This window comes from Vidua macroura, chromosome 1, assembly GCF_024509145.1.
Source record: "Vidua macroura isolate BioBank_ID:100142 chromosome 1, ASM2450914v1, whole genome shotgun sequence".
NCBI classification, from domain to species: Eukaryota; Metazoa; Chordata; class Aves; order Passeriformes; family Viduidae; genus Vidua; species Vidua macroura.
The window spans coordinates 125,924,905-126,069,083 of record NC_071571.1 but is presented as its reverse complement, the minus strand read 5'-3'; the positions used below and the strand labels follow the sequence as shown (position 1 = coordinate 126,069,083).

Sequence of the window (144,179 nt, the reverse complement as noted above, 5' to 3'; positions counted from 1 at the left end):
CCCATTTGCTTCTAGAGGCTGCTGGATACTCCTGGTAGCTCAGACACCACTGGATGTTCAAGCATGAGCACATTAATCAAGCCCAAGGACACTAAATTTAGATTTCAGCCCTTTCAACTTATCCACCAGCCTGAAATGTTCAAACCATAAGAGAAAATGCTGACAGAAATAGCTCTGTACCTCCTTCTTAAATCTTCTGATGGACTGGGAAGAGGCATGAAAAGAGGCCAGGGATTGTGGAAGCAAGTTGGCATTGCTTGGCTCCAGGGACAGACACCACAGAATCTCTTACTTTGGGTAGAAATACACAGTTTGAAAGGCAAAACACAACATAACATGGCCCTCCTCCTGTGAAGCCTCTTCAGAATAATAATGTGATCACTTTTTTCTTATTATTATAAATAGATTGTTACACAGCCCTGACTTCTCTAACCTCCATAGAAGTATTACTCCACCAGCACAATAATAACACACTGGTAAATTATATTAATTCTACAAATAGTGTGAGAAATTGTGGATAACCTAAAAGGTTAATCCCTGTTTAATCTTCAGTTGCTGTGCTAGTGTGGTATAAATCTGATGGTAAATGGGGTGGCAGGAGAGCAGAAAAAAGTGCTGCATGTAAAATGTAGTCATCTGAAAGTTCGCCTCTTACTTTGCTTTAGCACTATATTCTCTCACAAAAGGCTAGTGAAGTAACGATAATTGGAAAATAAGCACTAAAAAGAATAGCATTTTTCTGCCCTTTCTGGTATGCTCACTTCGGATGCAAGAGCATAGGGAAAGATAGAAATACTGCAGCTGAACTGCACAAACCATTTGTTTTCAGTACAAGAAAAAGGCTTCTCAAGGGGTGGCTAAAATACTCAAAGGACATATTTTCTATACATCCAAACAACCCTTAGATTACTCTGTCCCTAGTATTGCAACACCAGGGAAAGCAGAGACTGAAAACAAGTATTTATTCTCTGCTTGGTTATTTTTTGTCTCTCCCTGCTGCTGATATTATTCTTATGACACCAGACACTGCATAATTTGACATTTCAAATGTATGGCACCGTCACAATGATACATGAGGAAACATTTACAGAGCCTGGCACAAGAAGCAAAATTAATACTGAAAAGCAAATGACTTGCTTAGATTGGCTGCCATTTCTCAGTTTGCAGGGTAAATATTCAGTTTAAGAGTTAAGCTTGGGAATAAAAATAATTGATAGCTTTCAAGCAATGACTAGATATTTACCACCTACCTGTTTAACTATCTGGTTTTTGCCAGCACCAATGTTATTTTGCTGCAGGCATGTCTGGCTATATGACCAAATGTGTCTAAAAATACACTGTGAATTCATTATGTTCTATGTAAAGAAATTATCTCTAAGATTTCAAGGAGAAAATGTTGCATAAACACAACTGAAGAATAACCCATGGAGGTAATTCAAGGGAAATTTTTATTTTAAAAAAATTTGAAAATTAATAAAGTAGTGCTCTCTGCCCAAACTATTTGTTCTTCTTTTGAACAATTTTAAAATCAATTTGTGAAAAGGTAATCAAGAAACACACTGAATGTTTCCACTAGGCTGCCTTGCCCCTCCACCCTCCCCACAAAGAATGCCTTGGGCAGCATTCATTCAAGACACATCCTCACGCTTGGTTTGCCTTAAGCTCAATCATCTTAAAAGAGTTTTTCTGAAGGTCAAAAAGAAACAAAAAGCATGTATCAACATTAAGGGAAGAGGAATAATATGAGTGTGAGTGCCAAGAAAGAATCAAAAAGAAACCAATCATGTCCTGGGTAGCAGAAGGAGGACAGAGGGGAAAAAAGCTTCACTCTCCAAATCCCAACACTCCAAACAATCATTTCTCATAATATAAATCAGCAGAATAGAATATGCAAAAATTATAAAACCACCAGTAATATGTCTAATGATCTCATCACAGCTAATATTACTGCATAGAACATTTTCAAGTGGGTAGCTAAAATGGACAGCTGCATTGCCAAGGATTAAGACCAAATGGGTCTTTCCCAGATCAGTATTTTAGGGGGACAAAAAAGAAGCTAGACCCCTATAGCCTTGAGCACTGCTAGATTAACTTTCTGCAGGTGATAAAGTTCTGTAATCTCCACGGAGTGGGGCTGACTCAGCACCATTACAACACATACAATGCCTTATTACAATCAGAGCTAAGACTTTGAGATGTTTAGGAGGCTTTCAGCCAAGATCTTCCTAATGTAAGATCAAGTCTCCATATAACTCCAGCCGTCTGGATCTAAAAATCCATTTGGTCAAAGGTTTTAGTCTATATAGTTGATTGTAATAAGCTTTTGGTTGAGAAGGTTTTGTTCATTGTGAATCAGATTTGTGAAGGAGAACAAGGACTGAATACTCTGATCCTATTTGTTTCATACTCAGTCCCAAATTAACAAAATCCTGATGTCATTTCTGGGCTAGTTCTAATTTATATTACCCTTCACGAAATTTAGTTTTTCCTTAGCTAAAAAGACAAGCTCAACAAACAGTGGTATAAACAATTTTTGTCATTCTCTAAACACTCAGATCTGCCATCAAACATCAAGCTGGGTTTTGAAATTTTAATGATAAAGAAAACAATCTTTCCTTTAAATCAGGTCTTTAAATATCCCTTATTAAGTTCTGTAAGGTTTTCATTTATATTATTAGTAACTGCTAAAGAGCTTATTAACTTACCAATTCATTGTGCGATCAAAATAATATAATTTATTTCTAAAGTGGAACCTAGAAGCAGAGTAAATCTCAACTACAAATTCCTATTATGCCCTGACCCTGAAAATGAAACCACATGGAGAAAAACTGGCTTTAGATAAAGAAGAAAAAAGATAAATTCAGCTGTTCAGAGAGGAACAAAGCTGCTTCACCTGGTCCTGTGTTGAAGGGCCTTTTGTGAAGACTCTACACAGAGCATTTTTCTTCCTGTAAAAGGAATGATCAATAAATATCAATTTACTTTAAAAAAAAATCTCTGTCTATAAGCAATTTCTCACCAAGTTGACAACCCCTTTTTCTTAGAGTCCCAAAGCAGAGCTATTAGACTGCATTTTGGTGAGAGCTGTGTCCTTCAGGAACACTTTCAAAGTCAAGTGATGTCTCACCTACAAATTGCATCTAGGACTGGCATTGAAAGGATTTAAGTTGGTAATAAAGGCTCACATGGCCAGTTAGATCCTGCAGCTTAGATGGCTCCCATGAGCTCCTACCCCAGGCCTTTACTGGGATGATACATCAAGACCTTATCTGTTCTCTTCTTAATTCAGATGACTTCCACATCAGTTTGTCAGCAGGTAAGACTCCAGCTCCAAGCTCGAGACTGACATGTCTTTTGAGATAATCAAGATGAGCAGATGAATAAATGTATTATATATATGCTTATTTTTGGCAGGTTGACAGTATTTGGCACTGAAAAACAGAAATGTTGTGGGAGGGAAAAATAAGGCCTGATTCCCTTTGCTTTTAAAACCCTGTGCTGTCCTGTGGGACTAAAAAGACTATCCCAGATAAATAATATTAATAAGTAATAATGGCAATTATTACTTATTATTATGCCAACTGTCTGAGCCAAGCAGTGAGACTGGAACAATTACACTAAGTTTTATATTATTGTAGAAGGAAACACTTTATAAATGTTGTCACTGGATGACACAGTCCACATTGCAGTCCTGTCCAGAGACAAGTAGCACAGTGCCAGTCATGTTGCCCAACAGCAAAGTCAATCACAGACATACACCACTAAGAACCACATTGGAGAGTGCTGGTAGTACAGAGAAAGAGATTGAAAAAGGAATCTTCTCAAGACAGGGAGAGGGAAGGATTGGGAGAGAGTGAGAACATAGAGCAGGAGAGAATGGATAGAATGAACATGAACTGCATGACAAATACTAAAAAAATTGTCAGAACTCAAAGGTATGTTTTTGATACAAAATTGCTTGGTGTAAGTGAGCAGATTGTATTCTGCTGCAGGATAGATCAACTCATCTGGACACAGAAAGCAAAACCAGCAGTCAGCAACAGAAGGAATTAGCTCTGTGTACATTGAAAGAATTCTGAAGCTGTTAGAAGTTATGTACCTCCAATCTGAAATAAAATGGGAAAACTCTTTATCTTCCAAGCTAATATCAAGGGTCTAATGTGTTATGTGTTTTGCACTCAATCACATCCTTAAAGCAATGCAAAATAACTGCTTAGGTGAATACAGACAAAGCTGTGCTCTTGGAATTGTAACAATTAATAGCTTGCATGATGAACTAAAAGAATAATAAACTCTTTAACAACAGACATCAAGTAAGACTGATTTGTTCAGCATAACTTGCTTGATGCTGTTAAAGCCAAGCTCCATGAAAAAAAAGTAGATTTATGTATTCTCTTGTATGAACGATGTCAGAAAGTATTGGGGGAAAAAAGCTATATTCAGTCTTGCAGGAAGATGATTCACCATCCACCCCTTGTAGCCACTGAAGTCAGACACATTCATTACCCATTATGCTGAGGAGTTTTATTTTTCCCTTTTCGGTGAATAAGTACTGAATTATCCATATCACTGAGCCATCTCACTAAATGTGGTGGCTGCTGCTCACCAAAATAATCATGAAAAGTTTATCTGTGAGGAACTCCAGATATTTAAAGACATGGAAGCTGCCTCTGCTAATAACAGAGATTTATATTTCATTCTGAGAGGGGTGTACACAAATTCTAAAAATCACTAGTCAATACTACATGCAAGTATAAATGCTCAGTGAATACTTGTGGCTTAAGTCTCTTCCTTTCATAAGAAGCATTTAGCAATCTTCAGGGACAGGGTTGATGAAAATGTGAAAAGAAATCCCTAGTGAAGACTTATAATCTTCTAAATTCTAAGGGTCCCCTGTTCCATATGGATTGATTTTGAATTGATAGCCAGGAGCCATTCCAAACATCAAATTTACTATTTTAATGTAAAATTTAATTTCACTTTTTCTCTAGCTTCACATTATTTTTAACTTTCTCCTTTTAATCAATTTATTCCACAATAGCAAAATGCAACCATTAGGCTGGATTTTTACCCGTCTATATCTTCCAATCTTACTTGATACTACCTACATATTAATGTGTTTTTGTAATTAAATCTACTTAAAATAATAGAAATCACTTAAAATGTACTGCTGCTGTCACCTAAATGTATGCTCTACTGTGCCCCACAAAGATCTGCTCTTTAATGTATCTGTGGAGCTTGAGAATAAATCAATTTATATAAAAAAATGTTTTTATTGAGAATAAAAAAATCACACAGGTGATGTGTATGGAACTGTATGGAAGAATCCTCCAAGCTACTATATATAAGCTTTTTCATGTATTTTATTCAGTGTTTATACATGAAGTTAACTGCTTCATTGTTTGCAGAAACAGGAACAATGAGGCAGGCTCAGTCACTCTATTGAAAATGATGGAATAAGATCTAGTTACTGGACCAAATTTGGCCCATTTAGGATTTTCACTTATTGGATGTGCAGTGGATTACCATTTTATTTTTCAGCAAAAATGTTTATTAATCATGTGCAACAAGCTCTGATAAACCGAGCCAAGAAACATACACATCAATTCAAAGTTTTTTCAATTGTCCTTCACATTTTTGGACAATTGTTTTAAATGTTTAAGTGGCTTTTATTCTGCTCTCTTAAAACTAGAACTTTATACACTAACCCAAAGATGGTCCCTGGGTAGGTCCATGCCCAGGAAGTGGTTGAGGCAGAGCTCAGTGGTAGCTCTCCAACCAAGCTTCAAGCAATGATGAAATCAGTTTGACTACTGTACAAGAAAGAAGTACTTCTCATTTTCCTAAAATTTTAATATAGTTGATTAATGCCAATAAGCTAAGTCACGTATTCAGTGTCTTCAAAAGCATCAGAAAAAGTAAGCCCAAATAATTAATCCATTTACTTGGTAACTGGAATGAGGATAGGACAGAGAAAGCAAAAGCAAATCTCAGTCCAGGCTCAGTCCTGAGCATGCTGCAAATTAAACTGTTTGCTTTGGCCTTCAGACATTTTTAGGCTATATACCAGAAGTGCAGATTTCCGTCATCTATCCATCTTTTGTATTGAACTTCATCAATTGAACTTCAACAATTCAAAAATAACTCAATCTTATTTCCACTCAGTCTGATTTTCTCATCCTTTATGTCAGGGAAACTGTTTGCCCAGTAAAGGACTCTACCATAAGCAGCATCCTTCTCCTCACAACTCATGTAGGGTCTGAAAACAAAAAAAAAATAACAGTTAAGCCATAAATATAACATCTCAGTTTTCAACTCACCGCTCCAATTAATACATAGCAACAACTGCAATAGATAAATGTACTACTTAAAAAAAAAAAAAAAAAAAAAAAAGCTAAGGAATTGACCTTGATTTTGAAGCTTTTATCTTGTACTATTCTGCTGAATAAAGAATAAAAATCTTGCATACTTTCAGAACACAGACTCGGATTAAGATTCCCAAAACTGTTCTGCAGATATGAAAGAAAACTGACTTCTATGCAACTACCTTTGGTTATTGGGAGTGAGGTGCTTGTACAGCATTCTGCCTCTGCCAAACCCAGCTGAAACCAATTTTACAGAGAAAAAATTCTATGCAGGAATTTCAGATAATTGCAAGTGAGTAGCGGTTTTAATTCTGAACATATTGAAAAACCTAGAGTAGATAAAATTACCTATACAAATGGCAAGACTGAAGAAATTATTCAAAGTGTGTTAAGTACAATTAGAAGTTTAGGTGGAATAAATGTACAGTGTGACACAAGAATCATGACTCACTTTCCTGTTTCACAATCTATTTTTCCTACCTTCTAGTGATCTGATTACAGATCTGATCTAGTAATGTTATTTTTCTCATCATTTCCCCAAAATCAGCTCTAGATCTATTCAAAACAAAGTTGCAAAAGGGTCTGTTTGGTGGCTGAAGCCAAACAGAACCAACTCATGTGAGAGCACACCTCTGTGCTCCCACCTGGTCCATACAATCACTTAAAGAGATATCTCGCAGGTGCATATGACACAGCCACTCCAGGTTAGTATCCTAAAACTATCCCACTGCCAGGGTGCACCAAACTCAGAAATTCTGAAGAATTTGGTTCAACAAGTCAGACATGGTTTGTCAGAACATTTCAAATCTTTCATGATTCTTGCTCCTAAAATAAATTTTGAGTTTAATCAAGTTTCTGAGGAAAATACACTCACCTTCAACTAATGAACTTAATGGAACATTAACTTACAAAAATTGACTAAGAAAAGTCCTGTTTTCCTCTTCTTTTTTCTTTTTTTTTTTTTTTTATTCCATGGTGTTGTGAATAAAAGTGTTTCTAACTGACTCAGTCTCAAGATAAATTCAATACTTCAACAATACTCCTCAGAAATTAGCTGTGGTGACAAAACCAAACCAACACATACAATTGCATGTATTAAAATGAACTTTCTGATTGCAAAGGAAACATTTTAAGATCCTCATTGAATCATATGCACCTTTACTGGAAAAGAAGGAAAAAAAAAGAAAAAAAAAAAGAAAAATACTCTGTGAACTGCTGCTATCTACTGGAAATTAAATAGAAAGGCATTTGGTTCATATATGTTTAGAATAGGAGTAAAATCAAGGAAAATAAAGCAGCATACTGTCTACAATACTACCCATAATATGTGCCTTGCTGACTTGATCTAATAAGAAAATAGTTTTAGCTACTTGTGTGATTGCTTCAGCTAGTTTCATAGATTGATTTGTCTGAACTCCTAGGCTTTGTAGGATTTTCAAGTTTGTCTTTTTCTTAAATGGTCTCAGATGGTTTATTCCCACATATCACTTTCTCATCACTTCAATAAACAAGCTGTTTTTGATACTAGGTAGTACAGTTCTTCAGACTAGGAGTATGTCTTCTTTTACAATACCCTGAATATCAAATGTTCCAGCACATGCTGAGGTGACATTTCAAATACCAAAAGATGCACCTCACCGAACTCCAGCTGTCGCAAAGACCAGCATCAAGTTCAGTGTTACCAATGAGGTTTCTTATCTGCAGTCGATGAAGAAAGACACCTCCAGAGCATGATTCAACTCTCTGTTTCAGGAGAGAGAAAGCATTCACTGGAAGTACCTGCTTCGCTTCTTTTGAGGCGACCAACCAGTCCAGAATGGATAGCTAACCCTCCAACACCTTCAGTTAAATGAGATGACTCCCACCCTGACTGCCTGAGGTTGTACCTAATTACCAAGAAAAAAACAGGGCACACTCTGGGATTTTGATTGTTGATCTGGGATCTTCCAGGACTTTGCTTGGTTTTCCTTTCTGCAGAAATCAGAGCAACGAGATGAAAGGAGGAAGCAGCCTCTTGTGCTCCAGGGGCACAGCCTGACCAGGAGCCAGGATGCAGGCTCTGACAGCCCCTCAATAGGATTAGCAATGGCAGCTTACAGCTGTACAGCCTTTCACTGCTGGAGGTGTGCCTGCTCAGCGTGGTGCAGTGCTGCTGAGAGCCCCAAGGCTCCTTGGAACGAGCCAGTCCAGAAGCAAGGCAGCTGCCTTGACCCAGCCCTGTGTATCAGCTTTTCATCACAGCTAATGAGCTACTTTAATTCAGCACACCATCCTTGTTATATGGGCTCTACACAGTTCAAAGACAGCTTGGTTATATCTTCATTTTAGATTTAGCCAGAATGCCTGGGAGCTCACACAGATTTAACTCACTTGTACTTTTAAAGGTGCCTCTGCAGCTAAAGGATTGGAAACACATTTTTCCCACATGAAAATTTATTTTCTGGAGCGTACTTCAGGCTCAGGGAAGATAAGGGAGGAAACCAGTACAAGGACAAGCCCTGAACTACAGAGCTAGAGACAGTCTACAAAAACACAAGAAAAAAATATTTCCATATTCAGGAATCTCCACAACTCCAAGGTCAACCTATTCCCAGCGCTTATAAGCTCAGATAAGCTTATAAAATAGAGGTGTAAAACAATGTCTCTTTCTATTCCTTCAAAAATTTTGAATGCTAAAAATTTAAATCACATCTTACAACCAGGTATTATGCAAAATTTTTCTTTTTTGATCTATGTTTCAATTAAGAGGTTTTGAGAGGGCAGTCCCTTTGCGATCTCCAGCAATGACAGAGCCACCTCTGGGAAGAGCTCCACACTTAGCTCTGGGTTACTGAGGCATGGGCTCAGAGTCACCAGAACCAGTGAGTTCTATGCAATGTCCCACCCTGCACAGCTTGATTTCTTCCAAAAACTGGTATAAATAGTAAAATTACCTAGGACAGTCAGTGAATTCAGCACACAGTGATGGTATATATGCTATATGTCTTTCCCACACATCATCACTTTCTTGTGTTGGATTTAGCCTGCATGTTTTTAGAGAAAGAAGGCTTCTGGCTCACAATACACTGAGTCAACAGTGCAATGACTTTTTTCGCTGTTTTTTTCTGGGGTAGAGTTAAATTTCTTCACAGTGCGGGGCTATGTTAACAGTGTTGATAATTCAGGGATGTTCTTGTTATTGCTGATCAATGCCAAGGCTTTCTATACCTCTCCCACTGCCCCAGCAGTGAGCAGTTGGGCGTGCACAAGGAGCTGGGAAGGGAAATAACTAACTCCAACTGACCAAAGGGACGTCTGATGCCATATGACATCATGCTCAGCATAAAAAGCTGGGGGAAAGAAGGAAGAAGTGGGGGGATACTCAGAGTTCTGGTGCTTGTGTTCCCAAGTCACCACTATGTGCCATGGAGCTCTGCTTTCCTGGACATGACTGAACATCTGCCTGCCTATGGGAAGTGGTGAATTAATTCCTCAGTTTGCCTTTCTTGTGTGCACAGCTTTTGCTTTACCTGTCATGCTGTCTTTATCTCAACCCACAGGTTTTCTCACTTGTACCCTTTTTATTCCCTCCCCTACCCCACCAGGGGTGAGTGAGCAAGAGCCTGTGTGGGGATTTATTGCTGGCTGGGGTTAAACCATGACATTTTCAGAGTATTCATGAGCAGACATCAAAATGACATGGAACTTAACTTTGATATATTTTTTTTTTCAGTTTCTGAGGGCAAGGAGCAATTTAATACATCTACAATATGTAAGGCTAAATGCTCCACTTTCACAGCCATGTTCATAGTGTGAAAAAATTAGTTGTACATTCCTCCTTCTCATAATCCCCCAGGTAAAGGGAGCTCTCAGAAGAAACAGACCCTCAGCATCACCTTTATAAAAGGCTCTAAAAACAATGATGGGGACTGAGAGGAACACAATATTTCCTGGCAGTCTCCAGCTAGTATAGAAGATATTGCAAACTCAAAAAACACTCAGCTTCCAGTTCCATATTGCCCCACTACCAATAATGGCAGCTGAGCAATCCTCCTTTTTTCCTTTTCCACACAGCAGAAGAGAATCCATACAAGAAAAATTTGATCCTTTGTCCATTAGGAACAATAACAAAATTTGCTAGAGGTAGATGTGGGCTTTTGATGGTTCACTGAAGTTATATCTGTGCAATAAAACTATCTAGCTTTGAATTCTGTATTCTAAAGATGATTTGGTATGATATGAAAAAGAACCAGTATTGTTCCATGGGTTTCTGAGCACAGTAATTCCACATTCTGAAAGCTTCCATTTTCACCATCACAATAAATATACCAGACCACTCACTGACATCCACTACTGAATATGCATAAGACTTCAACAAAGTTTACCTTGCTGAAGCCTGATACACTATGTCAATGAAATACAAGTGCAGTTTATTTAGGACCTGTAAGAAAGGGTTCTGAGGTATATCAGCATGCTCTGACTCTCAGCACAAACAAACTCAGTCACTGAATAGAGTAGCCCTGTCTGCTAATACAGTCTCAGTCTTGGAAATAAATGTCAGGCATGCTTTCATCTACACTCAAAGTGAGCCAAGTTTTCTAAAGGGACAATATACCCTTTCACATACCCACTCATCTAGAATGAAACTTTCACCATGGTACATGAGACTGGGGAAAAAAAAATAAACTAATTCCAATTCTGAGAGGAACTCTTTTTTTGTTTAATTTTGAGATTTTCACACATTACTCTCTGTATTGTTTAAAATGTCTGATGGAAATTGGCTTCAGAGCTGATGACAGATCTTGATCTCATGGGACATAAGGAGACAACAGCTTGAGCTACAAATGAAAGTGCAATTAGAGTTAGTTACATCATGCTTTATATATATAAATACTGGGAAATGAGCACCAAGGAACACAAGTTAAAAATTATGTAGCTAAAAAGAAGTAAAAGGAAGCATCAGTACCTTTCTAAGAGTTTGGGATGAGGGAGTGATTCCCCATGAGAAAGATAAATGTAGGTGTGTTTACTGTCTTCAAGAAGGATGTTTTGCTCTACACAGAGAGTTGGTCCAAATCAGATTCAACATACATAGTCCCTGAAGGAAACACTCAGCTGCACCAAATATAACTCAAAGTTTTTAAAACCAAATAAGATTTTTTTGAGAAGGGATATACAGTTTGTTATAGTATCTTCCCTGTATAACTAAAATATTAGCAGATATTTATTTTTAATTCTTTGCTGTTCAGATAGTTCTAATTCTCCCTACTCTCACATGGCTCCTACTAATCATTTATTGAGGAAAAAATGTGTTTATCAATTCATATTTCCTACACAATAATATGAATCCTAGCTCCTCAATGTTCAGGAGAAATGCCTAAGAGCAAGCATCTTGTTTATACACAACTTGGTTAAAACTAAACATAATGCAATTGCCCATAGGTGATGAGAGAGCTAAAACAATCTTCAGCTCACTTCTGAGTAGTGGGGGAGAAAGCGGATTCAAAATTAAAAATTAGTTTCAGATTTTAAAATGAAATTATGTGAGCCATCCAGATATAGCGTAAACACCATTGAATGTTAAGCCACACAGATAATCTTCTCCCCAGGGAAGAAAAAACAAGTTCTAAATTAATGTTCAAGCATAGGATTAAGCAAGTAAAATTGCAGTCTAACCTCTGTTCCCCCAACTACAGTCATAAGCAGCCCAATTCTGCAAAGAAACAAGTACATTGCTTTCACACCGATTGCCAGTAAAGCCACTGTTTGCCAGGACTGCATCTCGGGCTGTTCTTTATACCACGCTCACAGTCAGCATTGACTGGCAAAGAGACCAGACCAGACCCGACTCCCAGCTGGGCTGTTTGGCTTACCATTAGTTTAGCAAGACAGAAACAGGGAAGAACTGACTGTCTCAATTTCTCAGCAGTTTCTGACAGTAGCTGCTGACTCCTCCTTTGCAGACAGTGGGACAAAGTCATTCCCAATTTAATAGGATTGCAGAATAGTTTCACATGCAACCCTGGTAGAATCATGATGAAATCAAAGAAACAGACCATAAATTAATCCATCAGTGTGATAAATAGGAACCTCAGCCCAAGCTCCAGACACACTGTGGTAACAGAACTGATGTAGGTCCAGAGCACCAGGAACAGCCTGAAGAGTGACACCGAAGCGTGAAAGCGTTTGTGCAGGCATGAAGAGAACTCCTTTCTCCAAAGAGAGACCAGGACAAAACAAAATGTTCTCACTGTGTGGTGATTATCCCAAGTGGCCTTGTACTAAACACCTTTCACAACTATTTGTACCACTCAAGCCTTCTGAACTCTCTTTCCTTGCAGGTGCCCCTATACAGAGTACAAGCACAGGCACAGTCTCAGGGTGACTCACACACTCGCCTTGAATAACCTTCAGTCCATGAGCCTGGTTCAGGAAAGGATTTATTGGCATATGCTCTTTTAAGCAAAGCTGGAAACACATACTTAAACTTCTGATACAGTGGCATCTAAGTTACGTTTAAACACTCTGAAAAATAAGCTTCTTCTAGAAGAAGAATGGAAGGATGAACTATCAACACTCCTCCTTCCTTTTAACAGACAGGGAAGGAGGCTCAGGACCAGTCAAAATGTCTGTGGCAGAGCACTTGGTACTAGTCTTACTGTTAGTAAGTTTAATAATTTTAACATCAAAACATTTGATGTATTAGAAGAGTAATTTTAGCATGCAACTGGATAGAAGAGTAGGCAATAAGGTGAAATGCAATACTCTAACAATAAGAAACCATGCCTCCATCACTGAAAAAATGTGAAAGCCAATACAAATGTTCTACTATAACATACCCATTTTTTAATGTTTGGACTACTCATCAGATAGGAAAAAAAGCTATCAACAGAGCAAGACTAAGAATTCAAAATCATCATTTGGTCTGCAAACTATTACTATTTAAAAATTTTGAATTATGATGTCAAACATCTGTACTATTGTGTGTCAAGAAAGTGAAACATTCTTATCCATGTAGTACCTCAGGTAAACAGAGGACCACACCAAAGGAAATAACTGACAAAACCTTCCAAGTACACAAATTAGTCCACAGACATACTTTTATTATTTTTTATTCCTTGCAACCTGTTAGTATGTTTTTTTATTTTAAAATAAATTGTTTCAAAACTTGGCTCCCTCCTTTCACTTGAAAAATGGATGAGAGTGGTTCAACAAAAAAACCTTCACATTCATAAAATATATCTTCCCCTTCAGCTAGAACTCATAAAAGGACATTTTCCTTACGCCAAATTTTGCCACAAAAATGTAATTCTGGCTCAGTTACTTTAATTTCTCATCTGCTTGATCAGTTCAAATTATACAACTGGCAAAACTGACTCTTGTTAACTGAGCTGCAGCTTAGTTAGTTTAAAGGCAGCTGGGAACAATAGGTATCTTCCAGGACATGCCCAAAGAAGAGGAGAAACCTTCACATTTCGTTGGGGAAAGTCAGACTACAAAAGTTTTAGAGAGAATTAAGCCAGGCAGGAATAATGCTCCATTTTGCCAGATGCATTCAACATTTTTAAACTGAATGGCAGAGTTGCAAGCTCAGGATTTCTCCCTTGCTGCCTGCCAAGCAAGTCAGACCTTCAGACCTTTCTTTTTACTTCAGTCTACTTAATGAATGGCAACACAACACAAAATCCCTGATTCAGTTCTGACCCTATTTACAATCCATCAGTCCAAGAAAGAGAGTAGATCCTGAGTTTTTTGCTAATAAGATAAAATAAGCCCATCCTTGTCTTTAATATACAGACATTAGCAGTGAGGCATCATTTTTGCAGGATAAATACAACAGTGATTTTTTAAATAACTGGTGAAGCTTCAATGAACTTCTACATAATATATCATCAAGTTTAAATATCTCTGTTGACATCCATATTAAAACTTCCAACTTTTAAAATGACAAGTTATCACTCGTTTTTATCACCAAAGAGTCAGTAGACTCCTAACACAAAATTCAGCTGCTTTGAAGACACAAGTCAGAGGCCTTACTCAGGTAAGGGGATGTACCAGCAAGCTAGGTGAAAAAAAATATTAAGCTTAACCTAATTTCTAACAAAACTTCATTACATGCAAAGATTTCCAAAAGTAATCATTTATACTTTTGTGTTGGAAGCATGTCTTAGATTTGTTTGCCTTATCAGAGAACAGATGAAGAATGACCTAACAGAAGGGCCAAATGGCAAATTATATTGTGTTGATCTCAGAAAAGAGAGACAACTATGTTTAAGTCTTTGTTTCAGGCCAAGGAAAGCTGAGATTCAGACTTTTATTTAACATTATGTACTTTTAGTGTCCTAAACACCTGAATAGTTTCTGTTCCATTTTAGCAGGTTTTCACCTTTGCATTCATTATTTTCTAGCAAATTTCAAAGTATCTAAAGTGTTCCCTTTGTTCAATCAAGACCAAAAAGCAAGGCTTATTTCAGATGGTGTTCTGTGCACTCAGAAGCTTTGCAAACCCAGCTTATAGCTCACCATACCACACTCAGCTCTGCATAAGCAGTTCCATTGACTTGAACAGATTTGGGCAAACAGAATTTGCCCAATTCCTCAAGGTCTGACTAAATAATAATCTATAAAATGCTCTTGAGCAGACCTCAGAGCTGCTTCCATTTATTATTTTGTACCACAAGCAAATATTGTACTATGCAGCATTAACTTAAAATTAATTGCATAGCACCACAGCCAGCTAGTTATCTAAATATACCTGAGGTAGGTAAGGAGTAAAGAATACACAAAAGAAATTCATCACCAATTCAGATGGATACCGAAAAAAATATATAATCAGCAAGGGACTGCATGAATGTATAAGAATTTGGACCCATTTTGTGAGTTGATTCTTTTGTATTTCATTATTATCAACTTTCAATCATTTATTTTTCTCATATTGATTAATTGGGTGGAGTGAACAAGACAAAACTTTTTAAATAGTAAAAATCTGTGCACAGAGCCCATGATCTAGTCCATAAAAATCAGTGATTTATTATTTTACTGTTCTTGACAGAATTATTCCAACAACAGACTCTAGCCAACACCCAGACGATCTGGTAAATTTTGTCTTGGCTAGGCTCTAGGTGTGGATTTCACTGGTAAAACTCCCCACCTGGATTTTTCTCACCATCCTCCAGCTCATGAGAGCAGTCCCAGCAACACGGCAGATCCCAGGCACAGGACAGCAGATTCCAGGGCAGACCCAGACCTGGCACACAGCTTCAGGCAGAGCAGACCCTGGCAAGAGCAGCCAGCAAGTCAACAAGAATGGACTGAGGAGCAGCAAATAAAAAAGGAGGGTTCAGAGTGACCAAAAAATGGGGTGGCTCCAATGCAAAACCAGCACAGGGGGAAACTGTGATGATGTTCTCAAGCCAGGCACTCTGAGAATGCGTTTAGAGATTTTGTGTAATAGACCAGGAACCCTGAATGAATCTTGACAACTCATTGGCTAAATGATGTATTTATTAGATATAAGAGTAGCTCAAGAGTAGCTCAAGAGCAGTTGGAGAAACATGCTGAAGGAATATTCCTCATGATCAAGAGCAAGCCAATGGAAACAAGAGGGAGAGGCATGTGGCTCGTTTTCTCTTATTTCGACTTCCTCCTGTGAGAATCTTCTTGGGTCTTCAAAGCATTTGGATATTTCCCCTTATTTGATAGATGCAAAGACAGCTGGAGTTACAAATTCCTCTTATTTACTGGGATTTCAATTTTGTGATACACATGAATGCAGAAAAGCAAGCAAAAATGAAAGACTTTGGGACATCTACTGTCAGTCAAAGCCTCAAATCCACTCCATTTGTACAGTAGCTTGGTTTTGTTGCTTCTTTTAATTTAAGGGCAATAAAAAGTTTTCTTTTAGAATTAATAACTTGTGAAGCTTTGGAGCTCTGCATCCAAACAAGGCTTTAGCAGTGAAAGCACGCATTCATCTTTTATTATTGCTATTATTACTATCACTATTACTGTTATGTGATTTTCTTTCCCAAAGCTTTGTTACCTGGGTGAGTTCTACCCTTGTCTATCATTGGAATAATTTATCAGTCCCATTCCCATGGGAAAAGGAGATGTTTTCTTTTCTTCTTCCTTGAATGTTATCTGCTCCAAGATAAAATATAACACCTGCTGTCTTCCATCAAATATTTATGAATAGGAAAAAAAAAATAACACTACATTTAATATTGTATGTCTTTGTGAATGTCACCCAGTTATACTTTTCCATGTAATATACAATTAAACATACACACAAGAGAAACAAACCTAAAAATAAGGATCAAGCTAAGTCTGCTTTTCTAAGCAAGAGAAGTAGCAAATGTAGAAATAGGTCATTTTACAGAGTCTCCTGGCCCTACAGGTCTGCAGAGAGGCTTCTGATGGGTTCTGGGAGCTCAGAGGCAGGGATTGCTGGTGTGATGCAATGCCCTGCCCACCCCACAGTGGGGATCCCAGCCCTGCAGCACCTGCACATGAGCCAGCCTTTGGGCTAACACAGCCTCAGGAGAGTTCACTGACTGGGATGCTTACCTCACTGCATGTATTAATGGTGGATTTGATGCTCTTGGAGGTCTTTCCAAACCTTAACAATTCTATGATTCTATAATAACACAATGTCCATAACCCTCTGTAGCAGGAAGGAGGAGAAACAATTTAACAGACACTTATGCAAACTAGAAAGGCCAGAGTGATTCTGGGGCTGAAGAAGAATGTTGACACATTCTGCGTCCCATTTTGTCAGAGGAAGTATGCTGGACCATGCTGAGGATGCAAGCCTGTGCCACCCTACTTTCTTTAACATGCACAGACACACTCTGGTCCCCTACAAACATCTGCTGGCACTAAGAGTCCTTGCACCTGACATACCAGTGCCCTGGTGTCCTTGCCCAGATGTGTTTATTCCAGAAAAACTGCAATCTTGAAGAGAATGCTGAAAGCGTCCCATAGTTTTCCCATTACAAACCTTACCCTCAGCAAGAGCACTTTGATAGCAGAGATCAGCACAACCACACCAGCATATCCATATCAGCACTGTGTCTGTCCTAAAGTCCTGCACCTTGACCCCTCTTTCATCTTCAGCTTTCACCTGTCTGAATTACCACCTTTCACTTTCTCTTACAGCTTTTTCCTTCAGCCTTGATCATCAATTTCCCTGCTGCACAAAGGATGCTGAGGCAGGGTAATGTGCACAGAGATTTATTAGCAGGATCCACTGCTGATGACACACATCAACTCTAATAGACAAAGTAATCTTGAGGGAAAAAAAACAAAAACAAAAGCAGAGAAGGGCAGAGAAAAGAACAGGAGAGAGGAAAATACAGCAAGGGGGAGAAAAACCTGCTGAAAAACTGACCTGATGGCCAGTCAGTAAGGGCAGCCATGGGGTTCCAGGTGAGCCTCATCCTCTGGACAGTGTCTCCAGTGATGATGAAGGAGGAGGACTTTTCCCCTCATCCTAAATGTTTCAATGAAACACACTTAAATTCCCTATGGACTGCTACTGCTTATGATGGTGTTAGCACACACCAGAGTACACTAATATGATGCAAGCACTATACATCAACTGATTCTTAAGCTTTTTTCCCCTTATATTATTAGATAATGTTTATTGAGCATTTGGATGACTATTATCTACTTGTTGTACAAAGTGTTTGTTTTCTCTAATATAAATTAAAGTCTATTCATATTTTATTGATTGTAATTATCTCACAGTCTTTCCTAATGTAGCTCTCAACTCCTACTGAGGTAGCAATGCCAGAACTAGGCATCTGTCTGCAGATTAAAGCAGAACAGAGCTTTCTGATTTCCATAGACTGAAACCAGAATTTGTACCTTCCTATCCTTGAATTCAACTAGTAGGTTCACTATATTTCTAGTTACCACAGGCAGGGCAGGTCTGTATACGAAAACAGACTCCAAACCAGCAGGGGTACCTCAGCAAGGAGGCCAAGGACTAAATGCACATGGTGAGTAAATTATCCTCTCATCTTCCAAACTGCTCCCGCTGGATGGTATTAATGACATGCATTAGTTGGGTGCACCAGCACAGAAAAAATTGAGGCATGTTTCTGAGCAATTAATGATCACTTCATCAAGATGGAACAGGTGGACTACATAGGATGGCAGCAGCTAGACAAATAAACCAAATTGTCAAATAAACAGTTTGTGAACTTCATTTTACTTCTGAGGATTAGCTCTAATCTCTCCATTTGGATTCTGTCCTCAGTTTTCATTGCAGCAAGGTAAACTCACAAGTGTTTGTGATATGTGCAGCCTTGCTGAGCCACTGACCATGTTTCTCTGAATAAAGACAGGACTCAATTACTAGCATTCAAAGGTTAATAGGAGAAAAAAAGAAGACAGAACTCAGAAAGTTCGAGAAAATGCTGACTGAATGTCAAAGAGTGCAATCCAAGTGGTCTATACTTTCTAGCATAACATATGATTAGGTGATTCAATCCACCTATCAACATTAAAGGCTGCTAAATACACTGGGAGACCACCACTGAACCTGAAAGTAAAGATCCAGAGCAAGACAAGGCAGACAAGCATAAGTACTCCAGTCCCTGAAAAAGTTACAACTGATTTACTGACATTAGCATGGGAGGGAAGAATACAGGCCCACTACCTTGCAACAGGATAGTGGCCCAGCCCACAGGGCACCATCCCAGGAACCCTGACAGGCAGTGGGGCTTCCAAGAAGCCCACTCATTCCACAGATGAAGGGAAATGGGTCAGCACAGTCCATTCCCTGGGAGCACAGCTGTGCTTATCTGGTGATCCAGTCATGCAAAGCACATGCCGCTCCCCAGGAACAGGGCCTGTAATCTCAGTTTCCCTTGATTCTTGTGTAGAAGATGTTGACTTTTACTGTTCCCTAACTCTTGTAGAAGATGAGGAACAATTCCAACACCAGACTGGAAATTAGGACCACCCTGTGTGTCCTGTGGGTTTCCTATATTCTCAGATTATATGTCCCAGTGTGAGTGAATTCTAACACACGCTGGGGATGCTCCCTTCCCTTCCCTAGGCTGCCAGTAGAGAGAGGAAGGAAGACTTTACATTAGAAGACTAGATCCTCATTCAGTGCTGGTGGTTTTTCTTATGCCAATTTCAAGACATTTTCACCCTTACTTAGAATACTCAAAATTCATTTCCAAAGTGGTGATATTTGTAAATATTGATCTCCTGGGTTTCTTCTAAACAACCCAAACTAAACATGATAAGCAGTACTCCAGCAAATTAAAATGTTTAAGTGGTAGTATCTTTTTTATTTCATGAAGAATACATGAACTTCATTTGGAAAAAGAACAAAAGACAGGACAAAAAATAGGTCAGAGTAATTGCAGAAAATTGATAACAAAAAGGAAGTCTTTCAGCTCCCACAAAACCCCATACACAAAAAACCATTAGATCTCACACTGTGGCAATGGAATAATTTGCTGTTTCAGATACCTATAAAAAGTCAATTGTAAAAATTTTGAATATATAGTATGCCGTTGACTCAGAAGATTACTTGTGTGACATCTTTTTTAAAAAAGCTGTTATTCATTAAAACAATAATACAAAAAATGGGACAACTGATTTATATTCCAACAGGCTGTAGTTGCAGTTACAGACAGAGTGGATGATCATCCTGTACTCTAAATTTCACCATTACAAAAGTTTGTTATAAACCAGAAAGTATCACCCAGTTAGGAACTTTCATAAAGAAGTCTTGAAAAAGAATAAGCATAAAACCATTCCCAACAAGCCTCCAGGTCCTACTGAGATGTGCACTAACTTTTGAAGAATCAATCTGCACATAGTCCTCAGCCAAATTGTGCTAGTGCTTAAAACTAACAGACCCTTGCTAAAACTGTGATTTAAATTGTCCTGGGTTATCTTAAACTTCTCAGATCACTTCCTACTGCACAGCACCACAGGAGTGAATTGGTTTAAATCACATGACATCCTCCAAGTACAAAGTTACTACCGGAGCCTTGTTTCTGACCCAGAAACTGAGACTGCCTTTTTGTTACAGAACAGATGGTAGCAGGAAATCAGCACTAAAGTATGCATCTTACAACTGGCATTTAGCACTGTTTGTATTTTCTAAATGTGGTTTTCCTCTAAATAAATGCACCCAAAGCATTGTGAGAATTGCATTTTTCTTCTTATAGATTTGCAGGTTAAATATTTCAAAATACCAGGAAAATAACTTTTTCTTCTAAATCTCAGGCCCACAAATTCACTCTGGGGAATAGGAAGTCAAGCTGGGTTTTCTTCCATCTTAAACATTACTACCAGAAATAAAGGCTTCACAAGACAAATTTAACTCTCAGTTGCGCTTCTGTAAATTCCCTACTTTTAAATTAAGCTTCTAGTTTTGAACACCACATCAGGTTAATTTAATTCTTAGGTGGTTCTCAGGGCAAATATTTAGGTTTTGGAGTTGAGTTTGAAGGGCTAGAGGGTATAGGAGCACTGCTAATGCAGACCCTCATGCATATTGTCCTGTGAAGGGTCTCTGCTAGTGGTCAGCCCCACTCAGCACACTTGTGTCTCTGAGGATGACTTGTTGCAATGTCTGCTTATCAGTCTTCAAACTCCTTTGGCCCTCAGACTGCTGACTCACAGAATCAACTAGGTTGGAAAATCATCTAGTGCAACCTAAGTGATGTAACACCACCATGTCAACTAGACCATGGCACTAAGAGCCACATCCAGTCTTTTCTTAAATACCTCCAGAGACTATGACTCCACCATCCCCCTGAGCAGCCCATTCCAATGCCCAATCACGCCTTCTGTGAAAAACTTTTTCCTAATGTCCAACCTAAACTTCCCCTAGTATAGCTTAAGACTATGTCCTCTTGACCTATTCGGTTGCCAGGGAGGAGAAACTGACCCCCATGGGTTACAACCTCCTTTCACACAGTTGTAGAAAGTAATAAAGTCTCCCCTGAGCCTCCTTTCCTCCAGGTGGAAGACCCACAACTCCCTAAGCCCCTTCTTATAGGACTTGTGTTCCAGACCCTTCACCAGCTTCATTATCCTTCTCTGGACATGATACAACACCTCAACATTCTCCCTAAATTTAGGGCCCAGAACTGGACACAGGACTCAAGGTACAGCCTCACCAGTGCTAAGTACAGTGGAAGAATCACTCCCCTGGTCCTGCTGGCCACACTATCCCATACAGGCCAGGATGCCATTGGCCTTCTGGCAGGGGACAGATGCTACGCAAAAGCAGGCACCCCCATGCTTATCTCTCCTTCCTAAGTGAGCACTCTGCTCACACTAAAAATTTACACAGCTCAGTTAGTATTCTCCTGCACTCCTCAAAGCTTGTGGAAAACTGCTTCAGCATTGGCTTAGGCTCACTGAATTTGGCAAAGTCAGTTTGGGATCAAGTGCAAGGTCTGGCCCACACTGGCAACACATTCTAACCATTGCACTGAGTTGCATAAAGAGCAAAGTTGTTTCATGGGCAAGCAAGGGAAACTATTGCCAGACCTGTCTATCTGGGACATTTCATTAAAACTCATTTCTAAGCCCTGTCTCCAAGTCTTTAATAAACCCATTAGTTTTAGACCAGCTCTAAAACACTGCAGCACAAATTCCAGAAAGTCCAGAAATTCTGTGACATAACATTTTTACCTGTTTGTGAAATGGTTCCTAATAAAGCAGACAGTGTCTTGACTGAAGAGAGCCCCAGAGAAATCTGGTAGATCTCCATACTTATATGGATGCACAAAGCTCCACAGCAATATGGGTACATTTCTGAAAAAGCTGATGGCAAGTCATGTTTATTTATTTGTTCGGGTCTACAGGTTCAAATTGCCTCAGCTAACTTATTTGGAACTAATGCCATTATAAATATTTGTAAATGTCAGAGATTATCCTCTTGGCTGATTTTGTATTACCTCCTCTTCAGTGCTTTATAATGATACAATGCTATCCTATTTAAAAATATTTTCTCCAAGTACATGCAAATGCACCAAATTCAAGGGTTGCCTATTGTTTTCAAGTTTCTTGAATGGTGGCAAAAATCAAAAACCTGATTCCAGAAAAGAAGGCTTATTGTACTATCTTTGCATTCACTTATGAAAAAAATGCCATAAATAACTTTAGACTGCAAAACTGGTAATGTCAAGTTTCTTATTGTCTATCAGGGAACAGACATAATTAAATATGCAATACAGTATGCACTAAAGATTTACTGCAGTTTAACCCATCTACCCCAGAGTTATCAGAAGAGAAATGTAAATATACCATTAGCACTTTCTAGAAGAAAAGTGTTTGCTTTGAAAAGAAAAAAATCTCCCCACTATTTTATCTCTAAAACCCCTTTTAGACAAATACCTAGAAAGGGAAAGATTATGAAAATTAATACAGAAATTACACAAAAAGTAGGCCAGGTAATAATACAACCAATCTTGCCATAACCAACACCCACCATCATATAATGGATACAGCTTCAGTGCATATTATGCTCCATTTTTATTTCTGAGTTTTAGGTATATTGTACTTTGCTTGACATATAAATAAATAGGGGCCAGAGCTGTCTAAAGACACAAAATCAAACCTTACTTTACTAAAAATTGCACAATTCTTGTGTACTTATAATCAGCATGACCCTTACTACTTAAAGAATGGAGCTATATACAAGACATAACAACAGGAATTCATGTATTCAAAGTTTGTTCATTTTTCTGCTTTTGCTTCCTTTTACATTCTTAAAAAAGGCTAATAGTCAAGGATGCATATCACTGTAAATACTTGATAGCACACTAAAATGCAACATTTCCATTTTAATCCTAAAATAATATGAGCAATAATCTAAACAGCAGCCCATGTATTTTTCTGTCAGACAACTTAAAGAAAATCAGGTTTTACAAAAGCAAAAAGTGCACTGGAACAAAGAAGCAAAGAAATTACTTTGAAAGAGCACATCCAGAAAAACATTTCTATAATTTTCAATGGTCAAAAAATTGCATTAATGTTTGGATTTATCAGGTAATGATAACACTGGTGATAACACTAGATCCATTTTTGTAATAGGAGTCTCGCTGTTTGGAAAGGTGAATGAGGTAAAAGACTGAGAAAAATCAGGGGAAGTAACTTCGAAATTATATATTTGCCAAGACCATTGAATGCTCTGTATTGAGCAGAACAACCTACTAAAGCAACCTCACTGCAACACATACTTCTTCCAAACTAGACACAGCTTATGCAAATCTTAGCACTGACATACTTTATTGTGTTCAGGAAGCCACTACATGGTCCATGGTAATTCCATATCTATAAAATTTTCCCATTTGAAAATTCTGTTTACATTGGCAACACTCCTAATCTAGATAACCAGATGTTAAAAACAGTTCTTTGTGAATAGAGTTAATTCCATTCTAAAATACAGATTATATTATGATAGCAAAAGAATTCTTTTCTTGGTATAATACATATCTTCCTTGGAAGACGTGAGGGGTTTACCAGAAAATCTTTTAAAAGGATAACAGAAAGCAATACTTCTGATATCCAGAAATAATAAATATGCAAGACACAAAATAAATTCTTTATTGTCGCCTTGTGAATGAAAGAGAATATTAGGGTTTTTATATGCTGGATGAGTTCATAATATCTCCCTTATGGTTTATTTGAACTTTTCCAGAGAAGAAAAATTATTTGCCTGGCCACATTTTATTACTTATAGCACAGATTAGAGAGAATCTTCCTTCCTCCCCAAGACATATTGCAGGTCTCTGTCAATGTCTCCTGAACACCCTTCTTTTGTGGGAGTCTTTCTTCAAAAATGGCAAAAGTGACCCCATGTAGATGAGGAATGAGCTGCAACAAAAAAACCTTAAGCATCATTATCTATGGAGATCACACTGTTTTAGGCAAACTACCAAAGATGAGCAAGCAGTTTGCTGGAACGTTCAAAGTATTCTCACCAAATGTAAGGAGAGTTAGTGATGCATCTATGAGAAATGCATAATGCAGGATCAGCACAAATGCACACCATGCATACCAATGCAAATTGCCTTCCTAAATTCACAGAAGAGCACCTTCCTCATTTGTTTCTCTGTACAAGAATCGTTCTATACAGACAATAACTGATATTAAGAACTTTCCTAGGGCCACTAGATTCAACATATTATGTAAATTATGAAATTCATAACTTTTCTCCCTCTAAAATGCAATTATAACTCTTATTTGTGATGTAGCAACAGAAAATCCTTTCCTACAAGGAGATGATCCTAATCAGGTTAACCTGAATTTTGACATTGATTTGCATAGAAAAAATATTGGCACTCTGACTACTTATGCATGAAACAGCAGTTATCTGCCTCCAAGACATTTCCTACATTGGTACAAATCTGTCACCTTGCATGACTCTCCAAGCTTCCAAATTGAGCTTCTGAAGTAGTCTAATTTTCACATCACTGTTCCAAAGTCAGCAGCTATTACCCATAACTAATATAATATGACAACACTCTTCAATGTCTCACTCTTCAAATGCCCTTAGTCATTTCCATCACTCAATATTTAGAATTATGCATGCTGGGAAAATGTAGCTCATAAGTGTAGAGTCTCTTATGCACAGAGATACCTTTCAAACTTTTAGTCTCAAGGTTTCAGAGGTAATATGAGCCCTGTGGATGCAACTTCTTCTAGACAAATACATTTCAAAGCAATGTTTTCTTCTATGGGGAACATACTTGAAAATATAATAGAAGGCATTTTGACCAAATTGCCTTCTGTTTGCCTGCTACCATTCACAGTCAGTTCATATTAGTTAACCCATCCAGATTACCTGGATGCCAGCAACCCACTAGAGCTAATCCCAAGCTCTGCAACCAATTTTGCCGACACAACTCTATATTACGGAAGGGGAATATTGACAAATAATGAACTATAATTAGTGCTTGTGCATTATCCTACTGATTTGTTCTTTCTGTCCCAGAATCAAACATTTCTTTTATGACACCTCTTCTTCCATAGCAGCGTGAGTTAATATCCTAACACTGGGCTCAAGAACAAGCAACCCAATTTTTTCACCCTTTCTCACATAAACAGGATTTTGTGTAAACAAATACACTGAACCTACAAGCACTTTTACCTGAAATGAGTCAGGTGATAGAACCGAACCCTTCCTATTTAGAGGGGGCTTAACCTGTAGAATGCATGCCACCACTGCCCATTTGCACTGCTCTGGCAGTATAAAAGGACCTTGAAGTGGCTGCAAATGCAAACGGGTCAGATCAAAACCGGCGCTATGCATGCATACTGCACAGTCATTAGCAAGGCACAGAGTGTGAACGACGGGCACAGGTGGTGTTCCTGTGCACAGCAGACAGACACAGGTGACTGATGAATGTGCATGGCTAAATAACAAGAATAAAAGAAACCTGACAGTCAGTGCTCCACCCCTTTATCAGAGGTTCAAATGTCCAGATGTAGATCCTTGCAGAGAAAGAGGGGAACGAAAATGCCCTACAACAGGAGCAACTGCAACTCTTAGACCACCATTGGGAATCACTGAGACCACAGGAGCTTTCCTAATGCTATTACAAATTTTTAAAAAGTCTATCATAACCCCTGGGACATGACTAGGACCCAGAGAAGCATGGCTCAAAACTCAGCATGAGAAAGCTGACATTGAAAAAAACTTAGCACCACCTGAGATATCTCACTCTGAAGGAAATTAGCTTGTGTTCTACCACTGATATGCAAAATTAGAGCATGAACGAAGTAAAAGGCAGAAATGTAAAAGTAGCTTTGGATAAAAAGCTATCTCCTAAAAAGATTGGCTTCACATCACCTCATTTCTTGGTTCCTTAAGGTGAGAGAAAGCATTAACAAAAGCAACATTTTCCCTCTATCCTGAAATCTTAAGACTGTGATTTTGTCAGTCAGCTGAGTGATCAACTTACCTTCCCTCCATCATCAAGTATTTGACAGGGTGTTATTTTATCAGTGCTAAAAAGCCCTGATGTCTCAGTCCATTACAGAGAGTTTCTGAAGGTAGAAGTCTTTTCAGCCTGCAGAGACATGTATAGAAGTGTCTAGAGAAATATTTAAAGAGTTTTTAAAAGTAAACCAGTCAATTTCATGTACTTGACTGATGCCAAGTTTTTACTATAACAGTCCCTGAAAGCAGCCTCTGTTTGCACGGAGGATAAACAGTAAAGGGTATTTAATTGTATCAAATGCAAACTTACATGTGTCAGTGTATTTACGCTGCAATAAACAACATTTCTGGGTTTTTTTCCCAATTGATATATTTAATGGACTCAAACATATTGAAGCAAATTAAGTAAATGTCTTTTTCCTATTTGAGATGTTAACCTAACTAAAGATCAGATAAATTTTGCTTTGCTTTAGTTTTAAGGGTTAGAAAAGAAAGCAGGCAAAAAGAAATGGCAATGTTTTCAGATTATACTTAACTGAAAACATAGCCAAAGATTATAGCAAAAGCAATCAAGAACAGAAGAGTTTTAAACTAAGCAAGCAGAGAGCCTATGTAATTAAATGTAGATAAATTTAGAATGATACTTGCAGCAAAAAAAACACACCCCAAACTCTCTAAAATCTCTAAACTTTTTCTGTTGAACAGGAAAATCCTAAGATAGGCCAATATAGAGAAAGAGATTAAAGAGAGCAATACACATTGCTAACAGTTAATATGACCACATATTTTTTTGTGGCAAAAAGGAAAAATGTGTTATGTAGCTTGGACCAGTTAGTCAAGATTCAAAATTTTGCCTATAAACACTTATAGTTCATAATGGAAGTAGTTTCTGGTCTTTAGGTAAAATACATTTTTTTAACCAGTAGAGACAATGCAGGTGAGATAGAAATCTAGAGTGTTAAATAACTATGAACAAGATCTAAAAGTTTTGGAAAATCATCAATTTTTTTTCCCCCCGTGTGATTAAATTCAGTTAGTGCTAATCTTTCATTAGAAATCCTTTCTGAAAACAAATGATGGACAATTTATTATACACTGTTCCTTTTTTATGACTTTATAGAGTAGATAATAAATTTATTGCCTTTTATTTTAAAAGTTCTGTTGAAAATATACGAGCCATCTTGTATCTTTCAGCACTGACTCAGCTACAGGAATATAGCAGTTTTGTCACCCAGGAGAAGTGCTTGAATTATTGATCTGCTCTCGGTGTGGTTGATCCTACATCTAAGTAAATATCCCAGTATTCATCAGCAAATCACACAGCATGCTCTATTCAGCACCTACCACTACATTATCCTTTAGGGACACCCACAGAGATTCCATTAGTCCTATTTCCAGCTTTTAAGACTTGCATTCAGAGACTTCTTGAATCTTCCTTTCCTTTATGGGGATTCTCAAATTCAGATATAAGACTTAAAGGAAAGCTCAAGTACATTTGTGGAAGAAACCTGAGGGGAGATAACAGATTTTTTCAGACCACCCAGAAAGCTGGGATGCCTCATCCTTTTCTTTAACCACACTTACTAAAAATCACACATGACAATAGGAAGTTAGCACAGAAAAAGATAGTCTTCTAATTTTATACAGCTTTGTGAGAGCATTATTCTTTCACTGTTGGAAAGCAGAAGGAAATGGCACCCGTTGCTCCTGAAGAGGTTGCTGAGATATGTGTAGAGATTCACACAATTGAGACTGATGCTGCAAATTGCAAAACAGTATCTCACTGAAAAACATAATGAGCTATTTCAGGAAGCCAAAGTGGGAACAGAGGGTGTTTCAGTGCATTTATCTAAGCAATCACAATTCAGACTTCAAGGCAATAGAAGCAGTAAAATAAGTATAATCAAAGAAATTCACTTGTCTAGGTACATTTAATAAAAAAGAATGGATGTAGTCCTAAAGAAAGAGTGCTGATCTGTTGGTTGGTCTTCACCAGCATATTTTCTTTGCTGGAAGTATCCAGGAAGTCCTGGAAGTGGACAGGCTATATAATATTCTTTTCAATATAGAAAATGTGAATTCTGTGCAATACAGAAAGTACATACAGCTGCTAGGGGTAGAGGCAAAGGTGGACTTTCACCCAGAAATCAATCATGTTATGGTTAGTTACCTCTTTCCTCATTAGCAGCACTGGCTCTAGAATAAACATCTGGTCCAGACACATGGATCTTTAACAAAACATGGCAATAATTTGTTTTTCAATTTGCCATAGCATCCAAATATATACCCAAGAGCACAGCTCAGATTAACCCTTCTCCTTTGTATTTTCACTCTGAAAAAAAAAAAAAAAAAAAAAAAAAAACACCCAAAAAAAAACCCACCAAAAACCTTAAAGGCAATAAAGAAAGCACAAGGGAGGGCTCAAAAGCAGCAGCTGAAAAATCTATCTTGCCTGATAGAAATATGATAGGTATCTAGGTCTGTAACACCCACTTCAAGAGATCTTGGTGCTAGTCTGGGCCTCTGAACAGCACATACCTACCTCTGTTGACCCGCAATTCAACACTGAATTCTTAAGTAACATTTTCTGAGGGAGATAGAAAGTACTGGTTTTCCCATTTTATTGACTCCAGAACTGAAACAGACATCTCAACAACTAATTTGAGGCCCCCGAAAGAAAAGTTATTACAGACAAGCTTTCACTGTGGGAAGTCATGGAAAGTCCATGCTCTTAAGTCACAGGAAACACTGCTTTCTGCCTTCAGAGTGAGTTTCATCACTAATATTTTCAGCATGAATATTTAACATTCACTAAAATGTCACATTCTCCTTTTTTGCTTTTCTTAACAGGAAGAGTATCCCCGGAATACATAATACATCTTCTGTTCATCTCTGCTTTTAATCTTGTAGCTCTCATGGAAGTTTAACCCATATGTCATTTTACTTGAGAGTTCTTGCATGCATTTCCTCTCTAGCCATACAAACAAGACTTAGACCCAGCCATGGATGAATTGGAGTCCAACATTTATGTACATGGAAACCTACGCAAAATAATCCAAAAAGAATCTCAAAGAAAGGTTATCTCAGAAAAACTGAAGTCCTCTGAAAATGCTTTTGTTTAGTGCAGGCTACTAGGAATATCCAGTTTGAACATAACTTTGTTGAGATGGCTAAACAAAGGTAAGAAGAAGCCTTGTTCCTGAGTGAGTAGGAAAGATGTGACAGTAGACCAGATGGCACAAGAAAACAGTAAGCAAAAAGGACAAGTTTTCCTACCACTCTACATCACTAGCTTAACTTTTTCCTAAAAGGACTGTCTGTCATGTTAACTACAATTTTCTCTGGGCAATGAATCCTCAACCTCTGCTTATTCCTTGGTATCATTTGGGTGTTATCACTCCAAGCAGTCTTTTGTTTTGTTTTTTTTTTTTTTTTACTGTAAATATCTAACAGGAATTACAACAAAACAATCCATTCATACTAAATAGGCCACTGAATAATATCCTGGAGAAGACAACTTCAAACCACTATTGACATGGCTGGAAAATGACTAATGATTTAGATAAGAAATATGCTTTATGATATTGGCGATCCTTTTGCCCTTTACTTGCCTCCACTACAATCTTTCTAAAACTTTCATCACAGAAGGAGGTTAAGGAAAGCTGGCTTGTAATGCAGTATCAGATACAGTGCTCCAAAAACTTCAGCTTCTAATCACATTTCATTTTTAATAGTCATCTCCCAGATTATTTATTTTTCAGACAGCAGCTTAAGTTATTTGAACAACTTTGTGAGCAATTTCCTTTACCCCATTTCTTCAGACATTTGCAGTAATTTCATAGGTACTACCTCTTTACATTATTTTCTAGCTCATCACTTTTACTATCATTTTGACTCAGAGCTCATTTCTTTGATGTACAATAATTTGTTGTGAGAGCACAGGATATCAAAGGACAGAAATATCTTCATCATCTAATGTGCAGCACGATCTACATGTCAGAAAGAAATAGTAAGGTTATTATTTATGCTTCCTCTCAACCATCTCTCTTGCACAATAGTCAGATTGCTACATCCAAATTACAGCACAAAATTCATTTCATGCCAAAGAAGCTCCATTTAATACTAGGCAAGGGGCCTTGTGGTGTAAAATCCTGTATTCTACTTTGTACAGGGTAAGAAAAATTTGCCCCAAATTGCTCACTGCTCTTTAGATTAACCTGCAACACCATCCAGAGCACAGCATTTGGGTCCTATATGGTTTTTTTTCTTTTTTTCTTTTTTTTTCTTTTTCTTGCTCTGGTTTATTTTTGTTCTTTCCTATTTCACTTTTTCTTTTTGGTGGAAATCTGTTTTAGCCAACCAAGAGAGAACCTCTTTTTATTTCATTGTCGACCCACCACCTGAAAGGTGGTTGATGCAGGTTAGCCTGGGTTTTGGGCTGCATGCAGCAATGGTATAATGTACCTGTCATTCTAATTCATGAAGCTGAAAGATAAAAATCAGCACCAACAACAAAAAATGCAACTTCAGCTTTTGCTGTTCTCTTCCCTTTTATGTCTATTTGTCTTGTTTGGTTCCAAGCAAAATGAAATCAGAGCATAAACTTAGGGAAAACAATAGCTTGAATCCATTCCAAGTACATTTTCTTTTTCCAAAAAAGACATTTGATAAAGCCTATAATTCTACCTATAATATAGTTTAACTAGAAGAACATCCTTCTAAAGCCTTTTTATATACAAAGGAAAACAATTAGGGGATGCTGACTGAATGAAGACTTCTTACTTTTTATTGTATTACATATTTTTACAGATTTTATTTTAAAATGTATCTTTAAAAAACCCACTTAAATTATACCTCAGATTTTCAAACTGTTTTTCTATTTTTTTTTTCTTATCTTTACTAAAAGATTAAAACAATTTGCAGTGGCAATTGTGGACTTAATAAGCCAAGGTCTTCATGCTCAAACTTCACTATCATACAGTGAGTCAGAAGAACATGAGACCATTTAGGAACACTTATGAAAGTAACACCATCAAAAATAAGAGTTTTTTTTAATTATGCCAGTAGTATGCATTTGTGGGGATGTGGGAATTAATGCCTGTAGTAGTGAAAGGCAATACTGATTTCTGATTAAAACCTGACCATTCTAATACTGGCTTTGTTCCATTGCATATGAAGTCTCCTTTGAAATACCCATGACAGTTCTGACAGCAAATCTCCATCTAACATTGCTTACCTTTCTTACATCCACCCTTATTTTTTGCCACCTCACCCTACACTTGCAACACCTGCCGTTCCCATTACATCCAGCCACAGCAATGTTTTCTTTCAAAAGGCATCCTAATGACTGCCTTCCTCATGAGCACATAAAGGACATTATTCACTCATACAATTGTCTAATTTTCACCTTCATTTAAAATTATTGAGTTTTGGGGAAGCCAGTAATCAGCTGTGTCTATGTTCCCAGATGAAATTACCATTACTGCCTCTGAACTGTGGTACCCATGACTCTTCTCCCCGGTCTTGGTGTGAGCCTTGGCTGTATCCTGCCAGCAAGTTGGGACCATCCCAACTTCTGCTTCCCTCGCATACTCATACATTCACTGGGAAATTAGGCATGTGGGCAGTTCAGAAGGAAGGCCTTGGCATTCCAGACCCTAGAACCATGTCCAGATGACAGCAAGACAAGTAGTGCAGAAAACACTGTGAGGAAGCCTTGCCTCAAAGTTTCTGTGATTGGAGGTTACCCACCATTACTCCTCAGTGAGACTTGACACAGCTGAGATCTGCTAAGACATTCCCTCTAGAGCTCATCTCTCCTAAGAAAAGTCTGCTCCATGTAATCATCCATCATAAATAAATACTGTCTGATAATGAATTCTATGTCAAGGCCTCAGGTAAGTAAGTGATTGATCTTCCTGTGATAACCCTTGCTCTCTCTTATCAGCTTGTCTGAAATGGTTTTTATCATCACTTGTTTCTTCCTGTTCAATATAAAGTTACAAATCCATACAGAAAATAACCATGTTTTTCAATGTCTCTGCAAATGTTTAGCACACCTGTGGGCTCTGGAAGATAGCAAGAATAACCACTAAACAGTAGCCTCCAGCCCTAGAATAGCCTGCAAATGTTAATGCTGAATTAATGCGTCAGTGTGCAACAGACCCTTTAACTGCAATTCAGAAAGAAATGTAGACATAGAAAGAGACAAAAAGGCAAAATGAACTGAAAACAGTAGAAAGCAAAGTTCTTCTGAATAAGAGATTTTGTTCTTCTTCAAAGCCAGAAGTCCAAATTATCTACAAGGTTTTTTAAAATAAATTAAGTACACTATTGTATAATATTCATCCAAAACTAACTCCATATTGCTACTTCACAAGAAAAAGATAAGAGTATGATTCTATCCAACTTTACATGTGTGGATGTCAGTATTATTTCAAACTCTACTTCTAACACAGAAGGTAAAGCTGCTAGAATTTCGGCTGGCTGAGCAGAATTTGAGCACAATGCAGAAGCTTACTTAAGTGTAGCAGTACTGAACATTGCCACCCTGGCACTTACTGAAGCATAGGGCGTGCTCATTTCCATATCAATGCAACACATGTTTCTCCTAGACAAAGCTGTTTCACACCACTGCAGCTATTTGAACTTTGGAAATAAATGGAAAGGTTTCTCTGTTATTGTTAAAAAACAATGAAACTTATATCCTTTGTGCATAGGATACAGTTAATGAACACTGTCCTTTGTAGGGCTGTATTAGTTATTTTGGGCAAAAGGAACGCATTGTAACAGAGCTGTGTTGTGCAGGAAAGACAAGCATCACTTCAAATTCAGAACACAGAGTTGCACAAGTAATAGTGACGCCTTTCAGATTTAGAAGATTATATTCACTGCAACTTCGTTAGCTTGCTGAATGAGCCTACAGCAAAATCTGGGAATCAACAATAAAGTGAAATTTAAGTGATTTGTCCAAGGTCACAGAGAAACACTGGAAACAATTAACAGTTTGTCCCCCTTGTATGTCTGCTCATGTTTTAACAAGACTAAGTTTCTTCTCCTTACCCCACAGAGAAAGAAATACTTTTCAGACTGTCACAAATCAATACTAAAACACACTGCACTGTACAAAACAGTAAGCTGTAGAGCATTAGGAAGGAAAAACAAAACCTTCAAGAAAAGCTGTATCAAAGGACCATAAGCTCTGCCACATCACATTAAAACCCAAGGTCCCATTGCATCAAAAAGGGTATTACTGGGAAAGAACCACCTCTTCCCTGCAGCGAAAGCAAGCAAATGGTTCAATGCTGTAAAACCAAGACCATTTAAAATCACTACTTTTAGATAAGAGCAAACCAACTATTTTTAAACTTGAAGCTTCACAGCCATGTAAAGAACTCATTATTGTATATGAATATGACTCCTCAATGTAAATGCCTGTAATCCACGGCACAATACTTTTATTTAGATTGAAAAGAAAACATGTAGTCTACTAAATTAACAACCATTCCTTATTCTCTGCTCCCTGGGTTTTCCTTACAATGTTCTTTTCACAATGATTACAGGGAAGAAAAAAGAAGGCAAGAAAAAAAATACCTTATTCAGAAAAAAAAAAGTATCAGAAAGTATATTTAAAGATTACTTGTCAACTTGCCACAAGTTGAATTTTATTTCATCACACAACAGCAAATGAGAACATTTTTTTCTCCCATACTCTTTGAAGAGTAGATGCTTTTAAGAAAACAGAAATAGAAACAGTACTGGTACCTTTTTGTTCTTCAGCAACAGCAGGATGGAGGGTCTCTAAGCTCTCAAAATCACAGAAGGGTTGCTGATGAAAGGAACCTCTCAAAGTCATCTAGTCCAGCCCCTGCTTAAAAGAGGGGTCAGCTAGAGCAAGTAGCTCAGGGCTGTGTCCAGTCAGGTTTTAAATATCATCGAGCAACTACTTCTCTGGACAATCTATTCCAATGTTTGATCAGCCTCACAATAAAAAGGTGCTTTCTTATGTTCAGATGGAATTTTCTCTATCTCCATTTCCTTCTGACTGTTTTCCTGTCACTGTGAGCCACTGACAAAAGCCTGGCTCCAGCTTCTTTTCACATTCCCATCAGGTATTTCTGCACATGGGCAAGGCATCCTTGGCATTCAGCTCTTCTCCAAGCTGAACAATTCCAGCTTTTCATTTGCAGATGAGTCTGCTTGTACTTGGCATTGGTGAGGCTGCACCTCAAGTGCTGTGTCCAGTTTTGGGCCCCTCAGTTCAAAAAAAGACATTGAGATGCTGGTGTGTGTCCAGCAAAGGGCAGCAAGGCTCATGAAGGGTCTAGGAAATGAGTATTATGAGAAGCAGCTGAGGGACTTGGGTCTCTTCAGTCACAAGAAGGCTCAAGGGACACCTCATCACTCTCTATGACTCCCTGAAAGGAAGTTGTGGTGAGGTGGGGGCCAGTCTCCTCTACTGTGCCTGGACTGAGAAGAACAGAGCTCCCTTAAGCTGAGATGGGAGATTCAGATTAGATACTAGAAAAATTTCTTCCACTGTTAAGGTAGTCAGGCATTGGAGTAGGTTGCTCAGGGGAGAGGGAGGAGTCACTATCCCTGGAGGTGTTCAAGAAGTGTCTGGATCTGGGGCTAGGTGATCCAGTTTAGTGTTAGATGTATAGTAGGACTAGATGATCTTGAAGGTCTCTTCTAAAATTGATGGGTCTATGATTCTATTTATTAATGATATGCCATTATTAGCACTTGGTGATCATAACTGCTTGTGTATTTTAAAGATGAAGCAAGATATACTCAGCCAGGACTGAGGCCAAAAACACTAATGGTAAGGATGAGAAGGAAGGAAGAAGGAGGACACGCATGTTTTCTAGGCATTTTAATAACTGCTACTGGCCAGAACCAAATGTTATAACTCAAATTATTTTAAAGTTCACATATATAGTTCATTTGTCTGAAAATTCTGGCCATAAAATCCATGAGTTTCTCTACCCAGATGCAATCCCTGAGAGAAATATTCCTTATAATTCCAAGTAGACCTAGCCTCTGGCAGGCAGAAATTTTTTAACTCCTTAGAGGCTTTTGTTTTCTTACTTGAAAACTCCCATCTAAGAGAGAAGCACAGCAGGCATACCTGAACAGAAAACTGTTAAGTCCCATTCATAACTCAGTGAATTGCCCAGAATAATACACAACAGCTGAACCCATTATTCCACAAAAAGCCTACCTTTATTCCATACTTGGACCATTATCATTATACCCCATTGGAACCAATTTAGGTGTAACAGGATATTATGAGTAAGGTTAATGACAAACATTAGAAGATACTATACAGGTGTTACCAGGCTGGGAGTAATCAGTTAGGTGCCATAGAGGTAATCAGTCTCCCACACCTGAAGTCATGGTCAGGGGTCAAGTCTGAAATTCAAAACCTGAACTAGAAACCATAAAGATCTACAGCTAATAAAAAATGGACTTTGGGAAAGCCTAGCACTCAGCATGCTACTTTAAGCTCTGAACAAGGACTGCAGGCTTCCAGGAGCCTACACTGCACAGGCAAGGTGCTCCGCAATTATTTCAAAGGAAACTTGAACACAGTCAGCCACAGAGCAGTGAATCACAGAGAGTCAGACCAAATCTGCAAAGAACCAGCCCACAATGGAATCCAAATCCTATCTCTTACCTCTCTCCAAGTCCTTTCTGGATATCTGAAATGGGGCACTACAACCTCCCAAGGACAGGAGCTCTCAAAGGATATGTGAAAAAGGTCATGGTTTTTTTAGCTTTTCAAAAACCAAGGTCCTTCTGAACATGTGCTGACATCACACAGGCACAGGAAGTATTAAAATACAACAGCCACACACACTGATACACCCCCTCTGAAGTGGAGACATTAGAATGACAGAGCAACTGCTGAAAGTAATTACAAGGATCACAATTTAGGATGTGGATGCCCACATGAAATTCCTGCTAGTACAAAATTCCCAGTTGCAATCCTTAAGTCTACTTTCAAAACATGCAGCTGTACATTTCTAAAGTTGTGCAGTTTTTAGAATTTGGAAGGAAATTAAAAATTGTCTTTAGAAGAATCTCCATCACTTCTAAAACTCAAGACTCTACAGCTGAGAAAGAAAATTGGCTGTTTTGTCATAAAACAAATATCCTCCAAGTCACATTAATCTGTATCCTTACAGAGAAAGGTCCAAATCCCATTGGAATATAACAGGATTGAATGCATGCATTCTAAACTACAATGGAATTTAAGTGCCTACATCCAATTGAAATGCAATTAGATTTGAGTACTTAAATCCCATAACCTGATTGAAAGCCTACCCTCAGTGTTTCATGGGATCATGGGGGCAGGTGGGACTTTTAAAACATCACATTGTGACTCAAGTAGAACAAAAGAAGCTGCATTCAATTCAATAAGACTATCTCTGTGTTCTCACCTACAGGATTATTTTCTTGAGTTTTATTCGTTTACAACAGAAGGTGGCATTGCTGAACTACCAGTGTTACACAATTAGCAGATCCTGTGTTGTTCTTCCCAGCAGAGAAAGTGCTGGGAAGTTCAGAGGTCGCATAAAGTTTGCTTACATTAATAGGCTTTCCTGATTCTGCAAGCCCTAGCCCCTAAAAAAGGTTAAATTTAGCTAGTGAGCCAGCCAGCATTAGCAAAAATCATGAGTTTGGCACACAGGATTACAATAGCTGCACAGATTTTGACCAGGCATATAATGCATATAGCAGTATGGAAAACTAAGTAACTAGCAAATGGAGGCAGAACACACATGACATTTGGTACCAATATATTAAAAAAAAAAAAAAAAAAAAAAAAAAAAAAAAAAAAACAGCAAATACTCCCCACTGTTTTACTCATTCAGCAGCTAGTTTTGTCGTCCTCTCGGCTCAATAAAGGCAAATTGCAGGGTATTGCCACAGGGTGGCTCATCACGCCTGCGATGCGAGTCACAGCCCTTTCAGCTTACACAGCAGCCGGAGCAAAGCCGCTCCTTCGCAAAGCCGGATTGCCGCAGACCGAGCACACAGGAAGAACAACTCAACGAGAAAACCAGGAAGAGCACAGACCCGATTTTAATTGACCTTAACCCCGCATGGCATCTCTCCCGCCAGTGAGCCAACAATCATTCCTGATGATTTTGCGGGCGGATAGAACCTTGTGACGTGAAGGCAATGAGCCCACATTCCTCAGCAGCCAAAAACCCCACTGACTTCCTTGGTATGTCAAAATAGCCAAAAATTCAGCCTCATGCCTTGTTCCTATACCTGCTCACTGTGACAAAAAAGATCTTGTTCTCTTCAAAGGGCATGGGATAGGAATCCTGTTCAATCAACAGTGCCATTATGAAAACTGACCTCATCATCACCTCGGGGCTGGTAAAAATTTTGTGTTAACCTCTACAATAAAATAATGTCACAGACTGTTAAGAAAGAAGACTAGCAAGCTAAAAAATATGCACTTTTAACTATCAAATTATTCTAGATGTGAAAAACCCTCATTTTTTTTAAAAAAGGAGCTTTGTATAAGTAGGAAACTTTATAAGTAACTATTTACAGTTAAATAAATTCCAACATGAATATGCAACTAAATTATTTTAATGATCAAACACGATTAACTACTATAAAAAAGTTAACAACTGGAAATTAGAATTCTCTTGTTTCTAACTTTTTATTTTCTTTTCTACTGCTCTATGTTAAGGAATATTTTCATCCTGAGTAAGACAAAGTTTAAAGTAATTATATACTTAGCATATTTAGTTTGGTAATGCAACTTTCAAAATGTAATTTAGTCAATTTCTGCAGATTTAATATGGCATTTTAAAATCTGGTACATTGTCTCTTCCCACTACAACATATTTAAAATAGACTTGGATCAAAAAAGTCCCCCATTGCATGGCTTCTGAACTAGTCATTCACAAATGCTTTTTGAATGTATTAATACTACTCATGATGAATATGAGCTACCCTGCCAAATCTGAGACTATTTCTTGAAAGGCTAGCATCCAGAGAAACTACTAAGTTCAAAATTAAATCCAGACAGTCCAATGTGGTGCTGAAACGATATGACAGGAGAAAAAAAAAAACAAACCAAACAAAACAAAAAACACTGAGCACAGAAAAAAGTTCCCTAACATCCTAAGAACACAATCCCAAAGAATCACACTCTGGTGGTAACATTAGCAGCCAAGGCAGTATTTACTGACATGGGCAATGCCCCAGGGCTGTAGTGTTCGCAGGCACAGCCCGGATCCCCTCACTCTGCTCTGCTCTATTTGTGTGCCCTGCAAAAGGTGCCGAGTTTACAATAAACAAGCAGAGGAGCTGTGTAGCACAAACAAGAGCTTCAGTATTTTCCAGAGCCACGAACACAGGAGAGATCTTGGGGAGCGGGTATCGCATTTTTAAATTATTTATAAAGAACATAAAACACACGAAGAAAGAGTACTTTTTAACAAAAATTGTGCTGTGTTCATCTTCTCCAGAGCATCACAATGCTGCTTACGTACCCTAAGTCACTATGAGATAGCGGGATACTGATTTATTCCCACCACTATTTACGAGCAGTGCTTCCCACCCCCCATCACCCAGGAAATTCCCAGATCCCTTTGATCCGTGAAATTTCACACGGCGCTCCACACCCACTCCCGTCGTGCTGCCGTGCGCAGGCAACTCGCGGTACATAAACCCTGCTTTATGGCAGGGCTAGGTGAAACCACACTAAGAGCCCGCGGGCTTTCCCGTGCCCAGGAACTGGGAATGGCGACACCCCCAGCCCTTCCTTCCCTGCGCGGCGGCGCAGTCCCTCAGGACTACCCCCCCAACACACAGAACTACAAGCCCCAAAATGCCCCGCGCACCGGAAAGGGAACCTCCCTTTAGCTGGCAGGGCACGCCGGTCTTTGTAGGCCCTGCGCGGCCCCGCCCCTCCCGCCAGGCCCCGCCCCCTGCTCGGCCCCCGCGCGGGGCGGGCCCGGCTGTGGCGCGGCGGAGCGGGGCGCGCGCGGCGGGAGCAGGTGAGCGGGGCCGCCGTGCGGGCGGGCGGGCGGCGGGAGCGCCAGCACCGGGAATTAGGGGAGCGGGCAGGGAGAGAGTGGGGCAATGGGCGGCCCGTGCGGGGAAGGCCGGGGGAGTGGAACCTCGCCGCTGCCTGTCCCGCGCCGGACGACAACTGCCCCCGCCGCCTCCGCGCAGCTGTCGCAGCTCCCGCGCACCTGTGGGGAGGCGGCGGCGGGCGGAGGCACCGCGGGGTCCGGTCCCGCTCGGGCGGGACGGCGGGTACGGAACACCCCGTTCCCCGGGGCGGGGCCTCGCCCCACCTTCAGGTGTTTCCTCGGCCGGTTCCCGCAGCTGTGCGGAGGTACCGGGAGGGCTCCCCGGGCCTCGCCGGGGTCACGGGCTCGGGGCCGCCCCTGAGTTACGTAAAGTGGCGGCGGCGCTCCCCGAGCGCGGCCCCTCGGCGGCGGGGCCGGGCCGGGCGCTGCCCCAGCGGTGCCGGCCGGTCTGGTTTGGTTCTCCTCGGGTTCAGAACCGTTCAGAAGTGGCGCTCCCTGATGTGCCGGTTTTGGGTGCAAGGTACCTGCAGTTGTTTCTAGTCCCGCAACAGACTCTGTGGGGCAGCAATTACTCCTGTGTGTGTGAGGTGTGATAAATAGCCCCCCCCCCCCCCCCCCCCCCATTTCATAAACAGGTAAAAAATGTTGTTAGGTAACTTGGCTGAAGTCGGTATAAAATGATTATTTAAAAAATCATGAAACCTAAGTCTGGAAGTTGTTTCTTTATATATTCCACTTATTCTATAGCTGACTTTCCTCAGTAGCACTTAAACCCTAAACATTAGAGATCAGCTTGTCTGCGTTGTCCAAACAGAGACACAATATATGTAACCAGATCGCAAATAGTATTGCATAGCTAAAAGTCTTCTAAATCCAATTACAACTGTTAAGTACGGATTGTTTTGTTTCTAATCTATTATCCTTGAATCGTGTGGCTTACATCTTTCTCACTGAATATACAAGCCATTAGTTTAAAAAGATTTGGAACTGCGATAGCTGCGAGCTGCAGGCAAGCCCTTTTTAAGTGGTTTTATTACAGCCTATTTGCTTTACCCACAGAAAGGGAGGTGGCTGCTGTAAACACCAGGATAAGTTGGTGTCATGCTGCTCTTGTAGCATGTGACGGCCGGGTTCCCGGGACTGTCCCATCCTGTTTCAGATCTTACAGTTCAGCGCTTCCAGCAAATGTTCTCTTCCTTCTCTTTTCGTTCTTAACTCACCCCTGGGAATCAAACTAAACAAAATACAGGTCCCGAACAGGAAGCAAATTTCTTGTAGAAAGTCAAGAAAACAGCTAGACAAGAAAGTGCAGTCTCTGGGGTATCTCATAGGTGTTATGAGCCATTTGCTCTTAAAGTTGGAGTGCTGCAGTGATTCTGCTGGTTCTGTGAAGCTGGGGTAGGAGCAAACTGAGCACACAAACCCTCCTTGCTGCGCCGAGGTAAGTAGAGAGTGACATGGTTTGTCTAAAAGGATTTTTTTTTTAATGAAATTGTTCTCAGTTCCTTTTATTGCATGAATTGGCAGTAAGCTATATTCATAGATAAGCTGGATTCCTAGGTGTGACCCTCCTTTGAGCATTGTACTTTTTTCTAATATTTAGTAGCCTTCATAAAGTGCAGATTGATTTGATTTTGAACCCTGTTGTAAATATTTTACATACTGGGAAATTGTGATACTTCCACAGTTGAAGATGAATTTACATATATATTTAGGAATATTTATATGTTTGTGAGTCTGGTAATGTAATATTTTTGTATATATCTTTCAACTTTTTTTACAAAAAAATATTTAAGTGAAGCTGTGTGCTATTGTGCACTTGACCTGACATTTCTGTTACTCAGAGAATACTTTCCTGTTACTTTTCAAAGTTAGAGGAATCTGTGTGTGACACAGGTGGTATCAACTCCTTTTATTTGTCTGTGGGTGTGTTTGCTGTGTCAGATTGAGTCAAAAATGGCCTTCAGAAGAAAACAGTGTCATCATGAGCTTTAATACTCATTGACTCACAATTTGGGGTGGCCTTGCAGGGTACAAAAGAAACTAAACCAGAAAATGTACCCTGGGAGCAGGCTTAGTGTAGAACAACTGCTAATAAGTATCCAGGTAGTTGTACCGAATTAGAGCTGGTCTGAAGTGAAAGTTGCTGAAGCACGTACAGTGCAGGTGTTGTTGGCCTCTCAGCACCAAGGGCTTTATCCTCAGGGTGGTCTGTGTTGAGCCCTCTTGCTTACCAAATAGGTGCAGCTGCTCAGAAATTTGTGTGCGGTTAAGAGTAACGTGTAGTAAGTAAGTAAACAAGCTCGAGATAGTAAGTTCTTGGCTGGCATTTCACTTTAAAGGAAGAATTTCTTCTAGGAAAGACTGTTCACAGTCTTCCTTTTACTTACTACCTTTTACTTACTACTGTAAGTGGTGAAAATTTGATTGTAGGGTTTTAGGTTTGCTTTGGTTCTTTTCATAAAGTGATGAAAAGCACAAGGGTTTTTTTGCATCTTAAAATTCCATGAATTCCTAGGTTAGCTTCAACAGACAGCCCCTGAGATGTGGGTTTATTTTCCACTCCAGGTCCACAGTCATGCAACAGAGGATAATCACTTTTACATATAGATTTTTTGATTTTTTGCAGTCTGGACTCACTTAGGTTCTTCCTTTTACAGGAATTTAATCCTATACCTCCCAATAACATAGCTGGCTGGGACATTGTTTAAGGGCATGCTCTCAATTCCTTGTGCTGGTAACATGGAAGAGTCACTGAAGCAGTAAGTGAAAAAGGAGTTACCTTTTTTAGTGTTTAACTTAGATATTGTTCAGAGAATATTGCTAGAGAAAATTTATCAGACAATGCTTCACACCTTGCATTAAAGAAAAATTATTGCAGAGCTTATTTTTTGAGGCAGGAAATAGATTTTCTTACTGAGGTATGGGTGAAAAAGGGGATTTAGATCTGGTGTAGCTCCAGGAGAACATCTTGTCTTGGAAACAGGTGTGACTTGCTTCTCTCACATGGAATGAGGCTGAAGCAGGTCAGATGTCTGACACGTGGCTTCACTCACACAACCAGGCACAGGACTGTGCTGCAACAGAAGCTGCTAGATACTTCAAATCCCATCTCTGACCAGCTGAGTGAGTCAGCAGAGGTTTATGATACTGACAGTTCAGCTCCCTCAGATGTTGCTGAGTGTCCAGCCTCGTTCCACAGTGAAGCAGAGATATTCCCAAGAAATGACTGCCAGTTTGAAATTGTTCTTCTGGTCAAGTTAACTGAGTTTTCTGATACACAGTGTGTGAAGACTTCCTGATGGAGCTGAAAGGATGACTTAAGTTTGTTTTTTCCTTCACTCAAGGAATTTGTTCAAGAGAATTTTTCAGTCTTCCTCATGCTGGTTCATTTAAAATTTATGTCTTTATTTCTGTGCTCTAGGATTCATTTAGAGCAAGAGAGGGAAAGCATCACTTCATACTCACAATTAGGAATCTCATTTGGTTTTGCTACAGTAGATGATTGATTGTCTGATGTGAATCAGGTTGACGGTTTCCCATTTCACAGCTTCCTGCAGCCTCCTGGTTGATTAGTTTATTCCTGGGTAAATGGATCATGGCTCAAATCCTGTTAATCCAAAGAGGTGGCATTTAATTTGCATCTTGTAAGAGCTCTTCTTTGGGTACTTTGTTAAAATGAGGAGATGGTGTTTTTTTGGCAGTTTGATACTGCTGTCTTAATTTTATTTTGTTTTTTTTTTCCCCAAAATGTATGCACATGCACACAAAAGACTCATTTGAAATGCTTTTGTTGAAGAAAAAATACTAAATTTTTTATTTATCTTTTTTCTGTATACTTTTTTTCCCCCATTTTAATCTTCTGGAATGGAGAACTACCTGCTGTAACAACCCTGCTTTTGATATGCATGCTTATAAAACATAATTGCTCCAATTCAGACTGCAGAAAATGTGCACATTTAGCATTGTGACAAATGTCTGCAGCATTATATACAACAGAGTTGTTTTGAAAAAATATTTTGCATTGAAAACAGATCCATTATACTTCAGTGAATGTGTAATATGCTAGTATGTTTTCACCTAAGTTGTTTACTGTCACGTCTTTTGATTCATGTCATGTGTATTGTTGCCTGTGTGTTTGGCTTGCATAGTCTGCAGTGGATGTCTTACAGAACCAATTCTGAGAAAACCTTTTGTACTGTTTAGATGAAACAGTCACTGAAACTACTTCTTACATGCCAGAAAAGTTGCTGACTCTTTGGATAAAACCAAATAATACTTAAGTCTTAAAGGACGAAAGGATTTTTCTCTTTTGTAATCTTGCTTTACCTCTTTGCTATTTTAATTTTAACAGTTGTGGAAGACAGAACTCTTGTAAAGCTGTCTGTCAAATGGTTGAGATATAACCTAAAAGCCAGATTCTTTGTGAAATTATTTTACTATCATGGTACTGCTGTGTACCATCTCAGAGCTAATACAGATTTTTTTCCCAAAGCTCATAGCGTTGCTTTGACTTAAAAATGACAGCAATATTTTCTGTCCTTAATTGCAGATACTGTTCCTGAAAACAAGAGGAAACATGGTTTATACAGCGAATGAAGCTTAAATTCCTGGACCAAAAACTGAGGGCCTTTTTTCATGAAGGATGGCAACACCATATGTTCCTGTTCCTATTGGAAGTTCATCATCCAGCTTTACAAACAGAAACCAAAGAAGTTCTTCCTTTGGGAGCATTTCAACGAGTTCAAGCTCCTCAAAAGGACAGCTGGAGGACTCTACAGTTGATAGTTTTAAAAAGATGAGTGTGCCTGACCAGATTGGTTCCACGTCATCTGCGTGTAGCAGTCCCCTTGTTAGGACTAAATTTACAGGTCTGGATACATCCATAGAATACAGTACTCAGCCTGTAGAAGAAATAGAGCAGAATGAAGATTCTAGGACCTGGGGAGATCGACCATCCACACCTACTATTCTGGGCTATGAGGTGATGGAGGAAAGGGCAAAATTCACTGTAAGTTTTGGGCGTAGTTTAGTTGATCCTGTAATGACAAGATAGCAATTGAATGTGCTTTACATTGTCTTTCAGGAATTAATCCTGCAGTTCAGGGATGTTACCAGTTTAGCTTCAAAGTACTTCCTGACAGGAAAATACCATTCTTGTTATACAGGTGGGAAAACTAGGACTAGAAAGCAGTCTTTCCTGTAATTGTGTGTGTGGAATAGAAGGAATTAATTCTGTTTCATGTATCAATTTCTTCTGGAAAAGTCAGGAATTCCTTGCAGCTACAGTTCCTTGTGAAATGCAACTTGTGTCAGTTCAATGTAGTTAAACTTCTTAAGTAAGAAGTTCTTACTTAAAGTTCTTCTTTAAGTAAGTAAAATGTAGTCTTTTATTTGACGTGAATAATAAGAAAGCTTGACATTAGCCCTTTGTAGTTATAAGTAACTTACAACATTCCTGTTAAAGTGCAAACAGGTAGGTTTCAACTTCTTGCCCAGCTCTGTTTCTAGTAAGGGGAAATCTGTTCTGCAAACAGACTGGGAAGTTGCTTATGCCATACCTTCTGCCAGAACAGCAGCCTATCTGGTTTGTATTGATTTTTCTCAAAGTGCACTGTAGCTGGCAGTTCATTTTTTTTGCATGCCATAAATATATCGATGTACTTCCACATTTGTTTCTGTGCATGTTGTTGAAATATTTCTTTGAGATAATACAGCAGTGCTTGTGGAACTGATGGCTGTTTGTTACTGATGATTAATCATATTACTTACGATGAACAATACTAATCAGAAGTAGGTAAGGAGGAGGAAATAGCAGACCAGCTTTTTTTTCTCTCCTGTTTTCTTTTAGATTAGAGAAGTGCAAAATCTGTATGACAGTTAAAATACTAATGAAATCAAAATCTTTTTGCAAAAAGTTAAGTAATGATACTTTCTGATTATTTGGGAATGATACCCTGTCTTTTCCAGAGATTTTTATCTTCTAACATCTTTGTGCATGTTAGCATAAGAGAAGAGCAGAATTTTTTTAATGGGTAGATTAGAAAAATTGTTTTAAATAATAACCTTCAAAACTAAAACAACAGTTGATACTGTTATATGTACAAGGATTCGTCTGCAAATACCACAGAATCATTTAGGTTGGAAAAGACCTCTAAGATCAAGTCCAGCCTTTGGTCACCCCCTTGACAACCAGATAATGGTACAAAGTGCTACATCCACTTATTTCTTGAGTACCTCCAGGGATACCTCCCTGGGCAGCTCATTACAATGTTTAACCACCCTTTCCATGAAGGAATTCTTCCTGATGTTTGACCTGAACCTCCCCTGGCATAGCTTGAGGCCATTTATTCTCGTCCTGTCACTGGTTGTCTGGGAGAAGAGACTGACCCCCACCTGGCTACAGCCTCCTTTCAGGTGGTTGTAGGGAGCCATAAGGTCTCTCCTGAGCCTCTTTTCTCCAGGATAAAGCTCCCTCAGCCACTCCTCACATGACTTACCCTCTAGACCTTTCACCAGCATGTTGCCCTTCTTTGGACATTCTCCTCTGTGTCTTTCTTGAAGACATTGCCAAGACATATTCCAGTGTGCCTGTAAGGTGTTCTTTTGTATTAACGATGATAACTTTGTCTCCTTATTGTATGTGGAATGCCAGGTCACGGTACAAGTGAAACATTCTTCCATTGTAAAATGCTTGGATGCTTTTTTGCTCTTCCTGATTTCACTTCTATTGCTGAGTTGGTTTCTGAAACAATTAACTGTTTATTTTCAGTTGCATGTTCTGCATGCAGTTTGCTGTTGTGCATTAAAGCCAGCAAGAAATTAGTCCCAAGAATTTGAGTTGCTTTTGCAGTGCTAAATCAGTGAGATTTAGAAGACAGCAGAAGACAGTGGAAATCAAATTAAATCACTTGTAAAAGAGAGGAGACTCAATTGCTGAATTTTTTTTTTTACTGTTGGTTGTATCTCGTAGTTTACAAAAATAAGAATCTGATTAAGCTGAATGATGTCCAAGCTTTGGGACTTAGATGTTAGTGCATGTTAGAGTACGTGGTTGCTGAAGCTTATGGCTGAAAAATATCTCCTTGTAAACATTTAGTCTTAAGTGAATTTGCAGTCCTGGAATGTTCAATTAGCACTTTTTTTCTTTTTTTTTTTTTTTTAATTTTTTAAAGCCAAGTAGAAATGATAATGAGATGCTGAATCAGCCAGAGAATGTTACCACATATAGGTGTATTTTCATTCATTATTTTTCATTTATAGAATAAAGCAATTAATGACTGAGTGGAATAAAATGAATTTGTTGAAATAATTTATGATTTTTACCCAAGATATTATATGAAAGAACTGAAGGGTGTTTTTGTGATATTCTAGTTCTTACTCACTAATTGCAAACCTTAAAGAAAAGCCAAAAAGCATCCAACCACCTTTTTTTTAACTTTGGCAGGGAAACCAAACATGTTTGTTTTAGGTTGCCCATAATTTTGAGGCCAGTAATCACAAGTTGATGGCACTCCCTGTTACAGTTAAGTTCACTGTAATTGGTGAGCTTTCTTTTTAAAGTTATCTAATGTTCAGTTGGAAATTACTCCATTTTTTTTCATATGCATGTTCAAACAATGCTTTTGCAGAACTTAGAGTAGAATGCAAGAATAGAATACTGATTAACAAGTAAATTCACACGCAAAGTTTCTTGTTCTGTGTTTTACTGTGTACTAGCAAAGAGTCTTCACAATTTTGCATTTATTTCTTAATTTTATTTATGAAAATAAAACTGCTTATACTTTTAGTACGACAGCAAAGTAATAAAATATTTGGGTAAGCATTTATACATAAAATGCAAGGCAGAAAAAATATATTTTAATGCTGGTTTTGTAAGCATGTCCTGCAGCTTGAATTTTAAAAGCTAATATCTTTTTCCTCTGTCACAATCCATGACTTCCACAGATGATGTAACTTGAAAGTGAAATTGTGTTTAAAACATAGATAAGAGAAGTACTTGCTGAAAAATTGCTTTTGATTTGCACCATAGTTATCTGTAGTTTCTGTAATTATCTGGAACTTAATATGTTGTGGAATACAAAATTGCTAGAAACAGTCTCAGACCTGTACAGAAGTTGGCTAGCACTGGGGTTATCACATGTTGGGACTGCAATAAGAAAAATACACTTATCAGCTAAGACAACCTGCTGTGCCAGTGTGACGTACTGGAGAAGATTTTACTATGTAACAGATTAGAAAATGTTTTAAATAGCATTTGATTAAATGAGGGATTGTTTATCATTATGATTCTAAAAATACCTTTTTCTTTCTCATATTATATTTTTTACATACAGTCTGGGAAAAACAACCCAGTACAATTGCAGAACCTGTCTTTCCCTACATTGGAGAGAGTAAGATTATGACATTAGACACTGTTTAATGTTTTCTAGTGAAACTTGTGTTGTTAGAGTCATTGTGTTCAGGCATTGGAATATTAATCCTCCTAAAAAGTAATTGTAATATTATCATCATCATTATCATCATTGTTTTATTTCTTTATCCATTTGCCTTTAAATAGGAGTATGGTACTGTGCTGTTGTCCTGCTAAGTCTGATTCAAAGTATCCATTACTTCAATTACACAGTGATAGTATCATCATTCTGGTGCAGTTTTCTAGTGAAATCATATTTGCCTGGAAAGAAAAAACCTAATGTTCAGGACAAATGCAAAGGAGGATGTAATTTTATTCTGCATCATTTCTCCTTGTGAAGCAAGTCAGAGGAGACATTTTCAATATCACAGTATTTGATTATTAACAGTCATCTTAAAAATAGAGAGGCCTCCAGGATCAATGAGTAAAATTGTAATTTAGCAAAGGTTAAAGTAGATCACTGAAATACACTTCCCTTCCTTTTTTGATAGCCAAGCCTTTTGTTCTTCTAGGCAATACATTCTTTCTTGCAGACAGAAATAGTTGTATGTATTTCAGAATTGCAGGAACTACTTCCTTAAATTCTGAAATTAAACTCTTTGTACAAATAACAATTATTTGTATTTCTTTTACTCTAATTAAGATTAGATTAAGATTTTATCCACAAGTTTTGTTTCATTAAGAAATAGAGGATTATTTCGGCCTTCCAGACAATACATTGTGAAGTTTTGTGCATTTTTCTGATATTTCTGACTTTCCACACAGGTATACAAAATACTGGTGAAAAGAAGTCCAGAGGAAAGCTGGGTGGTTTTCAGACGGTACACAGATTTCTCCAGGCTTAATGACAAGGTGAGAATTATAAACTGGTAAATTGTCAGCTATCTTACCTCACTTCTTTCGTGTCTTACATTTTTGTCATATTTTCTATTTTTTTCCTGATTTTAACACATATAAAACACATACTGTATTAATGACTGGAAAAATATGATTCCTCATTTTTTCAAAGATACATGAAACAGCTACCGCTGATGTAAAGAAGATGTAACAGCTTCTTCTGAAGCTGTTAGTGTGCTTCAAACTGTATATTTATTCAGTTTATATTATAAAGGAATTAACTCTTGAATATTTATCCCCTGCATGGAAATAGAACTAGGGGATTGTATTCTCTTGCAGGAATGATCCAGTAGTTATTTAGTTCTTTTCTGTGTAACAAGCTCTGGTTTTGTTCATCATAAAACTGAAGTTTCATGAACATAAATATGTTCTTTGTATGTTGGTCGGTCTTCAGTTGTTTTCAGTGTCTTCAAAGTTAATAGTGAAATACTGTATCAGATCTTTAAAGATGGAGGAAACACCAGATGAATAGGAATTCTGGGTCAACAACTTAATATTTTTAGAATACTTGAAAGGAAAAATGCTTGTCTGAAAAGCCTGTGTTTTTATGATTGGTAAATAGTGTTTAGCTATCAAAAATAGAGAAACAATTGCACTTTTCATTGCCAGTTCAGCACGCTTTCTGCTAGAATGTTCTTTCATGTTTCAACATGAACCCTGTTTCTTTACCCATTGTGAGGGATTTTTTGTACAGGTTATTACTTCGGATTTATGTTCCTAATCAACTAAGAGCTAAATTCAGCTGAAATTTTGAAAAGGGACTCGAACTTAAAAATTTCTGTGGGTTCTTGGTTTGACCAATTTGAATATCTTCTAGGCTACCTTTGAAACACCAGTGGTGTTTAAATTGCTAAATGTGAATTAGTTTAGAGATTTTTTTCTGAAGAAATTCCCATCTTAAATACAATCTATCTTAAATTAAGGAATGTCTTGATATTGGCAGAAGCCTGACTTCTTTTGAGACAATGATCTTGGTATGTAAACTCAGATTTTGAAAGTCCAAGTCATACAGCAGTTTGCATTTTGAACGGCTATGTCAGGTATAGGTCAAGAATTGGCTTACCTCCATTGACTTTTAGCATGGTTGTCAGTGATTTGAAAAATTAAAGTGCCAAAATATCTATTAGAATAAATATTTAAATTTTACACATGAAGCCCTTAGTCTTTGCCATCAAATGTTTGGCAAAAATATTTGGCTTTTACCATTATTTCTAGGTATTAGTAATTTTTGAAGGAAAAATCTCTATTTTTTAAAATTTGTGTCACTGTCTGAAGCTTTTTCACCATTCAGTACACATCTAAACAGTTTACTCTTTGGTCTGTAACACATTATACTTTTTATAATACAGAAATATCAGCTCTAGGAGCTTAAACCACCATTCAGAAAACATTAGAGAATTACAAAATAGTAACATAATAATAGTTTGAAAACACGTAATGAATTGGCCATTCTTAAGAAGCAAGAAGTTTACCATTTCTCCTCAAGACTGTGGCTCGTGTGACATGTGTAATGTGTCACGTGGTGATGTAGGAAGGAGTAGGGAAGGTGCTGGATCCAAGCAAGCAATCACAGCCAGAATAAGTTGTCAGACCCATGGGTTTTCCTGCTGTGTCTGAGGAGTGCTCAAGAAAGAATGCCCCAGGACTGTGCTGTTGAGAATTAGTCCACTGACAGCAGCTGGGTCTTACATTCTTCATCCACAAAAGGAGTAATCTGTGGGTACGTATACTCTCTCCTTAGAATTAAATTACCTGATCCATGTGACCAGACAAGTAAAAGTACCATTAAGCATAAATCTGTGTGCTTGAAAAGCTTTCCCAGCAATGGTTATCTGCAGTCTTATGTACAACTATCAGGAACTCATTTTGTTATGTTCTATGGGTTCTGTTCTATTCAGATACATTCTTATATATATATGTATTAATGATAACTTGATAAGAGATTAAGGAACTTGGGATGACCAAATATAAACTTGAAGATATAAAGAAGGGTCTAATATCAAGATGAAATTCAGTGAGAGGAAAACAGACTTAAATAATTAAATTCAGAAATAAAGAGCAAGGCTTTGACAATAAACCATTCTGTAAATAAGGAACTCATATTTATCATGGGCTATTTGAATAAACAATACTTGTGATGTTTAAAAAGAACCTCATGCTGTGAAACAATAGGCAAAGGTGATCCATTAATGTCGTTCTTCCTTTAAAGTGTGTAGAGAGATTCTATTTGAAGTGCAGTATCTGTTCTAAATTTTCTAAAACTTAATCTGGTGAAAGAGCTGCCCATTAGAATTTTCTATCACGGCAACATTCTCATTAATAAAATCAGTGTACACAGAACATCTCTGACAGAAGTTGGCTAGATCCTGTATTCAGAAAAAGATTAAACAATTCTTGTGGCAGCTGAGATACCAGATTTTATAAAACCTATTTGTTTTTTCATGGTGGTTGTAAATCCTTTCCCAGATTTTTCTTTGTCAAACATAACTTTGAAAAATTGTTTTTTATAAAAGTGTTGAAGTTTTTTTTATTATCATGCATATTAGAAAAATAATTGACACCCTTGGAGAGATTAATTATTGCATAATTTTATGCTTTCATCCACTTGTATATTTCATTTCTGAATTCAAATTGAAAATCTGGGTATTTCTGATGTCAACTACACCCTGTTGCTATTTAAATAACTCAGAAATGCAATTTTGCATGTTACTAGGGTTTGAGCCATACTTAGATATTGAAATTTTATTATTCTGGGTGTACAAAGAACTACTCTTTACAAGATGTCTTGCATGTGTTGTAATTTATTCTTCTAGCCCCCCAAGAAAGGCAAGTTGCAGAATTGTAGATCTGTAGTGGGGTTTTATTCTATGTATATATGTATATGTAGTACTTAATTATCCCTGAGTACTTTAGAAGAAATACCACTGAAATTATTATTCATCTGATACATTTTTTTACAGTTTTCTTATGTTTACAGACTCAAAGGCTGTCAGTAGCAGACTCGGACATTAAATAACAAAGCAAAGGTTTTCATTCCTATTTTTATGTGTTAAATTTGAGGAAAAATACAAAGCACTCTATTGCATAAGGCAGCAAGTGACAGAACTGTGACCGCAATTTAAGTTGTAATTTGGATTATACTTACGGTTGAGACTTATCTTCTGCTTGAACTTTAACAGAAGTCAAAAATGTCTTATAAATCTGAGTAAAGTCAGTGCCTGTGGCAAAATTAGTATTTTTCTCAAATTTTTTTTTTTGTCTTTCATTTCAATTTCAGCTAAAAGATATGTTTCCAGGCTTTAGGTTGGCCCTTCCGCCAAAGCGCTGGTTCAAGGATAATTACAGTCCTGACTTCTTGGAAGATCGACAGCTGGGGCTGCAGGCATTCCTCCAGAACCTAGTAGCTCACAAAGATATTGCTAACTGGTAGGTGATTAACCTTTGCTGGTTCATTTGTGGCTTTTTTTCTGTCCATCCTCCTCTTATAAAACTCCTAGACTCCAGCAGTGTACCTTCAGGCAGTGTGGTGAGGGATTTCAGTAACATTCATGTTGTGCATTTGGTCATTATGTGAATTATTCAGTGTCCCTTTAAATTAGTCCCATCTTAGCTTAAAAAAAGTGCAGTTGCAGTGTTTTGTACAGGGATAACTAAAAGCTGTAATCTTTAAAATGTTAGAATAATCCCATGTTTATTCCTAAAACATTACTTTTCTGTGTTTAATGCAGAATTGATAATATCATTCATTTATACAAGGTGTGTTAGGTTTTCATAATGGAGAGTACCTACACTGTTATGCAAGTAGTTCTTAAAATGTGTATTAAACTACAGGTTTTTTATTGACATGGCATGAAAGGAATTTACAGATTCCTGTACATAAGTAAATGTAAACCACAAATCAAGAAAATCTTGATAGTTCAAAAACCATAATGTGTTTAAGCCAGCAAAGTGCAAAGATTTCTTTCAACAGCATCTTTTTTTTTTGTATAAAGTGGGAGATTCTTCCAAAGCAGGAAAATGAATAGAATATGATTCTGACAAATGAAATGTAAAATAATTTTATTATAGACCAGAAGAGAATTTAAGTAAGCAACTTGCTAGAGGCAAAGCAGGTAGTGTTAAAACCTTTGCCAGCACCAGAAATAAAAAAGTTAAGGTTGCTATACTAAAGGTTCTTTGAGGAATGACTCTGAGAACCTGTCATCATCTGAAACTTCATTCAAAACAAAGAGTAAGAAATGTTCTAAAGTAAACCTAATTCCCTCGAGACTTTTAAAAGAACAAAACTTTTAAATTGCCAAGCTGTGCTGTGGACTGTGAGATCATATAGTGCTCATACCTACTTTACTTTTTAGTAGGAAGGGTATTACTACATTTGACATGTTTCTATAAGTCATTCGACTGCTGAGTCTGGAAAATAGGGATTTGTACATCAGTCTGACTTTGGTACTGCTTGTAGTAAAAAAAAAACCAAAGTGGTAAGCAGATAAATAAAAATTATGCAATGTCTCCTTTAGAGACAAACAAGTAGTAATGACAGGGCTTGTATAAAATGGTTAAAAGACAAGGGGGAAAGGATTGATGGAAATTTAGGGGTGGTAACAATGGAATGTTAGATCACAGTTGCAGACACTGACGTTCAGGACATCTTGAAATTATCTGGAGAATGGAATGAACAAGAGATCACAAACTATTGTAGAAGGATCCTGAGGTACTGAGTGACTAACATCAATTTTTGTGTCTTGAAGTAGAAAATGACACCCATAAGTACACCCACACAGATTTATGAACTCAGCTGGTTTTGCAACTTTGAAAATAACTATTGGTATTGATACCACTAGTTTTCTGAATCAGTTCAGTACTCAGCAATAGTGAGAAAGTTTCATTAAAATCATTAGAGGAACTTAAAAGGGGAAAAAGAAGTTATTGCTCTGGGAATCTGAATTGTATTTCCATATGGTTCAGTGCTAAAACACAGCATTCCATCTCAAAGGAAGTGTCTGTTAGAGGTACAGAGAAAGCAAGCAAGAACAGATGAAGCTGCAGAAAAACTTCCCTGCAAGAAGAGTTCTCTTTAGTCTGTTGTCTTAGGTGAGATAAACAGGGCATGTGAAATCATCAAAGGGGAGAGGGAAGATGAGTAAGGAATATTAATATTTTGATGATTCATAGTCATCCTGGAGTATGTCATGCTGAGTGGTAAAGCTTTGTTGTGAGATGTCAAAGATTAAATGGTTTAAAAAATAAATGGGGCTCAACTACGAGTTTCTGTGTTAGTGGCTATTAAATATGATTATATGGGTGAGGTATGCAGCTGAGAAGTTTAAAAACTTCCTAATAATTAAATTACATAATAATAGGTGTGCTAAAAAGAAAAGGAATCAATCTCATCCTTAAATGTAACTTTTGTTATTCTGCTGGAGACAGAATAACAAAATTCTGTCTCCAGTGAGAGTGAATGTAGTGACTTGGAATGTAGTGAATGTAATGGACTTGGTTAGATAGATCTGAAGTCTTTATGCTTCATATTGTTGCAGCTAGTTCAGCATTTCAGTTGGCTTATTTGTATCTTGGTGATGGATCATATTGGACAAAATAGTGTTTGTCATATTTTAAGGCAAAAAATTCCAAATTGAAACTTTTAGACTGCATTGGTTAATAGATACAAAAAGGAATTAAAATGCTTGTGGAATCAGTTTGTTTTTTGGCCAGTGAAGAGATGGTTAACTGAAATGTGGTTTGTAGTACTTTTGTGTAGGGCTCTGCATGAAGACAAAATTTTTTAATAAATTTTATAACCTATTGATATGGTTCTAATGTTTGGATCTGTGGAAGGTCTGAATTCCTAAAGAAGTGATTAGAATGAGGGAGATTTGACCATCTAATATACCTACCCACTTACCACAGAATAAATTTACTATTAATGGGAATTAATACTTGTACCTCACATGAGCAGTGGTGAGCATTTCACCCTGTTTTCTCCTTTAAAGCTCACCATTTGCTTCTGTTTTGTAAATAAATCAAACTGCTTGGGTCAGACCTAAACCAAAAAAGCCTTTTTTCTTTGTAGAGAAGTCTATTTTATTTCTCTTTATGTACTGTATTGACAGTGGGAGATTTGCGCTTCAGGGATAGGAGACCTCATTTGGTATACCTATTTCTTAATAAAACTAGATTCACAAAGTATTTTAAAGATAAAATGGAGGATAATACATGCAGGTGGCTAAATTTAGAGTTTGTGGTTTATAGACTTCTCATGTTTTATATTGTATCGAAGATTCAGTGAAAGATCAAATTGAAATTCACCCAAAGAGTTAAATCGTGGTCAGGAAAATTTCATATAAATCATTAAGTGGGAGAAAGAAGTTTAACCTGCTAAACAAAAGCATCATCTGGCTTTTTATAGATGACAGAGCTGTCCTGTCTCCACCCTGTATAAGAAGCTTGGAAGGGAGGAACTCGGTCAGCTCGGAGTCAGGGATCCCACGTGCTGCACTGCTTCTTTGCCCTCCCTAGTGCTGGCACTGCTTCTCCCTGGAGAGGGATGTCAGCCAGCATGCATGAACAGCAAGCTCTGTCACAGGACTGAAAAGATCCCTGTGGTACTTTAAAGGCAGAATCTTCCATTCATGAAGTGAAAGGAAGAGGTGTAACACGTGGAGAGGAGAACAGGGTCAGAACAGACTCTCCAAGCAAAGCTAGGCTGCGAATAAATGTTGATGCCATTGGTGCCTGTTTTAGGTAAAAAAAACAACGAAGTGAATGTTCAGTGTATTTTAGATAAATGTTCTTTAGAGTCTTTTTAAAACTGAAATGCATGTATAATGCATGATTATTGTTTGAAGAAATTTCTCCTCGTTTGGTTTGCCACACCAGAAGCTGGTTGATTAGGATGGTAGCTGGATGAAAGTTTCCTTTCTTGTGTTTGTGCTTTGTGAAAACCTCAAATGCAGAGAATGAGTGGAAAACAAAAAATTACTGCCTTTTGCCCTCACCTTTTCCATGGGGCCCAGGTGGGAGGAAGAGACAGGAAATTAAGTTTGGATTACTATTTTTCATTTTTGTGCAGTCATTGCAGTAGGAGATGATTTAAAGATTTACAGTAGTGAGAGGAAGCACAGCATTGCTCCTAAGTTACTGCTTGCTAATTAACTGTGAATACAGTGTTCTGATTTGAGGTTATTTGAAGAAGAATAAATTCAGCCAAGCAGGAAAGTCTTAAAAAGGTGGCTGAAGGAGACATGTTTAGGAGTACTGTGAAAACTAATCTAAATTTGGAAGACAGAATGAGACAGATGCTCAAAATACTCTGAAGTAAACCACAGGATTACACCTACTTCCTTCTTCTGGCCTTTGCAAAACAATACACGGGGTGGGGGGGGGATGGCAACTGTTGCACAAATCCAAATGGAATGCATTAGTTTGAAATGTGTATTCAGAGTTGGCTATGTAGTAGATCCATGGCACATTGTCTTCTATTATTTTATAATTTATTATTTATATAAAAATATACACTGTATATATAAAAATTACATAATGTGTATATGTCAATGGATTGTGATCTTTGCAAAATGGAGACAGGTGAACATGTTTCAGGGCTTAAATGCCCTGATACTACCTGAAGGGATCTGCATATGGATTTTGACAGCATACTTTTCATCCGTCGTATAATACTAGTTTTATAATATTTATTTTTCTCCAGGAGAATTATTTTCAAACCTGTTCAATACCGAAGTAATAAACGTGCCAATTGTCATGTAGCAACAAATTATATGAAAATTTTAAAAAATCATGAAAAAATCATGTTCTAAAATTGCTTACTCATCTTCATAAGTTACATTCTAAATACTGTCCCTAGTCAACACATACAACTGAGACTTAATAGTTTGTTAACTATTTATTTGTTAATTGTTGTAAATACTTGGGAGTAAATTTGAGGATGTATATTTTTGTGTCACCTAAAGAAATACCTCCATTTCGTGATCATTTTTAAGTGTTGTTGCTGGTTTTGTACTTTCAGTAATTCGCTCTCTTTTATTTGGTAAAGCCTTGCAGTGAGAGAATTTCTTTGTCTGGATGATCCTCCAGGTCCTTTTGACAGTCTAGAAGAGAGCAGGGTAAGTGCTAAGTAGTAGGATAAAAACAGAATACAAAAGGCAGGTGTTTTTACACTATTGTTAGATCTATGTAATGATACAGAATGAAACACTTCTGTTTCTGTTCTTTCACAACAATCACAAAAGGATGTGTTTCCAGAATGGGCATAATCTGATAACTGGTACACACTGATCATCTTTTACTGCTGTACTTCATCCCTGTCCCAAAATATATATCTTCTTTTTTGCCTTTCATGAGCCATGGATGAAGTTTATTTTTTAAAGCAACTACTTATATAAGGCACCTACTGAATATGAGGAGAGATTTTATAGATTTATATTCAGCACATTGTTACAGTGCTTATATCTTAGACTTTAGGTCTTGCAGGGAAATGTTTCTTGCTATAAAATCACAGAGTCATAGAATTATGGAATGGTCTGATTTGGAAGGAACCTTAAAGATGTTGTACTTCCAACACTGTCACAGGAAGGGATGCCTTCTCATGCAGTGAATGCAGTTAAATGATTAATTCTCCCCACCAAAAATAGTGTTCTTGCTAAAACTAAGTAGTGTCAAGTAGTGTTGTAAACCAGCAGCCTTTCAACATGCATATGAGCACACTGAACAAATAATGTTGTGTGCTGCAGTCTATTTTCTTAGAAATAAATTTTACTGATCTGCAGAGCTGTATCAAGGTTGTCTAGAGCAGATTATCTTATTTTTCTGGCTTTGTAGAATAACTGTGTTTTCGAATTGTACAAACATTGTTAGTCTTGCAGAAATTATGAATGTTAAATGATGCTCATTCAACTAAATTTATATTTGCCAGTTTGTTTTGCATGTATGTAGGATTGCCTTGGTTCTTGTTACGTTACTATGTGCATGTGAAAGATTCGGTATGGTTTTTTTGTGTCACAAGCTCATATTTGATTTCTGTACAATCCCTTTTCATCACTGATATTTAAACTGATGAGATTTTTTTTAAATTACCATAATTATTTGTTCAGATAATCAAACAGATTTAAGTGTCTTCATTGAAATTTCAGTCATGCATGCTGTGGGAAAATTTGTGTTATACTTCCACTGGAATTTAATCAAACCATTGAAATAGCTGTGCTGTTGTAGTTTTAGCTATTACCTATTTCTGTGAAGTTGTTGAGACAGCTGTCATAAAATTTTCCAAGAGCTACCACACCTTATTTATAGAGTGACCGGGGTTGGAAGGGACTTCTTGAGATCATCTATTCCAGCCCTCCTGGCTCAAGTAAGGTCAGCTACTGCAGGTTGCTCAGGTCCATGTGCAGTCAGGTTTTTAATGTTCTACAGAGGAGACTTCACAGCCTTTCTATCTAGCCTGCTCCAGTGGCTGACCACCAGCACAGTAAAAAGGTGCAACCTCTCAGGTCCCATGGACATTAGTATGTCTAGGTTGTTTTAAGTGCTCCCTGATCTGGTCTTCCCCCACTGCAGGTGAGTTTGTCTTTACCTTCCTTCTGGCTGCAGGGTATTAATTACTCAAGGCTGGTTTTTCCAATCAAAATAACAAGTCCATGGTTTCCCATCTTTCTTTTGTTGATGACAAACTTGTAGAATCCTTTTTGGTTTTTTTTTGTTTCTTTTCACATGCCTTGTCTGATTGAGCTCCAGGTTGTCCTTCACTTTCATAATCCTGTCCTTGTAATATTAGACAGCAGCCTTACATTCCTCCTGTGTCACCTCTCCATGCTTTCACCCCTAGTAGAATTGCTTTATATGTCTGAGCTCAGGAGACCCTTGCTCATCCACAGAGCCCACCTGCAACCTTTCCTTGACTTTCTACTTGTTGAGCTGTACTTACTGACCCTGCAGGTGGTGATCCTTAAATATCAACTAGCTCTCCTGGACTGCTCTTTGCTCCAGGGTGTTTTCCCATGAATTCTTTCTTCCAAGCAGGTTTCTGAATAGATTTGAAGTCTGCTCAACCTGAAATCCATGGTTGTGGTCAAGCTTTTTGTCTTGCTTCTGATTGTTAGGAGAAATTTTAAACTCCTGCATACTAAAAGCATCTATATCCATCCCTTACTGTTTGTTGCTTTTTTTTATTTCTTTCCCTGAACTGCCTTATACAGGAAAAGCACCAAGGTTCATGTACTTATTCCTGGAGTTCATTTTTAAAGATATCTCAAAACTTACTTCTATTTTGCCTTTCTATTACCATCCAAAGCATTGCAGAAAAATCTGTTTCCTTGATAATAGAAAATATGGATATCTTATATTTGGTTTATGTCTATTCTGTTATCCCAAGGACTTGCCAAAACACATTTATCTTTTCCAGGGGAGAGATACAGGTACCTGTTCCATTAGAAGCTGATTAGGCCAATAAATTTAATCACAGAAAAGTAGGCAAAATATTCACTAAACATTTTTTTTTTCTGTCATATCCTTGGTAGTTGTTTCACAGATCTTTTCTCAGCCATCTCTGTTTCATGATCTGAAGAAGGAAGCAAAGCTCTCTCCCAGTTATCCTTTCAGAATTACAGGAAAAATTAGTCCAACCTGGGTATTAAAACTGTTTCAGACTTGAGGTGTCCAGCTGTCGAAAGAACAAGATAGCTCATTACACACTGTTCCCTTTCTCAGCTTTGGTTCACTTTCCTGCTGTTACAGCATCCTTCAGAATATACTGATATTTTCTTACTCAGTTTCAAACAGTGCCTGTGTTTGCTTGAGCAGCTCATACCCAGATTGCAGATAGAGATGAGTTTTTCCCAAAGGCTTTATTCAGTTCTCAGAACAATGAAACAGTTTTCAACACTTGTGCAATATTTTTATCTATTTTGTATATAGGGAAATTTCCATGTGCATACATCTAAAGGTTGAAATAATAAACTTAATTATATTCTTAAGGAAATAATGTCCAATTTTCAGTTAGGGTATCAGCAACCTTGAATATTTTTACCAAGAGCAGAAAAATTTACTTAATTGGCTTGGCTGAAATGGGATGACTGCTTAACCAGAGTGATAGCTATAGCAATCACCACAAATGCTGTGTCAAGAGTGAGTTGCATGACACGTGCTCTTGGCTCTAGTAGACATGAATAAAGCTATAGCTTAACTCGTGACTGGTCTTCAAGTACCTGTCAACAAAGATAAATATGCTATCTGAGTCAATAAAATAAATTAAAATTCCATGGAAAAAATAGGGTTATTGAACTGAAAACTCCTCATTTGTTTGTATTGTATAATTACAGGAAAACTTAACATTTTAAAGAGCATGAGTCTGCTTCAGTTAAAGCAAGGGATAGCATATTCTTGATGTTTGTAGCCTGTTTTAAAACTTTAGGGCAAACAGTATCTTAACAGCATTGTTCGTAATCGAGCTTTTATAAAATGTTTATATTCAGTGGACTCTGAGTTAGTGGTTAGTTGCAGGTAATATTAAGCCAAGGAAGCCTCCCATGTGAGGCTCTTATTTATAGAGAACATGTAAATTATTAAATCAGAGTTGCACTTTACTATTGGAAGGCTTGTGCTTTCCAGTAATAGATGAGGAGGCTCTGTGCCAACTCTTCTGTCACTTCCTGCATTCAGAGGATGTTGCATTAGACACGGGCTCTTCACGTTGGGTTTTGTGATTGCTCACTGAAAGATCCATCAGGGTGTGTGATACAGACATGCCATGTTCAGCAGAGGAGCCCAGCATATTTGTCATGGCTGAGTAGTTAGTGTTCACAGCGTCCTATTACACTTTTCCAAAATTTTTTTTACTGGTCTTCGGTTTGTCATGATTTCATATTTGTAGCAGGTGTTTGGTACAGAACTGTACAGCTTTGTCTTTCTCCTGGGTAAGACTATGTACTTAATCCAAATATTCCTTACATCATGGGAATATACAGATACTTTGAAACTGACTTTCAAGTCATGTGGAAACAAAACTTTTACAAGGAGAAAAGGAAGCAGGGAGTTCACTTTATGTTCCATATAGGCAAAAAGGTTCAAAATCAGGAACTACTCTTCTAGTGTCTCCCTTGTTGTGAGACAAACAATATTGATGGTGGTCACACAAGTGACTCAAAAAATGGAGGCAAGCATCAGCACTTTATTGCCCTACATTAAAAATCATACCTTTTCCTTTGTGAATTCCCACAGACAGCAACACTAAATCATTCCTCTCTCCACAGCTGGCCAACCACTCTTTTGTAGCACACATCCCTATTGGACACAGCTGTGACCTATTAAGGGCAAGGCTGCTTCCACTCTTTGGTAATTAGTACAGCTGCAATTCATCAGGGGTGAGGTTGCCCACAGCACCATCTCTAGTCTCTTACAATCCATTCTTCCACATGATATGATTAAAGTATTTGCATTGCAGTTTAGTGTAATAAATTCATCATCCAAAGCAAAGCAGCATTATTAAGATAAGAATTTTGTTTAAAATTTACATAGCTTTTTATAGTAATTAATCTGAAGACAAGCAGCTGTAACACTGTTACAGGTTGATATTTCGAAGAGAAAAGTCAATAAATGCAGTCCACTGAAGTTAAATTGAAGATGCCTTTAAATTTGTCTTTTAGGCTTTCTGTGAAACTCTGGAGGAAACAAATTATCGCCTACAAAAAGAACTGCTTGAAAAACAAAGGGAGGTTGAATCACTGAAGAAATTATTAACTGAAAAGCAACTTCATATCGATGCTGTTGAAAGAAGAATTAGGTATGTAGAAATTTTAAGGGTTTTAGGAGATTATCTCCCTGAAAGCATTTTCTCTGTCCAGTCGCAAACACCAGCTTTAGCTGTATCTTGGAAACCATTTTCCCTACATAACCAGATACAAAGCAATATTTTCAGTAAGCTCTTTCTCATATTCTGGCTAAAAGCTATTTAGTACAAATGTCTGAGAAACTTGTCCTATCTTTTCCCTCTAAGGTAACAGTTATTGTTTTCTAATCCTTTAAGTCCTGTAAAGATAGAGCAAGATTTTGTTCCGCTTTTGAAATGTTGAAAATGTGAAATGCCCTGCTAGAGATGAGTGGGAAAATTGCTTTGAGTTATAAAATTCTGTCTGTACTCAAAGCTTTGACAGAGCATAGTGATCAAGCAGATCACTATTACAGATATATACCTGTAATAATTTAATTTTGTTCTGAATTGCTTGGAATGAGATGCTGCAGGTACCATTTAAATAGCATGGGAGATTGTCCACTTAAACCCAAGGGAAAATGGTACCTGTCTGCTAAATTCTTTAGCAGGAGCTGAGGAATTGATGTTATGCTATCCAGTGTCCCATTAGAGCTGCCAAGTCAGTATTGCAGCATTTCCTTAGCAAGAGAGTCAATTCCTATGGTCCCATTAGAGCTTCATAGAATCACAGAATTATTTAGGAACCTTAAAGATCATCCAGTTTCTGCTAGACCAGGTAGTTCAAGGCCCCATCCAACCTAGCCTTGAACACTTTCAGGGATAGAAGCAGTCACTTTTCTGGGCAACCTGTTCCAGTGCCTTCCACCCTCACAGTAAAGAATCCCTTCCTAACATGAGATCAGATGGAAAAACATTCCCTCTGCATGTGTGTCAGACCAGAGGCAGTGAAGAAATTTATTTTTAAAAAAATTAAAATAATTTTGATTTTAATACTGAATGGGTTGCTGAGTCCAGCATATCCAGGTTGACTAACAAATCACACCTTAAAATGTTCAGGTGAACTACCTTTGGAAAAGGCTTTAAATGCAATTATTGTGGCTGACTGAAAATTCTGATCAGAATACCGTATTCAGTTTGTTGCTTACTCCTGAAGGCAAGTAATTACATTTGGAAATGCTTCCCCTGATTGATAAGAAAGTTAGGACATGCTCCTGTTTTAAATAGTGAAATAGTCAGGAAAAGTTAAATAACTTGCATTTGGCTAAAATATTGTGATAGGAAATTCTGTGTGACAGAAAATAAAAAGGGGTGAATAGCAAAAAGGGACTTGATATTTTAGTGTTTTTCATGAAGATAGATTAAATTTTTTAAATACTCAAACAAACTGCTAGTTTCCTAGACATACAAAATTAGTGAAAGTCAGCCACATAGTGTCTGAAGTTTTGATGAAAAATAACTTCTGTGACTTCTGGCTGTAAAAATAAACAAGATCACAAGTTTTTTTCAGTTAAGAACTTCAGCTTGTCTGATAGTAAATGAACCCAAAAGAAATATGTCTGTCTTTGGCCTTGTTGAAGTAGAATTTTTGTTTGATGGCCCAACAAAAATTAAGTATCTTATGCCTACACACTCTAAAGCCATGAGCAAGGACACCTTCCACTAAACCAGGTTGCTCAGAGCTCCATCGTACCTGGCCTTCAGCACTTCCAGGGATGGGGCATCCACAACTTTTCTGGGCAACCTGTTCCAGTGCCTCAGCACCATGACAATAAAGATTTTTCCCTAATATCCAATCTAAACCTACCCTCTTTCAGTTTGAACCATTCTCTCTTGGGGGAACAGTCCTGTCAGTACAGGCTCTTGTAAAAAGTCTCTCTGCATCTTTCTTTTAGGTTCCCTTCAGGTACTGGAATGCCGCAATTAGATAACCCCAAAGCCTTCTCTTTTCCAGGCTGAAAATCCCATTTCTCTGAGCCTTTCCTCATAGCAAAGGTGTACCATCCCTCTAATCATCTTGGTGGCTCAGAGACTTAGAGGACTGAATTTAGTTTAGGAATAAACAGCTGGAGCAAATAAACTGTTTAAATAGCTATCCAGTGCAAGCCCTGCCATCTCTGTACCAGTCAAAGAAATGAGGCATGCAGGAGTGAGATTGAAAGGTTACTTTCAATCTTTTTGCAGAAGCTGCCAGGGTTAAAATGAAACAAAGTTCTTCAGTGACAAATGTTTGCTGTATGGATTGGTGGTACTCTGTTCTTATCTGTTGTAGGGATTTATCTTTAGGAAAAATGACTCGTCAAATGTCAGGAGAAGAAAGTGAGTTCAGTGGTGAGGTGGAGTCTTCTGCAATAGAAGCAGACCAGGGTACCCTGGGTGAGGACAGCTGGTAAATACTATTATTTTACTTGTATTTTAGTTATTCTTAAAGTATGTGTTTTGAAATGTTTAGTCTCGCATTAATTCTGCACAGCTGAAAAATTCAGCATTTTACTGTACCTCTGCTGCATAAAGGCCCTCAGGATAGATAATTTTAGATCTGGAATAAGCGATAAGTTCAAAAAGCTTTGTCAGTGTTTTGTGGATTGTCTGCATAAAATGGCTATAGAAAATCATACCAGTTTCCACTTATTGATCTCTCTTTGCAGCTCAGACAAAGAGAACCACGAGCCATGCTGGAGTGGCTCTTTGGCTGGAAATTCTGTCCCAGAAATTGAAGTTGCTGAAGTAGCGTATACCACGGATGAAGAATAGCTGAGCAGCAGCGGCTTTACCTGGGAAAGGTTCATGTTAAAGGTGTATCTCTGGGTAGGATCATAGAGTAGCTGTGAAGAATTCACAGCAAAGAGCAAGAATGCACATATTGAATGTTTACATAAATCCTTACAAATTATTAATGTAAGAAATATATCCAGTGCTGCTTTGATTTCAGTTTTTATCTAGCCTTTATATATTTAATATATTGAAGTCTAATAAGGGCTAAAATCAGCTAAAGTTTAGATAGTGTATATACACAATTTGGCTGACTTTCCTAGCAGAATGACAAAAAGTTTCACATTAAATCATGGAACACATCTAACTCATATGTCATATATTGCCACTGTTGTGACATATTTTATGTGTTCATCCTTTTGGTATTTGTGTTTTCTTATAGCCATAAAACAATGCTTGCTGAAGTAAAAATGGACTCATTTGTGTATAGGAATGGAGAATGTGTTGGTTTTAAATTCTAAAGTTGAAGAAAGTGTCTCTGGAAGTTTTATGCAATGCAATAGGAAAATTTCCAGTACCAAGAGAAAAGTAGTTACAAAATGGGATCATAGTTGGACATTGTAAAATGGTCATTTTTGCTGAAAGAACTGATCTGAGACCCCCAAAACACTGTGTATTTTCATCCCAAGATAGCATGCTGTAATACTTTTTGTTCAGTAATGCTGCTTTGAAAATCTGGGATACCTTTGTCATATACATGTAACAACAAAATCTATAAATTTGCCTTTTGCTCAGAACACTACCTCTTGCCATCTTGCTAATGCATTCATGTTTGTTAAATATTCCAGATTATATGGAGGCTATTGAAAGACTTGTAAAAAAGCCATATTTTTCCCTGGACAGTTCATAACTAGATTGAATCTAGTCGCAGTGTATTTTTGTTTCAATATATTGTACACATGGGGATGTTGGTACCTATGTTGTATAGCCTATTTTTCAAAATGTATTAAGACAGGAGATGCACTTTATAATTAAGACTCCATTGTGCCAAGTTTGGTTGGCTAATTGGTTGAGAAATGGGAGTTGCAGGGAGAGGATTATGTAGTGCCTTTTTGTATTTTACTTGTTCATTACTGCAGAATTTTGTTATAGTGCTCTGGGTCAGTTCTGTGGAATCTTTGATACAGCATTTTTCTGTTCTTTACTTATTTACTGAAAGTGCCTTGTTTTATTATGCTGTTCCAATAGAAAGAATGCTGTTTTGTTTTTTGGGGTTTTTTTTTTGTTTTTTTTTTTTGCCCTATACCACCCACATCGTTGTTTAATGTTGTCAATATGCAGTGTCTTTGTGCTGGAGTTTTCAAAGGGAGCTTTGTACTTCAGGCTATGCATACAATGACCTTTATGCAGAACTGTATAAACCTTCCTGGTGAAATAAAACTATGGACAAAACACCTGTCTTCTTTTTTGCATTGTAGAAAAAAAGAAACATTTTTTTGTTTCCTTGAAGTAGAAGGATAAAATATTGCTAGAATTATACATTTCTTACCTCAGAGATTTTCCTGCATTTACTCCTTGGTCTGAATCCTATTTTTACCAAAAATTGTCTGCATGAAAATGAATGAGACTGCTGTGACACCAGAAACCTTACTGTGCTTCTGTTGAAGGTAAAAATAAAAAATGAACTGATTTTTTTTTTTTAATATCCTACATAAATCCTCATAGGTGTTGAGTGAACTCAATAAAGTTTTGGCACATTATTGAAAATACATGAAATCTTGTGTCAGATGTCACTTACGTATTTGAAAAGATCAGACTTTGTCTATTAAAATATTGTTAGGTTGACAACAATAAAGATTTAAAAAATATTGAAAAGGTGCTTGGATCACACATGCCTGGGATTTCTAAAGTACATCAGGTAAATCTACAAATCTAGACATTAAAGAAAGCATTAATATAATTTAGAGTTTAGTCATGAGAGGGCAAAGCAATGAAAACTCCAAGATTTAAATGATACTTTGCTAACCCAAGTATTTGGTGTCCTATTTTTATTTAGGGGGAACCTTGTTGTAACTAAACTGAGCTGGAAAAAGTGAATCTGTCCAGTGGCAGTGTGGTATCGCTTCCGTTATGTTACTGGTTAATGAATGGTTATCCTCCCTAAAGGACATGCAGAATTTGAGGTGGACAGGCCATTGTGGCCTTGAACGTCTTGGTCAAGGGTTATTCTAAGTCAATCCCACAGTGAGTTTTTATCTGCTGTACTACTTGCATCCATTCTGGCACTATTTTCCATGTGTTTCCTTCTATTTTTCACTCACTGCTGCAATTTCAGTACAGAAGAAGCCAGGTTTCCAATATTTCACTTGTAAGACTTGACAGTGGAGTTCTGTGCCTTGCTGAAAGTGCAGAGAAATATTCAAACTGGAATTGTAGCAGAGTAAGCTAGTTACAGGAATAACAACCAGTAACAGGTTGTTCTTTTCTGTTGTAAGTGATTGCCTTAATAGTTCAGCCACTGATGTACAACAGGGTTTTCCCCTTAGTTTTAGATTTTAATACATAGTGCATAGTTCAATCTTACTGGGGCCTTGCTTTTCTTTAATACTGCATCTTTTAATCCTGCAGGATTTTTTATCCTCCAAAGCACATGCAGTCTGCCCACACCACTTCTCTGTTTTTGATTTGTGTACTGCTAAATCAATTAAAAGGCTGACTAGTATTTAATCAAGAATGAGTGCCTATAAACTCCCACTCCATACCTTTCCCACTGACAACTATTAATTGGGTGTAGAACATACAACATCAGCTGTGAGTACAATAGTCCCAATAGAACCAGCTCAAGGAGGAAGGAAATTAATTCACCAAACAGCACCTGACAGTGGTAGGAGAGAGAAGCCTTTAAGGTGCACTTTCCTGTGGGCTTTTGTGCTCTCCTCTTTGTCTTAAGCATCATTGTTTTCAGGGGAAGGAGTTGGGGTTTTACAGTTGAAGTGAAAAGGGACTAGGAAAGCTCCTGTTCTAGATGGTGTCTTCCACACATGGGTTTTACTCACTGCAGCTCATTAGAACACTAAGTAATTTGATTTTTTTCTCTGCAGTTTCTATTCCTTTTTTGAAATGTAGCTACAAAGGAGCAGCATTTCTTCTACTAGAAAAAATGTGATTTTGAGTAGAACTTTCTGTAGGAAATTTCACATGGTTTGTTTGTGGAAGAGTTTTTCCTCTGCTAGCTATGGCAGGCTCTGATACATGTTGGGTGAGTGGTGTGGAATTCAAAAAAGTTAAGTTCTGAAGTTGCTGCTACAATCAGGTTTTTTTAGAAATGTCAGATAGCGCAAATCAATAGACCAAGGTCACAAATCACCAAGGAAGGGAAGAATCCTATAGGAAACACTCTATGGTTATAGGAAACACTCCAGGTCCCAGGGGTCTTTCTTCCTATCATTCCTTCCTATATTTCAATTAAGTCTTCATGCAAGAGATCAGAACATTCAAATTAATAGACAGTTCCAACACTCCAAACTAGGTACATATTTTTCCTACAAAATACAGAACTTGCTGTAAGGGATGCTTGGGTAACTGAACTCTATCCTCACACCCATGTTTGTTTGACTCTAATAAGGAATCTAGGAACTGATAATGCAGCCATCTCCAAAAGATGTCTCTTACAAGAGTTTGTACTCTGGCTGAGCAGTCAATGTACTGACCAGTGAAGTTGGTGGTTCTGCATTTTTATGATCTTCAACACATTGTCAATGCATAGGATCTTAACTTCCTAGAGGAAAGATGAGAGGGAATGGAAAAGACAGAAGGGAAAGAGGACAAAAGAAACTTATCCATAGCTTAGATCTGAGCATTTTTCCCCTTTGAAAATAAAAATTTGTTCACTCATTTGTTGATCAGAACTGCTTCTCCACTAATTGTTAGTTTGTGTTGTGAGTGGTTTAGGTTCTGTGTTAATCGTAACCCATTCAGGAACACCTCCCATAGCACTGGTGTTCCTTTGCCAGCCTCACCATGCTAACCTTTATCCCAGTCTTGTTTCAGAGGACAACCTTTTGTGTTCAGTCCTTCTCAGGTTCTGCATTGCAAAGAAAACACTGAGCCCAGGGCTTCTGTTCAGTCTTCTTGATCTGCCAAGATTTTATTTACCTTTTGTTTCTGATGCAACTGTGTGGATTCAGAGGAGTGGAAAAATAGGGAAAATACTAAACATTTAGCATAAACATGCTTTATGTGAAACAATAAAATATTAATGTATCTATAGATATCCTTATTTTGTAATAGATACAAATCACAAAAATGTCATCCTCAGAGTAATAGTGACTGTTGGTCAGTTTACAAATTATTTTCCAGCTGGGTACCTTGAGTGTTATAGTAGATATATACTATACAAACTATACATAACTAGATATATACTATACAAAATGTTTCTCTTGAAATTTCTCCTTGAGTTGATGAGTTCAGAACTATTCTGATGGTTGTTGTAGAGCAAGGAAAAGGCTGTCATGATACATGTCTAAGTATAACTCCATGTCACTTACAAAGCATCTTTTTTCTTCCGGTGGGCATATTTAAAAGCCCCAAACTGCAGGTTTATCCAGCATCATCAAAACAAAGTTATATTAGGATTGAAGAATCCTGTTTAACAAGCATCAGGCAGAGTTACACTGATGCTGCCCAGAGCACAGGATGTGCACAACCAGGATGTTTCCAAGACAAGCATTTTTCACTGTCATGTAACAGGAAGGCTGAAGGAGCTCTGTAATTGGCTGAGTAATGAAATGTAATTCTGCTTAGCTGGATAAATCAGAAAGCCTGATGTGTACACTGTTCTTACTTAAGAGAATGAGAATTTTTTACATGAAGTCCTTCTGCAACAGAACAGCACCTGACACTGGAATTAAAATTCAGGAAGGCTAATGATGAATGGCTAATGAAACTGGCAAAGCTTCTCTTTGCCCTTTTATACCTTTAACATCCACCTGACATTGAGAAAAATGCTCTTCAGTGCATTTCTCTTGTGCATTTCTCCCAGATCCTCACTGTTTTCCTGCTCCTGTTTGTATGACTTGTACCTTTTCTGTCTCATTAATGATATCAAAGCATCCAGCCCAGGCTGGAATTTTGGTATGGCTCGCAAATACTGCAAACTGCAAAGTAGGGCAGCATGGCTCTGGAGAAAGAGGAGGTGTGGACGTGGGATTGTAAACTTGGAGTAATAATTTCAGTCCTCAGAAGTCCCTGCTAGCCAGAGCTGAACCCTTTGGCTTTGCGAGACAGGGGATGTCACCTGTCACATGCATCACCTGTCAGGAAGAGATCACTCCCCACAATGCAGAAACCCTCAGCATGGGTCTTTCTTCTAGCTGAGGCTGATTAAAGCACTGGCCCAATAAATGGGATTCTGGGATCAACTCTCAGCAGTGGCCAAGTCTCATCTATTTTAAGAGAAGTTAAAAGGTTCTGCACCTTAACCCTTTGCTAAGCCTTCAAAAGCAGTGCTCCAACCTATGTTTTCCCTGGTTTTCAACACAATCTTCATGGAGACCTTTCCCTTTTTAGCCCTTTTAAGCTCTTCATGGAGACCCTAAAGATTTGCTGATTCATATTCAGCACTTGTTTGACTTGAGCATCACCAGAGTGCTCGCCAAACAAAGTTTGTCCCCACCTTGTATCTGAGAGATAGGTATTGTATTTCCCTCTGCTGTGCAAACAAGGAACCTGAGGAAGAAAGCAATTACATGATTCACCTTAATTGCACAGTAAGACAGTTGGTGCAGTCCTAGGGTTACTGCTGATCCCCCTGACTTGTCAGCAGGTTAAAATTAGATGATTTGCTGATCCAGTGAGACTTTTGCCTGTGCAATACAGGAACTTTGTCTTGGGATATCTCAACTGGATTTCAAGTAGGTTGAAATATCCTTGCTTATAAATTATTTGCTGCTTCTAGATTTGTAATATTCCTTTCTTCTACCAGTTCAAATTGAACACACTAGGATGCTTGCATGTGGTGGAGAAACAAGTCTCTGTTTTCTCAATCTGTTTTCTCAAGTGTATTAATGCCCTTCATCGAGAAGAAACCACAGCTGCCACAGTTGCTTTATGGAAATGTTGAGGATGACTATGAAACACTTGGCTGGTTGGCAGTTAACATGGGTTTGTCAAGCATTATTCATCTGACAAGAATCTACTGGGAGAAGGTTGTACATTGACCTTTCAAGATCTCATTACTGCTTTGCATTGTCTGAAAAATACATAGATTAGATAGATAGATAGATAGATAGATAGATAGATAGATAGATAGATAGATAGATGGATGGATGGATGATAGATAGATAGAGCTTAGGAAGCAGCTGCAACATGTGGCAAAACTACCAGATCTCTCCTTCCAGATTTCCTGTGGCTCCTTGCTAGGCATTTCTGGTAACCAGGTTATGGGGTGGATTGTTTGTGGTGTGATGGAGTCTCCATTTCCCCCTCATTCTGCAGGATAAATACACCTGTTACAGGGACAAGCAGAGGCAATAGGCAAGAGCTCTACCCTATTATGGCAGCTGCTTTGTACATTTAGAAGAAGTCTTGCTCTGAGAAGTTTATTTTTTGTGTGTGGATATGCATTATGAATTTAGAAACCACAGAATCACAGAATAATGAGGTTGGAAGAGACCTCTAAGATCATCAAGTCCAACCTATGCCCTAACACCTCAACTAGACTATAGCACCAAGTGCTATGTCCAGTCTTTTTTTAACCACATCCAGAGATGGTGATTCTACCACCTCCCTGGGAAGACAATTCCAGAACTTTATTATTCTTTTGGTGAAAATATTTTTCCTAATATCTAACCTATACCTTCCCTGACGTAGCTTGAGACTGTGTCCCCTTGTTCTGTCAGTTGCTGCCCGCTGGAAGAGACCGACCCCCACCTGTCTGCAGCCTCCCTTCAGGAAGTTGTAGAGAGCAATAAGGTCACCTTTAAGCCTCCTCTTCTCCAGGCTGAACACCCCCAGTTCCTTCAAACATTCCTCACAGGACTTGTGTTCCAAGCCCCTCACCAGCCTCGTTGCCTCCTCTGGATGCACTCAAGTGCCTCAACGTCCTTCCCAAACTGAGGGGCCCAGAACTGGACACAGCACTCAAGGTGCGGCCTCACCACCGCTGAGTACAGGGGAAGAATGACCTCCCTACTCCTGCTGGCCACACAATTCCTAATGCAGGCCAGGATGCCATTGGCTTTCTTGGCCACCAAGGCACATTGCTGGCTCATATTCAACCGGCTGTTGACCAGCACCCCCAGGTCCCTTTCTGCCTGAACACTGTCCAGCCACGCTGTCCCCAGCCTGTAACGTTGTAGGGGATTTTTGTGGCCAAAATGTAGAACTCGGCACTTAGACTTATTAAACTTCATGCTGTTGGACTCTGCCCATCCATCCAACCGATCTAAGTCTCTCTGCAATCTTGCAGTACAGCTTGTAGGATAATTGTACACCTAACAAAAACATCGTGAGCTTCCTCTTAGATTTTAATTTGGCAAGGGGATAATAACTTGTATTGGAAAAAGCAGATGAGAAAACTGTCTCACTCTGTTTAATCTTTTGCAGAAAAATTACTAAGATTCAGTGAGATGTTTGTGTGCCTATAGAGACATTGCTCCTGCTTAGGTGTACAAAAGCAGCCCAAAAAATGTGTTTCTTGTAGAGATAACTGCAGAGAACCCGATCATATCTGACTTAGTTGTTCCTACCTAAACGAGCAATTAAAAAATAATTTCAGAATGCAGCAAAATTAATGTGCAAAGTAATGTATGATGAAAGAGCATTAAACAATCAAAAATTCAGCTCAACTTTGCTGTGAGTTAACATGAGAAACAGAACGTGCAAATAGTTACTTTTATCTATTTTTGCTGTCAGCATGCTGTAGTTCACTACTGGCATCCTCTGTGAGACAAGTTTCACATCTGAGTCTAGAAAACCACGGAAAGACCAACATCTTTCACTTTTCGAATGATGTGAGTTACACAAGACTCATGATTATCCAAAGGTCACAGGACAAGATCTCTTCTCTCAACAAAGAGGCTTCTATGCTCTGCTCTGGTGAAGCAGCTGTTGACTCAGATTTCAGTTTATTCAGACACAATATGTGCTCTAGACAGATTCTCAGGCTACATAAATTAGTGTCTTAACTTGTTATCATTTCTCCCCATCATTTTTTCTCTCCTATTGTCTTCTTTATAATATTAAGTCCTTTGTGTTCAACCACAAGTGTCTGCTACAATACAGATAAGATCTGTTCTCAGGTTAGTGCTGTTACAAACCTTTTCCAGAACTACTTGGTTCACACAGGGGGATTTTTTTTTCTCTAGCTCATTAAACTGAATTGACTAAAATATTTTGCTGACTGCTTGCAAAGCATTGGGAGCTGAAGGTTTTAACCTGAAAAGTGCAAGGTGGTATCTCCAATCTATGTTTATCTATGAACTTCTGAAACTGCATTACAACTATAAGAAGGTGTCAGTTCAGATGGAATTTCCTGTGCCAAATAAACACTCTCCTTGGTAAAGTTACCTTTTAAGATCCAAATCCTCAATAAATCGAAGTGATTAATTTTACACATGAACAGCCTCAAAACCAGCAGCTGCAATACCTCCCTGTAGGCATGTCCCACATGCTCCCACCTAACCCAAAGTAGCACTGACATTACCTCACAATGACTGATGTGCTCTGAACCCTCACAGACAGACTTGACAGAGACAGACTTGACCAAGAAATCCCTCTTGCAATTCAGTGTCCTCAGTGTGTTCCAACAACATGCAGCTTGCAGCTGGTCACTGCAAGGCACAAATCACTGAGTCAGTATTAAACTTCTTGAAAAATAGTATTTTTAACAGATTTAAACGTTTGAGGTTGGTCTTAGCTCTTTGCCCTGGCCTGAGTGTGTAGAAAAGGGGCTGCATGACCATCTGCTTCGGAGCTCCTACATTAGTGCAGAGCAGGGAACAAAGCTGTGCGCCAAAGTGGCCATAGACAGGGGAAGGGAAGAAAAGAGACAGAAGCCAGAGAAGCAGCCAAGAAGGTGGGTTAGTATTTAAAAGAGCATTTTAGCTCTGAACAAGTGGGGATTTGTGGGAAGAGTGGGAGGAGCGGGAGAGTTTCACCCCTGATTTTTGAGCAGCACTTCCAGGCAGGCCTTTTCCTCCAGCATGAGCAGTAAGACTGAAATCAGGTCCTGTGAGAAAACTGCAGCCTTTCCAGCCTACTGGAGTTTCTTGCTGTATGCTGAACCCAGAGCTCCTCCTGGAGGTCTGCAGAGTCCCAGCCCTGGCCCTGATGGAGATCACCGCTGCTGCTGGGCAGCAAAGCAGCCACACCAGGCACTCCAACACCCTGTATACACACAGGGTACAGACAATAGGTAGGTATGTGGTAATACAACAACCCTACTCATGCATCTGCAGTCTGCAGCTGAGTTTAGTTTGTTCAGCAGGTGCACCAAGGTACCTTTAGTAAGCTGAGTGCAAAAGTAAAGCTAAGATATCTGGATATATTTATAAATTAAATGTATCCAAGCATTCACTTTACTCCTAAAGTGCAAGTTTAATTTCTTGAGGAAAGGGTGCTAAACTCAGGGTGGAGTTGTAAATCCTGTTTGAACCCACAGAACACTCCTTGCCCCATAAGACTTACATAGTGAAAGCTGATGTCACATCAATGGGAATGGGAGGTACTGGCACTTACCACCTCCACGGGAGCAGACCACCAGCTTGGACAAGTGGCCTACCTACCATCTATTTGATTAAATTCAGGTCAAATCACAGATCCTCAACTTGCCTTTCAATCCTAGCAGAGTTGGATGCCTGCCCTTTGAGAAAGCTAGCTGAAGGGTACCTATACTGCCCTGCTGCCCTAAAAACAGCCTGGGTAGCAGTGGCTGCTGAGACAGCACAGGCTGTAAGGGGCTGCGTTAAGTGTCAAGCCCAAATTCCCCAAGATGGCATTTGCCCAAAGTTTATCTTGGTAAAGAGGAATTTGACAGTCAACTGTAGTAAACAGCAACCAGAGAATTATCAGAAGACTTCTAGTTGCAGGGGGGAAAGTCAGCTAGCATACATACAGGCAAAATACAAAACCACAAGTGTAGTGTGCAGGAGAGGAGGGGAGCAGGGCAGCAGAGGGGCCCGTGTGACCCTGTGAGACACAGTCATCTTAGGTATACAAGGTTGTTCAGAAATTTCTAGGCACATATTAGCATTTCATAACTATATAATCTAGTCTGATCTGCAGATATTGATCCTAAGAGTGTAGTCCAGTGGTGACCAGGTAATTACATGCTGATAACAAAACAAACCATTTAAACTATGATCAAGGTCACATAAAGCAGGTATACTTTTCCTACAATATACACCTGACTCAACAGTACTATGAAGGTGGGTCTTGCCACAGTCTCTGCAATGGGGACAGATAGGAGAAAACATGACAGCTACCTGAAATTATACTACTTATAATTCTTCAGATGTGCTGCTAAATAATTTTTGAGACTAAATTTTTCTTTTTTTCTAAAAAAAAATGACATAATTAAAATAATATAAGCCCTACATCATGAAAGACAGTGAGATTTTCTAAATATTCCCCCTGCACACTCATCCTGTTCTTCCACCCCCCACAGCTGTAGACACAGACAGAAGTGCTCGCACCACAGCTGCTCCTTGGCATTTTGTGACAAAGCCCTTAGGACTTACAAAGAGGAAAAGAGAAGCTGCCCAAGCAATTGAAGCCTTTCCCCACCAGATGGTGGTCCTAAATCACTGCTCCAGCATTTTATACATACATGTAAATATGTGTGTGTGTATGTAAAAGGTGAGACACTATACACACACACAGACTTTAAATAGATTCTAGTAAGATTAATGAAAAAAATGCCTTTTACATTTGTTTCACTTCATTCTTGCCTATCATATTTTTTTTTGTTTTTCATTTTTAAAAGACCTGATCATTCTGCCTTTCAAGTAAGGCCTGGAAAGTGAAAAACACATATTTCTGAAACAATGATGAGATCTTCAGGTCAGAGGGGAGGAGAGGGAGGTCTTTTGGATATATTAAATCAAAATAATTTCTTGCAACACAGTAGTTAAGTGTGAAGGAATGCAGCCCAAACACCACAGCTTACACTGGGATGGGGTTTTTTGTTGTTTTTTCTGTTTTTTTTTTTTAACAAAATCAACTTCAAAGAATTCTTGAATTCTAACTGGCTGCTGAAAGATTAATACATCAAAAAATGTTTCAAAATATTCTCACATCCTTTAAAAGAGCACTATATCCTAATGACAGGGTAAGGAGGGTACTTACAATTTTGCCTGATGGGAAAAGAAACTTAATAAAATCATGTAATACAAACATGACACCAAAATATTTATTTACAGTGTATATATATATATATACACATACATGAATTGGTTTTATTTTTTATTAATATCTTTTCCCCTTTTTAAAGTTATCCAGGTTAAAAGTGTCTAAGCCTGTTATGAGAAACAAACAATCTCAGAATAAATAAGCAACAAGAAAGGAAGTCAGTTATAGTACACCAACTGCTGCCACAGTCCTCCTGTAAAATATGTTCCAGTTAATAGGGTACATTTACAATAACACATTGACACTATTCACTCTCAACTACTTACATACTAAACAAATACCATCTTGGCATGAAGGGAGGCATATGTTCAAATAAGAAAGGGCCATTTGTCCCACTGTTATCTGATTTTACACAGGAAAGAGCCACTCCCTCAGCTGAATTCAATCCCTACAACCCCTTTTCCTTTGAAGAAAACTGGTGTCCCAAAAAAAATATAGCAACAAACATTCCAGTTACGGAGGTCCATGGTATATTTTCATTTCTGTGTATCACTACAGTGTTTCTGAGTATAATTTCACCAACCTCACATCCTGGCTTATGAACTGGTACATGAGTCTGGCTTTCAGGATCACCAGCCACTATACATAAGCTTTCAGAGCAGCTCACCTGAATATTCATTTTCATTTCTTCACCTTTCAAAAGTTCTGTTTTTAAAGTGCTTGGTCTGAACATTAATAAGCTGAACACATCTGAAGCTTCTTCAGGATCAACATTTGGCCAAAACATTGCTGGAGGTCAGCAGTCAAACTCTGGTTTGCAAAGGAGAAGATCTCTACAAGATTATTTTTGTCTCCAGTGAGGGGTGTTCACATGGAAATCTCTTATTCAAAAATAGTAGGCCCACATTTTCCAAAGCAGACTGAAAGTCACTTTAGTTTCAAAATGGAAGCTTAGAGATCCATTAGGTTGTAGAGCACTTTGAATATGCCAAGTGCATATAAGAGCTAAGCATTGTTAAACTACTAATTCAACCAAGAACAGAGGCTGGAAGCCAGCTTTTCCAAACTAACTATTGGATTGTGTTGGCATGGCCTCATATGTAGAAATACCAGAAGTGTCCACAAACACGCTGCCAGCCTTGCACAGTCATACACCCAGTGTGTGCTAATATGTTCTGTACACAATTCAGAGACCTGCATAAACTGCACACCTTGAACACAGGACTCAAGCCAGAAGGGTTAGCAAATGGATATGAAATAACTTTGAATATTTTACTAAGTATTCCTGCTTTCAGCTAGCATTCTCATGCTGAATTTCAGCAAGCATTAAAACCGAGTAGCATTCTGTTAGTATTTGGTTTCCCACTCCTTGAGAGTTCAAAATGTATTTTTAAATTTAAGGCAGTTCTGTCTTTTTTTTTCTTCTGTTTTATTTTGTATTTAAAACAAAAATTAAATAATTCCAGACTTTCTCTACTCTCAACAAAAAGGGAATATATTCTTGGTACCTTCAAATTTTAGGACAGAATTAACACTCACAGTTTTTTCCAATAAGAAAATTATCCGAAGTGGCAAGGCTTGATTCAGCTCTCATACAGATACAATCCAAAAGCAATTTCTCCACAGAGAATGGAAGTCCTGAAAAAGTCAAACTCTCCACAGGGTTTATACATTTTGGGTTTCATCCATGGGGCTCAACTTGAAAGGCTCTGAGCAGACCATGTCTAGAAACACATGATATACTTAACCTAAAATCCACTAAGCTGAAGGCTATTGAAGCCTGTTGAAGCTGAACACCCAGCAAATCACAGGGTAAAGCCTGCAGGAGAAGGGGTCAGTCTTCTGTTGCTGAAGATCTACAGAAACCAAGTCTACCACTATTCCCCAGGTCGTTCTAAATCACTAAATTTAAATTCATTTAAAAACAAGAAACCTAGATCAGGGACTCTGCTTCCTACACCCCTAGGAACTCCACACTGTTCTACATTTTCCTTGTGATTGACATCATGCTACTAGCATACAGCTTAAGATTTATTTAATGCTTTGTTAGTACAAAGCAGCCTATTTAATTTTTGGGTTGTATTTGAACAGCAATCTCTCCATATATGCAGTAGTTTAGCACTCAACAGTGGCATTTTTTCCTTAGGCTAAAATGCTGTCAGTTGAACAGTAACACACCAACTTTACAAGTAACCCAGAATCAGCTTTTGACCAGGGTTTAAAAAGGCCCTGCAAGTGCAACACACTGATATTATTTCCATTCACAAACTGAGTAAGAGAGAAGAACCAGAGGCTCAGAAATTAAAACTATTTTGAAATTGTGTAACTAAAAATGTGTTGCTAATTCCTTTGATGAGGATGAGTATTATACAAAGTAAAGACACATCCTAGAAAGACAAGGTAGTGAAGAAGAATGCAAAAGGTCAAATCTCTTCTGGAATTTTGACAGGCTTAATGAAAATCAGTAGTGTTTGGCAGGAATCTGTAAGAACCTACACATTTTGCTTTCCTTGATCACTGTAATTCTGTAACCTAGTCAGAAACAGTCCAAAATAAAATTCAAGTTGACCTGTAGAAGTGCATGGGACATTTTGGCCAGTTGAAACAAATAACACATCCCACTTCAATAAGCCTACAGAAGAGCTTCCTCTTAATATCTAGGACACCAGAAGTTGCTCCAGGCAGACTGTTTGAATCTTCATGTCCAAATGAATAGTTATTAGTTCTTGGGCTCAAAGAACTTGCAAGTGAGGACACGTATTAAGCTGTTTTGCTAATATTCAAAAATTCTAATATTCAAATAGCTCTTTTGCTAATATTCAAATATTGCAAATATTCAAATAACCCTCTAGTTATAGGGCCCTGATGACTTACTAAACTTTCTCATTTCAAAAATGAATCCAGCTTTGAGTGTGAGGCACATGGGTTTTACAAACCAACTGACACGGTAAGATAGTACCTATTAAAAACTGATACTAATAATAAAACAAATCTCTTGATGAGGCTGAAAAAAAAATGATACCTGAAGGTTTAGGCAACTATTTAATTATTTTGTTTGCTGGTTTTTCAGCTAGTTTTGTAATATGGCAGTAACACTAGTCTCAGCAAGATGTGCCATAAAAAAACCCAGTCTGTATGAAATGCAACCACAGTACATCAGTGCAGTTATAAAACAGCAGTACAGCTCCTTACATTCTGCTCTATAATGTTTGGTGTTATAAAAAGACCATGCTCTTATGAAGCCCAGGCAGCCAGTTTCTTCATTTCATCTTCATCCTCTGCTCTTTTCCTGGTCGATGCTGCAGATAAAGAGACAATAACCATCAACTAATGTAACAGTCAGAACCATTCTATCTGTTAACATGAGGACTTGCATAGTGCTTTTCTGTTTGAAGATCTCAGACCAACTTACTGAGTAGCAAGCTGAACATGAGTCATGCAAGAATGAAGCTCATAAGAGTTGTGGCTATTTTGCCCCATCATTATTTCCTGTAGAACCCTAAAGTTCACAATATAGGTCTGATGTCATTCCTACTGAAAGACTCACACAGAAAAAACATTTAATTTCTAAAGGCTGTCACAGCCAGAAAAGGCCCACAAGAATGCTGTCAGTTCTCTCACCACCACGTAAACGAGCAAAACTGACCTATCCTGGCCAGCTGTACATCCTGCTATCTTTCCAAATAGTGCTGAGAGGTTCTGCACATGCAAGTCTCTGGATGAACTCACCCCATTTTAATGTGGTGTAATTTATTAAACGGAGAAAAACATTCCTGAACTTGCTTTGCTCAGGTGACATCAGTTAACTGCTGTGTTCACTGCAACAGCAATTCCCAGCTCTGTATCAGGTCCCACACACACTTTGTACCCAAATCTCCTATCTCACATCATCTGCATTCACTAAACCAAAACCTCATCCAAATTGTCCTCATTTGCTGACCTGCAAACTAGATGCCCAAAAGCCAAGGTTCAGCCTCAGGCTGCCTCCTCCATCTGTGGGTTGTGCACACCAGGACTGGCATCTTTGCAGCCACCAGTGGAATAGTGTTAGTGGGTCCAACACCTGCATGTGCACCTTTACAGCAGCCAGCTGGCTCCCACCTGAGGCAGCTGCAGGGCCAGGAGCCGCTGTCTGGTGCAGGAAACTGCACTACCACTTCAGGGACTAAGGGTGGAGAAGCACATGGGGGACCATAGATGCAGTCCCTCTTCTGCAAGTGTCACAGGTTCACTGTGTGACTGGGGAAGGTCACCATGCCTCACTTCATTGCAGTTTCCTCATCTTCAAAATCAGGAGAGCAACATGCATCTCCACTTAGAAGCATTATAAATCCATCAACTGGTCTGACTTTGCTATTGCTGTGTAACAGTAAGCAGAGAGTTTCAGAAAACATAAGCTAGTTTTTCACAGCCTTGAACTATATAATTGTAACCAGCTCATCTTGCCTGAAGCAGCCATACGGATGGATGTAGAAAATTAAAATAGTGAAGCACATGGAGATGGTCTGGGTTTAACAAAAATGTCAACTGGCACAGCTGGATCTGGATTGGGAAGACAATGTATGAACAAATCATAAACGACCAGACTGAATTTTCACTGCTTTTCTAAATAATTTTTTTTCCTAGCTGTTCTGCAATTGAGTTCAGTAGATGAGGCCACAGTCTCAGCTTGAACATTTTAAACTGTTTCTCAGGATTTAAGTGTCATCTGCCAAAACACATATCACAGTATCTGAGTTGAGCTGGTCTAGGTAACCTGTTCTGTAGCAGAAACCATAAACCACCTGTGTCACATGTGTGCTGTCCAAGTATTTATATTCTTTTACTAATGTCAGTACACAGCAAGTCTTTCAACTGACAGTGAAAAGTATAGAAAAAGTTGACTGCCTCTGGCTGAATTCAAAATGAACAGGGCAGAACTATAGAAAAATAAAACTACAGCTTAATACTAGGAATAAGCCAGTTCAGTAAAAAGAAAGCAAAGGAATGAACATATGTCTTTAAATATGTACTTCCTGATGCCTCCTTCATTTCTAATTAAAATACCAGCAGAAAATATCAAACCACTACCCTGCAAAACTGGATCTTTATGACGTAAACATTTGGAATCTAGGTCAGACTCTAACTGAAAGAGACTAAGGATTTAATTGCCAAAAAGAAGAAAAAAAAAAGGCAAAAAAGATCATTCTTCAATGATCTTACTACATTTCAGTAGGAGATTCATCAGTGTATGTGCAAGGTCAAGTTCCCCAAGTTTGTCACCCCAAATCTACAGAGAATTTGGTCCTACATGCTTTCACAGAGCAAAATGGAATCCCACTCTGCTTCTTCTGTTAAGCAGATTAAAAAATAGGAAAAGGAATTTATAACATTTTAAAAGTTATAACAGAGTTAAATGCATATCTGAAACCCTCTCTTCCTCTTCCCCCTCTCACAGCATGGCTTAATCGTGAGAAATGTAAAATAGCAAGCAGGCATTTTACCAGGACGAGAAGGCAACGATGTGGATGGAACACTTGGCAACCTGACATCTCTCATTCCCTTGTTCAGTTCTTCTTGCTCCAGTTCTTCTAATTCTGCCATCAACTCATCCTAAATTCAAGGAAAACATTATTTACAAATTCTGTCAGTGATTACACACAAGGGCACATTCAACCACCGTGAAGCAAACTACTACTGAAAAAACAGTTTACACCTGAAAGGACATATCAAGAAACAGCATATTAAATGTGTAATTTTCACTAAGTATGGGCAATTAAATAAACCTTAATTGAACACTGAAAATAGGACAATGAGAGAAACAGGACAAGAAATAAACTTAAAAACAAAACTAACAGCAGTACAATACATGCCAAAAAGGCAAATATGGGAGTAAAAAGCCTCTCTGCTGTCCTCAGGCTTGTTCCAAATCTAGAGCCTGTACTCTTCAATGGATTCTAACTTTAATGTGCCATTTCTCCCATTTTAAAAGGCACTGGTTATAAGGCAGACTGTCATTAAACATTGTGCTTCAGCCCTATCACATAAGTCCAGGATTATATGTGATTTCAAAGCAGCACTGGAATCAAAACTGTCCTCCTGGGTCCTGTTATTCTCTCTTGAAGCACACAGCACTTGTGGGCTTTTAGGTGCAGAGGCTGATTTGGACAGATGATCTAATCCACTTGTACAATGCTAAAAATAAAAAGGCTGTATGCTTTTTAAAAAAGCAAGGAACTTATTCCTCGGCTGAAGTTTCCCAAAGAAAGGAAGCTATATGTTACATGTATGTGGAGAAATGGACCTCTGCCACATTGACAAAATGGTTTAAAAGAAACAGTGGGCAAAAACAACTGAAGAGGGGTGGGGTAAGTGTCAAAAAGTAAGAGCTATTAGGTACTGAAATGGGCTTTGCCTACACATTTATACTTTGTTTATCATCAACGTAGAAGTTAAAATGATAGTTGCATAGCCACCACAGGACTTTATACCTGAATTTACTTTCTTATGGTTTTATAATTTAAGGCAAACATACACTGTGCCAACCCAGGGAGAAGGAACTCATGTTTCTGTGCCTGTCTGGAGCACGAGAAATCACTTGCATCCATGGTCTCCTTACAGCCACGGCACACATGTGAAGAGAAAATGCATCCAAATGCATGGAAAAAACATCCTTCAAAAAAAATTCAATATTATCCTTCAACATTAACCACTTTACATCCCAGCAATTAAGTCATTGATTCTAGCACTCTTAAGGTGCAGTAGCCTGCAAACCAGGTTTCCCAGTTACTGCCAAGTGCTCTAAGTATTAGGCTCTATGCAAAAGCTGGCAACAATGCTCCAAGTGACAGGGACTTATTTCCCAAACAGGAACAATGCACACCAGCTTCAACTGGTATCCCTTAGGAACTTCCAGGTCAATCTACAACACGCTTATTAAGCCTAGACTCCAAAAAGTTAAGCACTGTTGAAAAGACGCTGTACAGCTGTTTGGGGTGGCAGGATGTTTTTCAATAGTTTGAAGCTCAGGCCAAATCTCATTCCTTGTGCCAGTAATGACTAAATGTTTCTTGGAAAATTTACATTCAAAGGGGAAATACAGGAAAACAGGTAATGGGAACAAAATACAAAGATTCATTACTATTTTCAACAAATTAGAGCTGTTGAATGAAACTTCCTCTTCCTCCCTATCAAGCAAATATGTGCAATATAGCATTTATATATATTTTTTTTTTTTGTCCATTTGGGAATATAAGAACAAATTAGTTGGGAATACAGTGAACAGTTTGAGTATTCAAGACATTCTTCAAATGATTCTTAGTGTTTGGCCATTTTGAAACAAAATTGAAAAACAAAACAAAAGTGGGTGTGATACTGAGCTTGACATCCATCTCTGCATTCCAGAGATTACAAGAATTTTGAGTAACCTTGACTCTTGAGTCCTCAACCATGGTTGGATAAGAAATAAGTTATATCCTGTTTAGATGTACAAAATCAAATCTGGGGCCATTGGATGAAAGCTACTGCAACAGATTTTGAGAAGGTCCTAAATGCCTTTTGGGGGTTTCAGAAGAAAAGATCTTTAGAATTAAACCTTATTGCCTCCAACAGGTATTACTTCTAGCTATCAATCTACTTTTGTGGTCTGGGCAACAGGGAAAGGATCTGCACCAAAAATGACCTTAAAAAAAAAGGTCTAAATATTCAGAATTATGAACAGAAGTGCATGTCCCTATGCCATGGACAGGCTAAAGTCAAACGGATGTCTATTTGGAGCAACAAAAAATTATATGTTTCAGTGTCCACTTGGAGTAGTACAAATTATATGTTTTAGTGACCTTTTTCCAAGGCTCAAATGAGAACAATAACTACAGGAGTGCAGTTAAAAATGCTTTTCTTAAAATTGATACAAAAATAAAAATATTTTTTATATTTTTGCATTTACGGATTTTTATTTAGTACATTATATATTTTATATATAATGCTTTTATTTAATTTTTATATTTATAATAAAATTCTACAATTGTCCTAGATAGAGTGAGCTAGAACTAAGGAATTTCACATCCACACTTCTTGAGAAACAAACCACTGCACTGCAAAATAACTATGGAGTTAAAACTCACAGGCCTGAAGTACTAACCTCGTCAAACTCATCACCAAAGGCAGCTCGGTTTGAGATAGCGTCTGAAATTTCCTGGGCAACATCTTGCTGTTCAGTGATATCTTGCATCAAATCATCAATTTTGTTCAAATCCCTGGCAAGGTAACATGGAAACATTTTTTAAAAGATGTATCATTCAAATCCTACATAACACACTCACTTGAACAGACTCTGTTTTCTTTTTATGCCCATGACTCTATAAACAGCAGAATTCACAGAGAGTAATTTTCCTCACCTACACCCAGTCCAGCTACTTCCATGTCGGGATTATAACAAAAGTCAAACTGCAGCAGAGCATGTCTCTCTCTCTCTCTGTGCTCCTCATACCTCTGCCAGCCAATCACAGCCCATGGGTAGATCCCCAAGGTCAGCATCTTTGCAGGCCTTTTGGTACTTAAAGGGGCTTTATAAGAAAGATGGGGATAAACATTTACATAGCTTGTTGTGGAGGGCAGGGGGTAACAGCTTTAATCCAAAAGAGGGTCAATTTAGATTTGATTCAAGGAAGAAGCTTTTTACAATGAGAGTGGTGAAGCACCAGCACAAGTTGCCCAGAAATGGTGGATACCCCATCACTAGAAACATCTGAGGTCAGGTTGGATGGACTCTGAGCAACCTGATCTAGTTGAAGATGTTTCTCTTCACTGCAGGGCGTTTGGACAGGATTATCTTTAAATGTCCCTTTGAACCCAAATTATTCTATGATTTTATGGATCTTTTTGATGTTAAGCTTTCACCAGAACTGGGGAGAACTTAACAGAATTGTACCCCATTTAAAGGTTTCCCCTTATTGTTAACTTCATTATTGTTTCAGTTCCTGTTTATTTCTCCCAGAACAACCCTTCTGATTTAACTCTGTTTATTCAGGCAGAAAAACACCCCTTGAAACAACATAGGACATATGAAAAAAAAAAAAAAAAGTAATTCTTTTTTTTGGGGGGGGGGGGTGGGTGGGGAAAGGGAGTGCATTTAATTAGTACTTTGAATCCCACAGTCCAGCTTATGGATTCTGAGGAAAAGAGTCCACCTAGTTTCTATGACTAAATTTTCTTCTAGACAAACCAAGGGCAGAGGCCACTCTCCACTGCCAAGACCGACTGAAAAAAAACCAGATCTCACCAGTTAAGTAAACTTCCTTCTAGATTTATTGTTAGGAAAAATATTTTTCTGCCAAATATAACACTATAGCACTAATAGCATTCCTGACATTCAATGCCCAAACCAAAAATGAAGTCAAAACTATCTAACTTGATACAACAGTCTATAGTAATGGAATAATTTGATAGTGGTTAGTAAGTTCAACTTGGAAGCTACTAGAAAACACTTACATATTTTCATGTACTTTTTTCATAGCTTGTGCAGCATAACCCATATTCTTGAGTACTTCTGTGTTGGTGTGGGAATTTTCCAATGCCTCTCTCTGGAACTCAATAGTCGAAAGTGTCCCATCAATTTGATTCAATTGTTTCTCATATCTCTTTTTTCTCTTCAGTGCTTGTAAGGCAGCTGGAATGGGAAGAGGCAAAGTGCATTGTGTGTTTTCATAGCAAATGCAAGGACAAGTAGTTCAGCACCAAGCTGACCTGCAGAATTTATAATTCTCACCCTCCTACCTTACTATGAGGGAGACAAACTTTGACCACACCAGATCGGCAGCCTGTTAACCACCAACAGGCTGTTGCATGAACATGCTGGGAAGCCTCTTTTAGATTAACTCCTTCTAGCACCACAAGGAAAAGCAGCTTCTTCCTCCACTGTGGGAGATCTTGAACTCCATCCTGTGCACACAGGCAAAGCAGGGAAGATGGGAAGGAAAAAGAAAAACATCAGAGAGAAGTCAGAAGGGAGGAAGCAAAGAGAGAATAAAAGAATAAGCAGCAAAATGTAAGTAAAACCTAAGGAAGACAGTGTAAGAAGATCTGCCATGATAACCACAACTGCACCAATGGCACTTTCTAAACTTTGTCTCAGCAGCAATAACTGTGAAGTGCAATGGAGGGCCCAAATGGCCCAGCTAGGCAGATGGGTTAGATCAGAGGAGGATTTGCATTTCTCCAGCTTTTAGCTCATCTATTTCTTAACAATCATTTAGGAACCTGATCTTTAAATCTTATAATTTAAAAACATAAAGAACTTTGTAGAAACAGACGCAGTCAAATTCAGCTACACCCCATTATCTTTGTAAATTGTCAAGATTAGTCTTTTATATTCATTAAGTTATGATCAGCGTACTCTACCCAGAGTAAATCATTACCAGAATAAACGCACTTGACAAGCGTGAGGAGAAAAGAACTTTCTCTTTGCCTCAGGGTGTGGAACACACACAATTTTGCCACAAGCATTTCCTGATGACAGTCCTTTCCAAACTACATATGCCAGGCTAAAAAAAAAACCCAAACAAAACAAGGGACTGAGTTAACCCATTGTTTGATTTCTTTCAATGCTATTAGCACCCCATTCCTTCCCTTGTCTCCTAAATTTAAACAGATTCAGAACTTACAAGCCCCAGCAGCTCTGCGGCACCCCCAAACTCCACCAACAGCAGCAGCTACTGTTGTGATCCTGTTAAAATTGCCCATGCCCAGTAACACTGAACCTTGACACTGGGATACAACTTTTCAAATGAAATTTGGGATTCCCCCAAGGAGGGCACAAAGATTTATGGTGTGTAACAGCATCCTAAAAAAATTAATCCTTTGTTGACAAATGCTTGAGTCAACATGATCAAAATTGCTCATCATGAGCTGCACAAGGACAGGCATTCACACAGGCTAAGATGCCTTCCACCACCGGCAGTGAGATGTTTCAGGACAGCAAACCACAATCCCAACAGATTAATCACAGCATTCAAATCCAAGATTTTCTGATGTTTTGGTGGATGGTTCAAAGATATGCATATTCTGAAGAAGTTGCACAAACACCAAATGATGTCACGCACATGGCAAATGTAAGAATTGTAAAATTCTCATCGGCAATTCTAAAATACTTAATTTTTATTTAATCCCAAACAATGCTTACCTACATATTATTTCCTTACTTATTTATGCTTAGTATTGGTAGAGTTAAGACACCAGCCACTTCCTTTCTTAGCTTCCATTGGATCAAATTTGATCCTGGATTCTTAGGTTAGGAAGCTAGAGACTCCAGACAAAGGTAACAGTCTGAAACTGTGCATAACACCAGCTGGGCCAGAGAAGACTCTGAGGCCCTGTGGACTGAGGAGCACTCAGCTGGAGCAAGCATCTACCAGGGGGCAGTCTTTCTAGTCAGTGTTCTTCAGAAATGGGGCTCTGCAATAGTGCTGTTATTATTGGCTGCTCACAGAGAAAATGGATTTCCTCAGTTACACACAAAGCAGTTGTTTTCAAAATCCTGAAGATCATTTAATTAAACCACACCCAAATCAAGAAAACACAGGAGAAGCTAAACTCTCTGTGACTTCAGCTATTCATAAACAGCTTTTCCTAATTATTGTGGTGCAAGATATTATCTTCCTTCTCTTTAGTTTTACCAGTCACTTATAGGATAAAGCAGCCCATAGGAAATAAGTTCATACTCCTTCCTTATCAACCAAAGCATTATAAATTCTCACACCACACTGTATGATTTTCCTGATTTGTGTTAAATGAATGCCCTTTATTGCAGAGTGTTTTGCTACAGTAGCTCCTATCATTAATTTATGAGAATTTCCTTGTTATTTGAAATCTATTTTCCTGTGTTTTACAAAGTACCTAGAATTTTAGTGCTTTTCTACTGCATATTACAAGCGTTTTTAAATTTGTGTGTAAGTCTTACAGGACTGAAATGCTTCTGCTTTATAATGCTACCACATTGTAATTACCAAACTGGAGAAGAAAGTATCTATTAAAATATAATGAAATTGAGCAGAGAAGACAAACTCACTTCACTAAAGGTCTAAGAATGGCACCGAAAAATGGTGTTCCCCATTCCAAAGATTTCAAAGAAGGAAGACAGCCTGGGAAGGATGAGTTTGAGCAGAGGTAGAGTCTGAGGAAGCAAGTGTAATTAACATCAGTTCATTCAGGAAGAGGTGGAGGGCTTCTCCAGGAAAAAAACACAAAAGCAGTCTCATACACTTTTTCTTTTGTGCTCCAAAAAAGCCAATTCAACTCTTGAAATTTTTAATGTCAGCATTTGGCTGGGCTTTAGCACATTTCCTGTACTCCTGAATCCAGTAAGCAGAATACAGCTCATAGATTAGGAACCACTGCTTTTAATATGAGTTTTTATTTTATAGTCAAGGTGTCTGGAACCGGAGAAGACTATGTCAGTTTAAGTTTGCATATTAATGAACTCCTTTTATACAGAAGGGCACTTTTCCAGTTTTGCTACAATGCTGACACTTTAGTAAGGAAGCAGAAATGGCCAGCCTGGCAATAAGAATCCTGGCCACACTGAATATCCAGATTTCAAAAGGAAAAACAGAAGTAATTGCATAGGAAGAGTTGTGCACCCTTTTCATGGTTTCATGACAGATCAGACTGAAAAGCAACAGTGCAGTAATACCACCTTTACCTACTCAAGCAGTCAAGCCTACTGCCAACACCCATCAGTACAGAAAGCACCAATGATCTCACCATCTTCTCCAGCAGAAATAAAACAGCTGTCTAATAATCCTCATAATTACCATGATGAAACTACTAAAGTAGGAAAAGAGTGTTTCTTCTGAAGATGTAACACAATTGTGAAAATACCAGATCTCATTCTTGGATACAACTCACAAAACTCTGCCTCAGGCCTGCAAGGGATTCATGGACTGCAGCTTCTATCTCCCTCACTCCAGGGACAACAGAGGGCAATGCTGCTGAGGCCATAAAAATCATAGGACCCTAATTAGGCTCATTATCAGCACTCACAGTCCTTAAAGCCTTGTGGAGGAAGCCACATGCAGCTACAACTGAGAGGCTAAATCAAGAATAATAATTAGCTGGACCAGTTATAAGTATTCCAGTTCACAGCAAGACACTTGAATGTGATCATGAAAGTCAGAGAACAATCACTGTAACTCACAGAGCAAAGACACATCAAGGGCTTTCCTTTATGTCCCTGCCAGAAACCCTCACTCCCAACCTGTCCCACAGCCTGCCGTAGGCGTGACTGTCCTGTCCATCATAACACACAACTACCACATCATTTTTTGGCCTCCACAGCCTCCTGGTTACACCCAACTCACTGAAAAGGAATGCTACACGGCTACATGAGCCCTGCCCAAACATAACACACGTTTAGCAGCATCTACTTGTGAAACCCTCCCTGTTTTTCCCACTTTCTTAATAGGTTTTGTCCTCAGTAGTACTATGTGGTTCTTTATGGTTAAGATTTAATCCTGTTCTGGATGGCTTAACTTTATTATTTTTATTAAGTTTTTTTTATATTTTTAGGATCTGTGAAGGACATTGGGCTGAAACAACACACATTCATGTGTATGTTATTTTCACAATTACAGGCATGCTTCAGAAAACACATTTTATTTTAAACAAAGTTCTCAAATATTCAGTATCACTTCCTGTTCTTTAAATTATGTCCTTCAAAATAATGGATAAGAAAAGCCAATATGTAGATGGAGTTGGCAGCTACATACTAGCTTATACTGAGAAGCCCCCAAAAAGTACAGCAAGAGATTTTAAAAGAGTTTGTTCCTGGAATGGAGAGACATTAGAATTCAGTGCTAACTGTGAAAAAAAATATTGCTTCTCATGACATAACCTCTTCAGGAGGAATTTCAGCAAAAAAAAAGCCCTGAAGTGGTCAAGCTATAATCAGATATTAATGGGGAATGCTGGAAATGCATCCCATCAAAAGTATAGCTAATTTCAGATTAGGTACAGGAACTGCAGAGATACTCCATAAAGGAAAAGCCAGGAGTATTTCAGTGATGTTTCACATCTATGGCATAGATAATGCATTACAGCTTTTAAATCAAGTTAAGCCTACTGATGTCACATGAAACCCATTCAAGAGTCATATGAAGTCATGAGAAATTGCTGGTGCTTGAATCTGCTCTCTCTTGTGTTGGTGCAACTGACTCAGACTCATGCACCAAAAGATCAAGTGTGATCATGCTAATTTGGTGCATTTTCTATCCCTAGATACATCTTGCTCCAGTTGCAGACAGCTCCATTTTAGTTTCCATAGCCCTCTACACAGATGCAATGAAGAAAAAAAAAACCTACATTAAAAATAAGCAGTGACATCCCTCCAAAACACTCACTTCAACAAGGCAGTGTAGATTAAAACCTTTATTCTCTCATTTGTATATATGTTTACATAATGTTACAATAGATGGTAGTTAGCACAGATTTTCTCTGAGCTATACAGTATTACACACTAGCTAATATGATGTCAATGTAAATCAACAGTAATTAAACTGTAAAGCAATTGACATATCAAATGAAGACATATTATTGGGGATTTAAGTTCACTGACTATCCTGCTAAATTTAACCACTTTGGCACAGCAAGGTTATACTTTAAACAATGTATAGTTCATATTGTTTCTCCTCTGACTGTACTTAGGTTACCCTATTTTGGTTTTAGAACCATTTTTGGCATGAATAAAAACTGCCTCACTGCACTTTCAGCTCTACTCTTGCCTCTTTACTGTTCTTAACTGTTCCTCCCTGAGCAAATGACAAAATAGAAGGCAGTTATTTTTAACCAAAATCAGCTCAACACTACAGTTTGCAATACGGCTCCATGAACAATTTAATAGATAAAAAAACTAGGGCAATTGCATATTGAGCACTGCAGTGGAAACAATGATCTGGGAGAAAAGCTTCAGATATCAAATGCTGCATGCCTGAAGCAAAAGGCCAACACACACCTGAAACCACCATCAACCAGCTGAGTTAAAGATGAAGCAGATCTACCTTTTCCCAACAAATTCTCATTCCTGTCTGTGCCCCACTCTATCTTCACAGGTGCACAAGCACTCATATAGCTACCAGGTCAACTGGATAAGTGGAACTTAAACCATCCTGGGTAAAAAGAATAACCCAGACAAAGAAAACCACAATATTTTACAATATCCAGCTTTCTGAAACACACCCTTCAGGGAGCTCTGCTAAGGGAAAGGAAGGGAGCAGCACAAGGGCAGGAGAGAGGCAGGAAATGCTTCTTCTTTCTGCAAATGTGCCAGCTTATATTTCAGGTTTGGGATGAAGTTTCAGACCAGCATGTCTGGATTTAACCAGGAATTGCTACAGTCATAGGAACCAACCTGTTTGCTTGTACCAGCCCTGCAGCTCAGGCTTTTGCACAATGAATTCAGTCCCAGAAGCCACCTGGTCACTTTGTTCCATAGCAAATTAGCTTCCAGCTGGATCATCTTCCTGAACTAGCTCACTGTGACAGTACAGAGGTGCCAGTACCTGGACAAGGGACCAGGAGACACTTTAGCTGAAGCCAGGGGAACAGAAAGTGTGAGGCTGGGACAATTGTGACAGCTCCCATCCTCTTGAGCAGCAGTCACAGTTGAGCACTCAACTGAGTTTACTCCCTCGACTGTGCCTTCAAATCTCTCCCATCTTGACCCACAATTTTAAATCAATTTTAACTAAAAGTTAGTTTAGTTAAACTGCCTTTTGCTAATAATTATTAAATGCTAAAGTATTACAAATACATTAGAGGGCCAACCAGGACACCTCTAACACAAGTTCAAAGTTACAGGGCACTGTTTTTGAAATTACTGAGTAACAACAAGCAGGCAAAAGACCTACTTTCTTGTTACATCACAAATCTTTAATTCAAAATATTCTTCTTCTGTTATTAAGCATTTAAATTAAAATACAGCTCAGGCAAATAGGCCTCCATGCAACTTCAGGAAATAATTAACTTGTTTCTCTGAGGCCTGTACATCCCCAAGACACTGACTACCATCATTTGCTTCCCAGGGGTGACAACATCAGTATACATAGAAGCCAGACCTTCTGACCCCTTAGCATCCTCTCCTTTGTAGCTAACAGTAGTCACTAATGCTCTAAGCCATCATTCTTTTTTTGGTTGTACATATGCTTCTTACACTATTTGGACAAATCATTGCATCATTTTGTTGCTCAGTTGTCAGCAATGGGGATAATGTGCATTGATTCGTGAATATACAGGAGATCCGCACATCCTTCATTTCATTCGCCACCTGCCCAGCCAATGCCCCAAACAGCGATTCCCTCCCCTGCTGAGCAGCAGTACTCTGCCCTCCGTGTATCCAGCCAGTACCTGCATCGACTGTGGTGCAAAGCACGAACAGGAGAATCGCACAGGAAACCACAGACAGTAAATTTGTGAGGAATAACAAATTCCCATCCCGCTGTATGAATCCACAGTTCATTAAACACTAATCGATGCCAAAACCACCATCTAGCCTCGCGTGTGGTGATACTTGCTCGGAGCCCACAGCCGAACCACACTGCACACCTGCGGGGCCAGGTGACGCGGCGCAGCCACAGCCCCGGCGAGACCCATCGTACCCAGGGCGCTCCAGCCCCGGGATTTAATCGCGCGGGGCCCAGCCCGCACTCACCTCGCTTGTTCTTGGTGCCGTGCTGCCGGGCTATCGCCAGCTCCCGCTCGATCCGCGTCTCCAGGTACTCCTGCTTCTTGCTCAGCATCTCCTCCGTCTCTCGCAGCCGGGCCAGCGCCTCCTGCGGCGAGGGACCCCCGCGGCCCTTGGAGGCGGCCGAGCCGCCCCCCTTGAAGAACTTCGAGATCTTGCTCATGGCGGCGATCCCAGCTCGGCGCCCGCCGACACAAAGGTCTGGCGAGCCCGGTCCTCAGGAATCTCCCCGCCCGGCACACGCCGTGACAGCACTTCCTGAGCCCACGGGCGGCGGCGGCACGGCACCTGGCGGCGGCACGGCACCTGGCGGCGGGGCGGGCCCGGGGGTGGCTCCGCGGAGGCCGAGCTGCCGCTGCCCTCAGCCAGAGCCGGGCAGAGCGGCGGGAGGAGCCGGCGAGCTCCGCGGGGCAGCCGCAGGGTCCCGAGCCGGGCCGGCGCTGCGGAGGGGACTGCGAGTTTGTGCTTTCCCCCTAACTTTTTTCCCGTCACAGAATCTCAGAATGCACATTGGGTCATCCCCCCTGCTCACGCAGGGTGATCCTAGAAGCACATGGCACAGGAATGCATCCAGGTGGCTCAGTATCTCCCAGGGAGGGAGATTGCGCAACCTCTCTGGGCAACCTGTTCGATTGCGTGGTCACTCACACAATAAAAAAGTTCTTCCTTGTATTCAGGTGGAAAACCCTGTGCCGTCAGTTTCTGCCTGTTGCCTTATCCTATTGCTTGGAACCACGGAGTAGAACCTCGCCTCAGCCTCTTGGCACCCTCCCGTAAGATGCTTATAGACATTGGTGATGTCCCCTCTCAGTCGTTTCTTCTCAAGGCTGAAAAGGCTCAACTCTCAGTCTTTCCTTCGAAGGAAGGAATTGGAGACATGCCGCAGGAAGGTGGTTTGGGAGGGCATCACCCTCGGGCACAGGCGTGCACGCGGGTCAGGGCTGGGAAAATAACACTGAATTCTGAAGGAATGTGTTTTTTTACAAAAGTGGGGGGTGCGCCGCTAAGGAAACCTCAGTGGCACCAATAGGTTACAGGGTGCACGAAGTGCTTCGGGAAGTCGGGCTACCTCCGCACTGCCTCCGGGAACCAGGCACTGCACCATGGGACGACGCAAATAGCGACACAAATCATGCCTTTTTTCCCTTTGAAATAGCGCGAGGCGCACCAGCCGCTGCTCTGGGCCCACTGAAGGCTAAGGCTTGGGCCGACACGGGCTGCTCAGAGCAGGTTACCCTGAGTCCAGTGATGCAGCCGGTCCCGCCGGCATCCCCGCCGCTCCTAGCCCGCGGGGCGGGCTCAAGCTCAGGCTCAGCCCAGCGCGGGCGGGTCCCCACCGACTCTGGCCCCGCCTCTGCCCAGCCCGCCCCGGGGCGGGTCCCGCCGGCCCCTCCGCAGCGTCACCGTGCCCGCCCCGCCGCTTCTCCGCCTCCTGCGTGGCGCCGACATGGCGGAGCTGGAGGTGGGGCAGCACTGCGGGGTGCCCGAGTGCCGCCAGCTCGGTGAGGGGGAGCGCGACGGGTCCCGGCGGAGACGGGGATGGTGGGCCGGGAACGGTGCGGGGTTGCGAGCGGTGTCCCCCCGATCGGGGAGTCCTCTGTGCTGCTGCAGCCCTGCATAGTCCAGTGCCAGCGCCTGTCACCTCGGTTGTGTCGCTGGGTGGTTAATAGCCCGCTTGCCCCTTCCTCACACTTGCTGCCGTCAGTGATCTCGGAGAGTGTGACTGGAAGTGTAAGCTCTCAGAAAGAAGCAGCAGAACCGCCTGTACAGAAAGCTTTCTGAGGGACCACTCAGATGAAGGGATCGAGATGATCGTGACCTGAGTTGTGTGGTCCAGTTGCGTGGTGGTCTGTCAGCATAAAATCCGAAGGATGGAGAAGCAGAGTAGTGGGCTGGACGTGGCATTTGCTGCCATTAATGATGTGGTGGAGTTCAGCAGACGGTGAAGTGATTTTATGTGTAAGAATTTATGTAGGCATAAATTCTTACACATAGGCAGGGGATGTGTAGAGAGTCTTAGGAAGTGTGTGCAATTTTAATCACCCAAGGACAGTATGTATGATACGATGTGAAGAAGGGGCAGGATCATTATGACCGTCCAGTGGAGGAGATACTCTCCCTTCCAAAGAGCCAGCATCTCCTCCAGTTGGCAGCCCATTAAAAAAAATGTAAATTCTCCACTCTCAGTAAATAGTGTTCTGAGTGGTCTCACAATAAATTCAGTTTTTAACATAACTAGTAATTTTGATAGCTAGCCATATCTTCCAATGTCATAGCTTGATATTGCAAAAAAAAATTGAATTTAAAGCCTAATTCCAGCTTCTGGAATGTATATAAGTATAATTTACCTGCTCATATGTTTTTCTGTAATACTAATAAGGGGAGTTAACAAAAGCCATTTCTAGCTAAAGTGTAGATGCAGTTGCTAAGTAACCTAGCCTACCCTGTGATGTTGGTAAGCAAAAGTTAATCATGTGAAAATTAAGCCATAAACTATTAACAAAGCAACAACCATGTTGTCTTAACTGAAAACAAATCTCTTTATTTCAGATTTTCTTCCCTTTGTATGTGATGGCTGTTCAGGTATCTTTTGGTAAGTTCACAGAATCACATAGTATCTCAGGTTGAAAGGGTCCCACAAGAGTCAACAAGTCCACCTCCCTACAACTCCCTACTCCTCACAGGATTAAAACTAAAGCATATGACTAAGCGTCATTCAGACAATCCTTGAACTCCCAACAGGCTTGGTGCCATGACCATTCCTTGGGGAGCCTGTTCCACTGCCCAACCACCCTCTCTAAGAATCTTTTCCTAATGTTCAACCTGAACTTCTCATTACACAGCTTCTTTCCATTTTCTCATGTTGTATGCTGGTCACCAGGATTTCCTCATCCCAAATGAAGAATCCTGCACTTGCTCTCATTAAATTTCATACAGTTGGTGACTGCCCAACTCTCCAGTCTATCAAGAATCTCTCTGTGTGACTTCTCCACCCTCAAGAGAATTGACAGCTTTTCCTGGTTTACAGTGGTTGGCAACCATAACATGTATCCAGATAATTTATAAAAATATTAAAGAGCACTGGCACTAAAATGGAGCCCTGGGGAGCTCCAGTGTCCACCAGATTGAAGCAATTGCATTAACTGTGACTCTCTGAGCCCAAACCATCAGCCAGTTGCTCACCCATCATACTACAGACTTGTCTAGTTGTGTGCTGGACCTTGTGTCCAGAAGAACAGTCTGAGAGACAGTGTCAAAAGCTTTGCTAAAATGCAAACCACCACATCTGCTGGCTTCCCAGTGTCAACTGAATGGATGACCTTGTCACAAAGCTGATTATATTTTCTTCTTGGAAAAAATGTTGAGGTTTCTTGCAAGGTTGAAATCAGGTCCTCCACTTTGATTTACACTTCAGATTAGCAGAGGGCAGCTGAGAGAAACTCGGAGATTAGGGCAAATTTCACTTCTAACATATCAGAAGCTTCCAGGGGATTTCTGCCATTATGGAAGAAGTTTGATAATCCATTAAAACAGACAAGCAGTCTGTTTTTTCAGTTTATTTGAACTGAACTCTTACACATGCTAATGTCTTCATTCTCTTGAAATGGTTTGTTTATTTTGAAGCATAACTTCCAAAAGCCAAATGTTTTACATTCTGACAAAGAATATGATCTATCCAAGAAGTGAAATGCATAGGATAGAACAAACTTTGGAGAAGCTTCATTATCTAATTGAATTTTTCCATGATAAAACTTGTCAGATTACTCTTTAAACACTTAAATGTTTTCACATGTAAGTTTTTTTCCTGGAACGTTGATAACAGTGTGATATTTTCTTTTTCCGCAAAGCCTTCAGCACAGGAGCCGGGATGCTCATGGGTGTTCTGAGGTAATCTAATAATATATGACAGCCTTAAATTAAAATTCCATGCAACTTAGCTCTGTGTTTTCAGACTAGATGAATGCATATGGTATATAAGTATGAATTATTTAACTGAGACTAAAAGGCTTGAAAAAAATGAATCTACTCTTTTTCTTCTTGTCAGAAGTAAATTGACTTTGAGTAGGATGACAGTTCTTCTTCAACCTCTGAGCTAAACATAACCAGAGCAAAAGTAGGAGAGAATAGCTGGGCCAGGTTTGCCCATAGAATGGAGAGATCGCACAGATCTTTGAGAAAGCTGGGTTGGTAACTTATATCTATAGTATCTGTTTATTTACACAAAATATTTTGTTTGTACTCCTAGGTGAATGTAAGAAACAGTTCTGTGAAACCTGATCAGCACAGATCTTACCCATGCTCATACAAGGACTGCAATGGAAAGGAGCTTTTGCCAGTGTTATGTCCTTACTGTGGAAAACATTTTTGTCTCAGGTGAGTGGAGCAGAGTGTTTAAACATCAATATTCATTCACTAATGTATGGAAAACGCAATAGAAGTTTTACTTTGTTGTTTACAGACATCGTCATCAATCAGACCATGAATGTGAGAAGCTGGACACACCGAAACCTCGAATGGCTGCCACTCAGCAGCTTGTTCAAGATATTATAGGCAAGCACAGAGGCACATATATTCTTTTTCTTATATATTTTTCAGAACACTATTTGAGTTTCTGACTTCCTTTGAGGGGTCAGGTTTGACCAAATAAGAAAAAAGCATGGGAGTTCCTTGGTTGAGTAGCCCTAAACTTACATGTCAACATTTAATACTGTTCATCTAAACTGAGCCAAAACAACAGTACAAGAAGAATCTCTAAAGATTAAATAGGGTGCAGGTTGCTTTCAGAATTATTGTCTTGTTGTCATTCTACAAGTACTATACTATAATGAATTGTACCTAGCTATTATTATTTATGTATTAATCCACGTGCAAACAATGCAGTTGTGTTGGATGTGCATGTCAATCTGCTGGGATCACACCTACACAATCAAGATGCCCAGAAAAGTCTGACTCTACCATGTAATGTTTTGCAGGTTTTAAACAAGCTCTAGGATGGGAAAGAGAATAAACAGGCAAGAGAATAAAGCACTGCCCAGCTGGACAGTGGGGTTATGTGTAGAAAGGAGGACCTGAAATGTTGCCATATGAACGCTGTGATGGCCACAGGTGTCGAAACTTCAGAATTTGTATCTATTTGGCTTTTGTAGCCTGTGTTTACATGGTGATAATGCTCATCTACCTTTCAATGTAAAGGAATTCTGCTAGAACAAAAAAATGCTGATACATGACTTTGGGAAAATATGAACAGACACAAAAAGGGATGGGATCCTGGGCAATATAATGAGACCCAACAGACTAAGTGGGTCTATGTCATGAAATGGTCAGAATGATGACACTAACAGGAATAATATTGTTCTCAGATTCTAAAAAGAGTGATGAAGTGAAAAGCAAAAAACGTAAAGGAGCCAAAAACAGTGAGACAGCAGCAAAAGTGGCATTAATGAAACTGAAAATGCATGCATGTGGGGACAAGTCCTTGCCTCAGGTCAGTGATGTTTGTTTTCAATAATTGAATTCTCAAAGGAACTGAAGATTTCTAAATTGTTTGATCTTCATTGAATTCCCTCAGCTTGATTTTGGATTTAATTTTGCAAGACCACAACCCCTTAAATGTACATTTCAGCCTGGTACCCAAAAATAGTCTCACTAGTCTTATGTCTGTTATAAGATGTCTGTGTGGAGTTTGGAGCAGTGGAATTAAATTCTATTACTTCATAGCAGAAATGTGTTTGCCTGCCACATGGCTGTCACATAGCACTGCAGGGATAAATGGGGTCTTTTGGGGATTCTTGGCAGAAAGATGAGAGCACTAAGTTTATCAAATCTTATTATTTTAGCAAGTCTAATGATCAACAGAGCATAGAATTTCATTATTAGACTAGAACAGGATTTCTAGAATCGCTGTAGCACAATTCTATAAGTAGTGCAGCACAGAATTTTATAGCACCTCTTAGCTTGTTGTTCATAAACTGGACCCTTTTTGCAGATAGCATCAAATCTTAATACTTGGCTAGCAATATCAATATTTCAGATCATCTAGCCCTGAAACATGCAATTGCTTGGTTTTCCCACCAAGACTGAATTCATATGTTGGGGCATTGCAGTGGACAATGTAAGTCCTATCATAAGAATGTGCCTTAAGTGTTTGAGCTTGCTAATTTTGAGGGTGTAGAGGGATGAGTATGCCAATTGGGATTGGTACCAAGATGTTTCAGGTGCAGATTCAACTACTCACCCAGAATTAGCATCTGAAAATTGAGGGTGTTGTATATACAAAACCATTTGTATTTGTAAAAAACCCATGTGAGAAATGATTTTCATAAACTGCATAACACAATTATCATCCCATTTGTGAAACAGGGAAGAAGGAGGTACAGATAGCAGTCAGTACAATACAGTGGGTATTGTGATCATCTTTTTACAGCTGAGGTTTCTACGAAGGTAAAGTGATGATTCCTTGAGCATACTCCAGGTTTGTTCGGGCCAAAAAAAATCTATCCAAGTTTCACTCATTTCCTGAAATGATAAGAAATTACCCATTCTTGGGAATTATCCAAATGTCTGTGAAGGTAAATACAGTCCCCATCTAGAAACAGTTTTTCATGTGCCCTTTATTTTGGGAGTTAGTAAAGGGACAGACAGGTATTTTAAACTTCATAAGGGTAGTAGTTAATAAGAACATTGTCACCCTGAAAAAAGAGAAGGTCTGACAGTAGGGGGTTTATTAGACATTTTACTGGTTGGAGAGCAGGAAAATGAGCTTCTTCCACTGGGCATCTGATAGGTGTCTACTGGTTATTTTAAACATCAACCAGCTTTAAGTAGGGCTTTACCCCATTTTCCCATAAGGAAACTTTGCCCTAAAGCTCATTTTAGTGGACCATTCAATTTCTTGACTGCACCATTGCTTTGAGGACATGTGGAACACGCAGGCAACTCCATGATTGTCCTACAATTCCTGGATTTTTTCTTTTTCTTTTTCATGAATGTCATTGTCAGACTGCACAGCAGAGGGCATGGGAGTGTCAGCAAACTGTTGATTAAATCCTGCCGGAGTGGTAAGACCATCAACTTTACCACAAGCAGAAGCTTTCCTTAAGCCTTCCTTATTTTATCTCCAGTACAGGTGTAAAACCACCCCTCGGGTGCTCAAGGGAGAATTCCAACATAATTAATTTGCCAAGTGAATCAGGAGGCTTATTTCCTGCCCACAATTCATTTGGTCCCCAGAAAAGATGACATCCTCTGTGAGGCCTTGGCATTGTGTCTTCATCAATTGTTTTAATTTTTGTCTTATTTTTCATGTTTTTCTAGACAGAAAGAATTTACTTTCAAGTATTTTTACCAAAAGGGAACAAAGAGAAAAGCAAACCCATGTTCTTTTGCAGTAAGTGGAGTATTGGCAAAGTAGTGGATTTTGCAGCTTCCTTAGCAAGCCTTAAAAATGACAACAACAAATCAACATCCCAGGTAAGTCAGCAATAACAAACATTTTCCAGGTTTTTGCGTTTTGGTTTTAGTTTTTCTTTAGCCTTTTGTGCCTCTCCCACCCCACTTCTTCCATCTTGGATAGACAAATCTTGGTGTTAATTTCTGTCCTATTTGTCTTACAGAAACTGAGATTATGCCATACTGCCTCTGGAGAAGCCTTGCCATTTGAGCACACACTGGAAACATGGCTATCTGATAAAGACTATCCACTGTACAATGGAGGAAATATTATTCTGGAGTATCTTGATAATGATGTTCTATTTATAGAAGACACAGAATCCTATTTTAGTTAGTCAATAAATTTTCACAAACAAAAAAACCCCAGTATTTTTAGAAGCATGGTATTAAAGCAAGTTTTCTTTTTAAATTACTGGTATGCCAGAATCTGTCTTCCATTGCGAAGATGCAATTCCCATCAATTTCTCAGTTGCTTGACTGATAGAAGAACTATGTCCTGAAAGGAAAATTACAATAACTAATATTGCAGATATTCATATTCTAGAATAAATTCTTGCTCTATTGAGATGTATAATATCAAGAATTTTTTCTTAAATTTGGTATTTATTTTTGTATAAGTGGTGGGGACAGTATGTCTTCATAAATAATGAAAACGTAAACTTGCAGTATGACAGTTTTCTGAAGGAAAGAAACATATTACGCTAATGCGGCATCTTTTCTACATCTACACGAACAGCTTTGATTGCATTTGGAAACCAGCACTATCCATACACCGGCTTCACGTTTTCTTGTAATAGTTTAATGACATTTAGGAGGAAAGCTTTATGAAGCAAAAGAAAATTCACTCAGGTGTCTTCCTGATTGTAAATCTTATTGTGTGATTAGGTGGGGGATAAAAGATCTCAGCCTGTCACTTATTTTGCTTTACAGTACTCTTTACTGTAGTTTTAACATGACTTAGGTACGAATAAATTACTTCACTGGATGTGATGGGGATATCACGCAAAGGAAGGTGTTTTTGGTTTCCATGAAGGAAAGGGTTTTCAGTGCCTGGATATATTGGAAATCTTTGTCTCCTGTCAGTGGAAAGTACAGGAGCATTTTTCTGCTTTCCCCTGCTGGTCTCTCCAGTTGTTATCTTACTTTCCAGTACAAGAGGAATAGTTCCCTTTTCCCTTGTTACTTACTTTCCTCCCTTTCATCTGCAATTGTCTATTATTCTTTCTTTTTATCTTAGGCTGCTGTGGTACAGAATATGCAGTAAGAACCCAACCAGCATTATGGAACCAGTGAGCTGGGAAGAGCCTTAAACAGAACATTTTTCCCACCCTGTTTCTACAAAAGCAAGTGAAAAATGTTTTTGTGCAACAGGGTCATCTCCCTTTTATTTTAGCAGAAAATCTTCTGCTAAATCTTCCAAGAGTTTTTTACTTACACCCTTCCTCCTGCCCCTGATTTTTCTGCCTTAGCATTTGCAGGTAAAATAATTGAAATAAAACTTTTTTGGGGATAAAGAGAAGATAGACTTGGAATGCAAGAAGTAAATCTTTGGGGTGACCTCAAAGGTTTTACCAGCCTGGTTGCTTTCATCAATTGCCAGTAATGGATAAGGGCTATCAGCCTGTAAATGACAGTACAAACATGGCAAGTCACAGTTGATAAGACTCCAAAAAGTTTTCACTATCATCTTATTCCAGGATGTGTCTAGGATTGTACACAGAAGCTCATTCCAGGTAATTTTCAGAAACTGAGAAGCAAAACCAAATTAGTCTGACAGATAAATAATTGAGAAGAGATGAAAACTCCACCCTAATCAGTGGTACTAGGAACAAAAGCAGAAACTTTTCCAGACCTCTAGGATCTTGCATAGGTTAGAACTGCTCTCATTTTACCTGTTTAGATTCCAACATATCTTTACTTAGCATTCTGTTTTGTTTTGTTTTTTTTAAACTCATTATCTTAGCACATTTTCATACAGAAAGTTCAACAACTGCATTTGAAAAAAAAAACCAAAAGACTTCGGAGGAGTCAGTTCGTATTTGAAACCACTGTTAATTTTACAGGCCTGTGCTTAGAAGATGCTGAATTGTTTCACTTCTAAGTTAATAAACAAAACTTTAACCTCTACTAGATGCAAAAAAATGTATGTAAAGTTATGCAAGCAAGAAAAGGAATTTATCAAAAGAAATACTTCCTGATTTTACAACAAACAGTGCTTTCAGCCAAACTACAAAATAGGTGAATATCAAGCGTTTTAGTTGTTCTAGCTGTAATTTTAGAGAATGCACGAGGTCAAGGATTTACAAACATTTTATGAGATGCTGTGGTAGCAGCTCCTGGCCTTGTTCCAGTTCAAACATTGCTGCAAGGTTGCCTGGCATGTGTTTGTAACATATGCAACAGTATGGAAAGGGTTTTATTAACACCAAGAGTTCGATTCTGCTTGGATCCGTGACGTGTTAGATTGGTTGGGCAATGCTGTACTAAACAAGAAATAATATATCACACTAAGAAAGCAAACAGTAATTTCTCATACTTTTATTTTCACAATTTTCTGTTTCTGTGTCTGTTTTGGAAAAGTATTCACCCTGGGGTGTGATCAATCTGGTTTGCAGACTTTTCTATCAATATGTCACCTCTGTTCATCCAGTTTATCAGGTGACACATAAAAATACACCTTGCAGCTTACTTTTCCTCCCAGTAGCCTCATATATAAAATACAAAATTTCATTTCAGCTGGAATAGAAATTGTGTTTTGGATTAGGAAAATTCTTATACTTGTTAGGAGAGAACTTCAGGCATTCCTGTTTTACTTCTACTGATTTTAAGGTGAATGCAGAATTTGAAATCTGTAAAACCCTTGCTGTAATGTTAAGTATACATTAATGACGTCAAAAAAGCCATTTTTCATAACACTCATGCAGTCCTATATAGATTGTACTGGGGCATGTTCAGCTGCTTGCCTCAACAAAAACTGATCTGAGCCAAAGTGTCTCTTTCAGTGGTCTGTGTGCTTTTGGTAAAACTCGATTGCAGTAAAGAATGATTTGCAAAATAATCGATAAAAACACAACTTATCATCTCTGTAGTTCTTTAATGATTGTGAATATTTTTAAAAACAAGCTTATTCTTGTTTATGAGGTGGGAAGGACGAAATGTGGAATTGCACAGTGACTTGCCCCACACAACAGATTCAGTGAGAGTGGAAACTGTTTTTCAGTGATGTGGAAAGGACAAAAGTAACCCCCTTTGGCCTAGCTGTGCATTAAGTTGGCATTGGGGCAGTAGGGTAAGACTGCTTCTTTTGGTGTGGTAGACATTTCATGATTACTTTAAGCGTCAAGCAAATTGCAACCCTTGCCCTGTTTAGCCAATTACCATTTTGCATAGGACAGTGAGTTACATCAGTGGCAATTTGTGAGGACAAAACAAGCCCTCAGTGTTTTGCCTTTACCAGATGACAGAAAAATAGGCTCAAAAGACCACAGGGGAAAAAAAATGAAACCAGTATCAGTCAGGCTTGGCCAGTTTTTTCTTCTGTATGATTTTAATTAATACTGAAGATGCATCAGTTGCACTGCAAATTGCTTTCAAAAACCGTTGAATCTGTGAACTCGCCCTCCATGAGCGTTCTGAGGCACTGACAGAGGTTTCCCAAAGACGATGTAGATGCCCCACCCCTGGAAGGGAGCAAGGCTCAGCTGGATGGGGCTCTGAACAACCGGCTCTAGTGGAAGGCATCCCTGGCCACGGCACAGGGGTTGCTTATGATCTTTAAAGCTCCTTCCAACCCAAACCATCCTTTCAATTCTATGATAAACTTCAATCGCGTGCTCCATGGGAGAGCATTTCCGGTATCTCCGCCGTGCCACGTCCGATTACTAACGAGAAGTGGACATCCAAGCCCCATTTCAACACTTCCCCGGTGAATTCTGACAGCGCCGCCGCCGAGGCGGCCGCGCCCGGCCCCGGGCTCCCTCACACGCAGGCGCGCGCGCCACCGAGCGGCGGCGGAGGAGGCGGGCTCGCGGCCTCGCGCGCGGCGCCTGCGCCTGGGCGGGAGCGGCGGCGGCGGAGGCGGAGGTGAGTGCGGCGCGCGCCGCAGCCGCCATTTCGGGCGCCGTGAGGGGGCTGCGCGTCCTGCAGCCCGGGGCGGGGCGTGCGCTCAGCCTGTTTCCTCATTTGAACAGTACTTAAACCAGGGGAAGGAAAAAACTTCGAATTTGTAAAAAAAAAAAAAAAAAAAAAAAGAAAAAAAAGGAAGAAAACAAGGAATAATAATTTTTGGCATTAATCTCTCCTCTTGCTAGGCTCTTTATCTCGGGAAAGATGGCAGATCCCTGGCAAGAATGTATGGATTATGCAGTTGGTTTAGCAAGGAAAGCTGGGGAGGTATGTATAAGCTCTTTATAAATAATGAGGTGATTTATTGAGTCTAATATGTATATAACTTTTGAAGGAGGCTGGTGTTGGAATTTCTTTTGAAGAGTGTTTTGTCAAAAATCTAAATGGGCAGAACAGTTCGTGATGTTCAAGTGCAAGATGAGAGTGGCTTTTCTGTTTGAAACTCGGTTAACTTAAGAAAACAACTGTGCACTTTTCCTTGTCTTGGAGTCCAATTAAAGACTAATGAGTAACTTGTTCCTTAAGTTTTATTTAAAAAATAAAATTCAGAATTGTGGTTATCAAAGAGCATCTCGATTTTCACCCTTAAACTACTCTTGTCTGCCGCACTTGTCTGCCTTATTATTTTACCACCTGAAAGCTGGTGACAGTCTTTTCTTGTGAACACGTCAGTCAGCTTTGTACAGAGGCTTGTTGATGGCACTCAATACCATATTGTGTTCTCTCCATCCTTGGAAGTGTTCAAGGCCAGGCTGGACCAAGCTCTAAGTCTGGTCTAGTGACCTAAGTCTAGTGACCGGACTTAGGTGTCCATGCCCATGGCAGGAGAGCTGGAGCTAGATGGTCTTTTAAGTTCCTTCCAACCAAAACCGATCTATGATTGCTTCTCTTCATGAAGACTGCTTTGCTTCTGAAAATAAGAACCATCCCTTACAGTGGTGATGTTTTGCCATATGAGGTTTAAGATGGCTTAGAACAAGAAAAATTTTGTACATCTCGTCAAAGCCTCAGCACGAGTGGTTACCAAATGTTTTGGTTCTTAGTAGTTCTTAGTACATTTGAAGGCTGTGTCAGCCAGTCAAGATGGCACATGTAATAATTCTGTCCCCTGGAGCTGCAAAGCCTGTGGAACATTTTCTCTGCAACAGCCTCATTAAAGTCTTCCCTCAGAAAATCTTTCTGAGTTACAGTAAAATAATTCTGTGGGCTGTGAGGCATGGGTTCTTACTTAAGCTGATACTGATAGTTTTAAGATCATAAATGCAGGGTCTGGCTAAAAATACCTGACTTGAGCTCAGTGTTAGGTGTTTTATTCAACTCTGGTATTTAAATTTATGAATCTAAAACTTGTCCTTACAAAATGGACTCCAGTCTCATCTACCTGGAGATCTTCCTTTTGTACTTAGGTTTAAAGCCATGTAAAACTTTGTACTTTGTAGGGACTAGAGATGTAATTTCTAGCTCCTGCAGTTAAATCCAGTTATGTCACTGCTTGTGTTTTGTGTACAGTACAGAAAATGACCGTAAAAATTATGCTTAAGTATTTTTGAAAACTAATATTTCCCATATTGTTAACAGTGAAAGATTTTTTCCTATTTGTTTTTGTTTCAACAGATAATCCGTGGAGCACTCAAAGAAGAAATATCTGTTATGACTAAAAGTTCACCTGTAGATCTAGTGACAGAAACTGATCAAAAAGTAGAAAACTTCATTATTTCTTTGATAAAAGAAAAGTATCCTTCTCACAGGTATGGCTTGTATGCTTTTGACAGAAGAAAAATGGAAAGTTTATGATTTTCCGTGATAAAGTTTTATTACAACTGGCATGCTGGCAAGTTGTAGCATTACCTTCAATAAGTTAAGTATTTTAGAATAGTAGTGGGTTGAAGTTTTGCCCAGGGCTGTAGCAGCAAAATGAAGTGTCCCCAGGTCTGCTGACATGAGACAAAACTTAGGCTGCAAGTCAGTTCCAGTTGAGCCAACTGTAATAAACGTCCTGGTTGTTGTGTGGGAAAGTCAAAGGTAGCCCCAGGAGACCTGGAACCCAAATTTCTTGTCTGCTTTTGAAACTAGAGTGCCTTTGCTCTCTGTGTTGGATGAGTCCTGTGGAACTGAGTGTGCCTTTGGCAAATCTCATACAGTTTTGCAACATAAAACATCCTTTAAAAGAAGAGAGGATCTTCTGCATAACAGAAAGACTGCCATATAAAATACTGGTTTTCTTAATTGCTCTTCCCCTTTTTTCCCCTTCTTCAGTCCCTGTCTATAACCCTGTCCCCCACCCCCTGAGAAATGTATTCTTGAATGATGATCTGTATGCATTTTGCTTACATGTCTGTCTTTAGAATTTTAACATAATGGCTCAAGTTTAATACACTTTCCTTAAAGTCAGTTTGCTATTTTTTTCTCTCATTTTCTTGGAGATTTTGTTATTGTAGCTGTGTATGTGAAATGTCAGAAATCTATATAGAACTGGAACAACTGAGGTAGTGCAAAGGTTCAGTAACCAAATTTGTATAAGCATGCAGACTTGTGGAATGACCTTGAAATAACAGTTTCTGTGACATTGATAAGCATTTCAGAATATATTAGCTTCTTTTTATTTTAGGTAACCAGTGTCACGTTAGACATAATGGTGCTGAACTTTGTAGTGAATTACTCATACACCTATATTCAGTCTCGTTTTTCTGAAGGGCTGCTGCTTTTTGGAAACATGCTGTTTCTCTCTGATTAGTCATCTTCACTTCTGTAGTTAATCATAAAACTCCCAGTCAATATTAAAGAGACCTCATTTGTTTCCTCACGGCAGTTATTTTACATGTTTTTGGAGGAAAGCATGTGTTTGCTGCAAAGTTTTCATAGGTTGAGTAATGTGTGATAAATTGTGACAACCTGCAAAAGGCTTCAAAGAGAATTCCTCCCACTTAGACTCATTCTGATAATTTTGCAGTCTAAAACACTTTCCTGAGCAGCAAAACTTAATAAATTTGGGGTGCTGTGGCACTATGGGTCCTGGGGTTTAGTACTGTGGCTGAGCATGCACTCACCCATCTTCTTCAGCAACTCTGGTTTGAATTTCATCTCTTTACCATGTTACCATTTTGTCATGCTTGTAAAACTAAAGTTTTGAAATTAACAACTTCCTGTCATATTTGGGTTGAAATCGGTCTTCAAATTTAACAGTTGCTGCAGGGTTCTAACCAGGTACGTAAGACCACAGAGGTTTCTTCACTGAAAACACAAGCTACAAAATAATGTTGTATAGCACAAATAAGCTGAAAGGTGTGAATAGATGTAGGTATTCTGAACAAAATTTGATGATGCTGTTACTGGAAAAAAGTTATGAAAACGTCAGTGTTCTGAATGCTAAATTCTGGTATTATTCTAGTATATTGTGAGTGCTAAATTCTGGTATTGTTTCTATGTTGAAACATAAAATTCTTTTCCCCGCGTATTGTGCTTATCCTTGACATCATAAATATGCATGCGAGCTTGGTCAGATATCGTTGGTGCTTTCTGGATAAATACTGTATGTCTCAGCTTTTTGTGTATGATCACTGGTACTCAAAGCTTCATCTCACTTTTAAGAATTTCAATGTCAAGGACAATGTTGTAATTCAGACATTTTAAATAATTTCTGTCTTTTAAATGTGTTTCTACTGTAGCTTTATTGGTGAAGAATCTGTTGCAGCTGGAGAGGGCAGCATTCTGACAGATAACCCCACATGGATTATAGACCCTATTGATGGAACTACCAACTTTGTACACAGGTCCACTTTTCATTTTTTTATGTTGGCAACCTCAACTGATTACCCTTTTTCTTTCTCCAGTTCCATGAAAGTAAGGTTGTTTCTAATTTTTGAACTGCTTTAAAAAAGATACTATGAACTTGTTAATAGTTACAAATTGCTACTTATTGAGAGCCATTGGGCAGTCTTTACAAGCATTTTAATATTCCTGTGAGTATTGTAATATTCTTGCTCTGTTACCTACATTAGTTGTTCCATACGAGGTCTGTATTATATAGCAGGGTTCAGCAGCCTTTGGCATGGATTTCAAAGATAGATGGGCACATTTCAACAGGAACAGGATTCAGAATGAGAAGTTGCAGCATCATCAGAAAGGGAATAACAGCTTCAGGTGCTGATTTCTAAGAAATTTCAAATCCATTGAGATCTAGGAGCCCCAGCTATGAAGGAAAGCAGGATATCACCAGTAGTTACCAATGGTATTTCACACCAAAATGAGGAGGGTACTTAAAAAGTAACACTGACAACCTATTCCTTACATCTTTTAAATGTGGTAGATTTTGGCGCTAGTGAGCTGTTCTGAGTCTGCTTGATTTCAGTTTTGAAATGACTGCTGCTATGTGCACAATGGTTTTCAAACACCTTCTGAATCCTGCTAAATAACATGTTCAGAAAGTTATAGGAAAATAACTCATTCTGCTGAATCTACAGGCTTAAAGTTGGTATTTTCTGCAGAAAGAATAAAAGCAAATGTCTAAGAATTGAAAAAAAAGTAAAAGTTAATTAATTGGTTGATTGCTTCAAACTTAGACTGAGATGCAATCCACCATGTCTTACATAGTCCCACTATCTTCACTCTTCCTGCATTCTTCAATATCTGTCTTTGTCGTGGCTTTGGTGGAGAAAGGGGAGGTGATGGGAGAGGTAACTTGGTTCTTTTTATGAGACCATTTTGACCAGCTTGCTCCTTCTGAGAAAGGTTAGTAGCATAGAGTTTTGTTTGCATTCTTTGGCTGTAAAAAACAGTCCCTAGGCTAGGAAGAGCTGTAACAGGAATGGCAGCCCCTAGTGGGTAGAAAACTTTGTGTTTCAAATGGCAGTCAGTGTTGTTGGCTCTATTTTCAGCCAAAATGTGCAAATTCCAGAAAACTCGGTTCTGTATAGTCCAAGTTTGTTTTTGAAATATACATTACATTTAACTGAACACTGTCTTTTATTAAGAGTAAGCATGGTAATAAAAGAAATTTAGTATCTCACCATAAATTAGTGAAATGTTTTGTTTTGTAGGTTTCCATTTGTGGCAGTTTCAATTGGCTTTGTTGTAAACAAAAAGGTATACTTTTTATTATTTAATATCTAACCAAATTCAAATTAATTGTTTGCTTCTACTTACAACTAAGTTCTGTAATTTCCTATTTCATTGGAAATAGGAAGAAAGGGAAAAACCCCTCAAGGTATTTTTCCTTTTTCTTGCAGATAGAGTTTGGAATTGTGTATAGTTGTATAGAAGACAAGATGTATACTGCCAGAAAAGGAAAAGGTGCATTTTGCAATGGTCAGAAACTTCAAGTATCGGGCCAAGAAGGTAAGCTGAACTGAGTAGCTTCTTTCTAGTAATTACCAGATTGCAAGAGAGACAAGAGAAATTTGGGACCTGGATATATTGGTATTTCTTAGCTCATAGTTTTGTTTTGCAAGACTTTCTTCGGCCATGGGCTGTTTAGTTTTGAGAAACACATTTTATGTTCTCTTTGATGCATATGATGTGATTTGTGCAAAATCAGGACTCAACAATTGAAGATTTTATTTCCCATATATTGTGGTTTTGTTAATTTGTTTCTTTGTTTTTAATTCCCTGTATGTCTGCAAACTGTTTGAGATTTTTCTTTAGAGTGAAACAAATCTGCCAAACAATTCAGCTTCTCACAGGTGTGACCTATTGGTTTAAGCCACTGCCACTCTTCTGTGCTTACAACCCTACATCACGTAAAATCCACGCTTCAAATAACATCTTCAAGTATCTCAAGACTGTTTTAATTTTTATAGCAATAGAATTCTATATAGTACTGGCATCGATTAATGTATATGCACAGTTGGAGCAGATCATGCTTCTTTCATTGTATTTTTTTTCTGCAATTTTCCAAATAATAACAGAGTTTTGTATGTTTGATATATGTACTATTTTATTAAGATACCTCACTTTTATTCATTCTTGTAAGAAAGCAATGAAGTAAACTCTGGTAGTTACTGTGACTATTTAAGTTGTGGTGTTGGAAGAGTGAGGTTTTGTTTCTTTTCCAGACATTACAAAATCCCTTTTAGTAACAGAATTGGGGTCAAATCGTGATCCAGAGGCTATAAAAATAATTCTTTCTAATATGGAAAGACTTCTCAGTATTCCTATTCATGGGTAAGATGCTTCCTATTTTTATATATATTTATATATACTGACAGTGGTAAATAGGATAATTTTTAGAAAACTTTCGTTGCAACACCTTAAATATGAAATATGATTTAAATGTTTTGTCTGGTACCTTCCACAGAGAAACTGTGTTTAACTTCTTCAAGCTGAGACATGCAGAAGAGAAGCCTAACAATCAGTGTTGAGAAGCAAAGCATATTCGGGCTTGCAGGACTACAAAGTGTTCTATTTTCTAGTTTAAAAAACTAAATACAATTTTCTGCCTTTTTTTTTTCCCCTAGATAAAACTGGATGAACAGAAGCTATATAACACTTCTTAATTTACTTTCCTTGTAGTAATGAAAATTGTTTTATATATATAAGACAAAAGTAGGTCTCCTTTCCTCTTTCAAAACCATACAATTTTAATTTGTCTGAGTAGTTTAAATTGTCCATAAACTGCTCTTATTTTGGTTGCATTCCCTGCATTTTCTCCTCCAGATGAGACAAGGTCTACATTTCCATAAACCATCTTGTATAAAGTTGGTTTCATAGACAGTTTTTCGTTACTCAGCCATATCCGTCTTTCTGATCTAACAAGTTTTATGCTAAGATTCTTAGGATTCTTGTTTTGACACTTAACATGTAGATTTTTTTCCTACTTTCAAAAAGTCTTCTGATGTTGTTAAATAATTTTGCTAAGATGTAAGTAGGAAATACATTTGAGATGTGTTGTGAGGTCAACTTAGCAAGTAAGTGTGACTTGTACAAAAAACTGCAGTTATTTCAATTAACAATAAACTGTACATTAAATTCTGACTGATAGCACCTAAACTATTGCAAGAAGCAACTTAACTCCAATCTCAAACTATTGTTTGCAAATAAAATGCCCAAGTACATTGACATTTCCAAAAGAAACTGGAATTGGTGACACGAGGGTTTGATGAAGTTTTCCAGATCAAATTTATGCTGTGTAATTTATTTTGTATGATTACTGTTAGAGGGTTTGGCAAGTCAGAGAAGTTTACTGAGCATCACCAGAGAAACTGAGAAAAAAAGAGTTTTCAGCACAGAAAAGTGTACACTCTCCTTGAATTCTGGTATTCAAAGAGCAGAATAGACTGTTACTGTTTCATGGGAAATTATCTTCCATCATATGTTTTAGTTTAAGAAATCATTTAAGATGTGTTTAAACAAAAATTTATTAACAGAATTTGTAAATGTAATTTCTAGAAATCTGCTGTATTTTGAATTCTTCAAGCTATTTAAGCAACACTTTGTTCCCATTTTTTTATGTTTCACTGCAGGGTTTCATCATGCTTGCTCTAGTTCAGTTCACTTCCATGATGACATTTCTGTATTCTGTGTTGTCTGTTACAGACACTATAACTTTTTTGCAAACTCCTTTCAGTTAAAACATCTTGTATTGCCTTTAGGATTAGAGCTGTTGGTACAGCAGCTGTGAACATGTGCCTTGTGGCAACAGGTGGAGCTGATGCTTATTATGAAATGGGGATTCACTGCTGGGATATGGCAGGCGCTGGAATCATTATTACTGAAGCTGGTGGAGTACTGCTGGATGTAACAGGTAAATACATGGGCCTGCATAATACTCTTTTGTCCTTTTAAATGGCTAATAGGGAGCAAAATGTAGCTGAAATGAGAAGGCAAAAAGTTCTTTTCAGTCCTCTTTCCAAGCTACCACTGCTGAGCAGTTCCCAACCCCTCAATAGATGAAGAACGGGTTAATTGTATGTTCTTAAGCAAGAAGACAACCTTTACTCCCTTGGCTGGCCTCCTGGAAAAGTGAAAAAAGACAGTAAACATACACTGAAGAGAATTTAAATGCAGGTCATACAGGATACCTGTGTGTTAAATGCATTTTTGTCCAGAGGAAAAGTTTTGTCCTAAATAATAATATATAATTTACATTCAATTTTTTCAGTGCTTATTTTCATACCAACTTTTAATTTTCTTCGTATATGAACTGGTTGCTTTGTTTGCTTTGCTTTCTAGGTGGACCATTTGATTTGATGTCTCGAAGAATAATTGCAGCAAGTAGTCGAGCTATCGGAGAGAGAATAGCCAAAGCACTTCAAGTAATTCCTCTGAGAAGAGATGATGCAACCAACTGAACGCCAAAGCTGCACCATAAATGTCCTTATCTAATGTTGTCTCATTTTCCCACATGGTGGTCTTCTACCTTGAATAGATGGTAGTCTTTCAGTACTGGTGTGGCTGCTAAGTAGGGCTTTGAGATTGAACAGCATTCTAAGTAAGCTTTAACTGTTGAGTATTTAATTTAACATCACAATTAGATAAAAATCTAGGAAAATAAGCAAAATATGCAACTAGTATTTTCAAGTTTTATACTATACTGGAACACATAGCAAGAGACTCTTTGATGTATAGATAAAGATCTCTAGTTCTGTAAGTGACAAAAAGAAAACCCACTCTCCTAACAGCACATCACCACATCTGATCCTGAACCCAAAAAGATGAAGGCATTACTGTTTATCCAGTCTTTCTCTATCTGGTCTCCAGTGCATCCATTTCCTTACCTCATTGCACTTTTTGTTGAGGTGGTTCACACATTTCCAAACCTGTTGGTTGCTTGTAGTTTTGGCTACAATTTAAAGCCTTTATTATTTATCTGTCATTGGTTTTGTAGTCATCATTCTACCTTTCCAGTGGTAGATGGACACAATCTCTTCTTTAGCCTCATATGTGGCCAGTACACTTGCAAATCCATTACAATTTTGAAAATAATAGTTATTGTGCCAGAAAATATATTCATCTTCCAGAATTAAGTTCTTAGCACACCTATCACCAAATGTACTTACTTGAAATTAAGATACAGTATGATTTGCATTTTGTTAACTTTGATTTGGTTTCAACATGGATGAGTGTGTTTCAAAGTCTAAGGCATCATTAAATCCAAGAGAGTTTTCAGTACTTCAGCTGGCAAAAAAAAAAAAAAAAGCCCATAGTCCATATTTTTTTCATAATTTTCTAATTTTCGTAAGCTACAAAAGCAATGACCAACCAGGACCAGGTTTCCATTGTGTTTTACTGAATGTACACAGAGGAAGATATATACCTGAACCTAAAGGGTTTATAAATTAAGAATTATTAGTGATTTAATTCTAGGTGTCAGTTGTTGTAAACTTTGAAAAGTATACCAGTTCTCTGCATTTTTGTATTTAAGATTGTTAAAGCTTCAGTGCACTGTTCATATAATTAATGCACTTTTAAAAAAAAGATGTCAGATCGGTTTCTAAACTGATTATTTTTTGTGTGTGTGTGTTTAAAAAGAAAGTTATCTCATTGTTTGTTTAGTTAAGACACAGCAGTGCTTTGGAAAACCTGACTTTTTGTACTGCTGTCCCACTATATTTACTTTGAAAAATGGTATATTGAAGTTTCATCAGATTGCATATTATGTCAGGTTTATATCAGTTAATTTTTGCAGATTTTTCAGAAACACTTAATTTTTAGATGTATCTAATGCCAGGTGACTAATGTTAACAAGGTCAGCCTCCTATTTAAAAGTCTTCCCAAAAAGCCAGACTTAAAATTACTTTTTAAATTCCTGTTGACATGGATGTAAACCTTTTGAGCATTTCACTGTAACTTTATTGCTGTACACAATATGTGTGGGATCATGGTTATTTTTGAAATGTCTTCTGTATCATTTCTGTGGCTTTTGTATAACAAAATCTGTATAACTTTATTTGTGAAATGGAGATATGTCTAAAAAGTACTTAAGATGGGAGAAGTTAGAAATAAATACACTTTAGGAGCAGTGGCTTTAGCTGTGCTTCCTTTCTTAGCATTCATCGGGTCCAGTGCTGTGACCCATCAAGCTGGATCTGTGGGCCTCAAACTGTCGGAGTTGAGTACCACTTCTTCTTGGCCTCTGATGTGCGCAGGTCATAAAGTGTTGTGCCTTTAGATATAGGATTATGGGTGCACCTCCAGTTGGGTTTTGGAGCGAATATTTCAACTTAATTCAATGAGATCGTGGTTCATTAATCATCTCCAACCTCAAATTTTAGACTCAAACTTTATGGGTTATCTTGCCAATCATTTGTGTTGGAGGTCTATCAGCTGTTTGAAGCATGGCTTTCTCATTGTTAGGTTTCCCAATAATGTTATCTGAGGAAAATCTTTTTATGATTTTCTTACCTTGGCCCTCTTCACTCTATTTGTGTTGGAAACTAGCCATTTTGCTAAGCATTATCTTCTCAGATACCTCTTCAATATGTGCCCACTTCTTTTGTCATGTGAAAGGACACTAAAATGTAATTATTAAGTTTAAAGACATCTTGTTTCTGATCTAGTCTGCAATTTTGACAAGTTTTTGTAATAAAACAGACAAGCTGAGATTGTTGTGTATTCAAAATGCTTTTGAGAGTTTATATATGAGGTAGTCCCTGTGTGATGAAAACTATAAGAGGTGTGGTTTTGTTGCTTTGAAAGATAAGAGTGGCAGAATTAATCCTCTTAGATTTTTTAAAAAAAATGTTAAGATAAAATTATATATTTACAAGATAGCTCTTGCTGGGCAATGAGACAATTGGGTAGGAAGGGCAGTTACCACAGATTGAACAGACAGACTGTCAAATTAAGGTAATGAATATTCCTCATGAAGGATCAAGTATACAGGAAACTGTTGCATAGGTTTTCAGTGAATAACGCAGGACTTCACCTGGAAAATTCCACTGTGGTTTGAACATCAGCTCTGAGTGAAGAACACTCAAAATTTACAGGTGCAAGAAGATCAAGTGGACAGAGTCAGCAGCTGGAACAAATGAAAAAAAATGTTATAAACTACTACTGGAAATTGAAGGACTATATGAGCAAATTCAACCGGTCCCTTTGCCTTTACTTTGAGAATTTAAATAGTAAACATTGCCATTACAGTTACTACAGAGCCTACTGCTCATCTTAACAAAGGTCTTCAGGGGACGGGACTGATTTTTAGCCTGAACCTAAAACAAGTAGTACTGCAAAACAGGTAATAGTGACTTCTAGCACTGCTGTGTATGCAGGAGCCTTCGTCTACTGTCCTGGCAGTGATCCATCACTGGCCCTCTCCATTTATTGATTTGCTGATAATTTGTGATTGTTTCCTGTGATGGTCTGCAGAGCTTTTCAAAGCAGAGTATTCCAGTAGATGCAACCCTGCAGAGCTCTTCCCAGTGTGAAATATTGCCATAGTCACAAAAGACTTCAGGCTCTTGTCCATCCCTCTTCAATAGTCCTGCAGAAAATCCCTCCTCTGCCCCTCCCCCCCTTATGGAATATGGACTATCCCTCATATCTGTGACCTAAAGCTGTGGTTTAATTTTGCCTAGTCTAATGTCCATGGGAACTCGGCATTCTGACTAGATATAAAATGTCACCTTGTGGCTGTGGTAATGAAGCATTTTAAATAAGGATCATGTCTTTCTTTTCCTGAGGTTCTTCCCATCCTCTCAAAGCCAGCTGCTGATTCAATTATTTTCATTACCTGTGAGGGAGGTAATTTATTCCTTCACCAGTCTGATCCAGTTGCTACAGGCTGGCAGGCAACTCTCAGCACACTGGTTTTGGATCTACAGCAGCTGGCATGGCTGACTTTATTTGCACAAACTCCAGGCATCACAAGGATGTCAGTGATGTGACACCTCAGGAGTGTCGGCCAGATCTCTTGGATGGCAAAATCTGTTCCATTTCTGGATTACTGCTTGTCCAGCACCAAGAGCAACAGTGAGTGGAGTCTGTCACATCATTCTCCAGTTTGTACGATGTTCACACAAAGATCTGCAGCTTCTTAAAGATCAGTGGGAGCTACTGAAATGTTCTCTGTGCCCATTATCTGCTGTCTGCCTGCTAAAACAACAGGGCAAAGAAAATCTGACACACTTCAAAGCCCTGTGCAGCATTTGGAACAAACAAATTGGAGGACTGCGCTCAGCCGAGAGCACATTATGGCACTGTATGAAAGAGGTACAAACTCCTGCCTGTTTGAGGAGGAGAATGGATTAAAGAATGCTCTCTTGCAAAGCAAAGCAGAGCTAAATTTCTAGCACAATTCAAGGTATTAAGATGTTATAAATAATGATGAGTGTGCATCCTGTTCCAGAAGCTCATAGGCCCTTTTGATGACTGATGCATTGCCTGCATACACTGTGGCATACTTACTCTTGGTTTGCACAATCCCAGTGATGATTTTTACACTGAGGTGATTCTCTCTATACAAAAGTTGCTTTAGTTGGGAATCGGGCTTTCTGTACTCCCATTAAAGTGGACGGAAAAGAGGAAGAAAATACAATAGTAATGGCTGTGCCACAGCACTGTAATTGTAAGCCAGCCTCCTCTTTCCACGCAGTGGAAGATTAAGGCTTACATTGTGTTATGTCACTCCTTATCTCAGCGGAGACTACGTTCACAACCATGTGAATCACTTTATTTAGAAGTGGTTGTACTGCAAATACTTGAGAAATCATTTCATAGGGGTTCTTCCTCAGCTTTCTGGGTTACATCTTCCTCTGTTGCTGCGCCGGGAGAGGTGGTTCCGTGCTCCTTATCCTGCCTGTGGACGCAGGCGGAGGGCGGTCTCGGGAAGATGCACAAACCCGCAGAGCCGCGCCCCTCAACGCTCCGGGCACAACACTAGATGGCAGCCGGAGCCAGGGAAACACCAGGAGGCCCAGGGCTCCTTTGCTTTAGAGACCATTCCCTTGCCCAAGCCTCCCTTCCACCCTCCTGCTCCCTGCAGTTATTGTTGGATAACTGAGAGCTATTCAGAAGAATTATGCCAAAATTTTTTTTTGAGGACTTTAGCTCTGTTTTTTTGTGACTTCAGAAGGAGTGTGAAACAGTACCTGTGCCACAGAGTTAATGTTCCCTCCTCTTCAATGTATGTTGTAGATTCTGGTATCAATCACAAAAGATCACAAATCTAAACTCTAAAATAAGATAAAAACATACAAGTCCTTAGATTATACTGCATTTAAGGCTGTAGTTAATTTCCTCTGTAGTTTTTGCTGTCATAAATTAGGACATGGCTTTTTAAAAACTTTTCTTTAAGCCTACCAGATAATCTTCTAGGCACAAATGTATTAATCTTGTATGCAGATACAGCCCTGAAACAACAACCCAGACACAAATAAGTAGATCTCTATGAGTTTTGATACAACTTCTTTATTTTCCAAAGAGAAAACAAGCTCAATATTTTGCCTCCAAATGTGTTGTGGTGATGTAAAGGAACAATAGTGTCTGTCTGCATTTTACCTGCATAATAGTATATTCAGACTATATTTTTCAGGATCTGCTCAAGCATGGACAGGTAACACATCTGCTTATTTCAAAGTTTCACTGGTCTCTCTGCTGCATCCTGTAAAAATTTTATTTGTATTTATGATCTTGCCTACTAAGGCAGTCTCCTAGATGTTAAGTACCAATGCATTGCTGACAAAAGGTTCACTGTTTATCTCAGTGTGGCTGTTGAGAGGTACTGCCTCCCACAAAAAGACTTTTCTGAGGAAAAGACTTTCCTGCCCTCCCTGTAACATGTCTGGAGATGCCCTGCCAGGGGCACACCACACAGGATATGCCCAGCATCAGGACACTACTGAGCACATCTCCACAGGCTATTGGGAGGCCCCAAGGTACTCTGCTTCCTAAAAGCAAGTAGTAAAAGGAGAAATATTTCCCTTACTATCTGCAATGCCCTTTAATACAGGTCAGGGTGAATTAAAATAAGTAACTCCAATGGGGATCAGCATGGTGTATCTCTATGGTGTTGCAAGACAGCTACAGTGTCCTTCCTTCTCCAGTTACAAATTCCCCTTTGGACAAGAGAAAAGCTCCTAATGCTGTTTCTGGCACTGGGGTTCTTGGCCAAGGACAAACAGCTGTGGATAGAGGGTCCCAGCTGAGATATGTTGACCTGGGGATTGCTGCGGTGTGGGATCTTGGTGAAGGAAGGAAAGAGACTTGGTCAGAATAGGCTAACAGCAGCAGGGACAGGAGGTCCTAGCTTGGTACCACCTTATATTAGTACCTGCAGGGAATGTTTCTAGTTTTAGAAATGTCATTCTTTTCCAGCTCTCATAACAAACAGGTATGATGACATCTATAGAGGTATGTAGAAAACCTCTGTAGGGATTTTCAATTTTCTATAATTTCTCCAGAATTAAAACAAGTAAAGTCAGGTGTAAAAGTTAATCAAGATGACTTTATTTATTATTAATGGTATAAACCTCCACTTTACTGGATGTTTGCATTGGCCTATTGTAGGCAAACAATCACCTCACTACTGAAAAGTAAAAATAATAAAAATACCCTTTATTTCTGCTTCATTATACTTGAAATTGTGGTTACAGTTCTCGACAGTCCTCCAGCAAAACACATTTAAAAGAGAGTAATGGTTAATGTTATTAGAAATTCCTGTTTCAATATTTATTTAGTTGTAATTAACAATGTAATAGCTTTATAAAAGTAAATTTTCCCCCACTTCATCTGTGCACCTTGTTCAACTCACTGTGTTGAAATGGAATTCATAATGACAAACTGTCAAAGCAGAGGGAGGTAAAAAACTTTGCTTCTATTATTAACACTGAGATGTTAATAACAGTTTCCACTGAAAGGAAGTGCAAGCCTGGACATAATGATTCCCATCAACAGTCATTTTGTGTGGCTGACAATGAAAAACACTGCTATTCTGTCAAATGAATCAATTAGTAGAGAAAATATGTTTTCCACAGTACACATTCCAGTTCAGTTAACTTCTCCTAACTTTTATTTAAATGTCATGGAAAATGAATAACCAGTAGTTATTAGCCAGAAGTTATTAGTCAGAAGCATTTCTTTCTGCCAGTTGTACCTGCCAACTGCTAAGCCTAATACTTGAGATTTTAGGAAATGCCACCCCAATTCTGTAATCAGTTAGTTCCTCCAGTTCAGCAGATTCTGTTACTAGTGTTTATTTCTTCTTCCCGAAGTTTTCATTGCAATCTTCAGTGCATCTCAACTGAAGTCAAGTGGATTATGTCTCCTTGTTAATCCAGAGTAGAGAGTTGATTGTCTAGGGGGGGTTTGTTTGTTTGTTTGTGTTTTGTGGTTGTTGTTGTTGTTTTGGTTTGTTGATTTATTTTTTAATGTAAATGAAAGAATTATAGACAAAATATTCAAAAGATTGGAAGCAGAGAGAGAAATCAAAACCTCATTCCCTCTCTCAAGTAAACATGTTCTTCACTGGAGTTCTTTAGGATAGGATACCCTCCTATCTTCCCTTTTAGAATGACACAACTTCAAGAAGTGAAGAAAAAATAAATTTTAAAAGGCCACAAAACTACATCTCTTGATTTACTTGAAAAGAGCACTAAATGCAGTTACTTCCAGCTCACACACAGCTGTGGTCCAAAGGCTCTGTACCTAGGTAGAGCCCTGTGGATCTGATGTAATCCATAGCAAAGCTTATAGATTGAGCTTTCTGGAAAACAGATATTAGCATCTCTTTTAAAAAAAATATTTTAGCAGAACATCTAGGAAAGTAAGTAATTAGTCCGCTTTTCACAAATATTTAAAGCTATTTAATTGGCTTAACTTTTACAAGAAAAGGCACCATCTGCACAGAAGATGGAACAGAAGATAAGAAAGTGGAAAAACTGTTACACTTTAGCCTATACAGAGACTAATGATTTTCTAAAGTGGCATCAGTTACAATAAAAACCTCCAAATCAAATTACAGTTATTGAGATAATGTAGACAGCAAATCAAATAAAAGAAGACATTTTTCTGCTTTGTTCATCTTTACCTGAGCATGCTCATTCAAATTTTGTTTCATTTGAAGGCTTTTTTCTCCCACTTGCTTCATATCTTTCAACATATGCATGATGACACACGGAGGCAGAGTCTCAGATGTGTGACTCTTCCATTACAGTCTGTGAAAATTTATCCCTGGCATTTCCAAACGCAGTGCGGGAACTGTAAATCCACCCCACCCTGCTTGTTGCAATGTCTTCTATCAATGACTTCAGAGGCAGCATGAACTCAATGAACTCAGACAGCAACACCATTGACAGGATGCATTTCATTTTGCAAAGGGCATGTAAGGGGGGATTGGGGGGCTGTCTTACGGTGGCAGAGATCTTGCAAGCTAATGATAGAAAGGACAATTTGTAATACCTTTCTGCTAGAAGGAAGATATTTGGGTAAACAGAAGATTTATGCAACAGAATTTGCTTGGTTTGGTTCAATTTTGGCTCTTAGTACACTGGCTTTTTAAAGCAAACACATTCACAGCAGGTACGTAGGTGGGCCTGAAGAGGCATACAGCAGGTACTTTGTCACATTAAACCAGATTGTAGTTGATGCAATTTGAACTAGATGAGTGAAGGTGGAGGAGGTGGAACTAATTAGATGAGTGAAGGCAGGGGAGAAAACCTAGATGGGCAAGGTAGTTCTATGTGTAACTCTACTGATTTCATGCTTCCACATTCAAGATCCACAGAAATGACTCCTGGTGGCATGAGGAGAAAATGCTGTGCTAATCTACTAAATTCAGTACATCTATATTATACATATTTATTACCTAGCCAATATCCACATGCATAAAGAGAAAAAAATAGGCTTGGAAACGTTAAATTTCCTGTAAAAATTCATGTATAATGAAGTTTAATTTTTTAAACTTTTACTTGATAAATACTAATTTAATTTGTACCCATCAATTTGCTTTTTTCATGGCTAGGCTAGGAGACCTTGAGTCAAATACTTTCTTCTCATCACCACCAAAATGCTTTACATCCCTGAGCCTCCACTTTCAGCAGTGACAAACCAGCACCATGCCAGAGAGGAGAAGGTGGTTCTGGTAAATAGTTCCTTTTCACCCACTGTTTCTGGCCTTGTGAGTAGCTGGGTGCTCGGCACCCAAACCCTGCAACACCACAGATCTGAATGAAGAGAGCAGCTTCTTCTCAAACATCTTCAGGGGGCAACAAGTATTTGATTAATGCAACCATGTTTTCCCTTTCTTGAACCTCCTATGTGATCCCGTCTCTAGTTGGATGTTACTGATTTTTACAGCTTCATGTACATCTCGCAAAACATTTTGTCATGTCCTTACCTGTAGGTTCACTTGAATTCCCAATGGCACCATGGAGCATGCTTAGGGAAACTAAGCACATGCCTGGGAACATGTCACAACCTAATGGGCTATCTGGCTTGTGGGTGGGTAGGGATCATGACTGTGGCTTCTAAGACTCCATAACACATGAAGACATAGAGACTTTTATCCTCTAGATTTCTCTACCTTATTACAGGTTAGCACAAATAGCACAAAAATCAACAACAGCAAGTGGATATGACTAATAAAATGAAGATATACATATATCAAGCAATAAAAATTATGATAAGCAATCAATAACATAGTATCAATCATTAGTATGGCAGATAATAGCAGCAGCCAATTGTGTACTATTACAGTAGATTATTTCTATGGGGTATATAATACTGGCCCAGTAATTCACTAATCAGTATCTATACTAATTCAGTATCAAGCGAATTAGACAGATTTCAGAAGAGGCCAAACCATCCCAAAGAAGAGGACAAACTGACCCCAGAAGGCTACCCAGCCTTCTACTACCCAGAGGTGGTAAGACAATCCCCCAAAACTGTGCCCAAAGGAAATACAGTAAAATAATTATGCAAAGTTTTCTGTTTGGAGATGATCTGTGTCACTGAGCCTGGAGTCAGGCATCCCTGATGAGTATCCAAGTGCTTGCTGAAAGTTTCTGTGAGATTTAACCTGTTTAGGAAAGAAAAACAAGTGAAGCACAGGAAGTACTCAGAGAGAGTGGCTTCACTTTGGATGAAAATGTCTTTTAGGTCATAGAGGCATAAGGGGGTGTGGGACATCTCCACTTCAAGCAGCCAATAAATGCTCTGAATTTCCATTTTTGCACATGTAACAACCAACAGATGATGCTATTTGCTGTTCCTTTGGAACCATTTTATTTTCCCAGACTGTTTCCAGTTTTTCAGACAATAACTTTCTGTTACAGCTTCTTATTTTAGGGCCTATCACTAGTGTCTCAGGATGTCTCTGATTTACAGGTACACAGCTGTACTTCAAATATGTCAGCTGCATTTCTCAAGCATGTTTCTCTTTCCCAAGCCTAGTACCCCATATCACAGTCCCAGGCTGGCAGACTTTCCTCTGTCAATATTTTTCAGCAGAAAATTTTCTTTTGCTCAGCAATTTTCATCCTGCCACTTGTATGGCTGTTCATATCAGGACATGCAAAGATTTGAGGATGTTGCTGGAGCAGAGTCCTCCATCTCAGCAGGCAGCAGTGCACATGCTGAGTCTAAGGAGGCAACACTGACATTTCTTTTTAATAACTGGATCTGCTGAAGCTTTTTTTTTGTTATGTTCACTCATTGTAGTTATTTTCTCCATGTTGCTACTGCTTCTCTTGATAAATGCCTGCATTTCGATACAGCTCTTTTTCCTCCCACAACAACCCCTTTTTAATATTCTCTATAATCAATGTTCATTCCTTATTAACATCATCAGAGACTAATAGGTGCCTTAGCTATGCCACAGCAAAGCAAGAAGCTTTAACATGAGCCACATCAGCAATGTTAGAATTTAATTATGATTGCAGCTGCTGGAAATAAAGATAAAAGATACAGATGAATAGTGATCTTCACATACATCACAGATATTTGATGTGATAGAGGCTTTGATTCTCAAAGCTGTGCAAGTGCACAACTCCATGAATTAATGGGAGGGTTCTTCTCTTTCTAGGGTTAGGAAAAATTATTTTTATTGCATTTGCAGTCAATTTTTTTTCTTTGAATGCTTCTAACCACAGCAAAAAGGAAGGGAGAGAAGAGTCAGAGTCAACTACAATTTTTCATCCCTGACAAATGCAGTGGCTTCAGTCCGAAAGAAGGTAGGTTTAGATCAGCTGCAAGGAAGACATTCTTTACTGTGGCAGTGGTGAGGTACTGGGACAGGTTGTCCAGAGAAGCTGTGGATGCCCCACCTCTGGAATTCTTCAAGGCCACGTTGGATGAGACTTTGAGCAATCTAGGTCTAGAGGAAGATGTCCCTGCCCATGACAGGGGTGTTGGAACCAGATGGTCTTCAAGGTCCCTTACAATCCAAACAATTCCGTGATTTCATGTTTGTTTAAAGTGTTATTAAAGACCACCAATGACACAGACTCTGCAGGTGTTTCCTTCTCTTTGTGACACAATTAGAAATGTTTCTACCAATGTCTAAAATAAATCTTTCTAACACTAAAGCTCATTACTTCTTGTTCCATTCCATGTGAACACAGAAAACAAAAATTATTCTTATTATACCAAGTAGAAAGGTGAATTTAACCTAATCAACAACCTTGTAGAAAAACAAGTCCTTCAGTTTTGACAATGATTCATGGAGAATTACACTTTTGCTTGTGCTTTTCTTCTGGTTCCATCCTCCTTAATACCCCTGTAGGAACTTTGAAAAGGAGTGTCAAAGTCCCAATTAGTCAGGACAGATGGCATATTACTCCTTCCTGAGCTATAAGCACAGTTGTCATTTTGAAGAAGAAAATGTTGAAATTACATAATTTGCTCTCGACATATAGTTTAGCAAGTAGCAGAATTGTTTTTCAGCACCCAAATACTTAGAATTAGTTTTTTAGTTGTTGTTAGCAAGGCCCATTATTCCCCATCTCCCCTCTAGTTCTTTTTTTCCTTTCCTGTATATTCTCCACTGAGGTTGCTTCAGTCTGTTTTTAAAGATCATTCTGAGCAATTTATCAGCCATGTGGGAACACCAAACATGTAAGAATTTTTCCTTCCAAGATCTCTGTATCCCATCCTTCACCTAGGCTGAAATCTTACTTTTTGGACTTACATTAATTATTACAGACCTGCTCATCATAGAACATTTTAAGCAAAAGTAAAAGAAACAACTGAATATTTTGGCGATCTCCACGTAAAGCTGTTTTGCAAGTGAAGTAAAGGCCTTCCTCTTGCTTGGTTCTTCCCTTACTGAGGCTGTTTAAAGCCGAATTTCTTGTTATTTGACATCTTCTTTCATGCCTTAGTCTTTTGGATCATGTCTGTAATTGCTCAAGCTCATCCTTCTTTTCTTGTAACTATGAACATGACCTCCTTTTCATTTCTTTTTCCTCTTGAATTTGAGGGCAGTGATGAAATGACAGGGAGGCAAGCTGCCTCTGTGTTCTGTCTGATTGTTTCTGTAGCTGTCTTTCCTATCAGTCCTTTCTGAGTGACAGCCATTCTTCTTAGCTTAACCTTCCCTCTCATCAACTTCCCATGAAATTTTTGGGATGCACTACCTGAATTTACTCAAATATACCTTTTTGAATTCTGGTGTTTTCCTTTCCTAGTCTGTCTTTTCTTCACCTCTTAATTGTGAATTCTCTTTCTTTTCTCCACATTTTTGCAAGCCAATTTCAATATCAGATTCTCTCTACTGGTTATTAAGTAATTTCCAGAATTAAATTCATGGCAACTGAAATTAAAACAACAGAGATAAGAAAGTCTGTGAGAAATAGACTCTAAAATACTCCTGAATGGCTGAATTAGAAACATGCTTCCTTAATTAATTCAGCACACCTAGCAATACCAAACCCCTGGGGAAAAGTTTGTCGGAACCTACTATAATTAGATAAAATTTCTTTGATGAAGAGTAGTAAGAAGGTTACATTAATTAATTTGTGTCCTGACCTCTAAAATGAAGGATAACATTTTTAAAAGCAGTCAATATCCCCTGACACATTAGTGGTATTGTAAGGCTAAGTTTCATTCACCAAGACATGAAAAGTTTTCAGATTTATACTTCTTTTGCATGTTCTTAGGAAGACAATTTAAATTTCACTCCCATTGTTTGCAGTAAATTTAAGTCCAGTTGTTTAACCCCCAAGACCTGTGTTTGTTAGTACTTCACCATGAAGGAAGGGGGGTTTCTGCAATGGTCTCCATTCTGATACTCCATTTCTGTCCCATTGGGATGGCCGTGTGCAGCTCAGCCCCTGCTCTCTCTTGTCTGTGTCCCCCCCAGACATTCTTCTTCCTGCCTTGTGGGGAGGCAAGGTCATGCTGAGCTCTCAACCTTGGATCTACATGAAGGCAAATGGAAGTTGCTGCTTTCCTTCAAAATTTATCCAGATAAAAAATATTTTAAACACTCTGCAACAATCACCAGGAACTGGGATACAGGGTTTGTTCTTCTCTTTGTGGGAAAGGATTAAAATCACCATTGCTCACCTTCCAAAGGGTGTGTAACCAAGGCAGGGGAGGCTCTGCTTCACCTGCTGAACTTGTTCTACTGTGTGGAAAAGTTAAACGCTGAGTGAGTCACAGAAAGTAAGCATGATTCCTGAGAGAAGCAGTTGGGCTGGAGGGTGATGCTCTTTCAGCCAAAGTTTGTGTTTGCATTGTACATGAAACAAATATTGCATAAAATATTGATGCAATCCTTGTGGCCAGACCCAAACCCACTGTTCCAAGCTTCATTGTAAGAATCTAATTGCAATACTATAAGTCACACTTTCCAGTGCAGTTAAACTTGTTTCCATGTCAAGCAGGGCATTGCAAAAGCGGAAAACTGTGAGCAATCTGAAGACAAGGCACCTGAGCGCAAATTATGAGTCAGGACTCACTAGACAAAAGAGAGCATTGAACCCAATTTTCCTGAATTCACATGAATGCTCCCCAACAGAGTGATTTTTAAAAAGAGTTTATTCCTCCTGCCCATTGGTGTTGATGAACAGGAGTGAGCTCTGCACTTGCTGCTAAAGGAGGTGCCCCAGGTGAAGACTCAGGGCTGTGAAATCTGCATGGAGGGAAGCATCACTTCATAGCACTGGCTCAGCCATCGATGACCAAGAAAGGGAGGAACTCTAGTAAAAAGTCAGAGCTCAGCAATTCCAGCCACCTTGTTTGCATAACTCTGCCATGCTGAGATCCACGTATGTTTATACACAGGTCTCTCTGGGTTAGTGCTTTCAAGATATATGAGTGTGTCACTCTCTTATTCCAGTCGTACTAGTGATAAATAGAAACATTACCTTTCTCTGATCATACTGCTTTCTTCTCTAAAGATAACTCTGTCTAAATTACACATTAGGAAAATTACAGTATAGTTAAGCACTGGAATAAATTGCCTAAGGAAATCTGTGAAAAGCTTTATCATAGGAGACTTTTACCAAGACATAAGACAAATATCTGCCAGGAAAGTTGTAGGTAGAGTTTATCCAGTGTCTGGATGGGAGCTAGAATGGCTGATCTGTGGAAGCTCTTTCCAGACATAATTTTCTATGATTCAAACCTCTAACTGCAAAGATTGTTTCACACTGTGTAAAAGCCTCTTGATCTTGATAGCAGCACTATATCCAAACTTATTACGTCATTTGCAGCTTCACACTTTATAAAGCTTTATTTAGTGAAAACAGCATCTAAAACCTTTCCAGCACAAGGAAGTTAGCCCTATGTCCAGGCAGCAGATAAGTTGCACTGGAAAAAAATGAATATATCTGCTGAGTTCTCAACAGTCTGCTGAATTGTCAGTGTAGTTAGAGGAATGCAGGCAATAAATGTTTACAGGGAAGAGACAACATGATATAAATCCTGGGGGTGCTCTTAGCATTTCTCCCAGGTGGTTGATGTAGTTGGGGCTCAATCTGCCTCAACCATCACCAAATGATCACAAGTGTCAGGAGCACAGGCATGGAACCAGCAGAAGCTCCTGCTTTGCTTTCTGGTGACAAAAGGAAAATATTCTGGTCATGGAGAAAATGTTCCAGGTAGTGTTTGAGCACTTTTAACTAGCTGAGTTTAGACTGAGCATTCAGTATACTGTTCATACAGTTTCAAAGAATCACCTTGTGTGTTTGCATGCTGTAACCCCTAAATTTTTCTGGTTAGGACTAAATCTCTCTGGTTACGACCATTAATTCCTCATTTGGAAACTAATTTCTTCAAATTCTACTCATTTTCCTTACAAAGAGCCTGCCTCTCTTTCTACACATAAATGGGTCACTAATTGCCTTTCCTCCTACTTGCAAGTCTGTACATGGAAGACTTTTGGAGCTCTTTCTGTATAAATGGTGTTGTATTTCTGCCAGAAGGATGACTAAGAAAACAAAGCCAAAGACTGTAACTACCCTCATAATCTGTTTTTATACATCTCAGAATAAAAGTATATTTTAAACCGGTTTCTGCAGAAGGACAGCCAGAGAGTCATATTGAAGTTTTTTTTGCCATTCATTACTGGAAAGTGTGCTTAGCATTGACAGCAAAAAAGAAGCAGCAAGTTAAAAAAGACCATCTAACTATTGGCCTGTGTTGATGAACAAGAGTGAGAAAGACTCCTGAAAGACTTGGACTGTGAAGGAGGAAAATTATCAAACAGAAATGAGAAAACTGGGGGCATATTTAGTCTTACCAGTAATATTCAGGCAGCTTCTGCAAAAAGTAAAAGAATGAACATTCAGTGAAGACAGAACAAGAGATCATAGATTTAAACTGCAGCAAGAAAGATTGATTCTCATAAGAAAAAAAAATCTGCAAGAGAGTGGGAAATACCTACTTGCAAGTTGGCAAGAACAAGTTACACAGATATCCATCAGAAGTGCAGTGTTAGTGCTGATCCCTTCAGGGTCAAAGTCCTCTCAAGGTCCTTTCCAGCCATATTGCCTGACTTCTATGATAAGATGCAAACAGATGCAGATTTGACAGGAGAAGTTAGCAACAGGAGGAAATCCAGTTAAAAACTTTAGAAGATTGCTCCCCTTTGCTTCTTTGCCTCAGGAGATTGGAAGTCCCTGGGACAGTATCTGACTATAAAAAGCAAACAAACATGGAAGCAGAAATCAAAACTTCTGCTTATATGATAAGTGTAAGGACACTTAGAAGTTGGAAACAGAATCTACTTTCATTCCTCTAGGGCTTGTTGCAGAGTGAGAAGATGCATAAATATTTATAGTAGCAAGTAATACTAGGCTTCTCATCTGCAGTGGCACCAGGAGGGAGTGGAGAGGTTCTCTAATCATCAGTGTGCACCACTACTACAGCAGTCAAGATCCCAACATCTATTATGGCAACACCATCAGAACCCTAGCTATTAATTATGGAGTTAGTTAAACCTCTTCTAAAATGGTAGAATTGAGATCACATAAAGAAAATCCTGATCCTGAACAGGCCTGTTGCATTAAATGCAGGGTTTTGTCCAGATGAAAGTGGGAAAAAATTGTTGTTAAGACATGCATGAAGGCAGCAAAAGGTGTCCTATTTGTTTCTGCAGCTTAACTCATTGAGCTGTCAGATGTGAGCCATTAGGAAGAGAATGGAATAGTTACACCACCTGGGCACTGAATATTCTTTGTTGCTGTTTGCACACTCAGCAAAAAGCCTGTCGTGGATTCAACTGGCTTGTTAAAACAAGACCTGCTGATTTCTGATCTCAGTTTTTTGGACATTCTCTCTCTACTCTCAGCTCCATTTGCAACAAAATGCAAGCAGCCCAGCCAAGGCATTTCATAATACAACCAAACTCTCTACCTGTTATGCAATGCTGGCAAAATATAAAGAGATGTTCCTGTAAAAAAAAAGAAAATTGTCCAGTCATGCTGACCTGAACAAAATTTGAAACAAATTTTACAAGTATTCAGGAACAGCTGGACTGAGCCAAAAGGGCTCATGTGTGCTCACTGGGCAACTGGAGAAATAAGACCCAAGTTGCAAAGCAGGAACTGACACACATAGAAATACAGGTGCACTCCTGGGTGGGATGCTGTGGTTTAACCCCAGCCAGCAGCCAAGCCCCACACAGCCACTCACTCTCACCAGGGATCTGGGACAGAATCAGAAGGGTAAAAGCTGGAAAACTCCTGGGTTGACATAAAGACAAAAAAAGCCAAAAGCCATGCATACAAGCAAGGCAAAACAAGGACTTGATTCACTGGTACCCATGGGCAGGCAGGTGTCCAGCCATCTCCAGGAGAGCAGGGCCCCACACACATAACAGTGACTTGGGACAACAAATGATATCACTCCAAATGTACCCCCACCTTTCCATCTTCTGCCCTCCATTTTATATTCTGACCATGATGTCATATGATCTGGAATATCCCTTTGGTCACCTGTCCTGGCCCTGTCTCCTCGCAGCCTCCCAAGTACCTCCAACTTCCTCACCAGTGTGGCAGTATGAAAAGCAGAAAAGGCCTTGGCTCTGTGCAAGACTCACTCAGCAGTCACAAAAACATTTCTATATTATCAACACTGTGTCCAGCATAAATTCAAGGCACAGCCCCCTACCAGCCACTGTGAAGAAAATTAGAACTATACCAGCTAAAACCAGCACACAGGGTGGCCAAAGTGTGTCCCAGCAGGCGCCAAGGACCCTGACTCCAGCTGCCTGGAGCACAGAGTGTCTTGTCTCAGGTCTCCTTCCTTTAGAAGTCAGCAGAGATGGCAGGAGCAAAGAACAGGGGGGAAAGGAAGGGTCATAGAGGCAGCACCCACAAAAGCCAGAACACAGAGAGTACCTGAGCATGGCTGGAGACAGCTCAAAGTAGGCAAGGAGTGGAAGAATCCCCACACAGCTCAGATTTACCTGATTTTTTTACCCAGGTCAGGGTAAAACTCATCCATACAGTTAAAGATCAGTTCTTTTCTTGGAGTCAGAAAATTTCTTGCTCGTGCCAGAAAACAGCTAATGACGAATCTTGGATGTCCGTATCTGGCACAGATAGTTTGAAATGGGAAACCCAGGCTAAATTACTTTCTAGCCCTAATTTGGCACATCAAAGCCTCCTTTAAGACTGATGACCTAGTTGAAAAGCTGTAGGACATTGTGGAAGCCAGCTATCTCAGCCCACCTCTGTGATGCTGTTCTGCTGTGTATGAACCACATTTTGGAGCAAAAAAGGAGAGATGAAAATTACTGGTTAAGTTATTTGGGTCTCTGCTATTTTTAGAAAAATGTTTCTTCCTAAAAATGCTTTTAAAATCTGTTGCTCCTAGCTACAAACAGTTTAATTACAAGTGGGTGATACTGATTATCCAGTAGTATTAGTATGCAAGATGAAAGGAGAGGTGCAGTTTTATAGGAGTCCCCTGAGTTTAGACCCTTCAATTTTCAGTGCTCTTAAAACGAACCAACATCAGTAATTTCCAAAGGCAATCACACCCAATTTCGCTTTTATATGTATGTGCTCTGCTTGGATCAGGCAGCCCTCCCTCAGTATGATGGATGTTATTCACACTGTTCTTAGAGGTCTTTCCTTCTCCAGGTATTTTATAATTCATCCACAGTGAGCCAGACCCTTTCTTTTGTTTTTCTCCTTGTTTCTGCTTACCAGACAGTAATATATTTGACAGTAATATGCATCTTGTTTATCAAGATAAAGTAAACCTTTTTTTCCTGCCAAAGCCATCAGTCTGACAGCATCATTTGGCTTCATAAAAATCTTCTGCCTTCTTTTTATGGCTGCAGTGCAGCTGTATTAACTGTATTGCTAACTGTACTAAGTTTATCCCAAGCTGAAAAATGTTTCATAAATTCTGTGCTTTCTTTCTTGGTTTTGAGGACTTTTGTCTTCTCAAAACCCAGTCAGAAGCCAAAAAATTGCACTCACACCTTCTATCTGAAGAATGTGTTTCTCAGTCTCCTAGATGCAGAGAAATTCAGAATACTCTGAAGGCACAGAAGTAAATGGAACAAAACCAAACTATATGATGAAAATTGAGTTTATTTTAAGATAATTTTAGGGGATGGTGAGAGAAGCAGAGAGGCAAGGGACTGGTTTGGGGTTTATTTTTTTCTGTTTGTTGAGTGCTCTGTACACAGTTTATCTCCAAAATGCAAAAATGCCTCCCCTTACTGGACAAAATTAGAGAGCAGCAGGTTGGGCCCTATAGTTTTACTTCTCACGTAGTAACAAACAGAAGGCAAAGTTTAAAGAGCCTGGGAATTGTTTTTCAAATAACCCACCCAGCTATCTGTGTATACAAGTGCAATGTATGAAGGTGAGAAACCCTTTTGAATCTGACATTATGATGATATCAGAAAAGCGCTACTTTATCAGCAGTAACTCTAAGGTTTTGTGGAAAATGGGTCCATGAGATTACAGGTCCTGTGGGTATAGCTTATCTGGTCTGCTCGCCATCTTCCCATTCCCAGCTCACTGCATCTGCCTCTGGATCTGGGACGTGTCCTTGGGAGAGCTCCTTCTGCAGCAGAGGCTGCCATGCCACCAGTGATGGGTGAAGGGAGAGATGCCATGCCCGGCTCACACTGTGACTGTGACTGGGAAAGCCAGGAGGGGAAAAAGTCCAGAGCCATGACTACCATGGCAATAATACAGGTGGCCAGTGCTTCTGGTACTCTTGGGCACTGTAGCTGTTCAGGTTGACCATGTTGCCTGTGGCTGGGAACCTGTCCAGGTCCAGGAGCTGACACCTAATTTCCCTTGGATGAGCCGTGTCCAGCCCCAATGCCTGGTGGGAAGCCCTTCAAACAGAAGTGAGCAACCCAGCTGTAAGAGCCCATCTGAAGCCCCTCATTTTCCATTCTGTCTTCCGATTGCCACGAGAAAGAATCCCTTCCTCCACTGCAGTTCCGGCTTAGAACAGGACACAGTGCAGGTGCAACCACTGAACCGTCACGCTAGCTGTTCCGAACAAGGCCTGGCAAGAACTTGGCAAGGAGTTGGCAAAGACCTGACATGGACCCAGCACGGGACAGCCTGACGTGCGGCCTGCTTCTAATCTCCGTTCTTAAGCCGAATGAACTTTTGGGGTGACTCCCGTGGTCCTTCATTGAAGACCCCTCATCTGCCTCGTTACCGCTGTGACAAACAAAGAATGAGAACCAAGGACTGAGACTGAGACCCCTGCTATAGGGAGGAGGGGAAATTGGTGGTCTGACCACTAATGACATGACCTGTTTCCCTTCAGTGATTCCAATGGACTTATTCTTCATTGTATTTGTCTTGCTTTGGTGGTTTCTGTGGACTTACCTGTTCCCTCGGGGCGATTACAATGGACTCTCATTATTACACTTGTTCCCCCCTCTTTCCTCTGTGGACTATAACTGGACCCCTGAGTTGACCAGAACTTTGAAGACTTCCCCGACATGACAGACGGATCCCCATCGTCCGGACCACTGAGGATCTCGCCTGTGTTGGTAGCTATTCCCATACCCCTCTTCTCTCTCTCTCTATCCTTTTATCTCCTTTCTGATCCCCCACTATCGCATTTACTGTTCTGGCCCCTAATAAAGGTGTATTTGTTGCGATTAACTGATAGTCCCTTGTTGTTTGCCTTTTTGCACTTTTGGGATCGGTGAAAAGAACCATCACGACACCCCGCAATAAGCGGATCGTGACACCAGCTCACCAGGATCTTGCTACAGCTCATGGACACACTGACAAAACTGCAAGTTTTGAGCTGCTGTTAGAGTTTGTGTGATTTTTGCCTCATGGGCAGCAGCCCACAGGGCTGAGGTACCTGCAGTTCCGTGTACATCAAGGACTGAAAATCAAAGACAGCTTTGGGAGAGCTGGTGGGCTCAGAAGTTAGTCCACTTTTTTCTTTCTACAGATCAAGTTTTCTGTAAACACTATTATTATTCTTGCAAACCCCACCACTCTCTTACATGTCTTTGTGGGTTTGGGTCAGCAGAATTTAGAGTCTTGTGATGGTACAAGCCAGAGGAGACTAGGTCTCACATGATATTAGCAAAGACATAGTCAGCCCTTCAACACCAACCTCTGACTAGCCACACTATAGAGAAATAAATATATGTGTAAGGAAACTCAGTGTAGTTAGTCTCCAGTATTAAAAAACGCCAACAAACAATGGTGACCTCATATGGATAATTTTAAATATATGTATTTTAAATTGATAAATTAGGTACTATTTCTTTTCAGGTACGCATCTTTAGTGGGGTTTGGGTTTGGGCTTTTTTTGTAGTCAGCAAAGCTATAAACTCAGATTTTAAACAAAAGCCTCTGTCTTCCATGGAACTTGAGCGAAGCTATGAATGAGAAATGCAGGTAAAACCATCAGCTGGAAACACTGATAGCAGAATAGAGATATTCTGTGCAGATAGTGTGGAGAATAACTCCAAAACTGATGGAATAAGAAGATGGCCACAGTTCTTAGGAAAAAAAATAGTCTAAAGAAAGCTACAAGAAAAGTCAGATCTATTATAGTGGTTTGACTGGTTTTATATACTTTTCTAATCCACTTGATAATAGCACAGAATAACTCATATCGAGAAAAATAAGGTAAATAGCAGAAAACATCAACATCTGTGTCATAACAGAATTTCACATCTCCTTCTGTGAAGGCAAGAAATGCTTGCTCCTGTTGTTGTACACAGCATAATATATCCTGTTATCCTGTTTTGCTAGAAAGAGAAATGTTAAGGTACTTTCTTCAACTTCTTTTTTTTTTTTTTTTTTTTTTAATTCACAGCTGGTCAATCTTAGCAGTGAGAAGGCTTCCAGAGCACAGTTATGCTCACCAAAGGTGAAGGCACACAGCTACAGGCTCTTTTCATCATCATTTCCTTTGTCAGGGCTTTGGCACAGCTTGGACTGCTTTTTTTTAGCAAGGCACCTGCTACATTTAAAAACCAACCAAACAAATAAAATTTAATTTCTCTGGAAAGAAAATGCTGGGGCTGCAATCTGCCAGCCTTGCTGGTACTTCTGACACTTTTATCAGCCAGCCCTGCCTGCACATGTAAGGCCCCCATCAGGTATTGGAGGGTGCCTGTATTTACCCAGATATGTTCCCAAGGGCAAACTGCACATGTCTTGTGAAGGTGTGGGAAGAATATTGGGACTGTTATGCCCTAATGGTGATAAAACTGCTGTTTAAAGAGTCTCTTCTTTAATAACAATTTTTCCACACATCACAAAGATTTATCCATCACCGGGTTTTGAACATCATTCAGTGTTTTTTATACACAAAGTCTATGACTCAGTTAAGGATTTATCCTAAAACTTCAAACTCAGAGTACTCTTCAGTATTCAGTATTCTTTCCTCAATAGGTTTCTACATGATTGTCTGGGGTATGTGTTGGGGAGGAGAGCCTTGGGAGAAACATCAGCAGGTTGTCAAAATCCTTTTAATCCTATTCAGCAGAAGTAAATTAAGTCTTAGAGGCTTTCATATTTGTGAGATGCCTTCGTTTTTCTGAGTCTCAGTTCATTGAGAAGATCAGTATTTTAATCCTGCTTTACCTGGTACTGCTTTCTCTCTTAAGTAATTGTTTAGAAAAGGATTTAGTGAAAAGAAGATTAGGGAAATGGTAAGGGCACGAAGAGCTGGCCACCAGAAATAACACAGTGGTAGCTTGAATAATTGGTCAGCATTAGCTGCAGTGGCATGTGCCTCATTGGGATTAAGCTTTGATGCACCTGAGTTTCCCAGGTCCCTTCACAGACAGTCACAAAGCAACAGGACAGCAACTTTCAGCAGGAAATATTAATCTTAGGAGCTGTAATTGCTTACATCACTCTCTGTTGCTCTACATCACTCTCTTGTTTTGAGCACAAGCCCTCTGTGGGGTATAAGAGCACAAGCACTCTTATTGCAGAGTGCAATGAGCAGAGGGCCACCCACCCTCACCCTCCCCAGGTGTGAGTGTAACAAAGCTTCCTCAATCTCCAGAGTGGTGGGTAAGCTATGTTCACCCACTGTATCATGCCAAATTTTACACAATGACAGGTTTGGACTGTCTGAAAACTTTTCGAGGTGACTCCCAAGCAAACAGTAGTTTTCAGCTGTACTGTGTGATTATAAACAACTCTAGAACCTGAATGTAATACACAGGAGAAAAAAGTGTGATAAATGCAGCCATTCAGAAATAAGAAATTCCTTTGAGAAAACCTTTGCTTCCAAACCAACCTTAGTTTTTCCAATGGTTACATCCATTTCAGATCTGAAGAAAAATCTTATGAAAGTTGAACGAGTCTTGTCTTTGTCCTCAACAATTTTAGCTGGTTTAGATTACCGATAATAAAGATATTAAAGATAGTACATGCCCATGGAAATAAGCCATTCCAAAAACATGAAGGTTTTTGGCTGAATCAAAAAATAATTATTTGGTCAACTTCTTTATTTTCATTCAGCAGACATTAAGTATGGATTAATTTTAAAATCCTATGTGCCAGGTGGCTTACATTAAGTGAAATAGTTAGAATCCCAATCATGATGGTAGTAAAAGGTCACAGAATGAGCAGCTGTTTCTAACACCAAGGGAGGACCTAAGCAATAGAAAGCACAAATGAGAATTTAGTACAGCCCTCTACCCAGAAAACTTATTTTTCCCTCAGTTCCTCTATTGGGATCTTACTCAGAGGTTAAACTATTCACCTTCTCAATGGCTATTGCAGAAGCACCGTGGTACAAACTGTGTGGTATGGCCAGAGAGCCTGCTGGGACCTGCTGGTCTCCCAGCTCCAGCCCTTGTATGCTGTAACAGAGAAGCAGGATCAAAAACATGTAGCACCAGCAGAAGGCAAGGGCAGTTGTTTAGTTAATATTTAAACATATATAGAGCTTTGAGCCCTTGACAACAGCATCTCCATCAATTTCACAGAGAAGTCTTTGAATACTGCCTGGATAGCTCCCAAGTCGTGTTCCTTCTCTGGATATTTGAAGCAGTTTGGGCAGGTTTTCCCCCAACCCATCAGACTATTTGAGTAGAGCTCTTAATATTTCTCTTATATTCTTTTCTCTTTGCTGACAACATACAGAAGTGATTTCACTCTTTCTCTACTCATTGCAGATCCCTGAATTTCCTCACCTCCTCTTCAATGGCAATCACTCCCTCCCAGTGCCCCCAGACATTTCACCCCTGCTTTGTCTTTCAAAGGTTCCAGAAAAAGTCTTTTGTCATTGTATAATCAAGATCTCAAACCCACCAATTCTTGTCCTTTGAACTCTCATTTTTTCCTCTGTTCTTTTCTTCATCATCACTTTTCACTAACCTTAAACCATCATCTGCCACATCTTAAACCAGATTTATTAAGTATCCCTATGTCTCCATCCGATATTTCTCCGCTCCCTCCCTCTGTTATTTCTTGCCTATTGCTGATGCTCAGCCAAGGACCAGAGCACTGAACATCCTTTGCCTCTGGGAAGCCATACCACCATCATCAACCTCCCTGCCAAACTGCCAAGTCACCTATCTAGACCTGCCCTCTTATGCCTTTGAGAATGGAGCAGAGGAGTGGGAAGGAGATGAAGATTGTTAACGGGAATTCAGACTCAGCTGAATTGTTAATGGGAAAAGTAAAATGCTGAGGGTTGAAGACTGAGATATGAAAGTGAAGGGCTTGTGGATTGGATTCTGAGACACTTCTACACATCAGTTCTGCCTAAGTAGCATGTTTCATTTACTAGAAAATTCTGGTTTTTATGTGTCACATGGATAGGGTCATTTAGGGACAGAGTGCAAATGAGTCTTTGGATCATGATACTGAAGCAGTTGTTTCTTTTTATCCTTCACCGTATCCAAAAAGGTCATTGATCATCTTTTGGGAACTTGAGATCAACCTCCTGCAAAAAATTATTGTAATATAGGAAAAAACTTAATAAGACATGTTTTTATGTATATTTTTATATGTACATACACACATATATGTATACATATATAAGTGTAGAATATATGTGAGTGTATATATGATATTCTTTTTAAAAACTCTCATTGAGAACACTTAAAAATAGAAATAAGAGAAATAGGGATAAAAGAGAAAGGATGAAATAATTTACTATCTTATTTGCAAGAATAAGGTGGCAATAATTATGAAGACAGAGAATATCCATAGAATATCTGGTAGGCAAAGAAAGAATAACAGACTCAGCAAAGGCTGGAAATGAAACCATAGGGAGTAACCTGTTTTGGGAGGTTTACCTGCTTCACTTGCAAGAGAACGTCAACTCTCTGCTGTTACAACCACTTACTAATAACACATATGTCAGTCTTCTGACACAAGCAGTTTTGGTAAAAATTATATGTTTATCACAGAAATAGTGTTAAAAGCTAAGTTTGAATACTTTAAGGATAATTTTTATTTTCCATAAGAAAAAATGGGAAATATTTTTGATGGGAAACATCAAAACCTTAATCAAAAGGATGACATTTTGCATCTAGAAGGCAAGAAAACAACGTTTTAATGAAAATCCTCTTAAATACCATGAACATGTTAAAAAGAGTCAACATTTGAAGGACATAGAAGATAAAAGCAGAGATACTTGTCCTTCATTTGCTAGAAATAAGTAAATTACACAGGATGGGTGGGGGAGTGTTGAGTTTAGTTGTTTTAATCTCTTTTGCAATGTTCCTGTTTGCAATCTAATATAGATATATTTACAACTAATCTCAGACATCTTTTCTACCCTGAGATATGTCTCTTCAATAATAATTTTCCAAATCTGTCTGGTTCTGGGAAGTGTTCCCTGAACACCAATCTGCCCCAGTTTAAGAACACAAATGCTTTTCATTCTTGAAAATTTAGTCTCTCCTAGAGGTGTAACAGAATATCTCTAGGGGATTGCAAGCAAGATTTTCCTGTGATGGTCTTTCATTCACACTTGTCTTTGTAAGGCGTGAAGTTTGAAGGATTATTTTGTCTCGGTTTTGATGAACTGTAAAATTAGTGATATTTGCAGGAGAAAAATACTTGCAAAACTATTCTCTGTAAAACATCTTTATCCACCACTGAGCAAGCCAGACAGATAGGGTTCAAAACATGCTAACAATGCTCAGAAGAAAACCTCATCAAACAAAAGATATAATGGCACTTGCCATAGCAGGAATTATACATTATATATTTTATTTTTGTTCATCTCCTACTTTTGAGAAGCTCGTGCCAGAAATATATAAAAGGCAGATGTGATAAACCAGGCTCTGGAGTAGGTTCTTAACAGCTTTCCACAAAGCACACAGAGCTATAAATGTTGCAAATATTTTTCATTAGATTGATCAGTTGGAGTTGTTTCTGCTTGCTCAGTCTAATTAGCATCTCTGGGAAATCTTGGATTTTTCCTTCAGGCTTGTGGTTCATCTTTAATTGGCTTGGGAGAGATTTTGATTGTGCAGGTGCATGGTCAGGTAGATGCAGCTGTTTGCACAACATGGTGCTGACTGGCAGGGTCATCTCTGCAGATGTGAACAGCCTCCAGTCTGAAGCAGAGCTGTCACAGCCTCCTTGTCAGGGAACATTCACTTGTCTGTGTCTACAGCATGCAGTGCATGTGATGGCTTTGGCTGTTTTCAGCTTTGGACCACACAGGCACCTCGGATGCTAGTTCAGGATAATGTCTCCTGTTTCTTTTAACATCAGTCAGCCTGGCAGTAACGTAGCTGGTATCAACCCCCAGAATTAGCAGGGTGCTGCATTTTGCTCTTTCTCAACAATTTACGGGTTCCACAGCTGCTGTCCTTTATTTCTGAGCACCAAATCTCTGCGGTACTCTGGCTTCTCTGACTCAAGATCACAGAATAAGCTGAGTTAAAAGGGACCCACAGGGATCATTGAGTCCAACTCCTGGCCCTGCACAGAAGACCTCAAGAGTCACACATACCATGTGCCCAAGAGAATTGTACAAATGCATCTTGAACTCCATCAGGCTTGGTGCTGCAATCACTTCCCTATTCCTGTGCCCAATCACCCTCTGGGTGAAAAACCTTATCCTGATATGCAGCCTAAAGCTCTGACATATCTTCAGACCCCTGGGTCTTGTCACTAGTCACCACAGAGAAGAGACTGTCAGTGTCTGTCCCTCCTCTTTCCCTCACAATGAAGTTGCAGACTGCTGTGAGATCTCCTCTCAGTCTCCTCCAGGATGAACAGCCCAAGTAACCTCAGCCCCTCTTCCTTCAGCTTCCCCTCAAGGCCCTTCACCATCCTAAAGGCCCTTCACCATCCTCATGACCCTCCTTTGGACACTCTCTAACAGATTAATCTTTCTTAGATTGTGGTGCCCAAAACTGCCCACAGCATTCAAGGCGAGGAGCCCCAGTGCAGAGCAGAGTGGGACAATCCCCTCCCTTGTCCAGCTGGAGATGCTGTGCCTGATGCACCCCAGGACAGGGTTGACCCACCTGGATTTTGTGATCCTTTCTCATTTCAGTATGAAATTGGATCTTGTTTCATACTGTTATTTCAGGATGAAATTAGTTGCTTGTAAGCTGCAGGTGAATTCTGTACAGCAACAAAATGCTTGCAGATTCATTTTTCATGTAAGTAGCATCACAGATAACAAGATTCAAGCAGTTGGAATATCACATGACCTTCATTCTTCAGATCTCTCTGAACTCTGGAATAGTACTACTAGAGAAATGAGTCAATCTGCCTCTCTTCTTAGTTTGTTTTCAGGCCTAATCCTCATTGGATGTTTAAGTCTTCCATTTCAGCTTGTCTGGTGATGAGCAACTTTGGCAGTAAATGGATCTGATGGGCAGAATCCTTACAGGTCTAAGTATTATTATGCACATGGTTTTCTTTATGGAGTCAGTACATGTGCCAAAAGCATGTATTCTAATTTGTGTTCAGTTCCCCATTTAGTGATCAGTTTTTAGCACTATTTGATTTCCCTAGGAAAGCTGAAAAGGGGAATGCACTATTGCCCTTAAAAACATTTCAAATTATGAAGATGATTTAATGTTTGTCTTTACTCTCACCTCCTGAAGTTCATTCTGGTCACAACTGCAGGGTCAGGGTCCCATTCAGCATATGTATAGAATATCCTACAAAGCACTTCTGAGGCTCTGTAAAGACAGCAGTGGGCTGCAGTGTTGGAAAATGTATTTCCAACTTAGCAGATAAGAGTCACTGACTTTAATAAATGATAAAGCCTATCCTCAGCAGGAAATTAAATATTTCAGATGCGAAGAGCACTTCAAGATCACATGCTGTGAAATATTTGCATTTCCCATCAGTGTCACTTTTCTATTTACAAGACATTCAATTCCACAGGATTTTGCTATTTTTTCTGGCAGAGATTACACAATTTGATTATTTCTTTATTTTTATTTTATTTTTTGAGTGGTTTTATCCTCAAGGAAACCAGTCAGACTAACCTAACACAGCATGACAATCAGTGCTGAAAGGCATATGATCGCCATCAAAACAAAAAGCACCTTTAAAGCAACACAATCTTCTTCACACTGGGTAAGGAGTTCAAACAAGCCACACCACATGACTGTACAATTGAAGTAAAAAGGAAACATTTCCACTGAATTGCCCATATTTCCAGAAAACTAAGAAAAGACATGCAGCTTATCAGCAAGAACATTGTAAAACACAAATGCTTTTGGAAAAAAATGCTGAAATGGAAACAGGTATTCTATACCGAGGAGCAGACATGATCAAGGATTTTAATAAAACCATAAGGGATATGTTTTCTGCATTAGATTCATAGAAGTTAAGGTATTCTTCTGGCCAGACTTCTGTATTTCCTAAGTCATTCAACTTCACACAGTAGTGACTGCAAGTGGAATAGATAATTTGAATTTGATTTAAAGATATCTTCTGGAGACGTGATAACAATGATGATGATGATGATGATAATGATGATGATGATGATGAAAATAACTGGTATTGATGTGTAAACAAGATTCAGAGGAAATCTGCCAGGCTTTATTAATCTCAGTTGCTTAGGGAGTGTACCTAAATTCTATTCTTAATCTGCCCAGTTTCTGCTTAGAGACACAGTTGTTATGCCTTACAGTAAGGAACTATATCAACATAACAGTAACCTTTTGCTGTGTGTTTGAGTGAAGGCAAGATGACTGAACTGCATTCTGCTTCCTTCTCAGTCTTTGTTTCCATAAGAAGCTCAAGCCATGTATGCTCCTCCCTGACAGACGCTTTCTATCCCTCAGAAAATTTGTGCAGCTCATTCTGCATCCAGCAGTCTCTATCCCAAAAAAGTATTGTATTCTCCTTAACACCCTCAATAATCATATTAGTCATTTGTCACACTGGTGTTAACACTTGGTGGTCTGGTCAAAATCCTTTACCAATGTACCATTTTCCAGTATTCCATTTTTTATGCATACTGCAGCACATTTTGTTTGCTACCAAATCCAGCTCATGCTGACCTACCAATCTTTCATCTGTCATAATTTATCATTTTGCAAGTATTTGTGCCATCCACAGGATTTATTGGCAAGGATTTTATTTCTATTTCCATTTTTAATAAAGCTATTAGATTGAGCCAGGTCTAACTGCTGCCCAGCAGTTTTACTCTAAACCAGTTAAGTGATTGATCTGCAGCATATGGGCATTTCTAAGTGTTGGATAATCACTCCTTGATTCTGCAAGACCAAAATCTGTGCAGGAAGGAGGTTTAATTTTAAGATACTTATTCATGTGTCCTCTGTAGCCAATGGAAAAATTAATTTACTTCCACATGCATCCTGCAGTAGAATATACACCATTAGTATATGGCCTGGACCTGAATGTCTCACTGCACCTTGTCTGTAGTTGGAGCTTAGTGGACTAACTTGGCTAAGTTGACCAATTAACTGTGAAATGACTGAAATTAACAGGTGTGAACCCAAACCTCTATGATTCAGTAGAACAGAAGCACCATCCTAGGAAGAAAACTGTAAGTACCACTGTAATCTCAAGCATCGCTGTAGCATGAACACAAGGCTTGTGATTACCTGGGCTTTTCCTCACACCTGTGCAGAGCAGGTCACCCAAACAGGTCCAGAAACAGGACAACACAAAGTACATAATCAAGAGGCAGACAGCAGAGGGGACAGAAGACTTTTTTTAGCCTCCAGTCCAGTGAGAAAGTGGCTCTGCATGTGCCTTGTTGACACGATCCATCTTCTCTGCACAGCTGGGTCACACACCAGGAAAAAGATCCACTGAGGGGCAAGTTTGAGGTAAATTAACATGATGGAGTCAATGAAAATTAAATGTACATTATGAACCACAAGTCCTGATTTATAACCAAGTTTAAAATAACTGAAATAATATTTTCTGGACCTGTGGCATACCCTTCCCTCTTCAGTGCAGAAAATTCAAAAGAAGCCACAGGCATATCAATCACATCAAGGTCTGAAGTAGGAGGAGAGTACTTGAGTTTCTTGGAACTGACATTTCTTCTTAGACACTGCCTGGAATTCTAGAAAAGTCAGGGGAGTTGCTGTGACTACTTTCCCCCTCTTTGAGTGCCTCTACGGCTGACAGGGTGGCTGAGGGTTAAGGTACTTTCTTGTTCAGTCATTAGACATTGTTTCTTAAATACTGCAGCACTTGCCCAAAACTGTGGAAATGATGTGCCATATTAAACCTTGTACTTCCACCAAAGGGAGTCACAGCATATTTGCTACTAATTTGAAGGCTATTTTTCAATTCATCAGAAGAATATGATCAGCTTTTGTTAAAAAATAAAAAAATTGAGGTAAGGAAGTGTTAAAAACCACATTCTTCTATTAGGAACAGTTATTCCAGAAGTATATAAAATTCTTACAATCAAGATTCTTTGCAATATAGCTGTTATTCATTGTTGACTTAAATGTTGCATTGCTGAGATTGTTTCATCTGCTGTACTTTATTAGCTCCCTGATGATTACAGCGTCACAAAGCAGCAGTTACTTAGGACTAAGATATCATCTGGATATTAGAATTACAAAGAGAAGGCATTGAAAGTAAAGGAAAGTATTTATGGCTTTATACACAGAAGATTGAATGCTGACCAGTGTTAAAGTATGATTGGAAAATTATACTTAGTGGTCATGTAGATTCTGATTCAAGAGACAAACCCTAATTACTAGGGACCCGGACAATCATAATTTGATAATCCTCAGCTGCTCAAGTTCTGTTAATGGAAACGGATGAAAACCTTGAGTGCATCCCACTCTCATCATGGTTGCCATCATGTAGAATGTACCTCATCTTAGGTTTTGAAATGAAGTTACAGAGCTTCACACAGGAGCACTCTTGCTTATTTTTGCAATATATTAACACAATTGACAAATTATTCTTCTAGCATAGGCAACGACCTAAAAATGAGAGCATTTGTACTCTGTAAGGCACCACTGGACCTCTGTTCTGTATAAAGAAGAATCCAAGTTGACTTGCTTCGTTATAGATACCCATTTTCTAAACATCCACATTTATCCAGGACAGTCTCATCCAGGATATCAGCCAAATCACAGTCGTCGTAAAATATGAAATTATTAAGCAAAATTTTAGCAACATTTAGGGTTAAATCCTCTATTTGACATAGGCTGGGGCCATAAGGACATAGTCTGAGTACAGATTGTTCTCTTGGTGGCCACAGAACAGCTGGTGAATTGCCTGTACTGCAGCTCAGTAAATGACAACCTTATGACTGAATTAATGTTATCTGCCTTTAATTACCACAGCTGAAGCTGAAGACCCAAGCCAACAACTCCTTCTGGTTTGCAGGTACATGCTACTACTCTGATACTGGGACGTGCAGACTTACAGTGACATTTATTTCAGTGTTTTGAGAAATAGATTACTTGCATTAAAAAGTCCAAGTATTCTTGGACCTTGGAGTTTAATCTGATCATGAGACTCTTTGATACATGCTGGTTTATTGCAGCAATATCACAGCACAGAGCTTCCATTAAGAATTGTCAGACACAAGCCAGTAGCTCATCTTTTCCAGATGCCAGAAGCTAAACATTGCTTTGAAATAAATCCCTGGATAATCTCCAAAAATAATTTCATGATAAAATGTAAGTAGTAAGAACCTTCCTTGTGCTGTAGAAATAGTTTTTCAGGGAAGGGAAAAGGGTGTGGGTGATTTGCTTGGTCCCTATAGCTAGAAACACCTTCCACCATGTACTTGTTTCATTCTTTGGTGAGGCATTCTTTGGTGTGACCTTTCTTTTACCTGCGTGCCCCAGAAAACTAACCTGATTTTCAGCTTTTTTCTGAGAAAGGAAGTTGCTGCTTCCTGACCTATAATTGTATAGAGTCAGGAAAAGGAATAAGTTATTTGATTTTAAAGGAAATATTATATCAAATTAGTAAAAGGATTAATTTTGCCATTCTGTTAAGGAAAAAAAAAAAAAAAAAGACCATTCAGGAGCCTTGCCCAGTCTTTTTCCACCTTCATATATTCACCCAATTAGGTTCCTCATTTGATAGGCATGTGAGGGGAGAAAAAAAGTCACCAATACTTGAAAGAGAGATGTGAATATCTAGGCCTGAGGAGAGGCAGCAAAGACAAAGGATTTAAAATGCAAGGGCATGAGTTTGGAGACCAGAAAGCATAAGCAAC

At 39.0% G+C, this 144,179-nt stretch overlaps 4 protein-coding genes across 8 annotated transcripts; 3 read left to right on the top strand and 1 right to left on the bottom strand.

Moving 5' to 3' along the window:
- Window positions 1–39,254: 39,254 nt before the first annotated feature.
- SNX16 (sorting nexin 16) lies at window positions 39,255–65,843 on the top strand. Of its 4 annotated transcripts, XM_053976778.1 has the most exons (9): window positions 39,275–39,305; window positions 40,404–40,785; window positions 43,897–44,355; window positions 48,523–48,609; window positions 51,932–52,080; window positions 56,702–56,771; window positions 61,305–61,441; window positions 63,639–63,755; window positions 64,015–65,843. In XM_053976778.1, the coding sequence occupies exons 3-9, from the start codon at window positions 43,990–43,992 to the stop codon at window positions 64,118–64,120; spliced, it is 1,032 nt and encodes a 343-aa protein (XP_053832753.1). In that variant the 5' UTR covers window positions 39,275–39,305; window positions 40,404–40,785; window positions 43,897–43,989; the 3' UTR covers window positions 64,121–65,843. The 4 variants fall into 4 exon arrangements, with proteins under 4 accessions (XP_053832761.1, XP_053832753.1, XP_053832743.1 ...); XM_053976786.1 differs by lacking the exon at window positions 40,404–40,785 and having other exon boundaries at window positions 39,255–39,305; XM_053976768.1 differs by lacking the exon at window positions 39,275–39,305 and having other exon boundaries at window positions 39,972–40,785.
- CHMP4C (charged multivesicular body protein 4C) lies at window positions 56,513–92,309 on the bottom strand. 2 transcript variants are annotated; one of them, XM_053976837.1, is made up of 6 exons: window positions 92,106–92,309; window positions 84,896–85,073; window positions 83,547–83,661; window positions 80,911–81,019; window positions 78,620–78,726; window positions 56,513–56,756 (listed from the first exon to the last, which is right to left on the bottom strand). In XM_053976837.1, the coding sequence occupies exons 1-5, from the start codon at window positions 92,299–92,301 to the stop codon at window positions 78,662–78,664; spliced, it is 663 nt and encodes a 220-aa protein (XP_053832812.1). In that variant the 5' UTR covers window positions 92,302–92,309; the 3' UTR covers window positions 56,513–56,756; window positions 78,620–78,661. The 2 variants fall into 2 exon arrangements, with proteins under 2 accessions (XP_053832812.1, XP_053832803.1); XM_053976828.1 differs by lacking the exon at window positions 56,513–56,756 and having other exon boundaries at window positions 75,464–78,726.
- A 1,243-nt stretch (window positions 92,310–93,552) lies between these two features.
- ZFAND1 (zinc finger AN1-type containing 1) lies at window positions 93,553–100,246 on the top strand. Its single transcript, XM_053976818.1, has 8 exons — window positions 93,553–93,640; window positions 94,689–94,731; window positions 95,987–96,026; window positions 96,385–96,512; window positions 96,598–96,689; window positions 97,499–97,623; window positions 99,453–99,608; window positions 99,752–100,246. The coding sequence occupies exons 1-8, from the start codon at window positions 93,586–93,588 to the stop codon at window positions 99,920–99,922; spliced, it is 810 nt and encodes a 269-aa protein (XP_053832793.1). The 5' UTR covers window positions 93,553–93,585; the 3' UTR covers window positions 99,923–100,246.
- A 3,438-nt stretch (window positions 100,247–103,684) lies between these two features.
- Window positions 103,685–113,670, top strand: IMPA1 (inositol monophosphatase 1). Its single transcript, XM_053976807.1, has 8 exons — window positions 103,685–103,979; window positions 105,327–105,460; window positions 107,378–107,482; window positions 108,749–108,794; window positions 108,938–109,046; window positions 109,763–109,871; window positions 111,299–111,450; window positions 111,879–113,670. The coding sequence occupies exons 1-8, from the start codon at window positions 103,917–103,919 to the stop codon at window positions 111,995–111,997; spliced, it is 837 nt and encodes a 278-aa protein (XP_053832782.1). The 5' UTR covers window positions 103,685–103,916; the 3' UTR covers window positions 111,998–113,670.
- The last annotated feature ends 30,509 nt before the right edge of the window (window positions 113,671–144,179 follow it).

Bases quoted from the DNA above. Each gene is read 5' to 3' on its own strand.
- SNX16 (XM_053976786.1), top strand. From the start codon at position 43,990: ATGGCAACACCATATGTTCCTGTTCCTATTGGAAGTTCATCATCCAGC. The intron at 56,772-61,304 runs GTAAGTGCTAAG...TTTGTCTTTTAG, and splicing joins ACAGTCTAGAAGAGAGCAGG to GCTTTCTGTGAAACTCTGGA. The intron at 61,442-63,638 runs GTATGTAGAAAT...TATCTGTTGTAG, and splicing joins GCTGTTGAAAGAAGAATTAG to GGATTTATCTTTAGGAAAAA.
- CHMP4C (XM_053976837.1), bottom strand. From the start codon at position 92,301: ATGAGCAAGATCTCGAAGTTCTTCAAGGGGGGCGGCTCGGCCGCCTCC. The intron at 83,662-84,895 runs GTAAGTGTTTTC...TTACCTTGCCAG, and splicing joins AAAAAAGTACATGAAAATAT to GGATTTGAACAAAATTGATG. The intron at 81,020-83,546 runs GTTAGTACTTCA...CCTTGAATTTAG, and splicing joins TTGGTGATGAGTTTGACGAG to GATGAGTTGATGGCAGAATT.
- ZFAND1 (XM_053976818.1), top strand. From the start codon at position 93,586: ATGGCGGAGCTGGAGGTGGGGCAGCACTGCGGGGTGCCCGAGTGCCGC. The intron at 97,624-99,452 runs GTCAGTGATGTT...ATGTTTTTCTAG, and splicing joins GGGACAAGTCCTTGCCTCAG to ACAGAAAGAATTTACTTTCA. The intron at 99,609-99,751 runs GTAAGTCAGCAA...TTTGTCTTACAG, and splicing joins ACAACAAATCAACATCCCAG to AAACTGAGATTATGCCATAC.
- IMPA1 (XM_053976807.1), top strand. From the start codon at position 103,917: ATGGCAGATCCCTGGCAAGAATGTATGGATTATGCAGTTGGTTTAGCA. The intron at 105,461-107,377 runs GTATGGCTTGTA...TTTCTACTGTAG, and splicing joins GAAAAGTATCCTTCTCACAG to CTTTATTGGTGAAGAATCTG. The intron at 109,872-111,298 runs GTAAGATGCTTC...TATTGCCTTTAG, and splicing joins CTCAGTATTCCTATTCATGG to GATTAGAGCTGTTGGTACAG.